Source organism: Camellia sinensis, chromosome 5 (assembly GCF_055761805.1).
Source record: "Camellia sinensis isolate YWXY chromosome 5, ASM5576180v1, whole genome shotgun sequence".
Taxonomy (NCBI): domain Eukaryota; kingdom Viridiplantae; phylum Streptophyta; class Magnoliopsida; order Ericales; family Theaceae; genus Camellia; species Camellia sinensis.
In genome coordinates this window covers 129,401,053-129,545,231 of record NC_138965.1, presented here as the reverse complement: position 1 = coordinate 129,545,231, position 144,179 = coordinate 129,401,053, and the positions used below count along the sequence as shown (strand labels likewise).

Here is a 144,179-nt window from a genome sequence, read left to right as displayed (position 1 = left end):
ACTCATCAAAATCCATGTTTTAGCCTACTCGCGAGTAGCAAATTTCAAAACAGTTTCCAAACAAACGGATATGCGATGCTTTGTTCCAAATTAGGCGATCTAGTCTATACTTGTTTTGCTGTGCGCATCACATAGTAATTCTAGCTAATTAACTGGAATAAGAACACATAACGTTTTCAAAATTTGATATCATGGTTAGTAGAGGCCGATCTTCGGATCGGGCAAGAGGGGGTGCTCATAGCTGACCATCCCCAATCGTACCCAAGTTCCCGAGCCGAGGCAACTTTGGTAATGGCGGACACATGGCCTTAGGCAAACGAGTCAAGGTTTCCTAAATTCCCCCATTAAAAAATATTTAGGTGGCGACTCTATATCTGGCAAAACAGTCCATGTTTGGCACTTCTTTTCTAAAAATTTGTTTTCTCAAAACGATTTGCCGGATTTGGACTCTTTGGTTTAGACTAAGAACTGTGACACAAAAGGGAGTCCAAACTGTGGTGGCATAAAGCCCGAGGGCGCGTCCACAGTTTCTGGCAACTCTGCTGGGGAGTTAGAGAGCTTGACTCAAACTCGTGATATCCTGTTTTGATTTCACTTATGTGTTTCTATGCATTGCATGTCCATTGGTGCGCCTAGGACACAGTGTTTGCCATCTGCCATTCCTGAACGGTTTGCCGGAGGCTTGTCTTGTCAAGGCATGACCATAAGGCTGACCGGTTATGGGCTCTGACAGTATGGGAATACAAACCCTGATTTTACCGGGGCACCCTTTTGACCATTCGACCTAGTGCATATCAAAATCCGTAGTAACTATTCCAAGCTAGGACAGGTTGCTTACCCGATGTTAGGTTGTTTGAAACCGTTGTGTGCGTAGTGAAACCCTAGCTCCTGACAAAATAGGACAGGGAAACCCTACCCCAACATAGGGGTGTTTTGGCTCTCTCTTACTTGCTATGTGCTTTTAGAGTGTATCTCTATAGGAACGTACATATCAGTTTGCAAGTCTGGGGCATCAGGCCTAAAGGTAGCAATATCAGAATTTGAGAATCGGTTATATCCGCAGATATCAGATTCAGTGTTTCGGGGCAGTGATTTTGAGGAACAGTGATCAGTAGTAGAGTAGAGTACAGTAATTCGGCTACGCTTATGTCTGTTCAGTTGGGCTGGAATACTGTTTGCTTTCCCTTTCAGTCCAGAGATTTGGGTTCAGAGATTTGGTGTTCTTCCTTGCTGACGCAGGACAGATATCGGATCCATCGATCACCGACTGCATCGTCTCCGTTTGGTTCAACGGACTTATGACGACCCAAAGCTCAAAGGAAATTATGGTTATGGCAGCCGCGTCAGACCAAGTGATCATCTCGCAGGATGAGACCAATGTTGATGTACCGCATCCACCCAGGTCGCCTGTTGCACACCCGATCTGGACCCCCCAGTTGTATCAGGCTCGTGAGCCCACCATGTTTGAGTTAATGCGAATGATCGGCAACCTCCAGAGATCTGTGGCCGATCTGGCCTATGGAATGTCGGCTTTGCCACCAGCCACATCATATGCCAGGAACTTTATACCACAGGAGCCCCCACTACTGGGGCGGATTGTGATCGAGCTCAGCCAACCAGAGGTTGCCTCTATCTACAACAATGACGTGTCAACAACAACCAGGTTTCGCTCTGATGTAGTAACCCAAACCCTCGATCAGACTGAGGATAGAGGTAAGAACAAAGTGGGAACAGATGCTGATCCCATTGGACAACTGCTATGGGCAATCGAGGCTTTGAAAGACAGGGGAATGAATAAGCAGCAAGTGTTCGCAGTCATGACTAAAGCTGTGGATGATGCTTTTCCTACTCCAACCGAAGGCAGTTCAAGCCAGGCAGAAAATCGGGATAGGCCCCGTCATGCCAAGACAGTTCCTTCCATTCCCAACCCTGCACCAGGAAAAGATTAGAAAGCCAAGGCAGTGCCTGCCGACCCTTTCGCTAGTGCGTTTAGCAAGAACCTTCAGACTTCAAAGTACCTGCCTCGAGAGCGCAGAGTCTTTTACGCCCTCTACATGCCTTTGTCTAGGGCATTTCATATTTTGGCTAAAAAGGGGCATCTTAAACCCCTCGAGCCTCGGCCTCTCCCGAAGAATCTCCCTCTCTCATATGATGCTACCTTGTACTGCGCGTACCACCAACAGTCCGGTCACAGCACCGACGGTTGTTTTCGCCTTCGTCATGAAGTGCAAGATTTGATCGACAATGAGGTTATCCTCCCACCTACCTCAGCAAAGTCTTTCACTACTGAGCTATTGGACTTCGAAGATACTGCAAGTTTGTGATCAGGGGTTGGACCACCTGCGGGCGGCGCTCGGTGCATTTCGGACATGGCGTCTGGCACGCACTTTTGAGCATCTGCGAATGCCAATTTTTGTGGTTTCTGACTTAGGTGTTGAGTCAGTTCGGTGGTCTTGTTTTGAGTCTGTCTCTTTGTTTTGAGTCAGTCTTTTGCTTAAGGGCCTGTCTTGTCGCGTCGAGTCAGTCCCATTGTATAGAATGTCGGGTGATTTCGGGGTTGTTGCCTTGAACGCCCTTTTGTTTTGTAATTACCCTTTTGCTTTCTTTTGAGCCTGTCTCTGTGGTGGAGCCAGTTGCAACCAGGAAATCTGAATGAAACAGCTGTGGCTGTCATGTTTTGTACTTATTGCTGCTTTGAGCCAGTTGTGCCAACAGATCTGAATGAAAAAACAGCAATTCCCACACTCTTGTGTTTGCTTCTGTCGTGTGCCAGTTGTGCCAGAAGTTCTAAATGAGATGGTAGTGTTTGACTAGAAGTTGTGTCTTTTATGTGCCTTGAAATCATTGCATTGACCTAAGTTTTTCAAAACCTTTTTGAACACTGCGGTGAAAACAAAGGGGAAGGAATTCCTCGAGATTTGCAAAACTTTGATCATTTGAGAGAAAGAGAGGCATGCTAAGCCCTTAATGATTGAAACCATGTTTGTTAACGTGAGTACTGAGAAGGACCCTGGCTTGATCCAGATTGGTTCCGCACTGTCTTCAGCACGAGCGATTAGTCACTTTCTTAAAAATTTTCAAAAAACGTTTTGCGCAGTCCTGCGAAGACCTGTGTGGAATCGCTCTTGAGATTGTGCAGCTTAGGATTGCTCTCAGCCTCAAGACTTGAGCCCTTGCTTTAAAACCTTGAACCACAATTCGGAGTGTTCAACGATCGACCATTAAGAGAGTCCTGTGTGGCCAGATTGGAAGCAGCCCTCGAACAAGAGGCACCAAAGTCAGATCAAGAAGTTCAGATCTCATCAGAAGAAGCTTGTGAAGCTAGAACAGAAGCACCCCTCCAAGTAGGGGCAAAAATGTCCGATGTGCTCAACGAACTGAAGATGGGTCCTTCAGCAAATCAATACAACAGTCATTTTCCTGGATTCAGATGATTTCAGGATCTCAAAACCATTTGGCATGGAGTTGTTGCACTTTTACCCTTTGAGAGGCTCGCTGGGCCGAAAACCCGGAAGGGCGACCCAGGCAAAAGTTAGAGCAAGAGAAAATACAAAAAAATACAAAAAAATGCAAAAGAAATGAAAAGAGAAAAAAAAAAAGAGAAAAGAAAAGAATTAAAAAAGGAAAGAAGAACAAAGCTCGCAAGGTCGAAAACCCGCAACGGACGCCTTGGCAAAAGTTAGAGCCTAAAAAAAGTGAAGGTTAAAATACCCGAGTGTACCTTAACCCGAACTACGTAAGGCTTGATTCCCATGTTTGGGATACGTAGGCAACTTCATCTTGAAGTCCAGCCCCCAACGCTTTCATAGCGACTGAGTCCATGTAATGGTTTTGATCATCCTTGCCTTCTCTGAATCCGATAGTTCGGTTGTGTCAACATGAACTACGTAGGCTTGATTCCCATGTTTGGGATACGTAGGCAACTTCATCCTGAAGTCCAGCCACCAACACTTTCAAAGTGACTGTGTCCATATATTGGTTTTGACCATCTTCGTCTTCTCTGTATCCGAGAGTTCGGTTGCGATCATCACTAATGAGGACTGACTATTTATGCTGCGGCGTTATCCAAACAAGGATCAACTTTCCGTTGCCATGAGTCGCCATCCAAACCAGGGGCAACTTTCCGTTGCCATGCAGCGTCCTTCGAGCAAGGGGGAATTTTCCATTGCCTCCGATCCGAGGTTATGCACCTCGAGAGTAAGTTCCGTGCTCGTTGAGCAGTGACCGTCTACGAAAATAGTTTTTGTGAATTTTTTTTACTGAGGTTGACTATTTTCTCGAAAATTATTCCATCTTTTCCAAAACTGGACCATTTTCTTGGACCCAAAAAAGGAAAATTTTCAGTGCTCATAGCCTGACTTGCATGATTTTAAATTAGAAAATCGGACAAGTATGTTAATCTAACTCTCATTTTGGTCAAAATTGTTTTAGTAGAAAACCAAAACAAAAAAAAATGGTCAAAATGATGAACTAGGGGCACAGTTGGGTCAAGTGTTCTGTCTTTACCCCGTGGTTGACATTCCTTGCCATAAGGGCACTCTATTCGCCAGAAGAAGACACAACTAAAGCCGTCGGTAAAGGGCTGAAAGCTCTCAACAACCTCCAAGGGACAAGGAATCAAACCTAGTGCGAAGCACGAATCGGAACGGATCAAGATACTCCATTCCCTCATCCGGAGCACTGACTAGATGTCATCGGAAGAAATAGCTGCGAGCTAACAGTGTTAGGCGTGAACCAACAACCTCTTGTTTATCCACCGACCGTATATGGGGAGGGATGAAAAATGAGAGAGTAAAGAATAGAGAGATGTGCGCTGAGAGAAAAGCGAGCAAAAGGGTTTTGAGAGAAAAACCGAGCCTGAGTGCCGAGTGAGGTGAGAATCACACAAATAAGAAAGGGTGGGAAACAATACCCGGAGGAACTGGCTCTTCGTGATTTGAGGTTTCTCATTTTTGTAAACACGTCGGTATGTCGTGTCTTTTGCTTTGTTTATCTCAACTTTTGTTTTGAGTCTTTTCCGAGCGTGTCTTGTTGTGATTAGGTCGTGTACTTTCTGTTTGAGTCTTTTTTACTGTGTTCAGTTGTAGGCTCAATACCCCGGTTTCAAAAACCCTTTTTCAATCTCAAAAAATTTTAATCATGTTGTGCTCAGAGTGCTGTGCCATTCTCCACATTTGTGCAAAACAGATTTGGTTCTTTCGTAAAGCCGTGGAGGTTCAACCCAGGTCGCGTGAAAACAATGAGCATATGGATTCCGGATTGCATCTGAGTGTGTTTCAGATTCAGCAAATTCAACCTTTGTATTCTGTCTTGTCAGATTGAACTGTTTGTTCAGGATTCGCTGTATGCAGATTAATCCCCAGCAGAGCATGAGCCGAGTGTTCGGACTGAGCAGTGGGTTGTTTAAGTTGTTTTGCTATTAGCTGGTTCATTACCCGGTTATTACAATACGAATGTTTGATTTTCAGACAGAAGATCAATCTCATTTACATTGAGGTGTAACATGATGCAATGCGATGCAATATATAAAATGTACAAATGTAACACTTTTTCAGATAAAAAGTTTGTTTCATTTCATCATCTTTTTCAAGTACAAAGTTTTGGAAAAAACAAAACCTGCCTTTGGCAATACAAGGTACTCTAGCTACCAGCAAAAAAGAAAAGTACAAAAGAAAAGAAGAAGAAAAGCAGCAAAAATCTGGATCAATGTCAAGCGGCCTCAGGCCTAAGGGTCTGTCCTCGTCCTCTTCCTGGACGAAGGTCCAGGAGCATCATCATCAGAGCCGTCATCTGAGCCTGAGTCAGTGCCATCTCCGGTCTCCTCCTCAGATGACTCCGCCTCTGCCTCCGCCTCCGTCTCCACCTCGGACTCATCGTCATCGGGGACTGGTGCCCGTGAGCTACTCCCAACATGAGTGCGCCCCGCCTTGGTACAGGGGTATACTTTGCCCTCTCCATCTCCCCCTCGAACAGGAATGAATGGTCCAGCTGGAGCGCCTCCTACAGTAGCAATCTGGAAGGGATGCTGAAAAGTACAAATGGCAAACGCATCAGTATGCTACAGAATACAGTATATGCATACAATGTGTGAATACTGTGAGCAGTGTATCAGTGCAGAATGCAGTGCATAAATACAGTGTATGAATACTGTGAGCAGTGTATCAATGCAGAATGCAGTGTATGAATACAGTGTGTGAATACTGTGAGCAGTGTATCAGTGCAGGATGCGGTGTATGAATACAGTGTGTGAATACCGTGAGCAGTGTATCAATGCAGAATGCAGTGTATGAGTACAGTGTATGAATGCCATGAGTGGTGCTGTGAACAATCTGTGGGCTACAGTGTGTCAGATACCATGAGGGCCGTGTATCAAGTGTTGTGTTGTGCATCAGATTATGTGAAACAGTTTATGTATGGTTTGAGACCGTGGTCAGAAGAACATACCGGAATACTGTAAATGGCCAGAAGGTCGAGGCTCTGCTGAAGCATCCCCATCACCGAGGTGGTCAACTCCAGGGACTAGCGAGTGTACTCGGAGGAAGCCTGCAAAAGTGTTAGAAGCATCAGTATTCGGTGGAATATCAAATGAATTGAAATGAACTAACTGTGCAGAATGCAAAATGCAGTAGTACATACCGGAGGCAAGCCGTAGAACCCGACTAGCTCATGATCAGCCGGAGGGGGAGCAATGGGGATCTGGTAAGTCGCCCCACCCCGCCCTCTACACGTCATCATCACGGGCAGTGCTGGCCAACTAGCCCCCCATCCTCTCCGAGCTCCGCTCCTGCCACGGGCCTGAGCCACCCTCGGTGCTCCCGCTCCTGCCCCTACTCCAGCCACTGACGCCGCAAGCCTCTCTCTCTCGGCTCGACGGCCGCTGCTCAAAGGCCGCATGATGTAGGTCCGGATGTACTCTGAGTAGTCACCTATGCCTCTGAAGCGTGTCGCATCCCAGCCGATCGTATAGTCGGCCATCTGCTCAGGGGTGAACCTCTCGGTATCCCTCATATGCTCAGGAGGGTGAACCGGGACTATCTGCTCCGGTAAACCCAGGGTCTGGCGTAGGAAACGCTCACCCAGATACCAGGCTCGACAGACCGGCCCCTCCAGCAAGATCCTGAAGCGTGCAGTCTCCTCGGCACAGGCAAATCGCTCTCGCATCGCAGCTGGCAATGGAGCCCAAGGCTGCTAGGTGATCTGTAAATGGCATACAGTTTGTTATCTACGGTTATTGAAAATACCGTGTAAAGCGAAGTTTAAATAAACTCTAAAGTTGAACATACCTCCACGGGGGTGATGGTGTCAAAGTAGCGGCGGAAGAAGATGAATGTCTCCCGCGGTCTCCGCACGCATGTCACGTCGAAGTGTCGGGAGAATGGAACGACAAGAGCGGTCTCCTCGTCAGGCACTGGCGCGAGCCTCGGAAAGTAGGCGTAGAGCCACAACTGCAGAGTAAGTATCAGTATGCTTATCAGATAAAGCGGAATACAGAATAAAGCAAAAGTTACAGAACCGTGTATTGTGCAGTGTATTGTGCAGAGTGTACAGTGTGTGCAGTGTACAGTCAGTGTAAAGCAGAGTATATGTGTGCCGTGTGTGCAATATACAGTCAGCATGAAGTAGACCACAGTGTGTGCAGTGTACAGAGTACAGAAAATGTAAAGCAGAAACGAAAAACAGAAGAAGAAGACGTACCTCCCAAGCCCGCCAGTAGCCTCCGAGCAACTGCCCGCTGCAACGGGAAACTGAGCTCATGTATCCATACAGAGTGGCCAAGGCAGTGCCACCCCAGTCGTAGCGCAGGATCCGCGTGGCGTCCACTAGCGCACTCAACAAACAGAGAGGCACGGTGTTCTCCTGATCGGCGAAAATGGTCGTCCCCAGCAGAAGCATCAGGAAGCCGCGGGCGTACTGCTCCACCTCCTCCTGGGTCATCAGTGCCTCCTCAGCCAAGGCTGGCTGAACCCTGAACTGGACCTCGAACCATGAATACCTGACGAAGCCGGGGCGTGCGAGAGGCGGCATCTCGCCAAGCATGTAAATCTGAGCGGCCTCCCACTCGTCCATGTCGGTGCCGAAGGGGATCGGATCACCCTCTACCCCGATGCCAATGAGCATCGAGAAGTCATAGGGAGTCATCGTCATGTCTCCCGCGACCGAGAAGTGGAATGAGTCGGTGGTGTCCCACCACCTCTCCACCAGAGCGGCAAGAAGAGTTCTGCTCGCAGTAAGCCGGGAGAGTCCTCTACAGAAGGCGCCGAAGCCGGCCTGGTCTACGATGTGGCGGACCGCATCGGGCAACTCCATGTACCAATCGCAGGCGGCGACATTCCCATACCCCCGGAAGGCATGGGAATCTCCCGGTGTTCAAGCAAAGTAGTTGTGAAGCAATATAAAATGTACTGTTTTGAAGAGCATTCAGAATTGGTGACAATACAGCGTGTGTGCACGTTTTTAAGTTCAAACAAATATCGGGTATTAGTGTGCTCGAAGTGAACTGCGGCATATGATGTGTCAGTGTTTCTGAGTGGTTCAGTACAGATACAGCGTGTGTACACATTTTCATGTTCAAACAAACATCGGGTGCCGGTGTGCTTACAGTGAACTACAACATGCGATGTACCAGTGTGTTTGAGTGGTTCAGTGACAATACAGCGTGTGTGCACGTGTTCAGATTCAAACAGACATCAAGTGCAAGTGTGTTCACAGTCAACTACAACATACAGTGTATCGGTGTATCTGGGCTAAGCAGTTAAAGAACATAATCAACTATGGCAGTTAAGTGTTCTACATTGCGGAAAATGAAACGGGGAAGAATATACCTCAGAAGCGCCGTATGATAGATGTGACTCCGGCTCGCGCAGGAGAAGCTCTGGAGGCACCGTCCTATCGAAACTCCTGAACTGGTGAAGTCCGTCAGGAGGAAGTATGTGAATTGCCGGCCGGTAGGTCGCTAGGTCGAACAGGCAGACGCTCAAGGGCAAGAGTTCGGCCTCGGGATCCATCCCCTGATCTGGGGGAGTCCCGCCCTGTGGTAGATCGTATGCCATGTCAAAAGTGGTGTGAAAATGATCAGAAGAGAGAAAACCGGGCTAGAATACCAAAAGTCAACGGAAAGTCAACCCCGAGAAGGCAAAAAATGGTCAGGAAAGCCGAAATGTGGAAAAGGCACGGAAATTAAGAAAAACTCCAGGGAAACAAGCCCCGAGTGGTGAAAATCAAGAAAGAGACACCGAAACGGAGTTTCGTTCGGTTCAAAATGTCCGAAACGAGAAGGTATTCGGGAATCAAATGACGAAACGGGCACGAAAACCGATGAAAACGGTGAATGGAAGGGAGAAAAATGCTCTAGAGAGAGAGGGGAAGGATTTTCGCACAAATGGGAAGTGACAAAATAGGGTTTGAGGCCCTATTTTAAAAGACCCGAGGCCAAAAGACCAAACTGCCCCGATTCAGGCATGTTTGGCCGGTCGGCCACACTGTTGGCCGGTCGGCCAAATTTTTGGCCGGTGAACCTTTTTGGTAGCCGATGGATAGCCGGTGACCTCCTACACCCTTGTTTGGGTCAGATGTGTGGTTTGGGGCCTTCATTGCTCAAGACAGTGCAAGAAAGTGCATTTTCGAAGCTTAACCGGTCTCCGTTTTGACCTCGGACCGTGTCTTCTGTGCGTGGCACTCGAATACGGGTGCGATGTATCCTTTTTGTATCCTTCTGTCTCTTACGAGATTCAAAAGTTGCCCTACATGTGTTGCTTTACAACGCTTTGATGTGAACGCGCGTTGGGACATATGTCGTTTCATTCGCATCGTTATGCACATATCTCGCATTGTCATGCACGTCATTATGCTTGCATTATCATGCACCTTCGACGGTCCAGTAAGACCTTAACTATGCACGATCTGGCGAGACCTTAAATACGCTCGGTCTAGCGAGACCTTAAACCCGCTTTGTCTAGCGAGACCTTAAATCCGCTTGGTTGCATTGTCATGCATCCCTCACTCGCATTATTGTACACGCCATACTTGCATTAGTATGCACATTCTTTGGGCCGCGTCGTCAAGCGTACATCATTTGCATTATCATGCATCTAAAGCCGCGCATTGTCGCGCATTTCAAGTTCATGCATTTTCATGCATCTCAAAAGCCGCGCGTTGTCGCGCATTTCAAGTTCATGCATTATCATGCATCCAAAGCCGCGCATTGTCGCGCATTTCAGGTTCATGCTTTTTCATGCATCCCAAAAGCCGCGTGTTATCGCGTATTTTGAAATCATGCATCATCATGTATTTCGAGTGACACGCGTTGTCGCGCATTCAAGTTCACATGCATCATCATGCATTTGCATTTCAAAAAGAAAAAAAAAAACACATGCATCATTTGCATTCCAAAAACAAAAACAAAAAATGCATCGTCATGCATTTTCCCTTTCATGCATTTGTCATGCATTTCAAAAAATTTCAAAAAAAAAAAAAAACATGCATCGTCATGCATTTCAAAAAATTTCAAAAAAAAACAAAAAAAATGCATCGTCATGCATTTTCCCTTTCATACATTTGTCATGCATTTCAAAAATTTTCAAAAAAAAAAACAAAAAAAAAACATGCATTGTCGTGCATTTTCCGTTTCATGCATTTGTCATGCATTTCAAAAAAAAAAAAAAAACAACAAAAATGTATCATCATGCATTTTCCCTTTCATGCATTTGTCATGCATTTCAAAAATTTTCAAAAAACAACAAAACAAAAACATGCATTTTATTGTATATATTGCATATGTCATGCATCATTGTATATATTGCATGTGTCATGCATTCCATTGTAAATAGTGCATATGTCATGCATCATTGTTTATAATGCATATGTCATGCATTCCATTGTATAAACTGCATATGTCATGCATCCACTGTATATATTCCATCCATTGCATATTGTAAATATTGCATTGTAGCTTGCATGCATTCACTGCATCACCCCCACCTACGGCTTGCGCCTTTCCAGGTTGAGCATGGTCTGGTATGTGCCCATACTTTTCGCGTTGAAACACAGATCTGAGACTTTTGTGTACGCGCCTATTCCACGCTGGTATGTTGGTTTGAGGGTTGCAGCACCGTTTCTGTGTTAAACGTGGGTTTGTATGTGTGCATGCCTTTCCTAGGCAAAACAAGGTTTGGTCGTGTGCCTTATCCGCTGTGAATACTACATTTGCATCCATTGCGTTTCTCCCTAGCAGATTACATTGTAAATATCCATTGCATATTGTATATATTGCATTATAGCTTGCATGCATTCACTGCATCACCCCCTCCATTTACGGCTTGCGCCTTTCCATGTTGAGCTTGGTCTGGTATGTGCCCATATCTTTCACGTCAAAGCACAGTTATGATATTATGTGTACGCACCTATTCCACGCTGGTATGTTGGTTTGAGGGTGACGGCACTGTATCTGTGTTAGACGCGGCTTGTATGTGTCCATGCCTTTCCTAGGCAAGATTTGGTTCGGCTGCATGACATATCCATTATATATATTACATTGTAGTGTAATTTTTGCATCCAGCATTAGGATCATTGGTCTTTCCTCAGTGGGTCATTTCCCCACTTATGTCATTTCCAATTACTTGTTCTTGTGTCCGTCTACATTACTCATAGTTCTGCATGTGTACGCGCCTATTCCACGCTGGTATGATAGTTTGAGGGTTGCGGCACCTTTTCTATGGTAGATGAACTTTGCGTCTCCATCATCCTTTTGACATTTGTGTGGTTTGAACCGCTCATGATTTGATCATGATTCAATTGCATTGCATTATCGTTTGCATTATTTATACATAGTTTTGTATATACTGCATATCATTTTGCATTCGTTTTGCATTGTCATGCATGTTGCGAACAATATTGTACCTGTTAAGTTGCTTTCTTTTACAGGCACGATATTGTATGTACGGTTCATTTGAAGCTGGTGCAACCAAACGAACCGCGCAGGTATTGTATTCTCCGAGTGCGACGTATCGAGAATTGCATAATTCTCTTACATCCTTTCTGCATTGTAGTGTGGTTGGATTGTTGTATGCTAGCTAAACACTGTCGCATGTTATGCTTCGTTACAGCTTTCTTTGCATGATCATAAGTTATGCTCGGCTTCTTGCATTATCAGTTGCATTTTGCCCCTGCCTTCGGGCGCATATCTTTATTGTCTTGCATGCTTTGCCTAAGTCTTCGGCCTTGTCAAAAATGGGTCGTCTCTGGGCTTTGACACTCACTCCCGTCATTCTTATGAATTTTGAGTTCTGTCAAAGAGGGGCAATTGTAGACATCCCATTTTTGACCGTCCTCAAGACTTGGACGTCACCGTTTGAACACTCGGTGATCACCCTTGTTTGTGTTCGTCTTGAGTTCCCGGAGGTCTCGGCTATGCGTCTTGCCTCAGGATCTCTCGACTCGACTGTTTTGTGTTTGGGTTTGCACCAAACACTTGTGTTTTTGCTCTGGAGGGCAGGGAATGGCTTGTTGGCCATCCCCACACTCCACCGGCCATGGCTTGAGGCCACCGGCTGTGTTTTGTTGCCATTGGCCAAATGTTTGGCCGACCGCGACTCTAGATGGTCGACCGGCCATCTATTTTGGTCAAATTGCATTTTTGACTGGCCGACCACTGTTCATCTGCTTTTGCAGATATTTTTTATGCCAGCTGTGCTAGCTGGCATACACTTTGCTCCCATCTCCCTCTTGACTAGCTTGTTTGGAAAGCTTTACGAGAGGGATTGTCTATAAGAGGGAGCCTCTTCTCCCTCCATTAGGGTTAGAAAAAAAAGCTCCAGAGGTCTGGTTTTTAGGGCTAGAAGTGTGTGTCTATTCTATCTCTATACCTCCCTCCCTTGTGAGTTAAGTGTGTGTTTGTCCTTATTATTGCACACAAACACCTACCATTACACCTTTCCTTAGTTGCTGAGGCATTAGAGGGTTGATCTTGGACTTTTTGAGCTGGTTTTGATCCAAGAAGAGGTATGGCCTTGTGATCTTGGAAGTGTTCTTCAAGGGTGAGTGTTCTTGCCCTTTATTCCCCATTTTTGCATAGCTTTTTTGACTATCTTGCAACTATTTTTAGACTTTGCATATAACATATAAAAGTTCTATTTTTACTTGCTTAACATAGTTGTTTAAGGTTGCTTTGTCGTTTGGGGGTGTTTGACCCCTCTTAGGCCTTGTTTGGCCCTATTTTTGTGCTATTTTGGTGAGCTCCGGGACCACTTTGTTTGGGCCTCCTCACCACTGAAATCTTGAGGGATTTCAGTGGTGAGGATGGTGCCTTAAGGTACCAAGAAGGAGAGGGCCACCCCCTCTCCTTGTTGTCTTCAATAATGGCCATTTAAGCCTCATTAGTGAGCACCTTGTCTAAGTGTATGTTGGCCATGCCTTAACTGTTTTTCATGCTTATTATGGCATAATATAGCATTGTTGTGAGTTGGTTTAGGTACACCATGCTTGCTTAGCATACATGTCTTGTAATGCCATGAATTGCCTTAACATGCCTTGTGCTTTGAGCCTTGTTTCTAGCATATTTTTGGCTTAGCTTTGTGAAGCTTTTATGCTTGTTTTAGCAAGCTAAAGGTCTGTTTTTGGTCATTTGGGTTGTCCATGCTTTGCTTCGTATAGCTACCATGTAACCTCTCTTGTATGCCTTAAGCATTGACCCCTCTAGCATGCCATCCTTGCATCATTTTAGTGTTTGGAACCACTTGTCATGTCATTTCATTCCTCATGGCATGCTTGTATGCTTGCATTTCATGTCCCTTTAATGCTTTATAAGGTTGTCGTCTTATGCTCCATGTTTGGCCTCTTTTGTATGCTTGCATGTTTAAACCATTTAGACGCCATCTAGGCGTGTCTTTGGTCTTGTTTAGACCAGCATTGGGGCTGTTTGGAGTCCCCTTGGCCCTTTGAGGCTTGGTTGGCCTCAAGCTTTGGGCTTGTTAGCATGCTCTGATTGCTTGGTTTAGGTCGGTTTGGCACCATCCTCATGTGATTTTCAGAGCTTATATTGCTTGCCATATGCCCATGTTTAGCCTCTTTTAAGCGTACTTAGAAGTTGCTCTTTGATGCCTAAGTGATGGACCACGTTTGCATGCATGCTTGTATGTGCATTTGGCCCCTATTTCCTTAGCATTGGCCACTGTTTTGGGCCTAGTATAGGGCTGTCCAAATTGGTATAAGTCCATTGTTTGCATGTTGTTGCATGCTCACCTTGTGTGTTGTCATATACTTAGCCTATTGCAAGTGTTGTACGCTTCAATCGCTTTGCATTTGGCACGCATTCTCTTGGCTAAGTTGTCTAACATGTTGTCCATGTTGCACCTTGCATGCTTGTATGGTTAAGCTTGCATAGTTATTCCATGTCTTGCATACTTATTTTCTTAGGTTGTGTGCCTATTGCATGCTTACTTGTTTGCATCTCATGTTGCACACTTAGCTCACATGTCTAGGTTGCATATCATTGCATGCATCTTTCACCTCTTGATCAAGCCATGATAGAGGTTGAAAGCCCCTTTGTATGTTTCTATGCATTGCATTTCATTTGAAATCAAAATGCACGACTTGGTTCCTTAGGCCATCACGCATTGAAATGCGCGATTGGTGGTCCGAGAATCAAGGAACATACCCCTTTGAGTCACAAACATGATAAGGGATGTGTTGGTGCACACATTTTCTTGAAATGCATTGCCATGCCTTGTTTTGCCCTCTGCTGCTGTCAAAACAGTTTTTGCAGGAAGCTTTGGCCGGCCGGCCATCCATACTACCGACCGACCAATTATTGATGGCCGAGAGCTCAACAAATGGTCGATGACCATCCGGATATGGTCGGTGGGGTTTCCACTTGGTCGGTGGTGATCCATAGTGTCCATAGAGCATACCTTGGGAGTCGTGCAATTTTCAGAAGAACAGAGCAGGGGAAACAGAGGCAAACTTGTGCATGACAGTGGACTTCCGAGCGGAGCCGAGCACGCATTGCATCGGGCCCTCTCCCCGAGGTTGTTTACTGTTTTATTAGATTAGTTAATTTGCTTCACTAGTTTAATTGGTCTGTAATATTTAATTAGCTTGTAGGTTAGTTAAATCTGTATTATTCTTTCGGTCCCTCCGAGCGAGGGCAAATTTGTGGGTGCCTGTGTGCATGCCATCCAACCCCCACATTTTTCTCCCTTTTACTTACCTGCTTTGATGGTTAGTACTATGGCATATTTAATTTAGCATAGTTTATGCTATGCATGCGTGCATCATTCATCAGCATTGCATGCACCGGGCTCGGTGCATCGTGCTAACTGCATAAGTATTTCAAATCTAGCTTGAATATGTGCATCAAATGGTTACATTTCACATGCCATCCTAGGATTAGCCGAACCTATCCTAATTGCATTTTGTATGCGTTGCATTAGGCACTTAACATGGACTTGGATCATACATTGATTGCTAACGAGTTCTTTGTTTTAGCTTGGAGTACACTGTAAGTATTTTGTGCTTTAGCATTTCGCACGAGTGTGAATGTTAACATGACAGCATGCTTACCATGTGGCTAGATGCTTATGTGATATGAACTGCCTGAATGCCTGTGGGTGAAGGTTGGATTGCTTGAGTTGGAACAACTCATCAAAATCCGTGTTTTAGCCTACTCGCGAGTAGCAAATTTCAAAACAGTTTCCAAACAAACGGATATGCGATGCTTTGTTCCAAATTAGGCGATCTAGTCTATACTTGTTTTGCTGTGCGCATCACATAGTAATTCTAGCTAATTAACCGGAATAAGAACACATAACGTTTTCAAAATTGGATATCATGGTTAGTAGAGGCCGATCTTCGGATCGGGCGAGAGGAGGTGCTCATAGCTGACCATCCCCAATCGTACCCAAGTTCCCGAGCCGAGGCAACTTTGGTAATGACGGACACGTGGCCTTAGGCAAACGAGTCAGGGTTTCTTAAATTTCCCCATTAAAAAATATTTAGGTGGCAACTCTGTATCTGGCAAAGTAGTCCATGTTTGGCACTTCTTTTCTAAAAATCTGTTTTCTCAAAACGATTTGCCGGATTTGGACTCTTTGGTTCAGACTAAGAACCGTGACACAAAAGGGAGTCCAAACTGTGGTGGCATAAAGCCCGAGGGCACGTCCACAAGCGGTCTGTAAATACTGCAAAAGTGCTGGTTGCTTTGTTTTTCCACTCGATGCTCGCTTGAGCGTGAGACTCAAGTCCTCGCTCGAGCACAACTCTTGTCGCTCGAACAGTCTGCAAAAATAGGAAACTTCTTGGAGCATGAATTTTATGCTAGAGCCAACTATTTGTTGCTCGAGCGGGAGTGCAAAACACAAAGTGGTCACTCAAACGCAGGATCTGTCACTCGAGTGGAGAGCAGAATTCTGGAATTTCCAGATTGCTCCTCCCAGCTCAAAACTCAAATTCAAACTAACAAAGCGCATTCTCTTGGGCCCAAACCTTGAGGAAACACATGCAAACTTGTAAAATATGATGAATCACATATCATTTAATGAATTTATGGCCCAAAAGCTTACCAATTGCCCAAAATTTAACTTGAAGCTTACGAATATGATATGGACATGGCATGCGTGAATTATTATGAACTTAAACTTTCCAAAACATGATCAATTAAGGTCAAATGGTAAGAAATGTGGTGAAAACTCAAAACAAAGTCAAGATATACACATGCATGTGAGATTTGTTTGAAATTCAAACTCCAAATGTGATGAAAGTGCATGCATGCATGGAATTCATCTTCTTAAGCTCAATTCTCATGTTAATTCACCCATCACACTTGATTTCATGTAATAACTAACTAAATTACAAACTAGGAGGTAGAAATTCTTACCTTAGAAGCTTAATTGTGTCCTAGATGTCCAAATGGTCGAGTCCCTTAGTTCAACACCTTGAATTTCTAGTAATTCTCATTTTCCCTTGTTGATCTCACTTGCTCTCTTGGTCTCTCTCTCCCTCTATGTTTGAGTCCAAAAGATGAGAAATGAAAGTGTAACTCATAGCCTTAAGTTATCAAATTGACTTATATAGGCTTAGTTTAAGAAGTTTAATTAACAATTAATTAATTGGCATTATTATATTCTGGTCATTTGGTTCTGAATCGAATTTCAATTAAACCTACCATAATGTTCTAAAAATTCCAACTAACACATAATTCAAGTCAATTTGATGATCGGATGCCAATAAGGCCTTCAATTCACAAACCGAAACAGAAACTCAAATAGATCTTTTTACGAGAGACAAATAGAAACACAAATAATGAAATGCTCATGTAATTAACTCAGGATTTCATTTTAATTACTTATTAGGCATACTTAATCATGGCTTAACAGTTAATTATGGGTCAAGGTTGTTACAGTCTTTCCCCTTAAAGAGTTTGGTCCTCCAAATTCGAATTACCTTCGTTTTGGAAAAACATCGAGTCCAATGAAAATAAATTTGGATATCTCTTCTTCATATCTTCTTCCGTCTCCCATGTTGCATATGTCCCTCTGTGGTTTTGCCAATCCACTTTAACCAATGGAATTTATTTGTTCCTCAATCGTTTGATTCGGCGGTTCACAATCTGAATTGGCCTCTCTTCATACGTATAGTTATCCCTCAATAGTATATGTGTTGGTTCGATAACATGTAATGGATCTCTCAAATAATCCCGTAACATTGAGACATGAAAGACATTATACATATGTTCCATAACCGGTGGCAAGCCTACCCGATACGTCACCGGGTTAATCTTCTCAAGAATCTCATATGGCCCCATATATCTTGGTGCTAGCTTGCCCTTTACACTAAATCATGTTTGCCCTTTCATAGGAGTTACTTTGATAAATACATAATCCCCTACTTCATATTCCCGATCTCTTCTTCGGACGTCCACATAACTCTTTTGGCGGCTTTGTGCAGTTTTCAATTGTTGCCGAATCAATTTCACATTTTCAGTTGTGTCTTGCACTAGTTCCGGTCCCAACAACGGTCTGTCACCTAACTCGGCCCAACAGATCAGGGAACGACATTTCCTCCCATAGAAAGCTTCATAGGGAGCCATACCGATACTCGAATGGTAGATGTTGTTATACACAAACTCGGCCAATGGTAAGTAGGTTTCCCAATTGCCTTGGAAATCTAGGGCACACATTCGAAGCATATCTTCTAAAGTTTGATTAGTTCGTTCAATTTGGCGTCTGTCTGTGGGTGGTAGGCACAACTTATCCGCAGTTCAGTTCCTAACGCCTGTTGTAAACTCTGCCAAAACCTTAACGTGAACATTGAATCTCTGTCAGATACAATGAATACCGGCTGTAGACAGCCCGAACTTCCTCTGCGCACCCCCCTTTCGAAGAGGGCGCGAATTGGGTTCTAGCTGCTACAGTTCGGACTCCTGTCACTGTTCTGAATCTAATCTCACAAAGTGCAATGCAAGACTGATAAATCACTAAAGAGTCCAAATCCGGCAAATCGTTTTGAAAAATCGATTTTAATCAAAAAGCGCCAAACATGGACTGCTTTGCCAGATTTCAGAGTCGCCACCTAAATATTTTGTTTTGAAAAATTTAGGAAACCCTAACTCGTACCTAAGGCCACATTTCCGTCATCACCAAAGTTGCCTTAGCTCGGGAACTTGGGTACGAGAGGGGAAGGTTCTGAAATGAGCACCCCTGCTCGCCCGATCAAAGATCGGCCTCTATTAAACATGATATGTTGTTTTTGAAAACACATGTGTTCTTGTTTGATTATTAGCTAACTTACTAGGCGATGCTCACAACACACAAGTATATACTAAATCGCTCAATTTGGAACAAAACATTTCATGTTTGTTTTTCAAAAATGGTTTGAAAATGCTACTTGCAGGTAGGGTAAAACGCGGATTTGCCACCAAACAAGGTGGGCTTGAAACAACATGATTTGCCACCTCAAATGGGCTTAAAACTCACATTTTGATGAATTGTTCCAATTCAAGTAATGATGCCTTCATCCACAGGTATTCATGCAGTTATAGCAATTAAGCACATAGCCTCATGGCAAGCATGCTATCATGGCAACATACACATCTCATGTAGTATGCTAAAGCGTAAACACTCACAGTGTACCCCGAGCCAAAAGAGAAAACCAGTTAGAAATCAATATATGATCCTAGCTATGTCAAGATGGCTAATGCAACACATGCAAAATGCAACTAAATAGTCTCGGCTATCTAAGATGGCATATGAATGTAACACTCGATAACATGCTTTGAAACACGTATTCAAGTAAGTATTGAAATTCAATGCAGTTTGAATGATGCGCCGAGCCCGGTGCATGCAATACGAATGAATGATGCACGCATGCAAAACATAAGTATGCTAATTGAAACATGCCCTAATCTAACCACTGAAAGCGGGTAAATAAAAGGGAGAAAAAAATGGGGTTAGAAGACATGCACACATGCACGCACCCTTATTACAACATTTGCCCTCTCGACGGAGGGTCCGAATAATAGGCTAAGCTATGCTAAGCTACTTATTACAAAACCACTAATTAACTAACTATTCTAGCTAATTAATTACAACACATGATTTGAAATTAACTAACTATTCTAGGTTAACTAAATATTACAAATTGAATTAATTAGCTAAACACGTTCACTAACTAATAAATCAATTAAACGGCCTCGAAGGATGAGGGATGTATGCATGCTCGGTTGTTTCTTCCCAAAAATTCGTCGCATTGCCACCAGTTGCCTCTGTTTGCATTCGCCTTGATTCCTGAACATCGAACCAATCTCCAGGTTATTTCTGCTCCAAAATCAGAACAACTTTGAACCACCTTCAAGCTGGTGGACTGTCTGCCACAAGGGGAAACTGTAGGCCACTTAAAGTGGCCGATCGACCACTTCCTATGGCCGGTCGGCTACTTGCCCTGGCCGGTCGGCCACTTGCTTCTGCACACTCCAATTTTGCTGCAAACAGAGTACAAAAGGGGCAAAGCAAGGCATTTGTAGGGTATGTGTGTACAACCACCCTCCTTATCATTCTCAAGCTCAAAGGAGTATGGTATTCAACTCTCAGGCCACCAACCGAGCATCACAATGCACGATGGCCGAGAAGCCAAGTGTGTACAAGTCAATGAATGCACAAATACACTCGATGAAACTTCCACCCTACCATGCACGATCAAGGGTGTCAGTGACTAAGAAATGAGGCACGTTTCGTCACTTCAAGTATGAAACGTCTCTCATTTCTTGTGTTTGGATTAACGTCCAATCCAAACACATGCAATGCAACACAAACATGTTATCTTGGCATGTTTTACTTTGATTCATTTTGTTTACTCGTTTCAGATTACCGATAAGTCCTTTAACCGGTTAAGTCCAAAAGTGAGAAGTCCTCTAATTGGAAAAATGAACCAAGCCACAAGTTTCTTGAGCATTAAAGAAGCATCATGCCGTTGGTTTGTAGAAACCCTCAAGAGAAGGCTAAAACCATTAGGCATGAACGCCTCAATTTCGTGCTCAAACCAACAAAGGGCTTAAGACCTCTTTCAAAGTGATACAACAAATGAAAGATGGAATGTGATGGCACGTATTCCAGCACTAAAATGGCGTGACAAATGATGCTAAAACATTCTAACAACTCATGCAATGTATGCTAAGAGCCAAGGACACCGAAACTAGCGAAGGACACAACACTAGAGGTATGCAATACAATGCAAAAATAACCAAAACCAGCCCAAAACAGAGCTATAATAGGCCAAGACAGTGGCTAAAATGAACCGAGAAGATAGCATGAAAAGCAAGAAAATGATGTTCATGCATTGGCTCATAAACGAGGCATAAGGCTCAACTCTTAAAAGCACTTAAAGACTGATATATATGAGTGTATGATGGAAGTATATGCTCTGAAATACCATGCCAAATGATGCCATGTCATACAAATAGCTCAAATAAAGCATGTCAAGAGGCTTGAAACACAAAGCTAGTCAAGGGCTTTTACACTACAACTATGAAGGCAAGGCATACATGATCAAGACCACTCAAATCAGACCTAAAGCATGCTAAAACATAGCCAAAAACATGCTGGATTAGAGCATACACATGCTAGAATGATAGGCCACAACATCAAGTACACTAGGCTAGCACGCAAGATTATACTACAAGTGTAATAGGCATGCAAGAGGTGACCAAACCAGCCAAAAATAGACTTATGGAAGGTCTAAAAAGTCACAAAAATATGCTCAAACTAAACCTCAAGAGGGTAGAAACACATGCTCATTTGGTAGGCCAATAACACATGCTAACAAGACAAGAGGAGGGGCGACCACCCCCTCCTATTTGGGACCTCAAAACAAGTTTTCTACCACTAAAATTCCTTTGGAATTTAGTGGTTTTAAGGCCAAAAAGAAGTGGTTTGAAAAGCTTGAAAGTTAGCTCAAAAGACCTTACAAGCCAAGGAGCAAAAATGAGGAAACACCCCCTAGCCAAACAAGGTTTAAACCAACTATTTCAGAACCTCAAAATTAGAGTTTTTTATGCTTCAAAACCAGAGCCAAAATAGTCCAAAACAATTGAAAAAAGGGGATAAAGCAAGTGTGTAAAAACAAGCTTGAAAGGGGCAAGTGCTTACACTTGAAGCACAGCAGCAAAATGGCCAAAATTCTGAGCTTAAACCAGCTTTGAGAGCTCAAAATAGGCTCCAAGGGACCTCAGCCCAATGATATACAACTTTGATGAAGGATGCCTAGGCAAAGGAGAGGTGTACCTCCAAGTGTATCTCTTGTATGCACACAAAGGCAAGAGAGAGAGAGCAAACTTGAGAGAAAGACTGAAATTTAGCTTTGAAATTCTAGAGAGAGAGAGGACTTTTTAGAGGGAGAGGCTCCCAAAATTGCTTAACCTTTTTTTTATGAGATATGGCTTAATATATAGCAATATATGAGCATTTGGTCGAAATGTCTAATTTGGAAATATCTGAAGCAATATACAACAGCTAGAGAAGAAATATTTGCAGATTCTGGGCTTTCTGGAAATTTCTGGCCGACTGGCCACTTCAACTGGCAGACCGGCCACCTTAAGTGGCCGACAAGAACCATTTTTGGACGACATGTGGCCGGCATGCTCCATAAGTGGCCGACACACTCCCATAGGGGCCGGCAGCAAAAATCAGTCCTGGTCCCCGACTTGAAGCATGCATAACTCCTTCATTTGGATGCCTTTTCAGGTCATTCTTGTGTGCAAATTGAAGCCCCGGAAGTAAGATTTCCAATGGTGGTAGCCTTGCATCAAAATTCCAACTTTGCAAAGAGATATCCCTCTTTTATTGAAGAGTTCTCAGTTTCGGTCCAACCGGATTGATGCCTGACTTCAACCAGCCATATCTCTCTCATCTGGCCTCGGCTTGAGAAGATTCTTGAGTGCAAAATGAAGCCCCAGAATTCTTCTTTCCAACGGTGGTGGCCTCATAGCTGAACTCCAAGTGTACAAATGGATAGGCTCAATTTAGCAAGGGATGGTCGACTCTCTCTTAATGGTTCATGCCTATTTTCTCCTCTAACTAGTTTTCTTCTCTCCTCTCCTCTTTTGTTCAACTTCAAACCCATAAATAAGGTGTTTTGAAATATTTTTCAGAGAGTTCATCTCTCTTTCATTCATTTCTACTTTGTCCTTGCTCGGTTTACCGAAAAGCGCATCATTTAACAAAATGCGAGCCTCAGAGCATCGTAGAAACTTTATTTCAAAAATATTTTGAAAGAGAGGGTTTCAAGGTCTAAAATCTTTTGATCAAGATCGTTTTAGTCCAAAAGGGGTATGAAGTTGGGATTTGGAGCTCCTCTGGCCGAAGAAATCAAACCCTTGCACTGCACAACTTTCATCACCAAGTAAACCATCAGTACTGCGCAAGTCTTAAGGGCGGTCAAAAATGGGGTGTCTATAGTTTCCCCTCTTTGACAGAGCTCGAAGTCATGAAATAACGTGAGTGAATGTCAAAACCCAAAGACGACCCATTTTTGACAAGGCCGAAGACTTGGACAAACAAACAAGATGCAGATAAATAAATGGTTGCGCCCGCAGGCTGCCTACGTATCCCTTTGCAAGGAATCAAACCAGTGTAGTTCAGGGGCAGGATGCAAAATGATACACAATATAACAAAACAATACAAACAATATGCAACGCAAAGAAACAATGCAAATGATATGCAATGTATTTGAATTATCAAACCACAAGCAGTGCAAAACCACACAAATACTATAAAGGGATGGAGATGCAACATCAAACTACGTTTAACATAGAAAAAGTGTCGAAACCCTCAAACCATAATTCTATTTAGTGGGATAGGTGTGTGCACAGGCAGAACTATGTGTTTCGCAGAGAGAATACAAGTAATTGGGTAGGATAATATAAGTGAGGAATGATTTGCTGAGGAAAGATCATGATCCTATATGCTGAAAGCAACAAAACAAACTACGATGCAATGGATGCAGTGAGTAAGGCGCGCGGCCAAACCACATTTCTACCTAGAAAAGGTATGAACACAAAACTAGACCACGTCTAACATAGAAAAGGTGCCGATACCCTCAGACCACAATTCTCTTAGTGGAATAGGCGTGTACACATAATCATAGAACCATGCTTCAACGAAAGACAATATGGACACATGCCAGACTAAACTTAACATGGAAAGGATGCATGATGATAAAATGGATAATGCAGTAGATACATGCGATAGATGTTATATGCAATGCAATAGACAGAATAGACGATGTAGTAGCTAGGAAGTGAAGGTACCTCACAGGGGCAATTGGCAATGACTCACCTCATGCTGACAGGGATCTTCGCCTTCTTCTCGATTGAACCATAGGTACTACTTTTCTCCTTGGCTATGGTCGCAGTTTTCCCTATTCTCCAACAGGGTGACTGACTAGGTTGGTTCAGTATCCAAAATTGAGGCGCATACACGCTACCTCAACCTATGGGGCTGCCATATAGATTTCAAGCCGAGCATACACCCCTTGGTATTTAAACCAGACTTTAGTCTCAGAAATCCCGAACCTTTGCGTTCTACGCATCGGCCATTCGAACTCTAGTTTTCACCGTCTCAATTGATCTCCTAGGGACTCACTGCAAACACAGGCAGGTGGCTATACCAGACCACCGAAAAGTCGTTCGGCCACGACAAACACCAAATGAATTGCACCTTCAGAGGATTTAAGGTCTTCTAGACTAGAGAATGCACAAGATAGTGCTAAACAGGATGAAATGCACTAGACATGTGCGACGCGCGAGACAGCGCAAACAATTTGAAATGCACTAGACAGTGCGATGCGCTAAACAGCACGAGTGATTTGAAATGTACTAAACAGTACGATGCAATGCACTAACAAATGCAAGTAAGGTGTGCAAAACAGCGCAATACAATGCACTAACAAGTGCAGGTAAGGTGCGTAAAATAGCGCAATGCAATGCACTGACAAGTGCAGGCGAGGTGCGCAAAACAGCGCGATGCAAGTTTAATGCAAAAGATACAAGCATTTTCTATGCAAGATGAGAGCATGTAATGAAAGGCACAAGATAGTGCGATGCGCAAGAAAGTGCGAGTGTAAACTGCACATGAAAGTGCGATACGCAAGAAAGTGCGAGTGTAAACAGCACAAAATAGTGCGATGCGCAAGAAAGCGCGAGTGTAAACAGCACAAAACAGTGCGATGCGCAAGAAAGCGCGAGTGTAAATTGTACAAAACAGTGCGATGCATAAGAAAGCACGAGTGTAAACACAGGATTTTAAGTTCTCCTAGACCAAAGAATGCACATGACAGTGCGATGCGCAAGAAAGCGCGAGTGTAAACTGCACAAAATAGTGCGATGCGCAAGAAAGCACGAGTGTAAACGGCACAAAACAGTGCGATACGCAAGAAAGCACGGATGTAAATGTAAGACATTAAGGTCTCCTAGACCAGGTGAGTGCACAAGACAGCGCGAGGGATACACAACCATAAGGTGCACAAGACAGTGCGAGAGGCACATAACCACAAAGGTGCACAAGACAGTGCGAGAAGCATCCAAACGTGCGGCACGCGAGTGGAGAAAGGTGCGCAAGAAAGCGCGATGTAGAAGATAGTGCGAGAGGCACAAAACCACAAAGGCACCCAAGACAATGCGAGAAACATCCAAACCTGCGACACGTGAGTGGAGAAAGTTGCGCAAGAAAGCGCGATGCACAAGACAGTGCAAGAGGTACACAACCACAAAGGTGCACGAGATAGTGCAAGAAGCATCCAAACGCACGACACGCGAGTGGAGAAAGGTCCGCAAGAAAGCACGATGCACAAGACAGTGCGAGAAGCATCCAAACACGCGATGCACAAGACAGTGCGAGTAATTTGCAAACGTGCGACACACAAGTGGAGAAGGTACGCTAGAAAGCGTGATGCACAAGACAGTGCAAGTAATACACGAATTGTGAAATATATGCACTGAGTGAGATCATTGTGCGATAGATGTAAGATGTTGATTGAAAGCATGTTCGATGCAAGATGACAAGAGCATATTCTGTGCAACATTGAAAGCATATTCTATACAATATTGAAAGCATAATCTATGCAAGAATCATAAACGATGCGTGGCACGCATGCAACAGAAATGTGTAAGAAAGTGCATATTCTATGCAATATTTGAAAGCATATTCTATGCAAGAGACAGGCATATTCTATACAACATTGAAAGCATATTCTATGCAAGAATCTTAAACAATGCACGACATGCATGCAACAGAAGTGTATATGAAAATGCACATTCTATTTAATAGAGGGGCATCAAATATGTACTTTGGTGCCTCCGATTTACCTCTCAGAGGATTTTGCAACACGTTCAGCTCAAAAGGGTACACCCTGTTCATATTGGCGAGAGGTAACATCTGCATGTGAAAACCACAGGTGCTACTTGGACTGTCATTCCGACTTGAAGCAGGCTTAAGCTTGGGGTCGAGGTACACTCATACTCCAGAGAAAGGCGGGGCCTGAGAAGGTGCACCTGAAATGCAATCTCAAAATTTGCCGAAGTTGAAACACACTAAGATGCTCCAAATTTTCCCTCTATTCTTTTGCTTTGCAGTCCGGAACCTATATAGCTTCAATAGGTCCTGGTTTGATTGTTCACACATGACTTGGGTTGAACCCGACAGTTCATGAAAGAAAAGGATCCTGTTTTGCACAAATGTGGAGAATGGCACAGCATTCTGAGCACAAAATGATTTATTTTTGAATTTGAAATTGAGAAACGAGTTCTCAACCGGGTACTGAGCCTACGACTGACCACCGTCAAAATGACTCAACAAAGGAAAACAAAGGTAAAACAACCTAAAGACATCTATTGACACTCGAAACGACTCAAAACAAAAATCAAAACAAACAAAAACACACACACAACACTTAGATGTGTTCCAATGGCAAGAGACCTCTCAGTTCACGAGGAGCCAGTTTCTCTGGGTATTGTTTCCCACCCTTTCTCATTTGTGATTCTCACATCACTCTGGCACTCAATCTCTTTTTCTCATAAAAGCCCTTTCCTCACTTTTCTCTCATCGCACAACTTTCTATTCTTCAATCTCTCTGATTTTTTATCCCTCCCCTGGGTGGTTGATGGATAAATAAGAAGTTGTGGGCTCTTGTCCCTAGTATTCAACTAGATTCTCCTTTTTTCGCTCACAACGGTAAGCTTCCCCACAGACGGGTTGTGATGCGACAAGATGTACAGCAGATCTGTAATTGACATCAGTTGACGACGCCCTTGGCTTAACTTGATCGAGATAAGCTACAACATGTCCCACCGGCCAGGTATATAATTGTTTGGTCTCACAGACATCGCGTTTTCTCCGTCCCCATTCTAGGTCAGACGCCAATTTTTGATTTGATAATCCATATGAGGGAACCGAATATCTCGCTCCAGTTCCAGTTCGTGCTTCGCACTTGGCTTGATACCTCGCTGCTTGGAGGATGTGAGAGCTTTCAGCCCTTTGCTATTAACTTCAGCTGCACCTTTTCTGGCGAATGCACTAATAATGGGGAAAGACAGAAAACCTGACTCAACTGTGCCCTTAGTTCATCATTTTGACCATTTTTTTGTTTTTGAGCTTCTGCTAAAACAATTTTGACCAACATGAGAGTTAGATTAACATGCTTGTTTGATTTTCTGATTTGAAATCATGCAAGTCAAGTTATGAGCACTGAAAATTTTCCTTTTTTGGGGTCCAAGAAAAGGTCCGGTTTTGGAAAATGGAATAATTTTTGAGAAAATTCGTCAACCTCATTAAAAATTCTCAAAAACTGTTTTTGCAAATGGCCATTGCTCGACCAACACAGAATTAACTCTTGAGATGCACAACCTCAGATGTGAACTTGATTTGTCTTGCAGTTGAATCTCCTAACAGAGTAGGACAACTGAGTCTGAACAAAGATGATCATGAAGATGAGTCATTTCACATGGACAAGATAGCCGAGTTGAACAAGGGTAAACCAATCAACATGGATGAGCCAAACAGGATGAAAATGATTGGAGCCAAACTTCAAGATGAAGTTGCCTACGTATCCCAAACATGGGAATCAGGCCTGACGTAGTTCCGGGTTAAGGTACACTCAGGTATTAACCTCTCCTTTTACGCTCTAACTTTTGCCAAGGCCGCCTTTCTGGGTTTTCAACCTTGCGAGCTTTGTTTTTCTTTTCATTTTCATTTCTTCTTTTCATTTTCTTCTTTTCATCTTTTCTTTTTCTTTTTTCTTGCTCTAACTTCTGCCTGGGTCACCCTTCCGACTTTTCGGCCCAGCGAGCCTCTCAAGGGTAAAAAGCTTAACTTGCCCATGTTGATTGGCCATAGGATCTCTAAGCCATCTAAATCCAGGGGAATTGCAGTTGTTCGCTGCTGATGTAGAAGTTCATCCAATGGGGGTTGAATTTGCCTAGTGTTATGGATAGGAACTCGGTTGTCCTTTAGCAAAACTTTCTTCTTCTGGCTGCTGGGATTTGGCTTTCTTGCCAGTCTTCATTGGTTTGCAGAATGACCCCTATTTGACTCTTCGAGCATATCTGACATTTTTGCCCCTAGTTCAAGGGCTGCTTTTGATCTGGCTTTGCAAGCTTCTTTCAATAACATCTGATCTTCTTGATCTGACCTTCTTGCCCCTAGTTCGAGGGCTGCTTCAAATCTGGCCTGGTGGGCCTCCTTTGATGTCATACGACCTTATTGCCCCTAGTTCATGGGCTTTTTCAAATCTGGCCATACAAGCTTCACATTGTGGTTGACCGTTGAACTTTCTGAATCCAAGTTCAAGGTTTGAAAGCAAAAGGGGTCGAGTCTTGAGGCTGAGAGCGATCCTATGCTGCACAATCTCAAAAGCGATTCTACACAGGTCTTCGCAGGACCACACAAAATATTTTTTGAAACCTTTTAAGAAAGCAACTAGTCGCTCGTGAAGACAATGTAGAACCAATCTAGATCAAGCCAGGATCATTCTCAGTGCTCACATTAACAAACATGATTTCATTCATTAAGGGCTTAGTACGCCTCTCTTTCTCTCAATTGATCAAATTTTTGCAAATCCTGAGGAATTCCTCCCTCTTTGTTTTCATCATAGCGTTCAAAAAGTTTTGAAAAACTTAGGCCAATGCAATGATTTCAAGGCACAGAAAAGTAGGTGAAAAGAACTGCCGTTTCATTCAAATCTTCTGGCACAACTAGGCTTAAAGGCAGAAGAGAAGTAGGTAAAAAGCACTATCATTCAATTCAGATCTTCAGGCACAACTGGCTTTATGGCAGAAACAAACTCAAATGAAAGAGTGCAAAACACAAACACAAAACAAGGTAGTGATGTCCGAGGTAACACCCCCGAAATCACCCGACTCTAACAAAATAGGACTGACTCAATACAACAAGACAGACTTAACTGACTCAGTATAAAAAGACTGACTCAATACAACACAACAAGACTGACCCCATACCCAAGTCAGAAAGTAAAATAAACAGCATTCTCAAAACGGTGAATGCCATCCCCATATTTGGAGTAAACTGAGCGCCATCCGCAGGTGGTTCATCCCCAGATCACATGATCACATTATCCCCCAAGTTCACTGATCCAGTGCCGACAGACTTTGCAGGACCTGGTGCGACGATGACCTCTTTGTCAATCAGATCTTGTATTTCGTGGCGAAGATGAAAACACATGTCAGTGTCATGGCCGGATCATGGGAGGGAGGAAGTTTATTCGGGATAGGCCGAGGCTCAAGGGGTTTGAGATGGCCTTATCCAACGAGGATTTGGAAAGCTTTGAGCAAAGTCATGTAGAAGGGATAGAAGACCCTCTGACCTCAGGGTTGGTACTTCGAGGTTTGTGGAGTTTTGCTGGATGCACCAACAAAGGGATTGGTAGGCGCTGACTAGGTTTGCTGATCTCTTCCGAGTGCGGGATTAGAGCTGAAAGGAACATTCCTGGTACGAAGGCCCTTCTCCCGGCTTGCCCCTTGATTCAAACTGCTCTCATTCTAAGTGGCAAAAGTGCCATCCACAATCTTTGCAACAACTGCAATCATTTGCTATTTGTTCAGCCCTTCAGCTTTCAAAGCCACAACAGCCCACTAAAGGTGTTCATGGAAACCAATGCCTACCCCTACCTTGTTCTTACCACCTGCCTCCACTTTGTTAAGAGATTGCCCTTCTTCCAATGCAGCCCGTCCCAAGATTGGGGAGCCTTTTGGCATGCAATTTCTGGCATGCGATGTGGTCGATGATGGAGCCAATATCCCAGAGGCCAAATCTGCCACTGTCCTCTGAAGATCTTCAATCATTCTTATTAGCTTAGAAGTAGTGGGTTCACGGGTTTGAGATGATTGGGGTTCAAATGCATCCATCATACACAAGTCTAGGCGCTTTGGAATGAACACCTCAGGTTTGGGTAAATGAGCTAGGGTGATATATATGCTGAGGTTGTAGGTCGATGGTGGTGTATGGATGAGGTTGAGGTAGGCAGGAAATATTTGGTCATTGGGGTCTTGAGGTGGAGCTATCGTCCGATTGTCAATCTGATTCTGGACCTCATGACAAAGGCAGTAGCAACGATCAGTGCCATGGCCGCGCTGTTGATGATACACACAGTATTTGGTGGGGTTATGTCTGGCAGGGAGTCGGTCAGGCAAAGGTTGAGGATCAAGGGTTTGAGATACCCTCTTTCCATCAAGACTTTTAGTGCGCTGGTTAGGCTCATATAGAGGGGAGTGAAAGTTCTGCCTTGAGCTCGGGTCAAGCCGACTGTTTGTAGGCTTGGTTTGGCAAAAGGGTCGGTTGTGGCGACTGTATTGATTTTGGTGGGTTTGGGAATAATGCTACTACCAACATTGGTACTCCCGGAAAACACCCTCCTTGTTGGTTCACTTGTTCTGAGAATAATCCCTGTGTTGAACGCATTCTCGATCTGAACCCCGAGTTCATGCAAACTTTTGAAAGTGGACAGTGGAACAATTATCAACTTTTGCAACATATCAGGCTCAAGGTTGCGCACCATTATCTGCACTTGATCCCTTTCAGAAGGCCGATCTGTCATTTGTGCTGACTTTGCTCTCCATCTTGCAACAAATTCCACAAAAGGTTCTGTAGGATTCTGATGGGTTGCTTCAAGTTCTTGGGTGGACATTTCAACTTAGGTATTGTAAGAATACTGATCAACAAAGGCCTTAGCCAATTCTTACCAGTTCTGCTTCACTGTATTCTCCAACTTAGCATACCAAGCGGCTGATACACCTGACAGGGTTCTTCCATACAGAGAGAGTTTCTGTGGCTTAGTCAGACCCATCGGCTTCAGGATATCTAAGAAAAGTCGGATATGTACCATAGGATCTCCAGACCCGTCAAAACGGTCAATAAATGGCATTTTGAATCTGTCTGGGAGCCGTACGACAGCCTCAGTGTACCAATCCTCAATGTCGGAAATGAAGTTAAGGCTCTGTGCCTTTTTGAATTGCTTCTCAAGCTTCGCAATTTTCACTGCGATCAGATCGAGGTCATTAGCATCAAGGGGATAAAGCCTCTCATTTGGCTGCACCAAGGGTCTAAAAACTAGAGCTTGAGCCAACCCTTCTCGGGGATCCGGACCATGCAAATCTTCAGCTGGCGGAACTGGGTCATAGTTTGGCTGGGGTCCCGAGGCTGGATGTGTGGTAGGTGCCCCAGATGGGCGTTGCACTTCGGCATTGGGCTCATCCTGCCTGGCGATTCCCTAGTTTGATGCCGCTACCATGGCCACAACTTCTTCTGAACGCTATGCCATCACGGGTCGCTGAGTTTGAACAAAGGTGATGCGACTGGTGACTGTCGGATCAGTTGAACCAATGAGCCCTGATTGGCCTTTTTGTGCCTTGCCTCTAGCAAAGGAAACACTAGTTGCCCTTGAACTGAATCTCTGACCTGACAAAGTCTATCAACACAAGTCCAATGTTCCCAGGGGATATTGGAGCATTCTGAAGCTATGGTTCCAGGACTACCTTGCAAAAGAGAAAACATACAGCATCTCAGCCTGATTTCAGTAGAACATATATGAGCATAGTTGCATGACTGTACTCTTTACTGAATTCTCCCCCCCCCCCAAAATTAGATACCAACTTGGCAACTGATATGCACATCCTTGTACAGTTTCACTGTAAAGCCACTGTAAAGCACATACCAGCTAATTGAGAGCCAAAACACCCCTATGATGGGGTAGGGTTACCCTGTCCTAGTTTCGTCAGGAGCTAGGGGTTCACTACGCAAACATGCGGTTTCAAGCAATCCTAGAATCAGGTAAGCAACATGTCCTAGTTTGGAATGGTCTCTGTGGCCTCCGATATGCATCTAGGACAAATGGTCAAATAGGGTGCCTCCGCAAAACCAAAGTTTGTGTTCCCATCGTGGCAAAGCCCGCAACCGGTCAGCCTTATGGAACGCTTTTCCAAGCAAGCCTCCGACAAACCATTCAGGAATAACAGATGGCAAACACTGTGACTTAGGCGCACCAATGCAAATGTGTAGACGTCCCCCGAACGCCCCGGGAGGGTGAGTCCCGTTCTGTTCATTTGGGGTTACTACAGCTCGGACTCTCAAATCGTCACGGTTCTTAATCTTGAACCAAAGAGTCCAAATCCGGCAAATCGTTTTGAGAAACAGATTTTTGAAAAGAAGTGCCAAACATGGACTGCTTTGCCAGATACAGAGTCGCCATCTAAATATTTTTTATGGGGGAATTTAGGAAACCCTGACTCGGTGCCGAAGGCCACATGTCCGTCATCACCAGAGTTGCCTCGGCTCGGGAGCTAGGGTACGATTGGGGAAGGTCAGCTATGAGCACCTCCTCTCTTGATCCGAAGATCGGCCTCTACTAACCGTGATATCCGTTTTTGAAAACTTTACGTATTCTTATTCCATTTATTAGCCTAGAATTACTATGTTATGCGCACAGCAAACAAGTATAGACTAGATTGCCTAATTTGGAAACAAGCATTGCATATCCGTTTGTTTTGGAAAGCGCTTTGGAATTTGCTACTCGCAAGTAGGCTAAAATACGGATTTCAACGAGTTTTTCCAACTCAAACAATCCAACCTTCACCCACAGGCATTCAAACAGTTTATAACACGTAAGCATCAAGCCACATGGTAAGCATGCTGTCATGGTAGCATTCACACGCATGCGATATGCTAAAACATTTAAAATACTTACATAGTACTCCGCGCCAAAACAAAGAACTTGTTAGCAAACATGCATGATCCAAGTCCATGTTAAGTGCCTAATGCATCGCATACAAAATGTTACTAGAATAGGCTCGGCTAACCTAGACATGGCATGTGAAATGCAATAACAAACACGTATTCAATTTGGAAATTGAAGTACTGATGCAGTTAGAATGATGCGCCGAGCCCGGTGCATGCAAAGCAAATGTATGAATGCACACATGCATTGCATATGGTATGCTAATTTAAACCTGACCTATTACTAACCATCAAACCAGGTAAGTAAAAGGGAAGAAAGAAGCGGGGATTGGAAGACATACACACCACTCACACACACTTATTACAGATTTGCCCTCGCCTGGAGGGACCAAATAAATAGTACAAATTAATTAACTACGCAAGCTAATTAAATATTACAAATTACCTAATTAGTTAACAAATTAACTAAACTAGAAAAAAAAAACAGTAAACTGCCTCGGGAGGAGAGCCAGATGCAGCGCATGCTCGGGTCCCGCTCGGAAGTGCACGGCCATGCATAGTCTGCCTCTGTTTTCCCTGCTCTGCCTCTCTGAAAACTGCCAAAATCCCAGGGATGCCTCTCTGGATACTGGGAATCACCACCGGCTAAGTAGAATTACCACCGGCAGTGGTATGTGGTCACCGGCACAAAATGAAGCTATCGGCAGAAGAATAATTACCGGTCGGCAATGTACACTGCCGGTCGGCAAAGAATGCCTGCAGAACCTGCAACTCACAGCAGCAGAGGACAGAACTTGCATGGCAGTACAATTCAAACAATGTATGCACCAATTATGCCCTCTATCATGTTTGTGACTCAAAGGGGCATGTGTCTCGATTCTCGGACCACCAATCACGCATTTTCATGCATGATGGCCCAAAGGACCAAGTGTGCAACTTTCATGTCAAATGAAATGCAAACCAAACAAACAAACCAAGGCCCAATTCCTATCACCAAGTCAAGGAATAAGGCATGTATGCAAGATGCAATGCAACCTAGGCATACAAGCTAAGGGTGCAACATGGCATGGCAAGACACTTATGCAAGCATACAAGCAAACAGGAGGTAATGCAAATTGATGGAAAAGTGGACTTACACATGATTTAGGCAACTCTAATTAGGCCTAAAACAATGGCCAAAGTGACCAAAATAAGGGACCAAACACATACACACATACACATGTTGAAAGCCTAAATGCCTAAGCATCAAAAGACTACCTCTAAGCACACTTAGAAGGGAATGATCATGGACATATGACATGCATTATAAGCCTTGAAAACATGTAGGAAATGATGTCAAATTGACCTACCAATGCAAGCTATGCATGAGTCCAAACCTAAGGACCTAAAACATGACCATATGACTCATGATGCAAATGACCAAATTGAATGAAAACAGCCCCAAATCATGCAAAAGTAAGCCTCAAGAACTACTTAGATGGCATCCAAATGACCTAATCTTAAAGGCATACACAATGGCATAAACATGAAGCATGAAACATCAATTCTTGAAACATCAAAAGGGTCATGAAATGCAAGCATATGAGCATGATAAGAGGACTGAAATAACATGGTGGATAGTCCCAAACCACTAAATCGATACAAGAATGTCATGCTATACATTCATACACTTAAGGCCAACAAGCCGGAATGCAAAGGAGCTATACTAAGCATGCCAAATCCGACCCAAACAACCTAGGACAGACCTAAAGCATGGCAAAATGAGCACAAAACCTTCACGAAACTAGACCTAAAACATGCTCGAACGAAGGCTAACAACCTAAGGCATATTAAGGCAATAACATGGCATTACATGGTAGATATGCTAAGCATGCATGGTGTACCAAAACCAACACACAACAAGGTTATATCATGGCATAATAAGCATAGAAAACAGCCAAGACATGATCAACACACACTCTAACATGATGCTCCCTCAAGAGGCCAAAAAGGGTCCATTTCAAGGACAACAAGGAGAGGGGGTGGCCCTCCTCTTTTGGAGACTTCAAGGCACCATCTCCACCACTGAAATCCCTCAAGATTTCAGTGGTGAAAAGGCCCAAACACCAAAGTCTCTAAACTCACTCAAAATAGCACAAAATGGGGGCCTTTCAAGGCCTAAGAGGGGTCAAACACCTCCAAACCAAAAAACACTCTTAATAAACAATCAAGAGGGCCTAAAAACAGAACTTTTTTGTATTATACACCAAGCCCAAAAACGATTTTAAGACAGGTACAAATACAATACAAGATTGGGGAATAAAGACGCTAGTTTCTTACCCTTGAAGACCCCTTCAACAATGGTGCTCCAACAGCCCTCCTTGGCTTGAATCCAACTCCAAAACACCAAAACCAGCCCTTTAGAACCTCAGGAGCCAAAGGAAGGTGAAACACTAGGTGTTTGTGTGCAATAGTATGGACTAAAACACGTAGAACACAAAGAGAGAAAAAGAGAGATAGGAGATATGTATGAACCCTAACCCTAAAAACAGAGCTTCTCTCTGTGTTTCTCTCCCAAAAATGTCTAAAGTCTCTAACCTCCAACAAAGGAGACAAGGACTCCTCTTATAGAGCTTCTTGTCTTGTAAAGCTTACAAGACAAGCTTCTAAAGAGGGAGATCCCTCCATACACGTGTATGGAGGGGAGCCAAATGCAAGACAGCTGTGATAAAATATCTGCAAAAGCAGATGCACAGTAGTCGGCCGGCCAAAAATGCCATTTTGGCAAAAGTGAGTGCCGACCGACAACAAATAGTGCCGACCGGCAACAAAAAGTGCCGATGGCAACAAAAACCAGCCGGTGACCTCTAGCCACTGCCGGTGGTGTGTAGGGATGCCTCACAAGGCATTTCCTGCCTCCCCAAGGCAAAACACAAGTGTTTGGTGTGAAACCAGACACTAAACGGTCGAGTTCTGAGATCCTGAGGCACGACGCGTAGCCGAGACCTCCGGGAACTCCAAACGAACACAAACATGGATGATCACCGAGTGTTCAAACGGTGACGTCCAAGTCTTGAGGACGGTCAAAAATGGGGTGTCTACAAAATGCAATGCAAAGAAACACATAAGTGTAAACAAAACAATATATCATGATGTTCGAGTCAAGTTCTCTAAATCCCCAGCAGAGTCTCCAGAAACTGTAGACCGCCCGAACTTCCTCCGCGTGCCCCCCTTTCGGAGAGGGCACGAATTGGGTTGTAGCTACTACAGTTTGGACTCCTGTCACTGTTCTGAATCTAATCTCACAAAGTGCAATGCAAGATTGATAAATCACCAAAGAGTCCAAATCCGGAAAATCATTTTGGAAAATCGATTTTAATCAAAAAGCGCCAAACATGGACTGCTTTGCCTGATTTCAGAGTCGCCACCTAAATATTTTGTTTTGGAAAATTTAAGAAACCCTAACTCGTACCTAAGGCCACATTTCCGTCATCACCAAAGTTGCCTTGGCTCGAGAACTTGGGTACGAGAGAGGAAGGTCCTAAAATGAGCACCCCTGCTCGCCCGATCAAAGATCGGCCTCTATTAAACATAATATGTTGTTTTTGAAATCACATGTGTTCTTGTTTGATTATTAGCTAACTTACTAGGTGATGCGCACAACACACAAGTATAGACTAAATCGCTCGATTTGGAACAAAATATCTCATGTTTGTTTTTCGAAAATGGTTTGAAGATGCTACTCACAAGTAGGCTAAAATGCGGATTTGCCACCAAACAAGGTGGGCTTGAAACAACATGATTTGTCACCTCAAGTGGGTTTAAAACTCACATTTTGATGAATTGTTCCAATTCAAGTAATGAAGCCTTCATCCACAGGCATTCATACAGTTATAGCAATTAAGCACATAGCCTCATGGCAAGCATGCTATCATGGCAACATACACATCTCATGCAGTATGCTAAAGCATAAACACTCACAGTGTACTCCGAGCCAAAAGAGAAAACTAGTTAGAAATTAATGTATGATCCTAGCTATGTTAAGATGCCTAATGCAACACATGAAAAATGCAACTAAATAGGCTCAGCTATCTAAGATGGCATATGAATGCAACACTCGATAACATGCTTTGAAACACGTATTCAAGTAAGTATTGAAATTCAATGCAGTTTGAATGGTACGCCGAGCCTGGTGCATGCAATACGAATGAATGATGCACGCATTCAAAGCATGAGTATGCTAGTTGAAACATGCCCTAATCTAACCACTGAAAGCGGGTAAATAAAAGGGAGAAAAAAATGGGGTTGGAAGACATGCACACATGCACGCACCCTTATTACAACATTTGCCCTCTCGACGGAGGGTTCGAATAATAGGCTAAGCTATGTGAAGCTACTTATTACAAACAACTAATTAACTAACTACTCTACCTAATTAATTACAACACATGATTTGAAATTAACTAACTATTCTAAGTTAGCTAAATATTACAAATTGAATTAATTAGCTAAACACGTTCACTAACTAATAAATCAATTAAACGACCTCGAATGATGAGGGATGTATGCATGCTCGGTTATTTCTTCCCGAAAATCCGTTACATTGCCACCAGTTGCCTCTGTTTGCATTTTCCTTGATTCCTGCACACCGAACCAATCTCCAGGTTGTTTCTACTCCAGAATCAGAACAACTTTGAACCACCTTCAAGCTGGTGGACTGTCGGCCACCAGGGCAAGCTATAGGTCACTTAAAGTGGCCGGTCGGCCACTTGCTTCTGTACACTCCAATTTTGCTGCAAACAGAGTACAAAGGGGCAAAGCAAGGCATTTGCAGGGTATGTATGTACAACCACCCTCCTTATCATTCTCAAGCTCATAGGAGTATGGTACTTAACTCTCGGGCCACCAACCGAGCATCACAATGCATGATGGCCGAGAAGCCAAGTGTGTACAAGTTAATGAATGCACAAATAGACTCAATGAAACTTCCACTCTATCATGCACGATCAACGGTGTCGGTGACTAAGAAATGAGGCACGTTTCATCACTTCAAGTATGAAATGTCCCTCATTTCTTGTGTTTGGATTAATGTCCAATCCACAAACATGCAATACAATACAAACATGTTATCTTGGCACGTTTTACTTTGATTCATTTTGTTTACTCGTTTCAGATTACCGATAAGTCCTTTAACCGATTAAGTCCAAAAATGAGAAGTCCTCTAATTGGAAAGACGGACCAAGCCACAAGTTTCTTGAGCATGAAAGAAGCATCATGCCATTAGTTAGTAGAAACCCTCAAGAGAAGGCTAAAACCATTAGGCATGAACGCCTCAATTTTGTACTCAAACCAACAAAGGGCTTAAGACCTCTTTCAAAGTGATACAACAAATGAAAGATGGAATGCAATGGCACGTATTCCAGCACTGAAATGGCATGACAAATGATGCTAAAACATTCTAACAACTCATGCAATGTTTGCTAAGAGCCAAGAACACCAAAACTAGCGAAGGACACAACACTAGAGGTATGCAATACAATACACAAACAACCAAACTAGCCCAAAATAGAGCTATAGTAGGCCACAACAGTGGCTAAAATGAACCGAGAAGATAGCATGAAAAGCAAGAAAATGATGTTCATGTATTGGCTCATAAATGAGGCATAAGGCTCAACTCTTAAAAGCACTTAAAGAGCTATATATATGAGTGTATGATGGAAGTATATGCTCTGAAATACCATGCCAAATGATGCCACGTCATACAAATAGCTCAAATAAAGCATGTCAAGAGGCTTGAAACACAAAGCTAGTCAAGGGCTTTTACACTACAACTATGCAAGGAAAGGAATATATGATAAAGACCGCTCAAATCAGACTTAAAGCATGCTAAAACATAGCCAAAAACATGCTGGAGTAGAGCATACACATGCTAGAACAATAGGCCACAACATCAAGTACACTAGGCTAGCACGCAAGATTATACTACAAGTGCAATAGGCATGTAAGAGGTGACCAAACCAGCCAAAAACAGAGTTATGGAAGGTCTAAAAATTCACAAAAATATGCTCAAACTAAACCTTAAGAGGATAGAAACACATGCTCATTTTGTAGGCCAACAACACATGCTAACAAGACAAGAAGAGGGAGGACCACCCCCCTCTTATTTGGGACCTCAAAACAAGTTTTCTACTACTAAAATTCCTCTGGAATTCAGTGGTTTTAAGGCCAAAAAGAAGTTGTTTGAAAAGCTTGAAAGTTAGCTCAAAAGGCCTTACAAGCCAAGGAGCAAAAGGGAGTAAACACCCCCCCCAGCCAAACAAGGTTTAAACCACCATTTTAGATCCTCAAAATCAAAGTTTTTTATCGTTCAATACCAGCCCCAAAATAGTCCAAAACAATGGGAAAAGGGGGATAAAGCAAGTGTGTAAAAACAAGCTTGAAAAGGGGAAGTGCTTACCCTTAAAGCACAACAGCAAAATGGCCAAAATTCTGAGCTTAAACTAGCTTTAAGAGCTCAAAATAGGCTCCAAGGGCCCTCAGCCCATAGATATACAACTTTGATGAAGGATGCCTAGAAAAGGAGAGATGTATCTCCAAGTGTATCTGTTTTATGCACACAAGGGCAAGAAAGAGAGCAAACTAGAGAGAAAGGCTGAAATTTAGCTCTGAAATTTCTAGAGAGAGAGAGGACTTTTTAGAGAGAGAGAGGCTCCCAAAATTGCTTAACCTTTTTTTTATGAGATATGGCTCAATATATAGCAATATATGAGCATTTGGTTGAAATATCTTATTTGGAAATATCTGAAGCAGTGTGCAACAGCTAGAGAAGAAATATCTGTAGATTTTGGGCTTTTTGGAAATTTCTGCCCGACCGGTGTAGCACGCGCCCGCGGAGGGGGACCTCACTGCTACAGTTCGGACTTGATTTTTGTTGTCGCGGTTCTAAATCTGAACCAAAGAGTCCAAATCTGGCAAATCGTTTTGAGAAACAGATTTTTGAAAAAGTAGTGCCAAACATGGACTACTTTGCCAGATACAGAGTTGCCACCTAAATATTTTTAAAATGGGGAAATTTAGGAAACCCTGACTCGGTGCCGAAGGCCACATGTCCGTCATCACCAGAGTTGTCTCGGCTCGGGAGCTTGGGTACGATCGGGGAAGGTCAGCTATGAGCACCGCCTTTCGCCCGGTCCGGAGACCGGCCTCTACTAACCATGATATCCGATTTTGAAAACGTTTATGTGTTCTTATTCCATTTATTAGCCTAGAATTACTATGTTATGCGCGCAGCAAACAAGTATAGACTAGATTGCCTAATTTGGAAAGAAACATTGCATATCCGTTCGTTTTGGAAATGCTTTGAAATTTGCTACTCGCAAGTAGGCTAAAACACGGATTTCAACGAGTTTTTCCAACTCAAGCAATCCAACCTTCACCCACAGGCATTCAAAACAGTTTTATCACATAAGCATTTAGCCGCATGGCAAGCATACTGTCATGGCAACACTCACACGCATGCGGGATGCTAAAGCGTAAATACTTACATCGTACTCCGTGCCAAAACAAAGAACTTGTTAGCAAACATGCATGATCCAAGTCCATGTTAAGTGCCTAATGCATCGCATACAAAATGTTGCTAGAATAGGCTCGGCTATCCTAAACATGGCATGTGAAAATGCACAACTATCACATATTCAGTTTAGAATTTGAAGTACAAATGCAGTTAGCATGATGTACCGAGCCTAATGCATGTAATACAAATGCATGGATGCACGCATGCATAGCATAAGGTACGCTAATTTAAACGTGCCCTAATCTACCATCATAAGTAGGTAAATAAAAGGGAAGAAAGACGTGAGGTTGGAAGACATACACACACTCACGCACACTTATTACATCTTTACCCTCACTCGGAGGGACCGAATGAATATTACAAATTAATTAACTACGCAAGCTAATTAAATATTACAAATTGCTTAATTAATTAACAAATTAACTAAACTAAAGAAAACAGTAAATCGCCTCGGGAAACGCGTCGCCATGCATAGGCTGCCTCTGTTTTCCTTCCTTCACTCCTCTGGAGGTTGTCAAAACCTCAGGACTGCTCCGTTGGACAGAGGGGATCACCACCGGCTAGATGAAATTTCCACCGGCAGTGGTGTGTGGCCATTGGCACCAAATGAAGCTGTCGGTAGAGAAGTTGTTGCCGGCCGGCACCTTACACTGCCGGTCGGCAGAGTGTTCCTGCAGAACCTGCAACCCACAGCAACAGAGGACAAGGCAAAGCATGGCAGCACATTTCAAGGCATATATGCACCAACCATGTCTCTTATCATTGTAATGACTCAAAGGGACATGTGCCTCGGTTCTCGGACCATCAATCACGCATTTCCATGCATGATGGCCCAAAGAACCAAGTATGCAACTTTGATTTCAAATGCATGCAAACCAAATCAAACAAATAAGGCCCAATTCCCATCACCAATTCAAGGAACAAGGCATGCATGCAAGATGCAATGCAACCTAGGCATACAAGCTAAGGATGCAACATGGCATGGCAACAAACTTATGCAATCATGCAAACAAACATGAAGCAATGCTAACTAATGCTAAGGTGGTCTTATACATGAATTAGGCAGCTCTAATAAGGCCTAAAACAGTGGCCATGATGACCAAAACAAGAAGCCAAAACACATGCACACATACACATGATTAAGGCCCAACACTTAGGCACAAATTAGACAACCCTCAAGCACACTTGAAAGGGACAATCATGAACAATTAGCATGCAACATGAGCTCTAAAATCATGCTAAAACAAACTTCAAGAATCTCTTAAATGGCATTCAAAAGACTCGAAACAAAAGCATGCATAAGCACCAAAACATGGAGCATTTCTACACAAGCTTACAAAGCATTAAAGAGACATGCAAGGCAATCAAACAAGCATGGAAATGGGACTGAAATGGCATGTAGAATGATCCCAAATCACCAAAACAATACAAAGATGGCATGCTACACATGCACATGCTCAAGGCCAACAAGCCCAAATACAAAGGAGCCACATCAAGCATGCCAAAATCAACCCAAACACTTATGGACAAACCTAAAACATGGCAAAATAAGCACATAATCTTCACAAGACTAAGCCTAAAACATGCTCCAACAAAGGCTAACGACCTAAGGCACATTGAGGCAAAACAAGGCATTACAAGGCAACTATGCTAAGCATGCATGGAGTACCAAAACCAACTTAAAATCATGTTATATTATGGATATATAAGCATGAAAAACAACCTAAACATGCTCAACACACACTCAAGCATAATGCTCTCTCAAGAGGCCAAAACATGCCCTTTTCAAGGACAACAAGGAGAGGGGGTGGCCCTCTCCTTCTTGGGACTTCAAAGCATCATCTTCACCACTGAAATCCCTCAAGATTTCAGTGGTGAAGAGACCCCAACACCAAAATCCCGGAGCTAGCACAAAATGGCCCAAAATGAGGCCTTTCAAGGCCTAAGGGGGGTCAACTACCCTCAAACAACAAAACACTCTTAATAAACAATAAAGAGGGCCTAAAAACAGAACTTTTTTATGTTATACAATAAGCACAAAAACAGCTCTAAGATAGGTGGAAAATCAATGCAAAAATGGGGAAAAATGGGACTAGATTCTCACCCTTGATGACCCCTTTACAAATGGTGCTCCAATGGCCTCCTTTAGCTTGAATCCAACACCAAAACTTCAAAACAAACCCCTTAGAACCTCAGCTCCAAGAGGAAGGTGAAACACTAGGTGTTTGTGTGCAATAGTAAGACACAAAACACCTAGAGTGCAAATGGGAGGGAAAGAGAGATAGAAAATGTATGTAACTCAAACCCTAGAACTAGAGCTCAACAATGGCTGTCTAAGCTCTCAAAATATCCTAAGTCTCTAACCTAAGTCTCTCCTCTTTGCAACAAGAGAGAGCTCCTCTCTATATTGTCTTGTAAAGCTTACAAGACAAGCTTTACAAGAGGGAGATCCCTCCATACACGTGTATGGAGGGATGCAAAAGTAAGACAGCTGTCTAAAAATATCTGCAAAAGCAGATGAACAGCAATCGGCCGGCCAAAAATGCCATCTTGGCCAAAAGGAGTGCCGGTCGGCAACAAATAGTGCTGACCGGCAACAAAGAGTGCCGGCCGGCAAACTATATTGCCGGTGGAGACAAAAACCAGCCGGTAGCCTCTAGCTACTGCCGGTGGTGGGTGGGGATGGTCTACAAGCCCTACCCTGCCTCTCAAAGGCAAGATGCAAGTGTTTGGTGCAAAATCAGACACTAAACAGTCGAGTTCGGGGATCCTGAGGCAAGGCGCGCGAGCCAAGACCTCCGGGAACTCCAAACGAACACAAACATGGATAATCACCGAGTGTTCAAACGGTGACGTCCAAGTCTTGAGGACGGTCAAAAATGGGGTGTCTACAACCGGCCACTTCAACTGGCTGACCGGCCACCTTAAGTGGCCGACAAGAACCATTTTTGGATGACATGTGGCTGGCATGCTCCATAAATGGCCGACACACTCCCATAGGAGCCGGCAACAAAAATCAGTCCAGGTCCCCGACTTGAGGCATGCATAACTCCTTCATTTGGATGCCTTTTCAAGTCATTATTGCATGAGAAATGAAGCCTCGGAAGTAAGATTTCCAATGGTGGCAGCCTTGTATCAAAATTCCAACTGTGCAAAGAGATATCCCTCTTTTAGTGAAGACTGCTCAGTTTCGGTCCAACCGGATTGATGCCTAACTTCAACCAGCCATATCTCTCTCATCTGGCGTCGGCTTGAGAAGATTCTTGAATGCAAAATGAAGCCCCAGAAGTCTTCTTTCCAACGGTGGTGGCCTCATAGCTGAAATCCAAGTGTACAAATGGATGGGCCCGATTTAGCGAGGGCTGCTCGACTCTCTCTTAATGGTTCATGCCCATCTTCTCCTCCAACTAGTTTTCTTCTCTCCTCTTCTCTTTTCTTCAACTTCAAACCCCTAAATAAGGTGTTTTGAAAAAAATTTCAGAGAGTTCATCTCTCTTTCATTTATTTATACTTTGTCCTTGCTCATTTTACCGAAAAGTGCATCATTTAACAAAATGTAAGCCTCAGAGCATCGTAGAAACTTTATTTCAAAAATATTTTGAAAGAGAGGGTTTCAAGGTCTAAAATCTTTTGATCAAGATCGTTTTAGTCCAAAAGGGGTATGAAGTTGGGATTTGGAGCTCCTCTGGCCGAAGAAATCAAACCCTTGCACTGCACAACTTTCATCACCAACTAAACCATCAGTAGCACCTAAGTCTTAAGGGTGGTCAAAAATGGGGTGTCTACACCGGCACACCATGTAACCTCACAATCTCATTCATATAAATGTTATCCAACTTGTCCACATTATAAATAGTTTTAACAGGCAGAAAATTGGTAGACATAGTTAAACGATCAATAATAACCCAAATAGAGTCCATACCTCAAGAGGAGCAAGGCAATCCAACAATGAAGTCCATCGTAACGTGCTCCCATTTCCATTTTGGTATTGGAAACAGTTGAAGTAGTCCAGCGGGTCGTTGATGTTCAGCTTTAACTTGTTGATAATGCAAACATCTAGGCACAAAATCAGCAATGCTTTTCTTCATTCCAGGCTACCAAAAATTTTGTTTCAAATCATGGTACATCTTGGTACTCCCCAGATGCATAGAAAATTTTGAATTGTGAGCCTCAGTGATAACTCGTTTTCTCAAATCCAAATAGCCTGGGACACAAAGTCTATTATGAAATTTTAACACTTTATTATCAAGCGCAAATCCTAGCTTCAGTTTTAAGTCAATTGCATCCACAATCTTTTTCAGAAACTCATCTTGTAGTTGTTTCTCTCTAATTTCTTCAATGATTGCAGGTTGGACAGTGATGGCAGCTAAAATTCTGCCCTGTTCACGTAACACAATTTCAATCTCATTCTTTTCCAAGTCACATAGCAACTCTCTCCGTCGGTAACTAAGCATGACCAATTTCCCATTGACTTTCTACTCAAAGCGTCTGCGACGGTATTGGCTTTCCACAGATGGTACAAAATCTGTAGGTCATAATCCTTAATCAATTCAAGCCATCATCTTTGTCTCATGTTTAGTTCCTTCTGAGTAAAGAAATATTTTAAACTTTTGTGATTGGTATACACTTCACAAGTTACGCCATACAAATAGTGATGCCATATTTTCAAAGCAAAAACCACAGTGACGAGTTCAAGGTCGTGGGTTGGATAATTCTTTTCATGGGGACGGAGTTGCCGAGAGGCATAAGCAATTACCTTCCCATTTTGCCTTAACACACACCCCAAACCTTTGTAGGAAGCATCACTGTACATCTGAAACCCATCGGTTCCGTTAGACAAGGTTAGAATTGGTGCAGTTACCAGTCTAGTTTTCAATTCTTCGAAGGCTAACTCTCATTGATCATTCCAATCAAATGGTACATTTTTCTGTGTCAATTGTGTCAATGGCATAGTAAGTTTTGAGAAGTCTTTCACAAATCTTCTATAGGAGCCAGGAAGCCCTAGAAAACTTGACACATTGGTTGGTCTAGGCCAGTCCATAATAGCTTCGATTTTCTATGGGTCAACAGAGATACCCTCCTTATTGATTATGTGCCCCAGAAATGTTACACTGTCAAGCTAGAATTCACATTTGGACAATTTTGCATACAATTTCCTTTCTCTCAAAATCTGCAAAGTAGTTCTCAAATGATTCTCATGCTCTTCCCTGATTTTGGAGTAAATTAGTATATCATCAATAAATACAACAATAAACTTATCAAGAAATTGTTTGAAAACTCTATTCATTAGGTCCATAAATGTTGCAAGTGCATTCGTTACCTCAAATGGCATGACTAAAAATTCATAATGCCCGTATCTAGTTCAAAAAGCGATTTTCTCAATGTCTTCTGCTTTCACTTTTACCTGGTGATATTCAAATCAAAGATCTATCTTGGAGAACACTTGTGCCCCCTGAAGTTGGTCAAATAAGTCATCTATACGAGGTAGTGGGTACTTGTTCTTGATAGTCTCTTTGTTCAATTCGCGATAGTCTATACATAGCCTTAAAGATCCGTCTTTTTTCTTAACAAATAGGACTAGAGCACCCCAAGGTGAAATGCTCGAGCGGATAAAGTTCTTGTCTAACAATTCATAAAGTTGAGCTTTCAATTCTTTCAATTTAGAAGTGGACATTCTGTATGGGGTTTTAGAAATTGGTTGTGTCCCGGGTACTACATCAATGGTAAACTCAATTTCACTATCAATTAACTCCCCAGCTAGGTCATTAGGAAATACATCAAGAAATTCATAGACCACAGGAATTGTTTCCACATTAGCACTATCCAAAGATACAGTCAACACACAACACAAGTAACCCCGACAACCTTTTCTTAACAATTTCCTGGCTTTCATAAATAAAATCAAGTATGGCGGAGGAACTACCCCATTTCCAATAAAAACAAACTCAAGCATATTAGGTGGTTTAAACACAACAAATTTACTCACACAATCAATGGTGGCATAGTACTTCGTTAACCAATCCATACCCAGAATACAATCAAAATGATCAATGCTCAAAGGCAGCAAATCAATGTACAATGTCATATCACCAACCATAATATCACATGCCGAATATACATAAGAACATACCATAGAACCTCCAGATGGTATAGACACAGACAACAAACAGTTCATAGGCTCTAATGATCTAGTTACTTTTTGAGAAAAAGCATGTGACACAAATGAATGTGTAGAACCAGAATCTATCAACACACAGGCATTCTAAGCACAGATAAAGATTATACCTGACAACACAAATTTAGTATTCTGTACGTCCCCAGGTACCAGTGTGAACACTCTTTCTTGCTTCAGCGTTTCATTCCCGATTGAACTTGCTGCTAGATGGTTAGCATTGTTGAATCTTAGCGGACAATCTCTAATCATATGGCCAGTCTTACCACACTGAAAACAAGTGCCAAATGCACGCTAGCACATGCCTTTATGCTTCCTTCCACATTCTGAACAAGCTGACATAGATCCACTGCTTTGGCTTGAACTGCTAGAAGATCTAGTATTTCACTTTTTGTTGTTAAAAGATGAACGGCCTTTCCGAAAGTTAGATCCAGGTCGTTTACCTCTCCATTCTGTCGTTGGAGCTGGAATTTGTTTCTTTGCTGCCAGAATGGCTTCTGTTATCAATGCTCTATCAAGTACTTCCACGTTTGTAGGCAACTTTAAAACACCTACTCTATCAAACACGTCTAGATCCAAATCTCTTTCAAATTTTTGTGCCTTTTTGTAGTCAGTATCCACCATGTGTGGAGCAAACCTGGCTAACTCAGTGAATTTAGTCTCATACTCAGCTACGGACATTCTGCCTTGCTTAAGTTCTTGGAATTCAAAAACCTTTTGCTCCTTGAGGCACTGAGGAAAATACTTGTCATAGAAAATTTCATTGAATCGAGCCCATGTCATGTTTCCATTGTTGTTCTGAATCAGCAACCACCATCTCCGAGCTTCATATTTTAAAGTGTAGGTGGCCAAAAGAACTTTTGTGTCTCGAATCAAGGAAACACTTCAAACAGTTTCTCCATTTCGAGCAACCAGGTTTCTGCCTTCAAGGGTTTAATACCACCTAAGAAAGTCAGCAGTTTCATCTTCATGAACTTCTGGGTTAGATTTATAATATCATTGTTATCCAGTGCAACTTGGACCGGAGGTGACAAAGGAGGTAAAGGTTGTTGTCTCTGTTATTACATCATTGCTTCAGTCAATGCTGCAAGCGTCTATTCCATTCGACTCATTCGGGCCTTAAAGGATTCAATGGCATCATTACTTCTTGTATTTTCCATTTGCTAGAGGTAAATAGAGCACTTATAAACATAGGCAAATAGTCCTTTTCATAATATTCAGATCATTCAACCTCAGTTCACTCATTTCAATTTCATGTGTTCATAGTCAGGTTCACTTTTCACATTTATAGAACACACATACACTCACACATGTAGATGAAATGTCCCTAATTCTTTTCTAGGACATCCTATGGCTCATATGGACTCGTGCGTGTGGTATAACACGTAATCTGATACCACTCTGTCATAACCCAAACTTGCTCCTAAGGTTTAGCGTCGTAACCGGCCAGTAATCCTTGGCTTACCAAAGGCCTTTAAACAGAATTTCAAAATCTAAAGGGCTGCAAAAGCAAATATATAAAACTTACATGGTCCATCGAGCTGTGCTGACATACATGGGACAAATAATTTTAAACTTTATAAACACACTTGTGACGTCATAAAAAGACATTAGTCATACATTATTCCCATAGACAAATGAAACAAAAGTGGGACTTAGCCCAATGTAAAACACCAAAAAGAAAACAAATCTTAAAAGTTGGACCACAAAAACTTGACTTCTCAAAGGAAACCTCCCCAGGAGGCATAGTGGCTGGTTGACCCAACTCTCTAGGCAACAGCTTAGGCCTGGTCACGCGCCTGCTCACCTACATACATAATATAAATAGTGAGCGGAAGCATAGTGAATAATAATAGAGTAAAGGGTTAAATAAATGATGTCCCATAACTAATTCAGTAAACAGAAACAGATACATATGCACGTTCTTGTTTGAGTCACAGACAGAAATCAGAGTTCATGCTTAACCTTACATAGTGCATTCGTTAGTGCTAACAGATCACATACAGAGCATCAAGAGTCATACTTGTTAGTTCCATATAAGAACCTCCGGCCGGGTAGGGATAACTTGTCAATTCCATAAAGGAACCTCCGGCCGGGTAGGGATAACTTGTCAGTTCCATAAAGGAACCTCCGGCCGAGTACGGATAACTTGTTAATTCTAAAAAGGAACCTCTGGACCGGGAACAGATAACTTACTTGAGCCACGGAATTGTTGCCACGAATACTTGTCAAAAATTGGACAATCATTCATTGTACAAAATATATAACATGTTATAAAAACATATCATATTTCATATACAGAAAATAAATAAAGTTGAACATTGTTTTACTAAGTTATTACTCACAGATGGCTCTGAAATCAGACAGACAGAGTAGGCAAATCAAATATCTTGTGGCGCATGACCTACACAGTTATAGAACGAATACGTACTGAATTACACACCCGGAATCATTAACTTAGTTCGTTCTTATCTTGGTGTGTTTCTACTTCTTATCCTCATTATTATGTCTTAATCTTAGCCTGGGACCGCCTAGGATGCAATGAGGATGCCAAAATACCCTTGAAAACACTTAACAAAACTTGCTGAAAATAGTGGTCTCCTTCGAGCGCAACTTCTTTCGCTCAAGTGGATATGTAAAAATGTGAGAGGTCGCTCGAGCATAACTTCGGTTGTTCGTGCGGTCTGTAAACTCTGCAAAAGTACTGGTTGCTTGGTTTTTCCGCTTGACGCTCACTCGAGCGTAAGACTCAGGTCATTGCTCGAGCGCAACTCTTGTCGCTCGAGCGGTCTGCAAAAATAGGAAACTTCTGGGAGCATGAATTTTACGCTAGAGCCAACTATTTGTCGCTTGAGCAGGAGTGCAAAACACAAAGTGATCACTCAAGCGCAGGATTTGTCGCTCGAGCGAAGAGCAGAATTCTGGAATTTCCAGTTTGCCCGTCCCAGCTCAAAACTCAAATTCAAACCAATAAAACACATTCTCTTGGGCCCAAAACTTTAGGAAACTTATGAAAACATGTAAAATATGATGAATCAAGGATCATTATATGAAATTATGGCCCAAAAGCTTGCCAATTGCCCAAAATTCAACTTGAAGCTTACGGATATGATATGGACATGGCATGCGTGAATTATTATGAACTTAAACTTTCCAAAACATGATCAATTAAGGTCAAATGGTAAGAAATGTGGTGAAAACTTAAAACAAAGTAGAAACATACATGTGAGATTTGTTTGAAATTCAAACTCCAAATATGATGAAAATGCATGCATGCATGGAATTCATCTTCTTAAGCTCAATTCTCATGTTAATTCACCCATCACACTTGATTTCATGTAATAACTAACAAAATTACAATCTAGGAGGTAGAAATTCTTACCTTAGAAGCTTAATTGTGTCCTAGATGTCCAAATGGTCGAGTCCCTTAGTTCAACACCTTGAATTTCTAGTAATTCTCCTTTTTCCTTGTTCATCTCATTTGCTTTCTTGGTCTTTTTCTCCCTCTACGTTTGAGTCCAAAAGATGAGAAACAAAAGTGTAACTCATAGCCTTAAGTCATCAAATTGCCTTTTATAGGCTTAGTTTAAGAAGTTTAATTAACAACTAATTAATTGGCATTATTATATTCTGATCATTTGGTTTTGAATCAAATTTCAACTAAACCTACCATAATGTTCTAAAAATTCCAACTAACACATAATTCAAGTCAATTTTGTGATCGGATGATGATAAGGCCTTTAATTCATAAACCGAAACATAAACACAGACAGATCTTTCTACGAGAGACAGATAGAAACACAAATAATGAAATGCACATGTAATTAACTCAGGATTTCATTTTAATTACTTATTACGCATAATTAATCATGGCTTAACAGTTAATCATGGGTTGGGGTTGTTATAGTAATATTAGCCAAAATTTTAATAAAGTGCTAGTTTGATTTTGTTAATAAATTATTGAAATTGGTACGATAGGACTGAATAGTCTTATGACAATGTTTCCAATTGAAACATGACGAGTAACTTAGACTTATCATATGGTAAAACTGAATTATACTTGCCACATGATAGAGTTGAACTAAGTTGGCGATGTTTCCGATTGAAACATGACGAGTAACTTAGACTTATCATATGGTAGAGTTGAATTATACTTGCCATATGATATAGTTGAACCAAGTTGGTGATATTTCCAATTAAAACATGACAAGTAACTTAGACTTGTCATATGGGAGAGTTGAATTATACTTGCCATATGATAGAGTTGAACGACGTTGGCCATGTTTCCGAATGAAACATGACGAATAACTTAGACTTGCCATGACGGCAGAGTTGAACTAAGTTTGATCTAGTTAGATTAACAGAGAAACCTCGGTAGAACCTCGGCTAATCTTCGTTTGAATTAAACCTCGGCAAGAATTGGAGTTGAATGCTTAATTTAAACATAAGTGGTACTTAGGTTCACATTAGGGGGTAGGTAGCAGCAATAGCCTTGATACTTGTTGGAATTTTTGGAAAAATTTACAAGTTCGAGTCAGCCGGGATATCTAGATATGGAAAACTCGAATTGTTTGTTACTCGAGATCACCAACCAAGGTGTCCAAACTGGAAGGATTGAAGGATGAAGTCTTGATAAAAGACTGCAAGTACAAGTAAGGAAGCAATACTTGTGGAATGTTTTTTCAAAATTTTTTATAAAGTGCCATCTGGCTGACATCACAGTAAAAGGTGGAAATCCAAGGTAAGTTGGTCTGAGGTGACCAATTAAATATGAACCTGATATGAAATGGGTTCGAGATGATACTTGTTAGATGTGTTCTAACCCGAAGTGATTATATAATAAAGTTGTACTGAAGAGAAGTGCAAAAATATTCTAAGTGTAGAAGCATGCAAGGCATAAAAGAAAAACAGTAAGCATACATGAAAAGGAGCATCCAATACTTAGAGAAAAAGATAACTTGTATTCAAAAATAAAGTTTTGGATTACAGTAGAGGGCACATCGGCCAAACAAAAGCAAGCATTGTACACAAAACCAAAAGATTACAAGTAATGAAAGAAAAAAAGTTCAAAGAAAAAAGGAAAATATCCTAAGTACAAGAGTCTCCAACATTTTCCTCAGACTGTCTTGCCTCAACAATTGGTGTTGTTTCAGCCTCGGCAGCCAGCTGGGCAGATTTTTCGGCCTGAATCTCGACATCAATTTCTAGCAAGGTCTCATCAAGGCTTTTTTCGGCTATCTGGACCTCGGCCTCAGATGTTGTCTTCTTGGGAGAAGGCACTCTTAGAGACCTCGTCATCTTCATCTTGAGTCAAGTCCAAGACTTGCTCATTTAGAGTGGGGGACTTGGCTTCAATAGCAGCCTCCTCCTCATCATCAGCATCATTAGCCTTGGCGTCCTCCTCCTCGGCTTTATCGTCAGAGTCCTTGGAAGAGTGAGGGAAGGGCACACTAAGGTGATTAATATCTCGAAAAGGAGAGTCCATTGGGACAAACAACTTATTAAGCGCCACCATCCAGCCAAGGTAATAACCTCAGTTACAAGCCAGATTGACTTGCACTTTGTACTGATCTCGGACAGTGGCTTGGCCCTCTTCAAAAGCCTTTTCATCTGCAGCCTTAACCTTGGCCTGCTTCGATTCAATGGCCTCTTTAAGCTTGGCCTCAAACTCTACTGCCTTGGTCTTGGCAGCCTCAACATGAGCCTTGGTAGCTTTAGCAGCGACCTTAGTAGCTTGGGCTTTGGCCTCGGCTTGGCCTTGCGCAGCCTTGCCAGTCTTAGCTTGATCCAGTAGATTTCACTGGCATCGACATGGTTCAATGAGGACAGGAGCTTGGTAGCTTCTTGAGTTTTCTTCACCAACTACTTCCTCGTCATCTCAATCTTAACCGCATACGAGTGCACATGCTGGATGGCCTGCAAAGAATGAAACAGATTAGCAAACTTTGGCTAAGTATTGGAAACCTTTAAAGAACACAATGGGAAACTTACCAAGGCTGAATGCTACATCATCAGGCCAAAGTTCTCATACTCGCGAAGATTAACCATATGATTCATGTCTACTGGTAGGAGAACGGCAGTTGACAGGGCCGCGCTGACCTCGACGTTCTCAATCGCACTGTCACCAGTTGTCAAAGGCCGGTCTTACACCACGACCTTAGGCCCTCTGATATGATCGCGGAGGAAGCTGGAACTACCCTATGGGTGGTTAGACCTCAAATTCTTTGGTGGAGGGGCGTCGAATTTTTTGGACTCAGCATCTCGGATTTGGCCAATTTCGATATTGGCACAAAGTCCTCAGGATCTTTCTCGGATTCAAAAGGAACCTGGGTAACTGTGGCCTTGGCCTTGGCCTTTTTGATTCTCTTTGGCTTTGGCTTGGTTTGAAGGTCTTCAACAACAGCGGGTTTGCGACCCATCTCGTCGGCTATTGCAGCAATAATAACCTTGGCGCCAAAACCAATTGCAGGAAGGGTAATAGGCGGGTTTGAGGGGTCGGTCTCCGAGAACTCAAGACCTCGGCGTCTTTTACTTCGAGTTCTACCGGCAAGGACGTTAGTAAGAGCTTGGCATCAGCGCTGGCGCTAGGTTGGACGAATTATCTGGGGGGAAGAAGTTTATGGCTGGTCTACAAGATTAGATGTGGAGGCTTGATTTGGCCTTGGCGACAAAGTGACTGGCAGAGTTATAGTGGATAGAGGGGACTTGCTTTTGCGAGGAACGTCAAGCAAGGGACTTCTGTATGTCGATATGTAGTTGAGAAGGAGTGGAGCCTTGCAGAGTTTAATGGGTAGGCTGAGAAGCCGAACCAAGTCCTTGTTTGGTACGTAGGACTAACAGAAGTTCTTCTCTTACTGAGGGAGAGCTACAAACCAAAAAGAGAACATTAGAATAGATTAACAGAAAGACTGCTAAGTAAGGCAGTAAAAAAGGGACTTTGGGGGAGAGAACTAAGTCCTTACCCTTGTCATTCCTAAAAACTTCACGGTGATAGAGCTCATCATCTGGCGCGAACTCCCAATTGCCCGAGACAATCAAGTAGTCGTCAACCACGCCCTTATTGGAGTCTGGTATAACGGCTATCAGCTTATACTGTGTAGATCTCGGCTTGAGGTAATACGTGTAGCCAGTGTCGGTTTTAAAGGCATATATAGTGTAGCAATACTGGATGTCAAACAAGGTAATTTTGGTATTCTACCGGCAGGCTAGCTAAGCAATGCCATTGATGATCCTAAAGGAATTTACAGCCAGTTGCATGGGGTTGAGTTTGTAATAATGGAGTACCTCCCTAAAAAGGATGTCAATGAGGAATCTCACTCCGCCCTCAACAATAGAAATTACTGGGAATGACATGTATTCCTGACCAGGCATAATTGAGTCCTCCTCCCCTGCCAATCTCAAGTGGACATCGGCTGGGATGGACAACTCTTGCCTGAAGGATTCTAATTTGGAAGGGGTGTCTACACTCCATCTAAACATATCCATTATCTGGGCTAAAGTGGGTTCGGTAAACAGAATTTTGATAAACGGCTTGGCAAAGGGTTAAAGACCTCAGCTAAACCCTAGAGAGCACTAGGGTGAGGATTGTGAAGGTCTATAGGGAAATTTGTTCCAGTTTTCCTAAGAAACAGAGTTCTAACATCAAATCCTACACCTAAACTATGGCGAAGCAAGAGTCAAATGCAACAAATCTGAAAACAATCAAGAAAAACAGAAAGGGAACGTGATTTAGAATCAAAAGAGCAACAATGTGGTGAGCACAGTGGTAAACAGTGACGACCCAAGAACATGGAAAATTACAAACACTGAGTGAGTGTGTGAAAGGAAATGTGCAAGAATCACCAGCAAACACAATCGACGCAATAGTGATGAACTTCGAGGCACAACACAGGATCAAGAACGAGAAAATGATTCATGAATAGAAAAAGAACAGAGTACAACTATGAAAACAACTTTAGTGGCAACGAATACAGTATAGATACATGGAAAATTCAAAAAAGATACATATCAAATAAAATAGAGGACAACTGGAATTGAAAGAAATTGTGAACTCACCGATTAGGGCCGAGAATGAGGTCACTGGTATGAGGTTCGCCGGAGTCAGACGTGACGACAAGAGGAATAGGGCAGAAAACACTTCGCCGACGGTGATGGACGGAGTAGTCGCAGAGCACATGAGCTTGAATATGGCGGAATATGGAGAGAGAAAATTTGAGTACAAAGAGGGAAACTGTAATTGCAAAAGTGAAGGACGGAAAGAGAAGGGACAAAGTTTTGTCAAAAATACGAAAATGCGGTAAAACATAATGAATTGGCCTTGAACGACATGCTTGTCAGGTGGCATGAGTAAAAGCGACATGACCTGATAGCGCATGTCAGGTTTGAACTAATGAGGAAAGGACGCGTGGAGGAAACGGTCGAAAAGGCCATACGTGGCAGCACATATGCAGTTAGGAACTCTTGAAATTCTTGAAGTAATGAAGCAATAACCTAGGCTAGAGGAGCGATCTCAGTTGAGATGCTTAAAGAACTGGGTTCTTGGTTCTTGATCCTTGAGGAAGTGGATAGCTGATTCCTCTGGTTATATGAAGCCAACGAGTCAAAATCTCCATCGGAGAGATGAATGGATTGTTAGCCGACATGCTATATAGACAAATGATGTAGGTTCTATTACCTCAGGTTGCCGAGATAATAGAACCTAGAGGCAGTTGTGGGGACGTATTTTGTTAGTGACAGCATGTGGCTGAGATGACATCGATGTGTCAGCCGAGGTGCCACGTGGCCTGGTCATATTTGTCGAAATGACCTCGGCTAGGTCGAGGTTATCTGAGGAGATACCGGAATCTGGGATTAGCGGATAACGGACAAGAGTCCTAGAATAGAGAAAGATCTCATTTTGGATAAAGATAAGGTTCAAGAAGAGTTTATCTCTATCTAGGTAATGGTCCAAGATGAGCATTGAGCCTGAGTCCACGGAAGTGAGGCTTCTAAAGTGATCAGGTCACTGCAAGTTATAAAAACAGGGCACCCTCATGGGTCAAAGGTAACTTTTTTTCTTGTGAGTTTAAGCACAATTTGCTATCTTTGAGAGATATTGATTACTGACTTGATCGTCGGAGTGCCCCCCGGGTAGACGAACCACCGCCAGATTCTCACCTTCTTGTGCAAGTTGTTGGGCTTAATCTATTATGCCGGTACTCTCCAGCTGAGTTCTCCATTTAGTTGTGTGGTCAAAAATTGTAACGCCCTCAAATTAAAGCATATGACAATCATGCATACGATCCATAAACATAATAAAAAAGTTACATTTCATTTATCAGAGTTTCCTTTACAAAAGATATCACATGCATTACATTTTCATTGATATTTATCCTGAAACTATAGCATGTAATTCTAACTCCAAATACCAAAACAAATGCCCTAAGGGCTTACATCTTTTCCAAGCTATCACTTGGTTACAACAAAAGAAAAGTTCTAACTCTTTTACATATAAAGCCCTCGGCTTGAGTTTACATTTAACATCAAAAATAATTCATCAAAATGGAGCCTTCAACTCCTAAACCTCCCAAGCTAAGATCTTGGAGGCGGCATCTCACCTGTACTTGAAAAATGGTGTCCCAAATAGGGTGAGCTAAAACCCAATAGAGATATGCTAAACTAAATATGAGAAATAACTAAAACATTAGCATTTGATAAATGGTTAACACTTATAAACCAACTTATACCATTTCCATAACCAATCAACACTTACATCATATTCGATTCAATCAAATCATTGATACAGCTCAATATTATCCAAACAGTTTTAAAATGAGACTACAACTCATATATCAACACTTCAATAACAAACATCATTCAACACTTCATTTCCTTGCCATTTTACGGAACTATGTCCAAAGGAACTGGCACCCAAACATATATATGATTTCGGGACTTTCACCCTGGACACTCCGGCCAACTTAATTCTCAATGGAGTCCATCCCATATCTTCTCCCAAACAATATACATATGCAATGTATTTAACACGTCGTCATATACAATGACCAATTAAATCACATATACAATGACCAATTAAATCACATATTCAATGTTAATATCCAACCGTCATATTCAATGACATATTCCAATTAATTAGTTTCAATTCACCTAATCATCATGCAGTTTCTACAACAATCATGGCTATCCTCAACCGATAGCCCAAAACAGATATTTCTAAACAGATAATTAAGTTTATCAAACAGATAAATTATCACATTTTCCATAGGTGAGTGATTCATTGATCCAACTACACCATCTAATCACAATTTCCTCAAATTTCATGATTCACAATCCAATTTCTTATGTCCACATTTATTTCACTGTTTATACAAAATAGTTATTTAATTCAACTTAGGGCATTCCCCCCATTTTTTTCAAATATTGCCCCCAAGGCCAAATTTCATCAATTATATACTAACAACCCCATTCTCAAGACCTCACATACACATGGAGCCCAAAACATAGAAAACCCCTCTTTTATAATTTCAAATCCAAAACCCTAACTTATCCTAAACTTTCTACATTCTACCATTTATACAAAATGACTAATATTTAGGTTAAAACTCATAGTAAAGAGTAGTTTATCCCTACCTCAAGAGAAGAAGCTCAAAGGAGAGGAAGAGAAAAACCCAAGATGCTCCAAATCCCCACTTTTTCGGATCAATAGATAGCCCACGCAACGCTCTAGCTTTCTTACAAAAGGACTAGGGTAGAAAACCTCTAGAACATGGAGTATTTGTAGAGAGAGAATGTGTAGAGACAGAGGCTGTCGATTTTAGGGTTTGGAATGAAAAAGAAATCAAAAAGTGTTCCTGAATCACGTTGCTGCGAACTGATATATACGGGGCTCGCTCGAGCGAAGGATTGGTCGCTCGAGCGACCAGACAAAAAAGAACCTCGCTCGAGCGTAAGAAGCGTCGCTCGAGCGAACAATACAAAGCTTCAGGTCTACCACTCACGCAGACGCATGCTCGAGTGCAAGAGTTCTCGCTCGAGCGAAGGAACCAACAACACAGGGCTCGCTCAAGCGTAAGAAAGCTCGCTCAAATGAAGAATGCCACCCTTCAGGTCTAAAAAATACGCAGATGCACGCTCAAGCGCAAAAGTGCTCGCTCGAGTGAAGAGACACAAGACACAAGGCTCACTCGAGCGCAAGAAAGCTCGCTCGAGCGGAAGCTGTGTCTAAAAAAGAAACCTGAAGACCCACAATACTCGCTCGTGCGCACAAATCCTCGCTCAAGCGAAGAAGAAAACGCCCAAGGCTCGCTCGAGCGAAGAAGCAAAAACCTAGGCAGCAACCATTTATACTAACTCACAACCAATCTGTTCCAAACTCGCCCAACATATTCGAAAACTCAATTACAAGGAATTAAAGGATGGAAACAAGATACAGACAACAACATACCATCACGGAACTTGAGCCAGAAATACAATAAATGACGGGAAAAAACTAAGATGCTATAAAAATCAGCACCCACAGTTTCCATATTAGGTTTAATTAATTTCTTTTACTTTTTGTGAAGAGGAAGGGGTTGTAGGAGAAGAGAGGGGTTGGGTGGTAGTAGTATGTGGCAATAACAACTGAAGGGATAGGGAGGGTGGCGATGAGTGGTGAAAGGGAAGGGTAGTGGTGAAAAGGGTGGATTAGTTGAGAAATAAGACTTGAATTTATTAGATTTAAGTAGTTAATGATGATTTTAGTTAGAGATTAAATTATAATTAAGAAAATTTTAAAAAAGAAATTGGTAAGTGTATTTAAATTAGTTTATGATGTAAATAGAAGAACCACCACGGTACCAATGCAATTTAAAGTAAATTACAAATACCCAAACAATGATTCTAGAAACTTACAAATTACATCTAGAATTATATTCTGCGTTTTTAATAGATGATCTAGATTCATTTTACATAGATTCACAATGCACTATTTCAATCTCTACCACACATGCATTCTAAAAAAATCTACACCTTTTTTTTTTTTTTTTTTTGAGAATTTGGACAAAACTCCCTCATAATAAAACTTTGAATAATGTTTTATGTATCAATTAGTGTACTGATTAGTATACCAACTGATAATGTGACATAATTTAAAATAGTTTTGGTATTTGTAATTTGTATAATAAGTAGGGTCGATCATAATGTCATAACTAGCGTTGATGCACTAATTAGTATACTAATTGGTACATGTAGCACCACCGTAAAACTTTAATGTATTAAGGGCAAGCACAAAAAAAAAATTCTTGAAAAGTGCAACACATACCACTATTACCAACATTTAAAATTTTAAAATAATATTACTTTTGATAGATGTCAGTTTTTAATAAAATTATTATTTTTATAATCCCCTCATCAAGATCTATCAAATAAGATCCATGTTGATTATGAAATTCTTTTTAAAAAAATTATTATTACCGTCGAAATTGATGTAAACAATAACATGTTACTCTGTTTGACAGTAACATGTTATTTTGTCTCGCAGAAACATATTACTCTGGTAATATTATCCAAGAAAAAAAGAGAGGATATTTTACTTTGTCCTTACTCAATTATGTGTCTCCTCCTTTGGGGGTTTATAAGACAAAATAAATTGAGCTGTCTTTTTCACCAAATAAGGGCCCAATAGAGGGGTTTTGGCTAAATTTTTTCCTTTTTTTTAGTTTTCAGACTAAGTGATACAGGAATAAAATTATAAGAAGAGTAAATTACAAATACACTCCTTGAGGTTTGCTTAAAATATGGAATGCCCCATGTGGTTTAGAAAATTACACATACCTTTGTTAGAATTTTTTATTTGACAGAATTAACTAAAAAAATAAAATTCTTAATCGCTCGCTTATACAATGATAAAATTATCTAAATTATTCATTGAAATAAATTTTTGATATCATTAAAAACTGTTAATTAACTTTATAATTTATATTAATAAAGTGAACCATTTGTTATGAAATTGAAAATTTCAAGGACAGAATGTAATTTTCAAAAACATAGGGACAAATCATATTTTACGTAAATCTTAGGAATTATATTTGTAACTTACCCTTATGAAAATGACGTGACTCAAGAATGAGCTCTATCAATGGCCACCACCAGGACTGCAAAATACAACTCATTCCACTACACCAATTTGCACCAATTCGCGTCATTCTATCCCCTCATCGCCGATTAAATTTTAAAATTTATAATTTGCATTTAAAACTGCTCCACTTCGCAATAGTTAATACATATATATTTTTTAACCTCTTATGAAATATCAAAATAAAAATGAGTGTGAGAGAGATTTAAGATGTGAAATTTGTTACAAATTAATAGTTATATATGAAAAATATTATGTAAAATTAGTTTGTGTTATATATATAAAAAATATTATACAAATGCTTGATAATTAGTTAAGAATATTCTTCAATTAGCCAAACCACTCAAACCACGATTTAGTTACAATTTTACTCTCAAACAGTTCGAACCACACCGTGCACACCCCTAGCCACCACAACCAAGAGTCACTAAACTCAACAAAGTTAGCAACCTAGTGATTATGAAGCTTTCAATTTCCAAAAATCTCGGTAACTTTTCTAATATCCAAGCCCTAATAAATTTCTCTAGCGACATCTCCCCCATAACGAGAGAAAGAGAGAAATAAGAAGATAAGAACGGGATGGTAGAGGCAGTGGAGAGAGTGACGAAGCAATGGATGAAGTTGGGTAGGGCGGAGAGGCTGAGAAGATGGTGGCGAGTGCATTGAACAGTGAGTATAGTGATGGTTGATGGTGATGGTGATGGTGCTAGTAGTGGCTATGGTTTTAGTTAACATTAGAGTTAGGGTTTGACATCAAAGAAGATAAGATTATTTTGGTTTCATTTGAAAATTAATGGTTTGAATTGAAAAAAAAAATTAAAAATTAGGTTGTCATGTTAATAGTGTGTACTAAGATAAAGCAAGGTACAACTATACTAGGAATGCTAATAATCTTATTAACATACTCAAAAGTTTTGATAGAATTAATCATCGCTTGGTATGGAACTCACGTCAACTTTTAAGTGTATTAGTAAGATTGTTAGTAAATATATTAATCACCCTAAAATTTTTCACAAACAAATACATTTTATTTTATATATCATATTTAATACCCACCAATAATCTTAACACTCAATTTCACTTTACCCACACTCTCAATCAATCAAATTCTCAAAACAAACATGATACCATAATAAGTTAGTAATACAATGTTCATATAAATTGCCTCAAAACTAGAAATCAGCATAGAACTTTAAACCACAAATAAAAAGATTTATTTAAGTGGTGATGGTACAAGAAGGTTTATCTTTTTTTTCTTCTCTTCTTTTTTTTTTTTTTTTAGAGCGGATGGTACAAAAAGGAATTTCACTATACCATAAATGTGGGCAATTTCCTAGTCCCAAATTGGACCATAAAATTTCAACTTCAACCATTGGTCCCGTCCAATGAGTCTATATCCTCTGCAACGGCCATAAGTAAGCAGTCGTCCGTGGTCTTACTTTTTACATTTAGAAAAATGCTTCATACCACTAATTTTAACACCACTAATGTACCACTAATGATATGACATCATGTGGATCCCACTATTAATGTGATAATTTAACCTTTATTTATTTATTTATTTATTTTTGCACTTATCAATTTATTAGTGGTACTTTTAAAACTGCTAATTTAGTGCTCTAAATCGGAACTATTTCATTTAACACCCAAATCTGACTTCTCAGTTTTAAGATACTCAACAAAACCAGCAACATATTCATCATGAAGCTTTCGATCTCCAAAAATCTCAACAGCTTTTTCACCTAAGCTCTCATTTCATCTCCTTCCTCAGAAATCATAGCTTTTCTCAAACACTGAGCTATGTCGTTCCCATTAAACGACCCATTGTAGACTGCCCAAACTCGCTCCGCGCGCCCCCCTTTCAGGGAGGGCGCAAATTATAGTTCTAGCTACTACAGTTCGGACTCCTGTCACGGTTCTGTATCTAATCTCACAAAGTGCAATGTAAGACTGATAAATCACCAAAGAATCCAAATCTGACAAATCATTTTGGAAAATCAATTTTAATCAAGAAGTGCCAAACATGGACTGCTTTGCCAGATTACAGAGTCACCACCTAAATATTTTATTTTAGGAAATTTAGGAAACCCTGACTCGTGCCAAAGGCCACGTGTCCGTCATCACCAGAGTTGCCTCGGCTCGGGAACTTGGGTACGAGAGGGGAAGGACATGAAATGAGCACCCCCGTTCGCCCGATCAAAGATCGGCCTCTACTAACATGATATGTTGTTTGTGAAAAGACATGTGTTCTTATTCCGATTATTTAGCAAACTTACTATGTGATGCGCACAGCATACAAGTATAGATTAAATCACTCGAGTTGGAACAAAACATCTCATGTTTGTTTTTTGAAAATGGTTTGAAGATGCTACTCGCAAGTAGGCTAAAACGCGGATTTGCCACCCTCAAGTAGGCTTAAAACATGATGATTTGCCACTCCAAGTGGGCTTAAAACTCACATTCTGATGAATTGTTCCACTTCAAGCAATGAAGCCTTCATCCACAGGCATTCATGTAGTTAAACACATAAGCACATAGCCTCATGGTAAGCATGCCAACATGGCAACACTTACACACATGCAAGGATGCTAAAGCATAAACACTCACAGTGTACTCCGAGCCAAAACAGAAGCTAGTTAAAAATCATGCATGATCCTAGCTATGTCAAAATGCCTAATGCAACACATGCAAAAATGCAACTAAAATAGGCTCGGCTATCTAGAATGGCATATGAATGCAACACTTGATAACATGCTTTGAAACACGTATTCAAGTACGTATTCAAATTCAATGCAGTTTGAAGGATGCGCCGAGCCCGGTGCATGCAATACGAATGAATGATGCACGCATGCAAAGCATAAGGTATGCTAATTGAAATATGCCTTAATCTAACCACTGAAAGCGGGTAAATAAAAGGGAGAAAGACGTGGGGTTGGAAGACATTCACACACACACGCACACTTATTACAGCATTTGCCCTCTCGACGGAGGGTCCGAATGAAAGCTAAGCTAGCTATGCTAAGCTACTTATCTACAAACCAATTAATCAACTAACTTAGCTAATTAAATATTACAACACAAATGAATTTGAACATCTAGCTAATCTAAGCTAATTAAATACAAACCAAATTAATTAATTAAACACTTAACTAATTAATTACAAAATAATTAAGCTAAAGAACTAGTTTAGCTAAGAAATTTAAACAAATGGCCTCGGGAAGCGAGGGGGAATGCATGCTCGGTCGGCTTCGCTCAGAAATCCACTACCGTGCCTCGAGATGCCTCTGTTTGCACACTTCTGTACTTCTGAAAATTATGCCAACTTCCAGAATGCTTCTGACCCACCTTAGAAACATGCTGAGGGATGGCCATCGGCCAAAGTTTATGGCCATCGGCCATTTCTGATAACCGATCGGCAACCTTGGTGGCCGGTCGGCAGATTTGATGGCCGGTCAGCCATGCTTCCTGCAATTTCTCCTCTTGCTACAACAAAGCACAAACAGAGGCATGGCAATGTATTTGCAAAGAAATGTGTGTGCAACTACACTCCTTATCATGTCTCAAGCTCAAAGGAGTGTAGTGCTCGACTCTCGAGCCACCAATCACGCATCTCAATGCATGATGGCCAAAGAGCCAAGCTTGCACAACGTTGATGAATGCAAGTAACACACAAGACTTGAGAGGCCTCCACCCTATCATGCACAATCAAGGGTGTCGATGACCTAAGGAATGAGGCGCGTTTCATCACTTTGAGTATGAAACGTCCCTCATTCCTCGTGTTTGGATCGACATCTAATCCAAACACAATCCAATGCAACACACATGCAAACAACATGTTATGCAAACCACATGCTAATCTTGGCATGTTAAGGTGGTATGCATAAGACTCTTAACATGCAAACAATGCATGCATGGCATGTTTAGGAGTTAAGGCATCAAGGCAAGTGAAGTGTATCACACATGAAGCATGTACTACAATGTTCAAATGGTCAAACAAGCCCCGGACAGAGGTCATGCATGCCAAAACAGTGGCCAAAACTCAACAAAATGTAGGCACGAAAAGCAAGGAATGCATACTCAACTTATGGCTCGCAAGCAAGGCATAAAGGCACAACTCTTAAATGCAATTCAAGAGTGATATGCATGAGAATATGGCAATGCTATATGCTCTGAAATCAAGTGTTTAATAATGCCAAATCACACAAATAACACAAACAAGGCATGTTAGAGGGTCTAGAGCATAAGGCTAGTTAAGAGCATCATACAAGAGGCATGCAATACATAGCACAACTAACCAAACCAGCTCTGGACAGAACTCAAACATGCCAAGTTAAGGGCCAAGAACATGCTGAAATGGAACCCAAGAGCTTAGACAAGCATGCATGCAATTTGGCTCATGATTAAGGCATAAAGCATAACCCTCCAAAGCATTGAAAGAGTGATATACACGAGGGTATGACATTGAAACATGCTCTGAAATCATATATCAAATGATGTTATATCATATAAATAGCCCAAGCAATGCATGCTAGTGGACCCAAAACACATAGCTAGTGGAGGGGCTTTACACTATGGCTATACAAAGCAAAGCATACATGATCAAGACCACCCAAATGAGACCTACAGCATGTGAAATCATGGCAAAAAAGCATGCTGGAGTGTAGTCAAAATAGGCTAGAATGATGGTCCAAAGCATAGAGCATGTTAGGCTAGCAAGTAGAATTACACTAGAAGTGTATGAAGCCTTCAAGAGACAACCAAACCAGCCAAAAACAGAGTTATATCAAGTCCAAAAACTCACAAAAACATGCTCAAACTAAGCCTTAAGAGGATAGAAATACATGCTCACTTGGTAGGCCCTCTATGCATACAAACAAGACATAAAGAGAGGGGACCACCCCCTCTCATTTTGAGCCTCAAAACCAACTTTCTACCACTGAAATTTCTCTAAGTTTCAGTGGTAGAAAGGCCAAACAAAGGTCACAACAAAGGCTAAGAATGGTGGCTCAAGAGGCTTTACAAGCCATAGAGCAAAATAAGGGAAACATCCCCTAACCAAACAAGACTCACACCCACATTTCAAAGCCTTAAAAACAGAGTTTAAAAAAGGCTAAAACCAGCCTTAAAGTAGCATGCAAAGGTGGTTAAGTTACTAATCAAAAGAAAGCTTAAAAGGGGTATATGCTTACCCTTGAAGACCCTTGAAGAACAACAGCAAGCTAGCAACCTCTAAGGCAAAACCAAGCCAAAATCACTCAAATGCAACCTCCAAGAACCTCAGCTCAAGAGTGAAGGTGTTTGAGTAGGTGTTTTTGTGCAAAAGTGCAATGAAAAGACACTTTTGGTTCAAATATAGTGCAAATATAAAGAGAGAAGGAAAAAAATATATATATATATATATAGAGAGAGAGAAAGAGGGATATGTTAACCCTAATCCAAATTTTCTGAACCTCTGAAAGGGGAGAGGAGCCTCCCCTATTATAGAAATCCAAGTCTCAAGCTTGTTGGACAAGCTAGAGGCTTGGTGCAATCCCTCTATGTATGGAAGATGCATTCTGTGCTTGCCAGCCGGCACAACTGGCAACAAAATATTTGCAAAAGCAAGAAAAAGGGTCTCGGCCAAAAAACATGGCCGACCGGCCATCAGTGATGCTGACCGGCCACCACTGATGGCCGATGGAAAGAGGGCACAGCCGATGGGCATGGGACCTGGCCGGTGGGTTGTAGGGATGGCCAACAGACCACCCTCTTTCCTCAAAAACAAAGCCACAACCTCTTGGCCCACAACCAAGCACAAAACAGACAAGTTGAGAGGCTCCATGGCAAGGCACACAATCGAGACCTTCAGGAACTCAAAACGAACACGAGTACGGATGATCATCGAGTGTTCAAACGATGACATCCAAGTCTTGAGGACGGTCAAAAATAGGGTGTCTATAGTTGCCCCTCTTTGACAGAACTCGAAAGTCATGAAATGACGGGAGTGAATGTCAAAGTCCAAAGACGACCCATTTTTTACAAGGCCGAAGACTTAGACAAACAGGCAAGATTTCAAAGAGATGCGCCCGCAGGCAGGGGCAAGATGCAAATGACATGCACAATGCAGAACATAACTTACAATTATGCAAAGAGGACTGTAATGAAACACTTATGCAAAATAAATACAACACTTTAAGCGAATGTTATGCAAAGAAATGCTGCAGCAAATTCGTACATAAGCAAGTAAACATGAACCAAACCGCATCTCATATAGAAAGGATGTAAAAATATTATACAATTCTCACTGCGTCTCACGCGAAGAAGGCTAAAAGCGACTATCGGGAACGCCCAAAGTCTCAAACAAAACACCTCCCAGCGTATCAAACACAAAAGGAAAAGGATTGTGCAAGAAAGCGTAGTCATCCAAACGCGCGTCAAACGCGAAAGGAGAAAGGTACATCCAAACGCATGTCAAATGCGAGTGGAGAAGGGTACGTCTAAAACGCACGTCAAACGCAAGTGAAGAAGGGTACGCCCAAACGCTTGTCAAACGCGAGTGGAGAAGGGTACGCCCAAACGCATGTCAAACGCGAGAGAAGAAAGGTAACCAAGATAGTTCGAGGGAACAGGAATGATCTCACCCGAAGTTCCTCTGACTGAAACAAATACAACATCATATGGTTGTGCCAGCTTCAAATGAACTGTACATACAATATCGTGCCTGCACAAAAGGAAACTTTGACAGGTACAATATAGTAGAAACACATGGTTGACGTTACATCCAAATATAACTTCAATACAAGATAAACGCGTGTATATATGATGCAAACGAAAAGGTGCATAACAACGCAAGGGAGACGTGTATAACAATGCAAGTGAAAAGTGCATAACAATGCAAATAAAACGGTGCATAACAATGCAAGTGAAAAAGTGCATAACAATGCAAGTGAAACGGTGCATAACAATACAAGTAGAATGTACATAACAATGCGATGGAGTATGCATAACAATGCAACTGAAAGGATACATAGCAATGCAGGTGGAGTGTGCATAACAATGCAAGTAGAAGGGTGCATAACAATGCAAGTAGAAGGGTGCATAACAATGCAAAGAGAACAGTGCATAACAATGCAAGTGAAGTGTGCAAAACAATGCACGTAGAGAGGGTGCATAACAATGCAACTGAAACGGTGTATAACAATGCAACTGAAGTGTGCAAAACAACGCACGTAGAGAGGGTGCATAACAATGCAACTGAAACGTGCATAACAATGCAACTAGAGTGTGCATAATAATGCAACTGAAACGTGCATAACAATGCAACTAGAGTGTGCATAACAATGCAATTGAAATGTGCATGACAATGCAACTAGAGTGTGCATAACAATGCAACTGAAACGTGCATAACAATGCAACTAGAGTGTGCATAACAATGTAATTGAAATGTGCATGACAATGCAACTAGAGTGTGCATAACAATGCAACTGAAATGTGCATAACAATGCAAGTGCGAGAAATGTATGCTCCATGCAACATTAAGACGCTCATTTCATGCCAAGGTGAAAAGTGCACATTCTATACAAGCAAGGTTAAAACGTGTTCCATGCAATGTACATACTCGATGCAATGTAAACACAATACTATTCGACACAACACGCATATGTTATGCAAACGCGATGATGCATGTCCGATGCAAAAGTGAAAAAGGCATATAGCAAATGCAAACCTCGTGAACGTGATAAGAATACTGTAAAGCCACGCATTCAAAGAGAATTTTTGAATCTAGCAATATGCAAAAGGATACGAAAAAGGATACATTTTGTGGATATCGAGTGCCGCACACGGAAAACATGGTTCGAGGTCACCACGGAGGCTACTCAAGCTTCAAAATGTACACTTTCTTGCACTTTCTTAAGAGATGAGGGTACAAATCAACAAAATAACCCCAGACAAGGGCATTGGAGATCCATCGGCCACAAGAGGGAGCCATCGGCTATCCATCGGCCAAAAGAAAAGCTAATCGGCCAACAATGTGGCCGGTCGGCCAACAATTTGGCCGATCGGCCAAACATGGCTGATTCGGGGCAGTTTGGTCCATTTGCCTTGGGCCTTTAAGTATAGGGTTCCAAACCCTATTCTTTCACTTTCTCAAGCTCAAAACTTCTTCTTCTTGTTCTCTAGGCCAATTTCCTCCTTCGATCCGCGCTTTATACACACTTTCAAGCGTCCCACAAACATTCGATTCGCGAAACCCTTGAGATTTCAAACATTTTGAACCGATTGAAAAGTGTTTTTGGTGCCTCATTCTTGATTTCCATCACTTGGGGTTTGTTTCCCCCGAGTTACCCTTGATCTTCGTGCCCTCTTTTGAGCTTTGACCTTTTCTTCCATTTTTCACCCCTCGGAGTTGACTTTTGGTTGACTTTTGGCATTATCGCCCATTTTCCACATCTTCGACCATTTTCTCATTCTTCTTGAGATAGCAGATGACATTCCACATGATAGGCCTCCTTTGGGGATGGAGATGGATCCCGAGTTCGAGCTTTTGCCGCTCGGCATTCGACCATTCGATCCAGCGTCTTATGTCCCTGACGTACACGTGTTGCCCCCCGACGACATTCGCCAGTTCAGGAGCTTTTTGCGAGGTGCTCCGGAGGACCTTCTGCTATGCGAGTCGGAGTCACACTTATCCTGAGGTATACTCTTCCTCTTTACTTTCTGCAATGTAGGTCATATGTCTTGGATAGCCAATATTACTCTTCATCTGATTAATCCAAACACACTTGTACATCACATGCCTAGTTCATTCTGAGCACATTCATAAATGATACTTCTGTCAACTCGAACATATGTACACACTGCATTTTTATCAATTCTGAACACATGCATACACTGTATTCCTGACACTACTTTGCATCTATTTATCTTGGACACAGGGAGATTCTCATGCCTTCCGGGGTTATGGGAACACCATTCCATGAGGCTGGTACATGGAGCTGCCCGATGTTGTTCGCCACATCGTTGATGAGGCCGATTTTGGTGTATTCTGCATGGAACTCTCGCGCCTCACTGCAAGTCGGCCTCTTCTAGGCGCCTTAGTGGAGAGGTGGTGGGACATCACCGATTCCCTCCACCTTTCTACAGCAGGGGAGATGACGATAACTCCCTTCGACTTCTCCATGCTCACCGGCATCGGAGTAGGGGGTGATCTGATCCCTTTCGACACTGATATGGGCGAGTGGGATGCTGCTCAGATCTTTTTGCTAGGAACTCGCCCACCTCTCTCCCGACCAGGGATGGTGCGATATTCGTGGTTCATCGACCAGTTCAGGGGGGAGACACCGACGACCCGTGAGGAGGTTGAGCACTATGCCCGAGGGTTCTTCATGTTCTTACTTGGCACTACTCTATTCGCCTACTGGGCGAACACCGTTGCCCTCTACCTCTTGAGTGCACTGGTAGACGTGTCTCGCATCCAACGCTATGACTGGGGCAGCGCAGGCTTGGCCACATTGTATGGATACATGAGTTCCTCATCTCGCCAGAGCGAGCATCTGCTAGGAGGCTATTGGAGAGCTTGGGAGGTACATCTTTCCCTTCTGCTTTATAATCCTGCTTTACATTATCTGTACACCACACACACTGCACAACAAGCAATCTGCTTTACACTAGTTGTACACTGCACACACTGCACATTATTCTCTGATTTCCGTTTTATCTGTATACTGCTTTACTGATAAACATACTCATTATTACCCTTTTACATTCTGTAGTTATGGGTATATGCCTACTTCCTGAGGCTTGCCCCAGAGCCGAAGGTAGAGACGCCCCCCATGGTTTCATATTCACATAGGTACGATGTGAGATGCGAGCGAAGGCCACGAGAGTCTTTCTCATTCTTCCGCCAATATTTTGACACTATAGTCGCAGCGGAGGTATTTCAAACCTTACAGTTCATCTGAGCATTGTTTTATATTGCACTTTCAATAGCAGATAACAACCTGTATATCCATCATTTACAGATCACCTGGCAGCCTTGGGCAGTGCTGCCTGACACAGTTAGAGACTGGTTTATGGGCGCTCGGGAGACTTCCCGATTCCGGGTTTTGCTTGAGGGTCCGGTCTGTCGAGCGTGGTACTTGGGTGAACGCTTCTTGCGACAGAGCCTTGGTTTACCCGAGCTAGTGGTTCCGATGCCCCCTCATTCGCACATGAGGCATACAGAGAGGTACACCCCGCAGGAGATGGCTGATTTTATGATAGGTTGGGATGCTGACTTCTTCAGGCTCGACGGCGACTATACTGTCTTCATCCAGACATATCTTATGCTGCCCCTGGCCAGTGGTTGCTGAGGTGAGAGAGACAGACCTATAGCCGCAGCAGGGGAAGTGGGAGGAGCCAGGGCAACTCGGGCCCATGGTAGGAGAGGTTCCCCGATGAGACAGATGACGGGGTGGCCAAACCTGCCCACTACCATGACATGCCGAGGACGTACTGGAGAGACTTATCAGATTCCCATCACTCCTCCCCCAGCTGATCATGAGCTCGTCGAAGTTCGACGCTCGACCCCGGTATATGTTATACTTTACATTCTGTACATTTATTTCATTTCAGTTGATATCCCACAGATTACTAATTGCCTCAACACTTTTGCAGGCTTCCATAGAGTACATTGGGCAAGCTCTGGAGCTGTTGGCTTCGGTGATAGGGATGCTACAGAGTAGCATGGACCTGCTGAGTATTTACGGTATTCTGGTAAGTTCTTTCAACTTCCGTCCCAAAACCCTCTATAATCTGCTCCATACTGATCTGATGCCTCACATTATCAATACTACATTTGATACACCACACTCATATACCACTCATGGCACCGATACACTGCATCTCATATACTAGCCACGACCCTCATACACTGCAATCATTCACCGCTCATGGCACCGATACACTGCATCTAATATACTGGCCACGACCCTCATACACTACAATCATTCACCGCTCACGGCATTCATATACTGCTCACAGCATTCATACACTGTAATCACATACTACATTTGATACCATACTCAGTTTCGCATAGCATAACTGATCCATTTGCCACATTGTTCTTTTCAGGCCCCATTCCAGATACCAGCCACAGCGGGACCTTTAGTGCCTCCCCAAACAGCAGGGGGAGTGAGACGAGGGACTCCAGTGCACAGCCGGAGCAAAGCTGGGCGTGCTCACACCAGGAGTAGTTCACGAGAGCCTACCCCAGATGATGATGAGTCTGACGAGAAGGCAGTGAGTCCTCAGTCAGAGTCATCTCAGAATGGAAATGAGGCTGGAGATGGTTCGGGTTCTGACTCAGGTAGCGGAGCTGACGGCGGTAGTTCTGGACCGTCGTTGAGGAAGTGGACGAGGAGGGCTTCCCGCTCTTGAGGTGACTGGCGTTGATTCAGATGTTTTGTTTTTTGCTTTATTTCTCTTTTTTCCTGTAGTTTTTGCACATTATACAGCCTCAGGCGGTTTTATTTTCTTTAAAACTTTGTACTTTGGCAAAAAGAAACCATGATGGAATGAAAACAACTTTTTGATTGAAAAAGTGTTACATTTCACATTCTAAGCATCGCATCGCATCGCATCACACAGCATGTAAATGAGATTGAACTTTGTTTGAAAACTACACACTCGAATTGCATTGTGTTAATCAGGTAGTGAACCAACCGACAACGAAAAGAACAAACAACTCCATAAGCAAAACCAGGACTTGACATGCTAACCAAATGTGAATACAACTCGATAAGCAAGACAAGAACTTAACAATCAACGCAAAATACAACTCAATAAACAAAAATACAACAACTCGATAAACAAATCGAAATAACACAGGTACGACTTCGTAATATCGTCACAAAAAGTCATTTGAAATGGAACAAGACACAAGTTCTCAACACTTTCAACATATAGGCAGCTCAGAGAACAAAGGAGGGGCCATCGGCCAAGATGGGAGGTCACCGACCATCATAAAGCTCTATCGGCCACAAGAACTAGCCGATCGGCTAAAAAGATGGTCGGTCGGCCATCAGACTTGGCCGATCGGCCATCAATGCAAAAAGTGCCCAAATTGTTGACACCTGTCTTCCACTCAACACCTTATCTTCTACAAAAGCCCCCAGCCTCGTAGTTTCTCCATTTCAACTCAGTTTTTTGCACCAAATGGAGGCATTTCTTGTCCAAAATCTCATAAATTGGATTGCTAACTTGGATGGCTTAGAAAAGCTGAATTTCCAGGGCTTCGGAATAAATGCACTATTCACGCTGAGCCGCACCCCGCTGCGTTTTCTATTCCTCCATGCCGCGTCAAGGTGTTGGAATCTGGTAACTCATGTTTTTAGCTTTGGCGGATAAAAGATGTGTCCCACTTTCGAAGACTTTCAAGCTTTGATGGAGTCCGAGCGTGAGGAAGAGATCTTGCCCCAATTCCGTTTTGGCCACATCCAAGCCTTAGGACGGATGTGCGAGCTCACTTTGCATGATGCTTGGTCTTTGATTCGCGACAGAGAACTGGACATTCCGAGCCTGATTCATCGGTTTTCTGATGCCAGTGACCGCGACGATCATCACTGGCAGGGTTTTCGGCAGCATGCGCTTTGGTTATGCATATTGTCTCATTTCTTGCTTGCCCCAGACTCCGGAGGGTCTGGCGTCCATTTGATTGAGGTTGCCCAAGGCTTAAAAGAGGGCAAGAGCTGTATTGCCATGACACTAGCTGAGACATTGATGGGTTTGGATGCCTTCCATCGCCGGGAGACGACTAGATTCGCAAGGAGTCCACTACTGCTGCAGGTAATGTTTCCCACCCTATCTCACATATATTTCTCACATCACTCGGCCCTCAGGCTTGGTTTTTCTCTCAAAACCCTTTTCTCGTTTTTATCTCCATGTACACCTCTTTATTCTTTAGTCTCTCATTTTTCATCCCTCCCTAGACATGGTTGATGGATAAGTTGAAAGTGGTGGACTCATGCCCAGCATATTCAGCACGCAGCTATTTCTTCCGGCGACGTCTAGTTGATGCCCCAGATGAGGGATGGTAGTGCGAATGGATGTGCAGTCTGTCCACTGTCCACATTGCTTGGCGCTGCCCCTGGCTCAATCTGCCGGCGATGAGTTACAACATGTCTCGCCAGCCGGGCATTCAGCTGATCGGCCTGACACACTGTGTCTTTTACTTCCTGTTCCGATTCCGGCGGCAATTTGGGCATGATCAAACTTGTCCGGAAGAAGAGATAGAGTACCCTGCCGCATTTCCAGTCTGAGACGCATAGCTTGCTCGGTATGCCAGAGCATAGAGGACGAGAGAGCTTCTGGCCGCCGCTCCCACTTTCAGTTGCATCCTCTCTGATGAGTGCATAGCTTGGCTCGATGAAGAGGCGCAGGTTGGGCCTACTTTGGCATCAGAGGCTTCCACAAGCTCTGGGAGGGGGCGCAGGAACACCTGACTATGCCCCGAGTTTATTTGCTTTAATCAGTACTTTCAAGTTTTCTTTATGAATGTAATAAAAAGCAACTTCAATTTGTATTCAAGAGTAGGAGAACTCTATACTAAAATCAATGTAATTGAAGGTTTTGGGTGCTGAAAATTTTTCGTTTGGTCCAAAAAAATGGTCTAAGTTGTAAAAAGATTAATTTGAGCAAAATCAACTTTTATTAAAACTTTTCAAAACCATTTTCGATATGGATCACCACTGGACACGCCCGAGATCTATCACTGAGATGTACAACCCTGGATCCAGCAACTGGAAAGATTCCCCTAGTCTGAATAGCACTGCACTGGAGATCACAACCGAGCTCTTGAATGCAGAATAGACGAAGATGACCAGCATGATCACATGGACAAAGTTGATTTGGAAATGTTTATGGCTGGACTTCGGAATGAAGTTGCCTACGTATCCCAAAGATGGGAATCAAGCCTTACGTAGTTCGGTTCAAGTTCACTCGTGTATTAACACTCTCCCTTTGTGCTCTAACTTTTGCCAAGGCCGCCCTTTCTGGGTTTTCAACCTTGCGAGCTCAGTTTTTATTATTTCAAATTTTCTGTGCTGTAACTTTTGCCTAGGTCATCCTTTCAGGTTTTCGGCCTAGCGAGCCACTTAGGGATAGTATTTCTTCAATTTGTCCATGTTGATCGACTGGGAGAACTCAAGGCCATCTAAATCCATCAAAACGACAGCTCCACCCGACCAGATAGACTTGATGATGTAGGGACCAGTCCAATTAGGTTTGAACTTGCCCCTAGGGTCGTAGATAGGAGTTCGGTTGTCTTTGAGCACTAGATCCACTTCTTTCAAATTCCTGGACTTAACCTTCTTGTTGAAAGCCCTGGCAATTCTTCGTTGATAACCCTGGACGTGATACAGTGCTTTCAGCCTTCTTTCATCAAAGAGCATGAGTTCTTCGAACCTGCTTTGCCGCCAATCTACCTCAGCTATCTAACACTCAGCCAATACTTGTAACGACGGAACCTCAACTTCAATAGGAAGAACAGCCTCCATCCCATAAGCCAAGGAATACGGAGTTGCCCCAGTAGAAGTTCAAATTGAAGTTCGGTAGCCCCAAAGAGCAAAATGGCAGCTTATCTGGCCAGTCCCTGTAGGTTTCCACCATCTTCTGCAAAATGTGCTTGATGTTCTTGTTGGCGGCCTCAACTGCTCCATTGGTTTGCAGCCGATATGTAGATGACTTATGAAAAGCCACGTTGTACTTCTCCAACAAGTCGATCACCTCCTTCTTGATGTGGGAACCATTATCCAAAATAATCTCATTCGGGACCTCGTAGTGACAAATAATGTTGTTCCTGATGAATTTAGCAACATGCGATGCCTTCAACACCGCGTAAGATTGGGCCTCAACCCACTTCGTGAAGTAGTCTATCGCTACCAGAATGTACTCATGCCCGTTGGACCCCTTCAAAGTGATAGCCCCAATCACATCATTCCCCCAGACTGAAAACGGCCATGGTGAAGTCATGTTGTACAGCTTCGATGGTGCAATGTTCATGCGGTTTGCATGGATTTGACATTTGTGGCATCGCCGGACAAAGCCAATACAATCCTCCTCCATGGTTTACCAATAATAACCTTGTCTGAGAATTTTCCGCGCTAGTATCACCCCGTTCATGTGCGCTCCGCACTCTCCTCCATGGATGGCCTCCATCAGGCGCTTGGATTCTTCAGCATCAACGTATAGCTTATGCATCCCGAGATGACCCCTCTTGTACAGTTTACCCCCGCAGACGATGAACTGAGCAGCCATTCTTCGAATTGCCCTCTTATCTTTGGCATTTGCCCCTGGTGGATACACCTCATTTTCCAAGAAGTTCCAGATGTCGTAATACCAAGGGTTCTGATCTTGTACCTCATCTATGGCAACAATCAGCTCGTAAGCCGGCACAAATTTCTGTTCAATGATGATCGGATGCATCCGGACTCCAAAAGGGATGTCTATCATAGAAGATAGAGTTACTAATGAATCAGCGAACCTATAGTTCTCTCTTAACAGATGAACGAAGTTTAGTTTCTCAAACCGAGGAATCAGAACTTCTAAGGTCTGGTGATAGATTCTCATCTTTTCTTCTTTAACTTTCCAATCTCCTTTAGCTTGAGATACAACATGGTTTGAGTCCCCGATGACAACCAACCGTTTTGCCCCTAGTTCTAGGGCGGCTTCTAGTCCAGCAATACTTGCCTCATATTCTGCCTCATTGTTCGACACTTTGAACCAGAGTTTGAATGCTAGAGGTATACAGGAATTGTCGGGTGCTATCAGCAGCACCGTTATCCCATACCCGTATTGGTTTGACGCTCCGTCAAAGTACATTGTCCAAGTCTCTTCTTCGACATGCAGAATGTCCTCGTCTGGGAACAGATGTTCAACTGCTTCATCCCCCTCAACTGGGTGGTCGACTAGGAACTCTGCTACTGCTCTCCCTTTCATTGACTTGCACGTCATGTACTTCAGATCAAATTCGGAAAGAAGAAGTAACCAACGGGCTAGCCTACCCGTAAGTGCCGGTTTCTCGAAGAGATATTTGATGGAATCTAATCTCGAAACTAGTATTACAGAGTGAGCCAACAGGTGTAGACCGCCCCGAACTCGCTCTACGCGCCCTTTTTTCGGAGAGGGCGCAAATTGTAGTTCTAGTTACTACAGTTCGAACTCCTGTCACAGTTCTGAATCTAATCTCACAAAGTGTAACGTAAGACTAATAAATCACCAAAGAGTCCAAATTTGGAAAATCATTTTGGAAAATTGATTTTTATTAAAAAGCGCCAAACATGGACAGTTTTGCCAGATTTCAAAGTCGCCACCTAAATATTTTGTTTTGGGGAAATTTAGGAAACCCTGACTCGTGCCTAAGGCCACGTGTCCATCATCATCAAAGTTGCATCGACTCGGGAACTTGGGTACGAGAGGGGAAGGTCCTGAAATGAGCACCCCCGCTCGCCCGATTAAAGGATCGGCCTCTACTAACATGATATGTTGTTTTTGAAAACACATGTGTTCTTATTCCGGTTTATTAGTTAACCTTACTATGTAATGCGCACTGCATACAAGTATAGAATATATCACTCAATTTGGAACAAAATATCTTAATTTGTTTGGGAAAATGGTTTGAAGTTGCTACCCTCAAGTAGGCTAAGACACGGTTTTGCCACCCTCAAGTGGGCTTAGAAAACAACATGATTTTGCCACTCCGCAAAGTGGGCTTAAAACTCACATTTTGATGAATTGTTCCAATTCAAGCAATGAACCCTTCATCCACAGGCATTCATGCAGTTAAACACTTAAGCACATAGCCTCATGGCAAGCATGCTATCATGGCAGTCACTTACACACATGCAAGGATGCTAAAGCGTAAACACTCACTGTACTCTGAGCCAAAACAGAAGCTAGTTAGTAATCATATGCATGATCCTAGCTATGTCAACAATGCCTAATGCAACACATGCAAAATGCAATTAAGATAGGCTCGGCTATTCTAAGATGTCATGAGAATGCAACTAGATAACATGTATTCAAATTGGTATTGAAATACAATGCAGTTTGTATGATGCGCCGAGCCCGGTGCATGCAAGACAAATGAATGATACATGCATGCAAGCATAAGGATGCTAATTGAAAATGACCCTAAACTAACCATTGAAAGCGGTTAAGTAAAAGGGAGAAAGAAATGGGGGTTGGAAGACATGCATCACACACACACACACACACTTATTACAAAATTCGGCCTCTCGACGGAGGGTCCGAATAATAATCTAACTTGCTAATCTAAGCTAATTAAACTAATCATTACAAGTCACAACTAATTAACTATTCCTAGTTAACTAATTATTACAAAATGAAGCTAATTAACTAACAAGTTAACTAATTACAAACACAAATGAATAGCTAAGTGCATTAACTACTTAAGTACAGAACTAAATAGCTAACTAGCTAAGCAAAGCAGTTAAAAGGAGCCTCCAGGCGAGAAGTGCATGCATGCTTGGTCGCCTCATTTGGAAATCCATTACTATGTCCCAACTTGCCTCTGCTTACATTTTATCTCAGAACACTGCACAAGCTTCCAGATAGCTTCTACTCCAACATGGAGCCCTCCAGGAGGGCTACCGACCACTTAATGGTGTTGTAGACCACCTGTAGACCACCTAAACATGCTGCAGACCAGAAAAAGTGGTCGACCAGCTACTTTTTCTGGTCTGTCGACCAGAAAATTCTGCCAAGTTCCAGTTTGCTGCAACAGAGAACAAGAAGGGGCACGTCAGTGTATTTGCAAGATATGTGTGCACAACAACCCTCCCTATCATTTCTTGAGCTCAAGGGAGTGCGGTACTCGACTCTCGGGCCACCAACCAAGCATCGCAATGCATGATGGCCGAGAAGACAAGTTTGCACAATTCAATGTCAATGAATGCACAAATAACACATAAGGGCCTTAAACTCTATCATGCATGATCAAAAGCGTCGGCGATCGAGAAATGAGCACGTTTCATCACTTCAAGTATGAAACGTCCCTCGTTTCTCGTGTTTGAATTAACGTTCAATCCAAACACAATGCAATGCAACAACATTCCAAACAACATGCAAACAACATGAGCATGTCAAGTTAGAGTCCTTAAGCATGAAAGCTAGTGAAGGATGCAACACAAGGGCTATGTGATGCAATGCTCAATGGATCAAACCAGCCCCAAACAAACCTCATACATGCCAAAACAGTGGCCAAAATACTCTGAAATGATGGCATAAAAAGCAAGATAATGCATGCTCATGCATTGGCCCATCAACTAAGCATAAGGACACAACTCTCAAACATGATCAAGAAGTGACAAACATGAAAGTGTGACAACACTATATGCTCTAAAATCATGTGTGAAACGATGCCAAATCATCCAAACAACACAAAGATAGCATGTCAAAAGGCCTAAAACACAAGGCTGTTAAAGGGGACTACACAAGAGGCATGCAATACAAGGCACAAATGATTGAACCAACCATAGACAGAGCTCAAATAGGTCAAAACAAAGACCAAAACATGCTGAGATGGGAGCTCAAAAGTCTAGGCATGCATGCACACGCATTGGCCCATAAACGAGGCACAAAGGCACAACTCATAAAAGCACTCAAAGAGTGAAAGAAGTGAGAACATGGCAATGCAATATGCTCTAAAATAACATGTTAAATGATGTCATGGCAAGCAAACATCTCAAACAAAGCATGCTAGAGGCATCAAAACACAAGGCTAGTCAAGCCCCTTACATTACAGCTATGCAATACATGAACCATATGGCCAAGGCAACCCAAAACTGTCCTAGATCATGTCAAATCAAGACCAAAAACATGTTGTAGCAGAGCCAACACACGCTAGGATAATGAGCTAAACAACAAGCACGCAAGGCTAGTAAGTGAGATTAGCTCTACAAGTACAAGATGGAAACCACAAGTGGCCAAACTGGCCAAAAATAGAGTTGTATTATGGAAAAATAACACCCAAAATACACTGAAATGGTAGCCTAAAAAGCTTAGGCAAGATGGCATACATATTGGCCCATGTTTAAAGCATAAAGCACAACCTTCCAAAGCATTGAAAGAGTGACACATGTGAGTGTATGACAATGAAACATGCTCTGAAATCATGTATCAAATGATGCTAAATCATGCGAATAGCCCAAGCAATGCATGTTAGTGGACTCAAAACACAAAGCTAGTGAGCAAGAATGAACTATGGCTATACAAAGCAAAGTCCAAATGATCAAGACCACGTAAAACAGAGCTTAAGCATGGCAAAACAATAGCAAATACATGCTGAGATAGGGCTAACACAAGCTAGGATTAGAGGCATGAAGCATGGAGCATACTAGCCCAACAAAGGGGATTACACTACAAGTGTAAAAACCAAGCAAGAGATGACTCTACCAACCAAAATCAGAGTTATGGCATATCAAAATAACACCAAAAATGGGCTGATACTAAGTCAACACATGCTAGAATAACAAGCTAACTCATTAGGCATGCAAGGCTAGGAAAGAGGATTTACACTACAAGTGTATAAAGCATGCGAGGGTGGCCTAAACCAAGCCAAAACAGAGGTATGCCATACTGAAATAAGGCCAAAAATAGGCTGAGATGGAGCCAAAACAAGCTTAACGAACATGCTACTTTGATGAGCCATCAACACAAGCACACAAGAGAAGAGGAGGGGGGACAACCCCCTCCTATTGAGGCCTCAAAACACACTTTCTACAACTGAAAATCCACTGGATTTCAGTGGTTAAAAGGCCAAGAGAAAGTGACCTCAAAGGTCTAAAAGGATGGCACAAAAGGGGGTAGACCACCCCCAACACCAAAGGAGCCTCAAACAAATATTTCAAACACTTGAAAATGAAGCTTTTTGCAGTTTAAAGTTAGGCCTAAAACATCATGAAAATAGGGCCAAAGACTTAATCAAAACAAAGCTTTAAAGGGGCTAGAGACTCACCCTTGAAGAACAACTTCAAAGCAGCAACTCCAGCAGCTTTTCTAAGCTAAAAGCCAACTCTTGAGTCCAAACAAAACCCTCAGGTACCTCGGCAACAGGAGTGTGGTGTTTCACTAGGTGCTTTAGTGCAAGAGTGTGAAGAAACTACACTTTTAAGGACAAATATGGAGCAAATAGAGCAATATAGAGATAGAGATATATGTATAACCCTAATGCAAAATTCTCAACCTAAAGCAAGAGGGAGGAGGCTCCCTTTTATAGAAATCCATGCTCCAAGCTTGTTTGACAAGCTACAGGCTCCAAGCAATCCCTCCATAGTGTATGGAGGATGCTTTCTGTGCCCAACAGCTGGCACAACTAGCAAGAAAATATCTGTAAAAAAATGCAGAAAAGGTGCCGACCAGTTGAGGTGGTCGGCCAACCACTCCCACTAGTCGACTGACCAGAAAAAAAGGTCAGCAAGGAGAACAACTGGTCGGCAAGGAGGGAGAGGTGGCCTGTACAAAGAAAAGAAGGTGGTGGCATGGCTGCCGACCACTTTAGGTGGTCCACAGACCACCAAGACCAGCTGGCCGACCAGAAAACTGGCTGGCATGAAAGAAAATTGGTCTACAGGGGAAGAAACTGGTCTACACCCCTTGTTCCACCTCTAGGAAAAGAAAACAAGGTTTGATTCAAAACCAAACCAAAAAGGAAGTAAGACAAAAGTCCGCAGGACAAGGCGCGCAGCCGGAAGCCCCGAAAACTAGTCTACGGGTACAAAAAGTGGTCTACGAGAGGGAAAGGTGGTCTACGGCCACAAAAAGTGGTCTACAGACCTCTGTTCCAAAAACCAGGCCAAGAGGAGAACGTTAAGAGGTCCCGAGACAAGGCGCTCGGCTGAAGGCTCCGGAAACCGGAAACTAGCCTACAAGTGGGAAAAGTAGTCTACGACTACAAATAGTGGCCTACAGGCCTCTCTCTCCCTTCCAGGAAAGGTCAACCAGGCATGCTCCACAAACCAAGCCAAAACACAAAGAGTTCAGAGGCCCGGAGGCAAGGCACTCAGCCGAAAACTCTGGAAACTCGAAACGAGCACAAACATGCGCGATCATCGAGCGCTCAAACAATGACGTCTGAGTCTTAAGGTTGGTCAAAAATAGGGTGTCTACAACAGGTAGTGCCTCAACTTCTTGGTAGCCCATACCAAGGCCAGATAAGCTTTCTCGAGCGGAGTGTAGCGGGTCTCGTAATCCAACATTTTCTTGCTCAGGTAGTAGATAGCTTTCTCCACTTTGTCCTCAGACTCCTGTGCAAGCATGCAGCTCATTGTCGTTTCAGTCACTGACAGGTACAAAATCAACGGTTTCCCCGGCTCAGGCGGTGACAACACAGGTGGGTTCTGTAGATATTGCTTGATCTGCTCGAAAGCAACTTGGCATCGGTCGTCTCATTGGAACTTTTTTCCTTTCTTCAGGAGAGCAAACAGTGATTCATAAGTCAAAGTTAATTTTGCAATAAACCATCTTATGAATTGCACTTTACCCAGAAAGCCTCGCACCTCCTTTTCAGTCGTCGGTGGTAGCATTTCTAAGATGGCCTTGATTTTAGAAGGATCGACCTCAATACCCCTTTGTGTGATCAAGAACCCCAGCATTTTCCCTGCTGTAACACCAAATGTACATTTCTGAGGATTCAGCCGCAACCGATACTCTCTGATCCTTTGGAAGAATTTCTGCAAGGCGGTGTAGTGGCCCTCTCTTTCCTTGGACTTGACAATCATGTCATCCACGTACACCTCAACCTCTTTATGGATCATATCATGCAAGATTGTGGTCGCAGCCCGTTGATACATAGCTCCAGCATTCTTCAGCCCAAACAGCATCACTCTATAACAATAGGTTCCTCACGCGGTAGTGAAAGCAGTCTTCTCTCTATCTTCGGGTGCCATCAAAATATGATTGTAGCCTGAAAACCCATCCATGAATGAGAGCAGCTCATGCCCAGCAGTGAAGTCCACTAACTTGTCGATATGCGGCAGAGGAAAGTCATCCTTCGGATTGGCTTTGTTCAAATCCCTGAAGTCCACACATACCCGAATTCTGCCGTCCTTCTTCGGCACCAGAACTATATTGGCCAACCAAGTAGGGTATTCAGATACCAACAGGAACCCTGCGTCAATCTGCTTGGTGACCTCTTCTTTGATCTTCAAAGCCCAGTCTGGGCGGATCCTTCGGAGCTTCTGCTTAACAGGTCGAGCCTCTGGATCAAGAGGGATCCGGTGCTGTACAATCTCAGGATCGATTCCAAGCATGTCTTCGTAAGAGCACGCAAAAACATCTTTGAAATCTTTTAATAAAGCGGCTAAGCGCTCGCGCTCCTCCGAAGACAACGTGGACCCGATCTGGACCAGCCGTGGGTCCTTCTCAGTACCAACATTAATTGTGGTGATTTCATCAACCAAAGGTTTTACAAACCTCTCCTACTCTTGATACAGCAAATATTTCAAAACCAGAGGAATTTGTTCCTCGTCGTTTTCATCAAAATTTTGAAAGTCTTGATTAATGCAATAAATTAAAGGTACATAAAAGTACTCAGAAGCCACAGCCGTACCATTCTCATTAATAACATCCAGTCCACCTGATTCCTCTGTTATAACAGACTTAAAGGAAAAAGAAAAAGACGACCAGGACAGGACAGTGGCATCCGGGTTATCACCCCCAAGAATACCGGACTCAGACTCAGAAGAGCTAGAATCTGATTCCGACTCTATAAACTCAGTGGAATCAGATTTCGGCTCACTACCTGACCCGGAACAGCTCAATAAAAAGCCCTCCTTGTATTGCCAAACGAGGGACGGTGCGATGGATGCATCGAGAATGCTTGAAGATGGGCCCACAGCTGCTTCATCCCCGATCATGGAAACTTAGAAGTTATCTCCCAAGCACTCCGGTATGATCTGAGGATCTGAAAGGAGACAAGCGAGTGTTACCCTCATCTCAATTTCTGTGCTCTCGGAATCCTCCTCCTTGCACTGCTCAGCCTCAGCTGGTGGGTCTGTCTGCTCTTCGGCAACTTCATCCCCGGATAATTGCAAGTCAAAGAAAATCTCAAATCCCAGCAAGTGCCGCCTCTCTGCATTTAGCCATGGCTCCGGAAAGCCGTAGAACGGGAGGTCTTCTCCCTCCCGGACAAAGCGTCCGTTCAGGGTCCCCTAGATAGGTCTGTGCATCAACTCGTAATGCTTCCCGACTTGTTTTGCCCTGGCTCTTCCAGCCATCTCTCTTCCTTTCCTCGCCCAATCCTCTTTGATAGGCAGATAACCTAGTCCAAAGGTATATAGGTTGTGCAGCACTTCGGCTGATGCTGCAACGCCCTTCCAATCACTTCGCCCTAATCCCATTCCGGGCATGTGCTGAAGCTTGTTCGTAAGGTAGATAGACTGTGCACTGATGTATAGCCCCTCATCAACAGCTAGCATATCATGTACAACCCGGGCCTCAGCTAGGGTGAATCCTGACAAAAATACATCTTTCGCGCCATGCTCAATCTCCAGAACTGGTGTAGAAACCTCTGGCGGCGGATGTATTGAAGAATTCCTAAAAACAATTGCCACCCCCTTCCCGTGGGGGTACTTCAGCATTTGGTGTAAGGTGGAAGAGACGGCTTTCACTTAGTGCAGCCACGGCCGCCCAAGAAGTAGACTGAAGGTTGCGGGAACATCCAAGACATGAAACTCAATGTCCTATTGCCCCGGACCAACTTGAGTCTTAATCCGTACGGTCCCCATCACCTCTCAGCTGGTATTATCATAGGTTCGTATTACCTGGGCAGTAGGCACGAAATCCGTGGGCTTCAACCCGATAGCATACGCCGTTCTCGACGGACATACATTGATTGCGGACCCCGTGTCGACCAAAACCACCAGTATCCACTTCTCTCTACACTCCACAGAGATGTAGAGTGGTTTGTTATGATCTGAGCCATCGGGCGGTAGTTCTCTGTCGATAAAGGTCAAGGTCGGGGAAGCTCCTCCCAGGAAAACCAGCCCTACCAACTGTTCAGGTGTGGTATCAGTTAAAAGTTTCGCCTTGTCTATGGCAGAAAGGACAGCTTGTCTGTGAACCCTCAAGGCCATAAGCAGTCCCCAGATGGAGATGTCTGCTTGGATTTTCTTAAGCTGCTTCAGTACAGCCTCCTCCAGCAATTTTTCCTTCTGCCGCTCCGTTTCTTTGTCCTTCTCGAATGCCTCCGGCTGGTCCAAGTGTGGGAGCTTGAAATACCGCCCACTCCTAGTCATATGGTCAACGTCCTCAATGTACCAGGTGTCATCCGGTTGGTTCTTCCCCCAATCTTCGTCAGTGTGGTCAAGATGTAAGTCGTCGTCTTCCCACCACATCCCGTCGGCAACCGACAAACAACTGTCCAGTTCCGTTGCAACTATTTCTGTGCTCACAACATATTCCGTCCCCACAGGGGCCTTGGCCTTCTTAGCCCTCTCAAGATCCTCGATCTTTTCCTGCTCAAGTTGCTTCAGTGCAACCTCCCATTCAGTGTCTACTGTACTCAAACTGCTCTAAACTCTCCAGCGATGCTCCCTATTCCTCGGTCATTCCGGCCACTGCTGATGTTCTCATTCCTGACGATCCCTGTTCTGGCTGAGATTCTTTAACAACATCTAGCTGGTCACTGAGCCACCCTGTATTCCATGCCGATCCATCCAAGTCGAACCAGTTGATGTTCACATCCCCTGAGTCCTGTTCTTCAAAGAACTGCAGATTTGCAATGTCCTCCTCCAGCTCTGCTAAGTCATCTAGCCCCTGACTCGGTCCATCTTCCCGAACCACACTGATCTCTGCCCCAACCGGTAACTCTACCCTCAGCTTAGCCTAGTCTATTGATGTGATGTAACCACTCAAGTTGTACGTAAAGCTCTTAGACCCCTCAGGCTCTGAATCAACATTCACATCTACCTCTAAAGTCATCCCGGTTCTGTCTTCAACAGTCACCACCACCGGTTCTGGTTGGGTTTGGAAGATGTTCAACATGCACAAGTCCGTGCTGTCTGGGATGAACACCTCAGGCTTGGGTAGGTGGGAGGGTATGATATATATGCTTGGGTCATATGGAATGGCCATGGTTTGGATTAGGTTGATGTGTTTGGGTGGTGGAGCTTGGTTATGTGGTGGGAGTGGGTTGGTGGTGACATTCGGCTTCTCTAGAGGCGCAATCACCTTGTTGTCAATAAGATCCTGGATCTCATGACGCAGTCTGCAGCACTGGTCGGTGTTGTGACCATGCTGTTGGTGAAAGGCATAGTATTTGGTCAGGTTATGGGAAGCAGGAAGTTTGTCTGGTAATGGCCGCGGCTTTGGGGGCTTCAAATGCCCTTTTCTAATGAGAACCCCCAAGGCTTTGGAAAGGGGCATGTATAATGAAGTAAAGGTCCTTTGGCCTCGGGGTGGATATCTGGCTGTTTGTGAGCTGGTACCGTACGCACCGGTGAATGGGGTGGCTATTTTTGGTGTGATGGTGGTGACCATGCCCACATCGGAAGTTCTGGCAGCTGCAGCATTACTCGTGCCTGCATTCAAACTACGGATAAATGCCCTCTTGGGCTGCTCTCTCTTGTGATCATTTTTTTCATCAGTTTGGGTTGGAGGTTGTGCACAACCATCCGTATCTGATCCTTCACGACCGGCCTGGTGGTCATCATAGAAGCTTTGGCCCTTCAACGGGTTACAAAGTCAGAGAAGCCCTTTTTCGGCTCCTGTCTAGTTGTCTCAAGATCAAGAGTTGTGATCTTGATCTGCATGTTGTAGGAGTATTGAGCTATAAAGGCCTCAGCCATCTCCTCCCAGCTTCTCTTGATAGAATCTTCCAACTTCGCATATCAGATGGCCGCGACACCCGACAAGGTCCGGCCGAAGAGGGAAAGTTTTTGCAATCTGGAGAGGCCCATTGGCCTTAGGATATCTGAGAACAACCGCATGTGTACCATGAGATCCCCAGAACCATCAAAACAGTCTATATGCGGTATCTTGAACCGGTCCGGCAAAGTCACCGCCGAATCGGTGTATCCATCCTCTATGTCCGGAATGGAATTAACGCTTTGAGCTTTCTTGAGCAACTTTTCTAACTTGCTCACTTTCAGCGCTGTTGGATCCACCTCAAATTCAAACGGTGTATCTACTGGATTAGCCGGTGCTTTGGATAGCTGCGGTAGGATTGGAGGTGGAACTGGCCCCGTTGGGACGTCCGTATTCTCCTGGACGTTTGCAGTTTCCCCGAGTGTTGGAACTCTAGGTGGAGGTGGGTGCGAAGCAGATGCTCCGGCTTGTTGTGGTTGTTGCTGTTGCTGAAGCCTGGCAATCAGCTCTGTCTGTTGAGCCACAACCTCTGCCTGACACGCGACCAACTCTACCTGGCGGACAGCATCCCGCTGCATGGCTTTCATAGTCTCTTGGAGCTGACGCATCATGTCTTCCATACTGGCCATAAGGTGCTGATCTGACTGAACAACAGGTATATCTCTCTCGGCGGTAGAAACGGAAACCTCAGCCTGACCACACACTGGTGGGGTGGATAAAGACCGTTGATCTTGTAACCGCTGTACTGATGAACTACGCCTAACTGACCTCCGTCTAGTAACCGGGGGTAATGAAAAGAACACTGCTTGCCCGTCAACCAGATCCTCGGATCGATGAAGCCTTTGACCTCTACTCCCGAGTGCTTGGGGAATATCTGCCTAGTCGGAAGCAATGATGCTAAACTACCTTACAAAAAGATAAATAAAGCATAATAAGGAAATAATAAGCAAAAAAACAGACAGCACTTGGCTTAAATTAAGACAACACACAGTCGACATTGTAAGCTGAACACACTGTTCTCAATATTGATCACTGTTCCCAAATCACTGCCCCAAATCTGATAACCCCAAATACTGACGTCCACAGACTAATACCCGAACTTACAACTGATACATACAACCTGTAGAGACACACTCTGACAGCACATAGCAAGCAAGTAAGAGCCAAAACACCCCTATGGAGGGGTAGGGTTTCCCTGTCCTAGTTTCGTCAGGAACTAGGGTTTCACTATGCACGCAGTAATTTCAAACAACCTATAATCGAGTAAGCAACCTGTCCTAGTTTGGAATGGTCACTATAGTTTCCGATATGCACTAGGTCAAATGGTCAAAAAGGGTGCCTTGGTAAAAACTGAGGTTTGTGTTCCCATCGTGGTAGAGCCCGTAATCGGTCAGCTTTATGGCACGCTTTTCCAAGCAAGCCTTTGGCAAATCGTTCAGGAATAGCAGATGGCAAACACTGTGACTTAGGCGCACCAATGCAAATCCAATGCAAAGAAACACATAAGTGTAAATAAAACAACATATCATGATGTTCGAGTCAAGTTCTCTAAATCCCCAGCAAAGTCGCCAGAAACTGTAGACCGCTCGAACTCACTCCGCGCGCCCCCCTTTCGGAGAGGGCGCGAATTGTAGTTCTAGCTACAACAGTTCAGACTCTTGTCACGATTCTGTATCTAGTCTCACAAAGTGCAATGTAAGACTGATAAATCACCAAAGAGTCCAAATCCAGAAAATCGTTTTAGAAAATCGATTTTAATCAAGAAGTGCCAAGCATGGACTGCTTTGCGAGATTACAGAGTCGCCATCTAAATATTTTATTTTGGGAAATTTAGGACATCCTGACTCGTGCCTAAGGTCACGTGTCCATCGTCACCAAAGTTTCCTCAGCTTGGGAACTTGGGTACGAGAGGGGAAGGTAATGAAATGAGCACCCCCAATCGCCCGATCAAAGATCGGCCTCTACTAACATGATATGTTGTTTTTGAAAACACATGTGTTCTTATTCCGGTTATTTAGCTAACTTGCTATGTGATGTGCACAGCATACAAGTATAGACTAAATCACTCGAGTTGGAACAAAACATCTCATGTTTGTTTTTTGAAAATGGTTTGAAGATGCTACTCGCAAGTAGGCTAAAACGCGGATTTGTCATCCTCAAGTGGGCTTAAAACATGATGATTTGCCACTCCAAGTGGGCTTAAAACTCACATTCTGATGAATTGTTCCAATTCAAGCAATGAAGCCTTCATCCACAGACATTCATGCAGTTAAACACATCAGCACATAGCCTCATGGTAAGCATGCTATCATGGGAACACTTACACACATGCAAGGATGCTAAAACATAAACACTCATAGTGTACTCCGAGCCAAAACAGAAGCTAGTTAGAAATCATGCATGATCCTAGTTATGTTAAGATGCCTAATGCAACACATGCAAAAATACAACTAAAATAGGCTCGGCTATCTAGAATGGCATATGAATGCAACACTTGATAACATGCTTTGAAACACGTATTCAAGTAAGTATTGAAATTCAAAGCAGTTTGAATGATGCGCTGAGCCCGGTGCATGCAATACGAATGAATGATGCACGCATGCAAAGCATAAGGTATGCTAATTGAAATATGCCCTAATCTAACCACTGAAAGCGGGTAAATAAAAGGGAGAAAGATGTGGGGTTAGAAGACATTCACACACACACGCACACTTGTTACAGCATTTGCCCTCTCGACAGAGGGTCCGAATGAAAGCTAAGCTAGCTATGCTAAGCTACTTATCTACAAACCAATTAATTAACTAACTTAGCTAATTAAATATTACAACACAAATGAATTTGACCATCTAGCTAATCTAAGCTAATTAAATACAAACCAAATTAATTAATTAAACACTTAACTAATTAATTACAAAATAATTAAGCTAATGACCTAGTTTAGCTAAGCAATTTAAACAAATGGCCTTAGGAAGCGAGGGGGAATGCATGCTCGGTCGGCTTCGCTCGGAAATCCACTTCCGTGTCTCAAGATGCCTCTGTTTGCACACTTCTGTACTTTTGAAAATCATGCCAACTTCCATAATGCTTCTAACCCACCTTAGGAACATGCTGAGGGATGGTCGGCCAAGAGGGATGACCATCGGCCAAAATTGATGGCCATCGGCCATTTCTGATAGCCGATCGGCAACCTTGGTGGCCGGTCGGCAGATTTGATGGCCGATCGGCCACTGCTTCCTGCAATTTCTCCTCTTGCTGCAACAGAGCACAAACCGAAGCATGGCAGTGTATTTGCAAAGAAATGTGTGTGCAACTACACTCCTTATCATGTCTCAAGCTCAAAGAAGTGTAATGCTCGGCTCTCGAGCCACCAATCACACATCTCAATGCATGATGACCAAAGAGTCAAGCTTACACAATGTTGATGAATGCACAAATAACACACAAGACTTGAGAGGCCTCCATCCTATCATGCACAATCAAGGGTGTCGGTGACCTAAGGAATGAGGCGCGTTTCATCACTTTGAGTATGAAACGTCCCTCGTTCCTCATGTTTGGATCGACATCTGATCCAAACACAATGCAATGCAACACACATGCAAACAACATGTTATGCAAACCACATGTTAAGGTGGTATGCATAAGACTCTTAACATGCAAACAATGCATGCATGGCATGTTTAGGAGTTAAGGCATCAAGGCAAGTGAAGTGTATCACACATGAAGCATGTACTACAATGTTCAAATGGTCAAACAAGCCCCGGACAGAGGTCATGCATGCCAAAACAGTGGCCAAAACTCAACAAAATGTAGGCACGAAAAGCAAGGAATGCATACTCAACTTATGGCTCGCAAGCAAGGCATAAAGGCACAACTCTTAAATGCAATTCAAGAGTGATATGCATGAGAATATGGCAATGCTATATGCTCTGAAATCAAGTGTTTAATAATGCCAAATCACACAAATAACACAAACAAGGCATGTTAGAGGGTCTAGAGCATAAGGCTAGTTAAGAGCATCATACAAGAGGCATGCAATACATAGCACAACTAACCAAACCAGCTCTAGACAGAACTCAAACATGCCAAGTTAAGGGCCAAGAACATGCTGAAATGGAACCCAAGAGCTTAGACAAGCATGCATGCAATTTGGCTCATGATTAAGGCATAAAGCATAACCCTCCAAAGCATTGAAAGAGTGATATACACGAGGGTATGACATTGAAACATGCTCTGAAATCATATATCAAATGATGTTATATCATATAAATAGCCCAAGCAATGCATGCTAGTGGACCCAAAACACATAGCTAGTGGAGGGGCTTTACACTATGGCTATACAAAGCAAAGCATACATGATCAAGACCACCCAAATCAGACCTACAGCATGTGAAATCATGGCGAAAAAACATGCTGGAGTGTAGTCAAAATAGGCTAGAATGATGGTCCAAAGCTTAGAGCATGTTAGGCTAGCAAGTAGAATTACACTAGAAGTGTATGAAGCCTTCAAGAGACAACCAAACCAGCCAAAAACAGAGTTATATCAAGTCCAAAAACTCACAAAAACATGCTCAAACTAAGCCTTAAGAGGATAGAAATACATGCTCACTTGGTAGGCCCTCTATGCATACAAACAAGACATAAAGAGAGGGGACCACCCCCTCTCATTTTGAGCCTCAAAACCAACTTTCTACCACTGAAATTTCTCTAAGTTTCAGTGGTAGAAAGGCCCAACAAAGGTCACAACAAAGGCTAAGAATGGTGGCTCAAGAGGCTTTACAAGCCATAGAGCAAAAGAAGGGGAACATCCCCTAACCAAACAAGACTCACACCCACATTTCAAAGCCTTAAAAACAGATTTTAAAAAAGGCTAAAACCAGCCTTAAAGTAGCATGCAAAAGTGGTTAAGTTACTAATCAAAAGAAAGCTTAAAAGGGGTATATGCTTACCCTTGAAGAACCTTGAAGAACAACAGCAAGCTAGCAACCTCTAAGGCAAAACCAAGCCAAAATCACTCAAATGCAACCTCCAAGAACCTCAGCTCAAGAGTGAAGGTGTTTGAGTAGGTGTTTTTGTGCAAAAGTGCAATGAAAAGACACTTTTGGTTCAAATATAGTGCAAATATAAAGAGAGAGGGAAAAAAAAAATATATATATATATATATAGAGAGAGAGAGAGAGAGGGATATGTTAACCCTAATCCAAATTTTCTGAACCTCTGAAAGGGGAGAGGAGCCTCCCCTCTTATAGAAATCCAAGTCTCAAGCTTGTTGGACAAGCTAGAGGCTTGGTGCAATCCCTCTATGTATGGAAGATGCATTCTGTGCTCGCCAGCCGGCACAGCTGGCAACAAAATATCTGCAAAAGAAAGAAAAAGGGTCTCGGCCAAAAAACATGGCCGACCGGCCATCAGTGATGCTGACTGGCCACCACTGATGGCCGATGGAAAGAGGGCACAACCGATGGGCATGGGGCCTGGCCGGTGGGTTGTAGGGATGGCCGACAGACCACCCTCTTCCCTCAAAAACAAAGCCACAACCTCTTGGCCGACAACCAAGCACAAAACAGACAAGTTGAGAGGCTCCATGGCAAGGCACACAGTCGAGACCTTCAGGAACTCAAAACAAACACGAGTACGGATGATCATCGAGTGTTCAAACGATGACATCCAAGTCTTGAGGACGGTCAAAAATAGGGTGTCTATAGTTGCCCCTCTTTGACAGAACTCGAAAGTCATGAAATGACGGGAGTGAATGTCAAAGTCCAGAGACGACCCATTTTTCACAAGGCCGAAGACTTAGACAAACAGGCAAGATTTCAAAGAGATGCGCCCGCAGGCAGGGGCAAGATGCAAATGACATGCACAATGCAGAACATAACTTACAATTATGCAAAGAGGACTGTAATGAAACACTTATGCAAAATAAATACAACACTTTAAGCGAATGTTATGCAAAGAAATGCTGCAGAAAATTCGTACATAAGCAAGTAAACATGAACCAAACCGCATCTCATATAGAAAGGATGTAAAAATATTATACAATTCTCACTGCGTCTCACGCAAAGAAGGCTAAAAGGGACTATCGGGAACGCCCAAAGTCTCAAACAAAACACCTCCCAGCGTATCAAACACAAAAGGAAAAGGATTGTGCAAGAAAGCGTAGTCATCCAAACGCGCGTCAAACGCGAAAGGAGAAAGGTACATCCAAACGCATGTCAAATGCGAGTGGAGAAGGGTACGTCCAAAACGCACGTCAAACGCAAGTGAAGAAGGGTACGCCCAAACGCTTGTCAAACGCGAGTGGAGAAGGGTACGCCCAAACGCATGTCAAACGCGAGAGAAGAAAGGTAACCAAGATAGTTCGAGGGAACAGGAATGATCTCACCCGAAGTTCCTCTGACTGAAACAAATACAACATCGTATGGTTGTGCCAGCTTCAAATGAACTGTACATACAATATCGTGCCTGCACAAAAGGAAACTTTGACAGGTACAATATAGTAGAAACACATGGTTGACGTTACATCCAAATATAACTTCAATACAAGATAAACGCGTGTATATATGATGCAAACGAAAAGGTGCATAACAACGCAAGGGAGACGTGTATAACAATGCAAGTGAAAAGTGCATAACAATGCAAATAAAACGATGCATAACAATGCAAGTGAAAAAGTGCATAACAATGCAAGTGAAACGGTGCATAACAATACAAGTAGAATGTACATAACAATGCGATGGAGTATGCATAACAATGCAACTGAAAGGATACATAGCAATGCAGGTGGAGTGTGCATAACAATGCAAGTAGAAGGGTGCATAACAATGCAAGTAGAAGGGTGCATAACAATGCAAAGAGAACAGTGCATAACAATGCAAGTGAAGTGTGCAAAACAATGCACGTAGAGAGGGTGCATAACAATGCAACTGAAACGGTGTATAACAATGCAAATGAAGTGTGCAAAACAACGCATGTAGAGAGGGTGCATAACAATGCAACTGAAACGTGCATAACAATGCAACTAGAGTGTGCATAATAATGCAACTGAAACGTGCATAACAATGCAACTAGAGTGTGCATAACAATGCAATTGAAATGTGCATGACAATGCAACTAGAGTGTGCATAACAATGCAACTGAAACGTGCATAACAATGCAACTAGAGTGTGCATAACAATGCAATTGAAATGTGCATGACAATGCAACTAGAGTGTGCATAACAATGCAACTGAAATGTGCATAACAATGCAAGTGCGAGAAATGTATGCTCCATGCAACATTAAGACGCTCATTTCATGCCAAGGTGAAAAGCGCACATTCTATACAAGCAGGGTTAAAACGTGTTCCATGCAATGTACATACTCGATGCAATGTAAACACAAAACTATTCGACACAACACGCATATGTTATGCAAACGCGATGATGCATGTCCGATGCAAAAGTGAAAAAGGCATATAGCAAATGCAAACCTCGTGAACGTGATAAGAATACTGTAAAGCCACGCATTCAAAGAGAATTTTTGAATCTAGCAATATGCAAAAGGATACGAAAAAGGATACATTTTGTGGATATCGAGTGCCGCACACGGAAAACATGGTTCGAGGTCACCACGGAGGCTACTCAAGCTTCAAAATGTACACTTTCTTGCACTTTCTTAAGAGATGAGGGTACAAATCAACAAAATAACCCCAGACAAGGGCATTGGAGATCCATCGGCCACAAGAGGGAGCCATCGGCTATCCATCGGCCAAAAGAAAAGCTAATCGGCCAACAATGTGGCCGGTCGGCCAACAATATGGCCGGTCGGCCAAACATGGCTGATTCGGGGCAGTTTGGTCCATTTGCCGTGGGCCTTTAAGTATAGGGTTCCAAACCCTATTCTTTCACTTTCTCAAGCTCAAAACTTCTTCTTCTTGTTCTCTAGGCCAATTTCCTCCTTCGATCCGCGCTTTATACACACTTTCAAGCATCCCACAAACATTCGATTCGCGAAACCCTTGAGATTTCAAACATTTTGAACCGATTGAAAAGTGTTTTTGGTGCCTCATTCTTGATTTCCATCACTTGGGGTTTGTTTCCCCCGAGTTACCCTTGATCTTCGTGCCCTCTTTTGAGCTTTGACCTTTTCTTCCATTTTTCACCCCTCGGAGTTGACTTTTGGTTGACTTTTGGCATTATCGCCCATTTTCCACATCTTCGACCATTTTCTCATTCTTCTTGAGATAGCAGATGACATTCCACATGATAGGCCTCCTTTGGGGATGGAGATGGATCCCGAGTTCGAGCTTTTGCCGCTCGGCATTCGACCATTCGATCCAGCGTCTTATGTCCCTGACGTACACGTGTTGCCCCCCGACAACATTCGCCAGTTCAGGAGCTTTTTGCGAGGTGCTCCGGAGGACCTTCTGCTACGCGAGTCGGAGTCACACTTATCCTGAGGTATACTCTTCCTCTTTACTTTCTGCAATGTAGGTCATATGTCTTGGATAGCCAATATTACTCTTCATCTGATTAATCCAAACACACTTGTACATCACATGCCTAGTTCATTCTGAGCACATTCATAAATGATACTTCTGTCAACTCGAACATATGTACACACTGCATTTTTATCAATTCTGAACACATGCATACACTGTATTCCTGACACTACTTTGCATCTATTTATCTTGGACACAGGGAGATTCTCATGCCTTCCGGGGTTATGGGAACACCATTCCACGAGGCTGGTACATGGAGCTGCCCGATGTTGTTCGCCACATCGTTGATGAGGCCGATTTTGGTGTATTCTGCATGGAACTCTCGCGCCTCACTGCAAGTCGGCCTCTTCTAGGCGCCTTAGTGGAGAGGTGGTGGGACATCACCGATTCCCTCCACCTTTCTACAGCAGGGGAGATGGCGATAACTCCCTTCGACTTCTCCATGCTCACCGGCATCGGAGTAGGAGGTGATCTGATCCCTTTCGACACTGATATGGGCGAGTGGGATGCTGCTCAGATCTTTTTGCTAGGAACTCGCCCACCTCTCTCCCGACCAGGGATGGTGCGATATTCGTGGTTCATCGACCAGTTCAGGGGGGAGACACCGACGACCCGTGAGGAGGTTGAGCACTATGCCCGAGGGTTCTTCATGTTCTTACTTGGCACTACTCTATTCGCCTACTGGGCGAACACCGTTGCCCTCTACCTCTTGAGTGCACTGGTAGACGTGTCTCGCATCCAACGCTATGACTGGGGCAGCGCAGGCTTGGCCACATTGTATGGATACATGAGTTCCTCATCTCGCCAGAGCGAGCATCTGCTAGGAGGCTATTGGAGAGCTTGGGAGGTACATCTTTCCCTTCTGCTTTATAATCCTGCTTTACATTATCTGTACACCACACACACTGCACAACAAGCAATCTGCTTTACACTAGTTGTACACTGCACACACTGCACATTATTCTCTGATTTCCGTTTTATCTGTATACTGCTTTACTGATAAACATACTCATTATTACCCTTTTACATTCTGTAGTTATGGGTATATGCCTACTTCCTGAGGCTTGCCCCAGTGCCGAAGGTAGAGACGCCCCCCATGGTTTCATATTCACATAGGTACGATGTGAGATGCGAGCGAAGGCCACGAGAGTCTTTCTCATTCTTCCGCCAATATTTTGACACTATAGTCGCAGCGGAGGTATTTCAAACCTTACAGTTCATCTGAGCATTGTTTTATATTGCACTTTCAATAGCAGATAACAACCTGTATATCCGTCATTTACAGATCACCTGGCAGCCTTGGGCAGTGCTGCCTGACACAGTTAGAGACTGGTTTATGGGCGTTCGGGAGACTTCCCGATTCTGGGTTTTGCTTGAGGGTCCGGTCTGTCGAGCGTGGTACTTGGGTGAACGCTTCTTGCGACAGAGCCTTGGTTTACCCGAGCCAGTGGTTCCGATGCCCCCTCATTCGCACATGAGGCATACAGAGAGGTACACCCCGCAGGAGATGGCTGATTTTATGATAGGTTGGGATGCTGACTTCTTCAGGCTCGACGGCGACTATACTGTCTTCATCCAGACATATCTTATGCTGCCCCTGGCCAGTGGTTGCTGAGGTGAGAGAGACAGACCTATAGCCGCAGCAGGGGAAGTGGGAGGAGCCAGGGCAACTCGGGCCCATGGTAGGAGAGGTTCCCCGATGAGACAGATGACGGGGTGGCCAAACCTGCCCACTACCATGACATGCCGAGGACGTTCTGGAGAGACTTATCAGATTCCCATCACTCATCCCCCAGCTGATCATGAGCTCGTCGAAGTTCAAGGCTCGACCCCGGTATATGTTATACTTTACATTCTGTACATTTATTTCATTTCAGTTGATATCCCACAGATTACTAATTGCCTCAACACTTTTGTAGGCTTCCATAGAGTACATTGGGCAAGCTCTGGAGCTGTTGGCTTCGGTGATAGGGATGCTACAGAGTAGCATGGACCTGCTGAGTATTTACGGTATTCTGGTAAGTTCTTTCAACTTCCGTCCCAAAACCCTCTATAATCTGCTCCATACTGATCTGATGCCTCACATTATCAATACTACATTTGATACACCACACTCATATACCACTCATGGCACCGATACACTGCATCTCATATACTAGCCACGACCCTCATACACTGCAATCATTCACCGCTCATGGCACCGATACACTGCATCTAATATACTGGCCACGACCCTCATACACGGCAATCATTCACCGCTCACGGCGTTCATATACTGCTCACAGCATTCATACACTGTAATCACATACTACATTTGATACCATACTCAGCTTCGCATAGCATAACTGATGCATTTGCCACATTGTTCTTTTCAGGCCCCATTCCAGATACCAGCCACAGCGGGACCTTTAGTGCCTCCCCAAACAGCAGGGGGAGTGAGACGAGGGACTCCAGTGCACAGCTGGAGCAAAGCTGGGCGTACTCACACCAGGAGTAGTTCACGAGAGCCTACCCCAGATGATGATGAGTTTGACAAGAAGGCAGTGAGTCCTCAGTCTGAGTCATCTCAGAATGGAAATGAGGCTGGAGATGGTTCGGGTTCTGACTCAGGTAGCGGAGCTGAGGGCGGTAGTTCTGGACCTTCGTTGAGGAAGTGGACGAGGAGGGCTTCCCGCTCTTGAGGCGACTGGCGCTGATTCAGATGTTTTGTTTTTTGCTTTATTTCTCTGTTTTCCTGTAGTTTTTGCACATTATACAGCCTCAGGCGGTTTTGTTTTCTTTAAAACTTTGTACTTTTGCAAAAAGAAACCATGATGGAATGAAAACAACTTTTTGATTGAAAAAGTGTTACATTTCACATTCTAAGCATCGCATCGCATCGCATCACACAGCATGTAAATGAGATTGAACTTTGTTTGAAAACTACACACTCGAATTGCATTGTCGTAATCAGGTAGTGAACCAACCGACAACGGAAAGAACAAACAACTCGATAAGCAAAACCAGGACTTGACATGCTAACCAAATGTGAATACAACTCGATAAGCAAGACAAGAACTTAACAATCAACGCAAAATACAACTCAATAAACAAAAATACAACAACTCGATAAACAAATCGAAATAACACAGGTACGACTTCGTAATATCGTCACAAAAAGTCATTTGAAATGGAACAAGACACAAGTTCTCAACACTTTCAACACATAGGCAGCTCAGAGAACAAAGGACGGGCCATCGGCCAAGATGGGAGGTCACCGACCATCATAAAGCTCTATCGGCCACAAGAACTAGCCGATCGGCTAAAAAGATGGTCGGTCGGCCATCAGACTTGGCCGATCGGCCATCAATGCAAAAAGTGCCCAAATTGTTGACACCTGTCTTCCACTCAACACCTTATCTTCTACAAAAGCCCCCAGCCTCGTAGTTTCTCCATTTCAACTCAGTTTTTTGCACCAAATGGAGGCATTTCTTGTCCAAAATCTCATAAATTGGATTGCTAACTTGGATGGCTTGGAAAAGCTAAATTTCCAGGGCTTCGGAATAAATGCACTATTCACGCTGAGCCGCACCCCGCTGCGTTTTCTATTCCTCCATGCCGCGTCAAGGTGTTGGAATCTGGTAACTCATGTTTTTAGCTTTGGCGGATAAGAGATGTGTCCCACTTTCGAAGACTTTCAAGCTTTGATGGAGTCCGAGCGTGAGGAAGAGATCTTGCCCCAATTCCGTTTTGGCCACATCCAAGCCTTAGGACGGATGTGCGAGCTCACTTTGCATGATGCTTGGTCTTTGATTCGCGACAGAGAACTGGACATTCCGAGCCTGATTCGTCGGTTTTCTGATGCCAGTGACCGCGACGATCATCACTGGCAGGGTTTTCGGCAGCATGCGCTTTGGTTATGCATATTGTCTCATTTCTTGCTTGCCCCAGACTCCGGAGGGTCTAGCGTCCATTTGATTGAGGTTGCCCAAGGCTTAAAAGAGGGCAAGAGTTGTATTGCCATGACACTAGCTGAGACATTGATGGGTTTGGATGCCTTCCATCGCCGGGAGACGACTAGATTCGCAGGGAGTCCACTACTGCTGCAGGTAATGTTTCCCACCCTATCTCACATATATTTCTCACATCACTCGGCCCTCAGGCTTGGTTTTTCTCTCAAAACCCTTTTCTCGTTTTTATCTCCATGTACACCTCTTTATTCTTTAGTCTCTCATTTTTCATCCCTCCCTAGACATGGTTGATGGATAAGTTGAAAGTGGTGGACTCATGCCCAGCATATTCAGCACGCAGCTATTTCTTCCGGCAACGTCTAGTTGATGCCCCAGATGAGGGATGGTAGTGCGAATGGATGTGCAGTCTGTCCACTGTCCACATTGCTTGGCGCTGCCCCTGGCTCAATCTGCCGGCGATGAGTTACAACATGTCTCGCCAGCCGGGCATTCAGCTGATCGGCCTGACACACTGTGTCTTTTACTTCCTATTCCGATTCCGGCGGCAATTTGGGCATGATCAAACTTGTCCGGAAGAAGAGATAGAGTACCCTGCCGCATTTCCAGTCTGAGACGCACAGCTTGCTCGGTATGCCACAGCATAGAGGACGAGAGAGCTTCTGGCCGCCGCTCCCACTTTCAGTTGCATCCTCTCTGATGAGTGCATAGCTTGGCTCGATGAAGAGGCACAGGTTGGGCCTACTTTGGCATCAGAGGCTTCCACAAGCTCTGGGAGGGGGCGCAGGAACACCTGACTATGCCCCGAGTTTATTTGCTTTAATCAGTACTTTCAAGTTTTCTTTATGAATGTAATAAAAAGCAACTTCAATTTGTATTCAAGAGTAGGAGAACTCTATACTAAAATCAATGTAATTGAAGGTTGTGGGTGCTGAAAATTTTTCGTTTGGTCCAAAAAAATGGTCTAAGTTGTAAAAAGATTAATTTGAGCAAAATCAACTTTTATTAAAACTTTTCAAAACCATTTTCGATATGGATCACCACTGGACACGCCCGAGATCTATCACTGAGATGTACAACCCTGGATCCAGCAACTGGAAAGTTGCCCCTAGTCTGAATAGCACTGCACTGGAGATCACAACCGAGCTCTTGAATGCAGAATAGACGAAGATGACCAGCATGATCACATGGACAAAGTTGATTTGGAAATGTTTATGGCTGGACTTCGGAATGAAGTTGCCTACGTATCCCAAAGATGGGAATCAAGCCTTACGTAGTTCGGTTCAAGTTCACTCGTGTATTAACACTCTCCCTTTGTGCTCTAACTTTTGCCAAGGCCGCCCTTTCTGGGTTTTCAACCTTGCGAGCTCAGTTTTTATTATTTCAAATTTTCTGTGCTGTAACTTTTGCCTAGGTCATCCTTTCGGGTTTTCGGCCTAGCGAGCCACTTAGGGATAGTATTTCTTCAATTTGTCCATGTTGATCGACTGGGAGAACTCAAGGCCATCTAAATCCATCAAAACGACAGCTCCACCCGACCAGATAGACTTGATGATGTAGGGACCAGTCCAATTAGGTCTGAACTTGCCCCTAGGGTCGTAGATAGGAGTTCGGTTGTCTTTGAGCACTAGATCCACTTCTTTCAAATTCCTGGACTTAACCTTCTTGTTGAAAGCCCTGGCAATTCTTCGTTGATAACCCTGGACGTGATACAGTGCTTTCAGCCTTCTTTCATCAAAGAGCATGAGTTCTTCGAACCTGCTTTGCTGCCAATCTACCTCAGCTATCTGACACTCAGCCAATACCTGTAACGACGGAACCTCAACTTCAATAGGAAGAACAGCCTCCATCCCATAAGCCAAGGAATACGGAGTTGCCCCAGTAGAAGTTCAAATTGAAGTTCGGTAGCCCCAAAGAGCAAAATGGCAGCTTATCTGGCCAGTCCCTGTAGGTTTCCACCATCTTCTGCAAAATGTGCTTGATGTTCTTGTTGGCGGCCTCAACTGCTCCATTGGTTTGCAGCCGATATGTAGATGACTTATGAAAAGCCACGTTGTACTTCTCCAACAAGTCGATCACCTCCTTCTTGATGTGGGAACCATTATCCGAAATAATCTCATTCGGGACCTCGTAGTGACAAATAATGTTGTTCCTGATGAATTTAGCAACATGCGATGCCTTCAACACCGCGTAAGATTGGGCCTCAACCCACTTCGTGAAGTAGTCTATCGCTACCAGAATGTACTCATGCCCGTTGGACCCCTTCAAAGTGATAGCCCCAATCACATCATTCCCCCAGACTGAAAACGGCCATGGTGAAGTCATGTTGTACAGCTTCGATGGTGCAATGTTCATGCGGTTTGCATGGATTTGACATTTGCGGCATCGCCGGACAAAGCCAATACAATCCTCCTCCATGGTTGACCAATAATAACCTTGTCTGAGAATTTTCCGCGCTAGTATCACCCCGTTCATGTGCGCTCCGCACTCTCCTCCATGGATGGCCTCCATCAGGCGGTTGGATTCTTCAGCATCAACGTATAACTTATGCATCCCGAGATGACCCCTCTTGTACAGTTTACCCCCGCAGACGATGAACTGAGCAGCCATTCTTCGAATTGCCCTCTTATCTTTGGCATTTGCCCCTGGTGGATACACCTCATTTTCCAAGAAGTTCCAGATGTCGTAATACCAAGGGTTCTGATCTTGTACCTCATCTATGGCAGCAATCAGCTCGTAAGCCGGCACAAATTTCTGTTCAATGATGATCGGATGCATCCGGACTCCAAAAGGGATGTCTATCATAGAAGATAGAGTTACTAATGAATCAGCGAACCTGTTGTTCTCTCTTAACAGATGAGCGAAGTTTAGTTTCTCAAACCGAGGAATCAGAACTTCTAAGGTCTGGTGATAGATTCTCATCTTTTCTTCTTTAACTTTCCAATCTCCTTTAGCTTGACATACAACATGGTTTGAGTCCCCGATGACAACCAACCGTTTTGCCCCTAGTTCTAGGGCGGCTTCTAGTCCAGCAATACTTGCCTCATATTCTGCCTCATTGTTCGACACTTTGAACCAGAGTTTGAATGCTATAGGTATACAGGAATTGTCGGGTGCTATCAGCAGCACCGTTATCCCATACCCGTATTGGTTTGACGCTCCGTCAAAGTACATTGTCCAAGTCTCTTCTTCGACATGCAGAATGTCCTCGTCTGGGAACAGATGTTCAACTGCTTCATCCCCCTCAACTGGGTGGTCGACTAGGAACTCTGCTACTGCTCTCCCTTTCACTGACTTGCACGTCATGTACTTCAGATCAAATTCGGAAAGAAGAAGTAACCAACGAGCTAGCCTACCCGTAAGTGCCGGTTTCTCGAAGAGATATTTGATGGAATCTAATCTCGAAACTAGTATTACAGAGTGAGCCAACAGGTGTAGACCGCCCCGAACTCGCTCTGCGCGCCCTTTTTTCGGAGAGGGCGCAAATTGTAGTTCTAGTTACTACAGTTCGAACTCCTGTCACGGTTCTGAATCTAATCTCACAAAGTGTAACGTAAGACTAATAAATCACCAAAGAGTCCAAATTTGGAAAATCATTTTGGAAAATTGATTTTTATTAAAAAGCGCCAAACATGGACAGTTTTGCCAGATTTCAAAGTCGCCACCTAAATATTTTGTTTTGGGGAAATTTAGGAAACCCTGACTCGTGCCTAAGGCCACGTGTCCATCATCATCAAAGTTGCATCGACTCGGGAACTTGGGTACGAGAGGGGAAGGTCCTGAAATGAGCACCCCCGCTCGCCCGATTAAAGGATCGGCCTCTACTAACATGATATGTTGTTTTTGAAAACACATGTGTTCTTATTCCGGTTTATTAGTTAACCTTACTATGTAATGCGCACTGCATACAAGTATAGAATATATCACTCAATTTGGAACAAAATATCTTAATTTGTTTAGGAAAATGGTTTGAAGTTGCTACCCTCAAGTAGGCTAAGACACGGTTTTGCCACCCTCAAGTGGGCTTAGAAAACAACATGATTTTGCCACTCCGCAAAGTGGGCTTAAAACTCACATTTTGATGAATTGTTCCAATTCAAGCAATGAACCCTTCATCCACAGGCATTCATGCAGTTAAACACTTAAGCACATAGCCTCATGGCAAGCATGCTATCATGGCAGTCACTTACACACATGCAAGGATGCTAAAGCGTAAACACTCACTGTACTCTGAGCCAAAACAGAAGCTAGTTAGTAATCATATGCATGATCCTAGCTATGTCAACAATGCCTAATGCAACACATGCAAAATGCAATTAAGATAGGCTCGGCTATTCTAAGATGTCATGAGAATGCAACTAGATAACATGTATTCAAATTGGTATTGAAATACAATGCAGTTTGTATGATGCGCCGAGCCCGGTGCATGCAAGACAAATGAATGATACATGCATGCAAGCATAAGGATGCTAATTGAAAATGACCCTAAACTAACCATTGAAAGCGGTTAAGTAAAAGGGAGAAAGAAATGGGGGTTGGAAGACATGCATCACACACACACACACACACTTATTACAAAATTCGGCCTCTCGACGGAGGGTCCGAATAATAATCTAACTTACTAATCCAAGCTAATTAAACTAATCATTACAAGTCACAACTAATTAACTATTCCTAGTTAACTAATTATTACAAAACGAAGCTAATTAACTAACAAGTTAACTAATTACAAACACAAATGAATAGCTAAGTGCATTAACTACTTAAGTACAGAACTAAATAGCTAACTAGCTAAGCAAAGCAGTTAAAAGGAGCCTCCAGGCGAGAAGTGCATGCATGCTTGGTCGCCTCATTTGGAAATCCATTACTATGTCCCAACTTGCCTCTGTTTACATTTTATCTCAGAACCCTGCACAAGCTTCCAGATAGCTTCTACTCCAACATGGAGCCCTCCAGGAGGGCTACTGACCACTTAATGGTGTTGTAGACCACCTGTAGACCACCTAAACATGCTGCAGACCAGAAAAAGTGGTCGACCAGCTACTTTTTCTGGTCTGTCGACCAGAAAATTCTGCCAAGTTCCAGTTTGCTGCAACAGAGAACAAGAAGGGGCACGTCAGTGTATTTGCAAGATATGTGTGCACAAAAACCCTCCCTATCATTTCTTGAGCTCAAGGGAGTGCGGTACTCGACTCTCGGGCCACCAACCGAGCATCGCAATGCATGATGGCCGAGAAGACAAGTTTGCACAATTCAATGTCAATGAATGCACAAATAACACATAAGGGCCTTAAACTCTATCATGCATGATCAAAAGCGTCGGCGATCGAGAAATGAGCACGTTTCATCACTTCAAGTATGAAACGTCCCTCGTTTCTCGTGTTTGAATTAACGTTCAATCCAAACACAATGCAATGCAACAACATTCGAAACAACATGCAAACAACATGAGCATGTCAAGTTAGAGTCCTTAAGCATGAAAGCTAGTGAAGGATGCAACACAAGGGCTATGTGATGCAATGCTCAATGGATCAAACCAGCCCCAAACAAACCTCATACATGCCAAAACAGTGGCCAAAATACTCTGAAATGATGGCATAAAAAGCAAGATAATGCATGCTCATGCATTGGCCCATCAACTAAGCATAAGGACACAACTCTCAAACATGATCAAGAAGTGACAAACATGAAAGTGTGACAACACTATATGCTCTAAAATCATGTGTGAAACGATGCCAAATCATCCAAACAACACAAAGATAGCATGTCAGAAGGCCTAAAACACAAGGCTGTTAAAGGGGACTACACAAGAGGCATGCAATACAAGGCACAAATGATTGAACCAACCATAGACAGAGCTCAAATAGGTCAAAACAAAGACCAAAACATGCTGAGATGGGAGCTCAAAAGTCTAGGCATGCATGCACACGCATTGGCCCATAAACAAGGCACAAAGGCACAACTCATAAAAGCACTCAAAGAGTGAAAGAAGTGAGAACATGGCAATGCAATATGCTCTAAAATAACATGTTAAATGATGTCATGGCAAGCAAACATCTCAAACAAAGCATGCTAGAGGCATCAAACCACAAGGCTAGTCAAGCCCCTTACATTACAGCTATGCAATACATGAACCATATGGCCAAGGCAACCCAAAACTGTCCTAGATCATGTCAAATCAAGACCAAAAACATGTTGTAGCAGAGCCAACACACGCTAGGATAATGAGCTAAACAACAAGCACGCAAGGCTAGTAAGTGAGATTAGCTCTACAAGTACAAGATGCAAACCACAAGTGGCCAAACTGGCCAAAAATAGAGTTGTATTATGGAAAAATAACACCCAAAATACACTGAAATGGTAGCCTAAAAAGCTTAGGCAAGATGGCATACATATTGGCCCATGTTTAAAGCATAAAGCACAACCTTCCAAAGCATTGAAAGAGTGACACATGTGAGTGTATGACAATGAAACATGCTCTGAAATCATGTATCAAATGATGCTAAATCATGCGAATAGCCCAAGCAATGCATGTTAGTGGACTCAAAACACAAAGCTAGTGAGCAAGAATGAACTATGGCTATACAAAGCAAAGTCCAAATGATCAAGACCACGTAAAACAGAGCTTAAGCATGGCAAAACAATAGCAAATACATGCTGAGATAGGGCTAACACAAGCTAGGATTAGAGGCATGAAGCATGGAGCATACTAGCCCAACAAAGGGGATTACACTACAAGTGTAAAAACCAAGCAAGAGATGACTCTACCAACCAAAATCAGAGTTATGGCATATCAAAATAACACCAAAAATGGGCTGATACTAAGTCAACACATGCTAGAATAACAAGCTAACTCATTAGGCATGCAAGGCTAGGAAAGAGGATTTACACTACAAGTGTATAAAGCATGCGAGGGTGGCCTAAACCAAGCCAAAACAGAGGTATGCCATACTGAAATAAGGCCAAAAATAGGCTGAGATGGAACCAAAACAAGCTTAACGAACATGCTACTTTGATGAGCCATCAACACAAGCACACAAGAGAAGAGGAGGGGGGACAACCCCCTCCTATTTGAGGCCTCAAAACACACTTTCTACAACTGAAAATCCACTGGATTTCAGTGGTTAAAAGGCCAAGAGAAAGTGACCTCAAAGGTCTAAAAGGATGGCACAAAAGGGGGTAGACCACCCCCAACACCAAAGGAGCCTCAAACAAATATTTCAAACACTTGAAAATGAAGCTTTTTGCAGTTTAAAGTTAGGCCTAAAACATCATGAAAATAGGGCCAAAGACTTAATCAAAACAAAGCTTTAAAGGGGCTAGAGACTCACCCTTGAAGAACAACTTCAAAGCAGCAACTCCAGCAGCTTTTCTAAGCTAAAAGCCAACTCTTGAGTCCAAACAAAACCCTCAGGTACCTCAGCAACAGGAGTGTGGTGTTTCACTAGGTGCTTTAGTGCAAGAGTGTGAAGAAACTACACTTTTAAGGACAAATATGGAGCAAATAGAGCAATATAGAGATAGAGATATATGTATAACCCTAATGCAAAATTCTCAACCTAAAGCAAGAGGGAGGAGGCTCCCTTTTATAGAAATCCATGCTCCAAGCTTGTTTGACAAGCTACAGGCTCCAAGCAATCCCTCCATAGTGTATGGAGGATGCTTTCTGTGCCCAACAGCTGGCACAACTAGCAAGAAAATATCTGTAAAAAAATGCAGAAAAGGTGCCGACCAGTTGAGGTGGTCGGCCAACCACTCCCACTAGTCGACTGACCAGAAAAAAAGGTCAGCAAGGAGAACAACTGGTCGGCAAGGAGGGAGAGGTGGCCTGTACAAAGAAAAGAAGGTGGTGGCATGGCTGCCGACCACTTTAGGTGGTCCACAGACCACCAAGACCAGCTGGCCGACCAGAAAACTGGCTAGCATGAAAGAAAATTGGTCTACAGGGGAAGAAACTGGTCTACACCCCTTGTTCCACCTCTAGGCAAAGAAAACAAGGTTTGATTCAAAACCAAACCAAAAAGGAAGTAAGACAAAAGTCCGCAGGACAAGGCGCGCAGCCGGAAGCCCCGAAAACTAGTCTACGGGTACAAAAAGTGGTCTACGAGAGGGAAAGGTGGTCTACGGCCACAAAAAGTGGTCTACAGACCTCTGTTCCAAAAACCAGGCGAAGAGGAGAACGTTAAGAGGTCCCGAGACAAGGCGCTCGGCTGAAGGCTCCGGAAACCGGAAACTAGCCTACAAGTGGGAAAAGTAGTCTACGACTACAAATAGTGGCCTACAGGCCTCTCTCTCCCTTCCAGGAAAGGTCAACCAGGCATGGTCCACAAACCAAGCCAAAACACAAAGAGTTCAGAGGCCCGGAGGCAAGGCACTCAGCCGAAAACTCTGGAAACTCAAAACGAGCACAAACATGCGCGATCATCGAGCGCTCAAACAATGACGTCTGAGTCTTAAGGTTGGTCAAAAATAGGGTGTCTACAACAGGTAGTGCCTCAACTTCTTGGTAGCCCATACCAAGGCCAGATAAGCCTTCTCGAGCGGAGTGTAGCGGGTCTCGTAATCCAACATTTTCTTGCTCAGGTAGTAGATAGCTTTCTCCACTTTGTCCTCAGACTCCTGTGCAAGCATGCAGCTTATTGTCGTTTCAGTCACTGACAGGTACAGAATCAACGGTTTCCCCGGCTCAGGCGGTGACAACACAGGTGGGTTCTGTAGATATTGCTTGATCTGCTCGAAAGCAACTTGGCATCGGTCGTCTCATTGGAACTTCTTTCCTTTCTTCAGGAGAGCAAACAGTGATTCATAAGTCAAAGTTAATTTTGCAATAAACCATCTTATGAATTGCACTTTACCCAGAAAGCCTCGCACCTCCTTTTCAGTCATCGGTGGTAGCATTTCTAAGATGGCCTTGATTTTAGAAGGATCGACCTCAATACCCCTTTGTGTGATCAAGAACCCCAGCATTTTCCCTGCTGTAACACCAAATGTACATTTCTGAGGATTCAACCGCAACCGATACTCTCTGATCCTTTGGAAGAATTTCTGCAAGGCGGTGTAGTGGCCCTCTCTTTCCTTGGACTTGACAATCATGTCATCCACGTACACCTCAACCTCTTTATGGATCATATCATGCAAGATTGTGGTCGCAGCCCGTTGATACATAGCTCCAGCATTCTTCAGCCCAAACAGCATCACTCTATAACAATAGGTTCCTCACGAGGTAGTGAAAGCAGTCTTCTCTCTGTCTTCGGGTGCCATCAAAATATGATTGTAGCCTGAAAACCCATCCATGAATGAGAGCAGCTCATGCCCAGCAGTGAAGTCCACTAACTTGTCGATATGCGGCAGAGGAAAGTCATCCTTCGGATTGGCTTTGTTCAAATCCCTGAAGTCCACACATACCCGAAATCTTTTAATAAAGCGGCTAAGCGCTCGCGCTCCTCCGAAGACAACGTGGACCCGATCTGGACCAGCCGTGGGTCCTTCTCAGTACCAACATTAATTGTGGTGATTTCATCAACCAAAGGTTTTACAAACCTCTCCTACTCTTGATACAGCAAATATTTCAAAACCGGAGGAATTTCTTCCTCGTCGTTTTCATCAAAATTTTGAAAGTCTTGATTAATGCAATAAATTAAAGGTACATAAAGTACTCAGAAGCCACAGCCGTACCATTCTCATTAATAACATCCAGTCCGCCTGATTCCTCTATTATAACAGACTTAAAGGAAAAAGAAAAAGACGACCAGGACAGGACAGTGGCATCCGGGTTATCACCCCCAAGAATACCGGACTCAGACTCAGAAGAGCTAGAATCTGATTCCGACTCTACAAACTCAGTGGAATCAGATTTCGGCTCACTACCTGACCCGGAACAGCTCAATAAAAAGCCCTCCTCGTATTGCCAAACGAGGGAGGGTGCGATGGATGCATCGAGAATGCTTGAAGATGGGCCCACAGCCGCTTCATCCCCGGTCATGGAAACTGAGAAGTTATCTCCCAAGCACTCCGGTATGATCTGAGGATCTGAAAGGAGACAAGTGAGTGTTACCCCTATCTCAATTTCTGTGCTCACGGAATCCTCCTCCTTGCACTGCTCAGCCTCAGCTGGTGGGTCTGTCTGCTCTTCGGCAACTTCATCCCCGGATAATTGCAAGTCAAAGAAAATCTCAAATCCCAGCAAGTGCCGCCTCTCTGCATTTAGCCATGGCTCCGGAAAGCCGCAGAACGGGAGGTCTTCCGCCTCCCGGACAAAGCGTCCGTTCAGGGTCCCCTAGATAGGTCTGTGCATCAACTCGTAATGCTTCCCGACTTGTTTTTCCCTGGCTCTTCCAGCCATCTCTCTTCCTTTCCTCGCCCAATCCTCTTTGATAGGCAGATAACCTAGTCCAAAGGTATATAGGTTGTGCAGCACTTCGGCTAATGCTGCAACGCCCTTCCAATCACTTCGCCCTAATCCCATTCCGGGCATGTGCTGAAGCTTGTTCGTAAGGTAGATAGACTATGCACTGATGTATAGCCCCTCATCAACAGCTAGCATATCATGTACAACCCGGGCCTCAGCTAGGGTGAATCCTGACAAAAATACATCTTTCGCGCCATGCTCAATCTCCAGAACTGGTGTAGAAACCTCTGGCGGCGGATGTATTGAAGAATTCCTAAAAACAATTGCCACCCCCTTCCTGTGGGGGTACTTCAGCATTTGGTGTAAGGTGGAAGAGACGGCTTTCACTTAGTGCAGCCACGGCCGCCCAAGAAGTAGACTGAAGGTTACGGGAACATCCAAGACATGAAACTCAACGTCCTATTGCCCCGGACCAACTTGAGTCTTAATCCGTACAGTCCCCATCACCTCTCAGCTGGTATTATCATAGGTTCGTATTACCTGGGCAGTAGGCACGAAATCCGTGGGCTTCAACCCGATAGCATACGCCGTTCTCGACGGACATACATTGATTGCGGACCCCGTGTCGACCAAAACCACCAGTATCCACTTCTCTCTACACTCCACAGAGATGTAGAGTGGTTTGTTATGATCTGAGCCATCGGGCGGTAGTTCTCTGTCGATAAAGGTCAAGGTCGGGGAAGCTCCTCCCAGGAAAACTAGCCCTACCAACTGTTCAGGTGTGGTATCAGTTAAAAGTTTCGCCTTGTCTATGGCAGAAAGGACAGCTTGTCTGTGAACCCTCAAGGCCATAAGCAGTCCCCAGATGGAGATGTCTGCTTGGATTTTCTTAAGCTGCTTCAGTACAGCCTCCTCCAGCAATTTTTCCTTCTGCCGCTCCGTTTCTTTGTCCTTCTCGAATGCCTCCGGCTAGTCCAAGTGTGGGAGCTTGAAATACCGCCCACTCCTAGTCATATGGTCAACGTCCTCAATGTACCAGGTGTCATCCGGTTGGTTCTTCCCCCAATCTTCGTCAGTGTGGTCAAGATGTAAGTCGTCGTCTTCCCACCACATCCCGTCGGCAACCGACAAACAACTGTCCTGTTCCGTTGCAACTATTTCTGTGCTCACAACATATTCCGTCCCCGCAGGGGCCTTGGCCTTCTTAGCCCTCTCAAGATCCTCGATCTTTTCCTGCTCAAGTTGCTTCAGTGCAACCTCCCATTCAGTGTCTACTTTACTCAAACTGCTCTAAACTCTCCAGCGATGCTCCCTGTTGCTCGGTCATTCAGGCCACTGCTGATGTTCTCATTCCTGACGATCCCTGTTCTGGCTGAGATTCTTTAACAACATCTAGCTGGTCACTTAGCCACCCTGTATTCCATGCCGATTCATCCAAGTCGAACCAGTTGATGTTCACATCCCCTGAGTCCTGTTCTTCAAAGAACTGCAGATTTGCAATGTCCTCCTCCAGCTCTGCTAAGTCATCTAGCCCCTGACTCGGTCCATCTTCCCGAACCACACTGATCTCTGCCCCAACCGGTAACTCTACCCTCAGCTTAGCCTAGTCTATTGATGTGATGTAACCACTCAAGTTGTACGTAAAGCTCTTAGACCCCTCAGGCTCTGAATCAACATTCACATCTACCTCTAAAGTCATCCCGGTTCTGTCTTCAACAGTCACCACCACCGGTTCTGGTTGGGTTTGGAAGATGTTCAACATGCACAAGTCCGTGCTGTCTGGGATGAACACCTCAGGCTTGGGTAGGTGGGAGGGTATGATATATATGCTTGGGTCATATGGAATGGCCATGGTTTGGATTAGGTTGATGTGTTTGGGTGGTGGAGCTTGGTTATGTGGTGGGAGTGGGTTGGTGGTGACATTCGGCTTCTCTAGAGGCGCAATCACCTTGTTGTCAATAAGATCCTGGATCTCATGACGCAGTCTGCAGCACTGGTCGGTGTTGTGACCATGCTGTTGGTGAAAGGCATAGTATTTGGTCAGGTTATGGGAAGCAGGAAGTTTGTCTGGTAATGGCCGCGGCTTTAGGGGCTTCAAATGCCCTTTTCTAATGAGAACCCCCAAGGCTTTGGAAAGGGGCATGTATAATGAAGTAAAGGTCCTTTGGCCTCGGGGTGGATATCTGGCTGTTTGTGAGCTGGTACCGTACGCACCGGTGAATGGGGTGGCTATTTTTGGTGTGATGGTGGTGACCATGCCCACATCGGAAGTTCTGGCAGCTGCAGCATTACTCGTGCCTGCATTCGAACTACGGATAAATGCCCTCTTGGGCTGCTCTCTCTTGTGATCATTTTTTTCATCAGTTTGGGTTGGAGGTTGTGCACAACCATCCGTATCTGATCCTTCACGACCGGCCTGGTGGTCATCATAGAAGCTTTGGCCCTTCAACGGGTTACAAAGTCAGAGAAGCCCTTTTTCGGCTCCTGTCTAGTTGTCTCAAGATCACGAGTTGTGATCTTGATCTGCATGTTGTAGGAGTATTGAGCTATAAAGGCCTCAGCCATCTCCTCCTAGCTTCTCTTGATAGAATCTTCCAACTTCGCATATCAGATGGCCGCGACACCCGACAAGGTCCGGCCGAAGAGGGAAAGTTTTTGCAATCTGGAGAGGCCCATTGGCCTTAGGATATCTGAGAACAACCGCATGTGTACCATGAGATCCCTAGAACCATCAAAACAGTTTATATGCGGTATCTTGAACCGGTCCGGCAAAGTCACCGCCGAATCGGTGTATCCATCCTCTATGTCCGTAATGGAATTAACGCTTTGAGCTTTCTTGAGCAACTTTTCTAACTTGCTCACTTTCAGCGCTGTTGGATCCACCTCAAATTCAAACGGTGTATCTACTGGATTAGCCGGTGCTTTGGATAGCTGCGGTAGGATTGGAGGTGGAACTGGCCCCGTTGGGACGTCCGTATTCTCCTGGACGTTTGCAGTTTCCCCGAGTGTTGGAACTCTAGGTGGAGGTGGGTGCGAAGCAGATGCTCCGGCTTATTGTGGTTGTTGCTGTTGCTGAAGCCTGGCAATCAGCTCTGTCTGTTGAGCCACAACCTCTGCCTGACACGCGACCAACTCTACCTGGCGGACAGCATCCCGCTGCATGGCTTTCATAGTCTCTTGGAGCTGACGCATCATGTCTTCCATACTGGCCATAAGGTGCTGATCTGACTGAACAACAGGTATATCTCTCTCGGCGGTAGAAACGGAAACCTCAGCCTGACCACACACTGGTGGGGTGGATAAAGACCGTTGATCTTGTAACCGCTGCACTGATGAACTGCGCCTAACTGACCTCCGTCTAGTAACCGGGGGTAATGAAAAGAACACTGCTTGCCCGTCAACCAGATCCTCGGATCGATGAAGCCTTTGACCTCTACTCCCGAGTGCTTGGGGAATATCTGCCTAGTCGGAAGCAATGATGCTAAACTACCTTACAAAAAGATAAATAAAGCATAATAAGGAAATAATAAGCAAAAAAACAGACAGCACTTGGCTTAAATTAAGACAACACACAGTCGACATTGTAAGCTGAACACATTGTTCTCAATATTGATCACTGTTCCCAAATCACTGCCCCAAATCTGATAACCCCAAATACTGACGTCCACAGACTAATACCCGAACTTACAACTGATACATACAACCTGTAGAGACACACTCTGACAGCACATAGCAAGCAAGTAAGAGCCAAAACACCCCTATGGAGGGGTAGGGTTTCCCTGTCCTAGTTTCGTCAGGAACTAGGGTTTCACTACGCACGCAGTAATTTCAAACAACCTATAATCGAGTAAGCAACCTGTCCTAGTTTGGAATGGTCACTATAGTTTCCGATATGCACTAGGTCAAATGGTCAAAAAGGGTGCCTTGGTAAAAACTGAGGTTTGTGTTCCCATCGTGGTAGAGCCCGTAATCGGTCAGCTTTATGGCACGCTTTTCCAAGCAAGCCTTTGGCAAATCGTTCAGGAATAGCAGATGGCAAACACTGTGACTTAGGCGCACCAATGCAAATCCAATGCAAAGAAACACATAAGTGTAAATAAAACAACATATCATGATGTTCGAGTCAAGTTCTCTAAATCCCCAGCAGAGTCGCCAGAAACTGTAGACCGCTCGAACTCACTCCGCGCGCCCCCCTTTCGGAGAGGGCGCGAATTGTAGTTCTAGCTACAACAGTTCAGACTCTTGTCACGATTCTGTATCTAGTCTCACAAAGTGCAATGTAAGACTGATAAATCACCAAAGAGTCCAAATCCAGAAAATCGTTTTAGAAAATCGATTTTAATCAAGAAGTGCCAAACATGGACTGCTTTGCGAGATTACAGAGTCGCCACCTAAATATTTTATTTTGGGAAATTTAGGACATCCTGACTCGTGCCTAAGGTCACGTGTCCATCGTCACCAAAGTTTCCTCAGCTTGGGAACTTGGGTACGAGAGGGGAAGGTAATGAAATGAGCACCCCCAATCGCCCGATCGAAGATCGGCCTCTACTAACATGATATGTTGTTTTTGAAAACACATGTGTTCTTATTCCGGTTATTTAGCTAACTTGCTATGTGATGTGCACAGCATACAAGTATAGACTAAATCACTCGAGTTGGAACAAAACATCTCATGTTTGTTTTTTGAAAATGGTTTGAAGATGCTACTCGCAAGTAGGCTAAAACGCGGATTTGTCATCCTCAAGTGGGCTTAAAACATGATGATTTGCCACTCCAAGTGGGCTTAAAACTCACATTCTGATGAATTGTTCCAATTCAAGCAATGAAGCCTTCATCCACAGACATTCATGCAGTTAAACACATCAGCACATAGCCTCATGGTAAGCATGCTATCATGGGAACACTTACACACATGCAAGGATGCTAAAACATAAACACTCATAGTGTACTCCGAGCCAAAACAGAAGCTAGTTAGAAATCATGCATGATCCTAGTTATGTTAAGATGCCTAATGCAACACATGCAAAAATACAACTAAAATAGGCTCGGCTATCTAGAATGGCATATGAATGCAACACTTGATAACATGCTTTGAAACACGTATTCAAGTAAGTATTGAAATTCAAAGCAGTTTGAATGATGCGCTAAGCCCGGTGCATGCAATACGAATGAATGATGCACGCATGCAAAGCATAAGGTATGCTAATTGAAATATGCCCTAATCTAACCACTGAAAGCGGGTAAATAAAAGGGAGAAAGATGTGGGGTTAGAAGACATTCACACACACACGCACACTTGTTACAGCATTTGCCCTCTCGACAGAGGGTCCGAATGAAAGCTAAGCTAGCTATGCTAAGCTACTTATCTACAAACCAATTAATTAACTAACTTAGCTAATTAAATATTACAACACAAATGAATTTGACCATCTAGCTAATCTAAGCTAATTAAATACAAACCAAATTAATTAATTAAACACTTAACTAATTAATTACAAAATAATTAAGCTAATGACCTAGTTTAGCTAAGCAATTTAAACAAATGGCCTTAGGAAGCGAGGGGGAATGCATGCTCGGTCGGCTTCGCTCGGAAATCCACTTCCGTGTCTCAAGATGCCTCTGTTTGCACACTTCTGTACTTTTGAAAATCATGCCAACTTCCAGAATGCTTCTAACCCACCTTAGGAACATGCTGAGGGATGGTCGGCCAAGAGGGATGACCATCGGCCAAAGTTGATGGCCATCGGCCATTTCTGATAGCCGATCGGCAACCTTGGTGGCCGGTCGGCAGATTTGATGGCCGATCGGCCACTACTTCCTGTAATTTCTCCTCTTGCTGCAACAGAGCACAAACCGAAGCATGGCAGTGTATTTGCAAAGAAATGTGTGTGCAACTACACTCCTTATCATGTCTCAAGCTCAAAGAAGTGTAATGCTCGGCTCTCGAGCCACCAATCACACATCTCAATGCATGATGACCAAAGAGTCAAGCTTACACAATGTTGATGAATGCACAAATAACACACAAGACTTGAGAGGCCTCCATCCTATCATGCACAATCAAGGGTGTCGGTGACCTAAGGAATGAGGCGCGTTTCATCACTTTGAGTATGAAATGTCCATCGTTCCTCATGTTTGGATCGACATCTGATCCAAACACAATGCAATGCAACACACATGCAAACAACATGTTATGCAAACCCCATGTTAAGGTGGTATGCATAAGACTCTTAACATGCAAACAATGCATGCATGGCATGTTTAGGAGTTAAGGCATCAAGGCAAGTGAAGTGTATCACACATGAAGCATGTACTACAATGCTCAAATGGTCAAACAAGCCCCGGACAGAGGTCATGCATGCCAAAACAGTGGCCAAAACTCAACAAAATGTAGGCACGAAAAGCAAGGAATGCATACTCAACTTATGGCTCGCAAGCAAGGCATAAAGGCACAACTCTTAAATGCAATTCAAGAGTGATATGCATGAGAATATGGCAATGCTATATGCTCTGAAATCAAGTGTTTAATAATGCCAAATCACACAAATAACACAAACAAGGCATGTTAGAGGGTCTAGAGCATAAGGCTAGTTAAGAGCATCATACAAGAGGCATGCAATACATAGCACAACTAACCAAACCAGCTCTGGACAGAACTCAAACATGCCAAGTTAAGGGCCAAGAACATGCTGAAATGGAACCCAAGAGCTTAGACAAGCATGCATGCAATTTGGCTCATGATTAAGGCATAAAGCATAACCCTCCAAAGCATTGAAAGAGTGATATACACGAGGGTATGACATTGAAACATGCTCTGAAATCATATATCAAATGATGTTATATCATGTAAATAGCCCAAGCAATGCATGCTAGTGGAGGGGCTTTACACTATGGCTATACAAAGCAAAGCATACATGATCAAGACCACCCAAATCAGACCTAAAGCATGTGAAATCATGGCAAAAAGCATGCTGGAGTGTAGTCAAAATAGGCTAGAATGATGGTCCAAAGCATAGAGCATGTTAGGCTAGCAAGTAGAATTACACTAGAAGTGTATGAAGCATTCAAGAGACAACCAAACCAGCCAACAACAGAGTTATATCAGGTCCAAAAACTCACAAAAACATGCTCAAACTAAGCCTTAAGAGGATAGAAATACATGCTCACTTGGTAGGCCCTCTATGCATACAAACAAGATATAAAGAGAGGGGACCACCCCCTCTCATTTTGAGCCTCAAAACCAACTTTCTACCACTGAAATTCCTCTGAGTTTCAGTGGTAGAAAGGTCAAACAAAGGTCACACCAAGAATGGTTGCTCAAGAGGCTTTACAAGCCATAGAGCAAAAGAGGGGAAACATCCCCTAACCAAACAAGACTCACACCCACATTTCAAAACCTTAAAAATAGAGTTTAAAAGAGGCTAAAACCAGCCTTAAAGTAGCATGCAAAGGTAGTTAAGCTATTAATCAAAAGAAAGCTTAAAAGGGGTATATGCTTACCCTTGAAGACCCTTGAAGAACAACAGCAAGCTAGCAACCTCTGAGGCAAAACCAAGCCAAAATCACTCAAATGCAACCTCCAAGAACCTCAGCTCAAGAGTGAAGGTGTTTGAGTAGGTGTTTGTGTGTAAAAGTGTGAAGAAAAGACACTTTTGGTTCAAATATAGTGCAAATATAGAGAGAGAGGGAAAAATATAGAGAGAGAGAGAGAGAGGGATTTGCTAACCGTAATCCAAATTTTTTGAACCTCTGAAAGGGGAGAGGAACCTCCCCTCCTATAGAAATCCAAGTCTCAAGCTTGTTGGACAAGCTAGAGGCTTGGTGCAATCCCTCCATGTATGGAAGATGCATTCTGTGCTCACTAGCTGGCACAGCTTGCAACAAAATATCTACAAAAGCAAGAAAAAGGGTCTCGGCCAAAAAACATGGCCGACCGGCAATTAAAGGTGCCGACCGGCCATCAGTGATGCCGATCGGCCACCACTAATGGCTGATGGAAAGTGGGCACAGCCGATGGGCATGGAGCCTGGTCGGTAGGTTGTAAGGATGGCCAACAGACCACCCTCTTCCCTCAGAAACAAAGCCACAAGCTCTTGGTCCACAACCAAGCACAAAACAGACAAGTTGAGAGGCTCCAAGGTAAGGTGCATAGCCGAGACCTTCAGGAACTCAAAACGAACACGAGCATGGATGATCATCGAATGTTCAAACGATGACGTCCAAGTCTTGAAGACGGTCAAAAATGGGGTGTCTACACCCATCATCACCTCTCTCCACTTCAATTGCCAAGCCTTTCTCCACCCACAACCTCGCATTCAACGGCTGATCGATGATCAATGGCAAAACAATCATACAATGGCCGAATTGCAATGTTTCGATCACTGAACCCATCCGGCGTGAAACAACGAGCCTTCAATCGATGGGTGACCCAAAATCTCGATTTGCGGTGCCCATCCGATGCAGACTTTGCCTCTGCCAGAGATCCTGCAATTGAATTCCTGCGGGAGAGCGTCGAGATCGTCAGAAGCCCAACTGGGTTTTCTTAGAGCCCACAAAAATGGCAATTCCAATGACTCTAGCCCGGAAGCTATCTCGTAAGTCTGATCTCTGGTGAGTTTACACTCGCTTCCAAACCCAGCGAACACCACTGACTTGGGTTTCTGTTCATCAAGACATTCAAAGATCTTACTCAACACGCCGTCGTCAACGGTGACGATTCGTGTTTTATTGGGTTTTTCGAGCAGAAGTAACCCCGTCAGAATCACAGGTTTACCAATAATTTTCACATACAAATTGATGAACTCACCTTCGAGCTCTCTGCAACTACGAATCACCACGGCTCGACACGCTTGAAGTGATTTAGCGAGTCGTACAACATCTATAATGCCGGAGCCATTTCCTTTGTAGATCCCAGTAAAAGTACCAATTGCTTCGTAGTGACGATATGATACCGATGACCGGAAACTAACCCAACACGGTGGTAACGTCATGTCCTCCGACGATGACCTCACTCTTTTCTGGTCATCACCGACTAAATATTCCGGTGAGCCGAAGAACACCTTAGAGGCGGCGGTGAAGAGGGAGAAGATCATGGCGGGGACACGGCATTCCTGAGCTGCATCAACCATCCAGTGATAGACAAAGTCGGTGAGGATCCAGTCCGGTGACTGTTCCGCTACGAATTGCTTGAAGGGTTGTTTAAGGCGATCTAACGCAGCCTTCAAGTGCTGGATTTTGTCGGTAGTAACATCAACCGTGGCCTCTGCACCTTCCAGTAAGAGGTTCGAGCCTAGCGCCGACAAAAGAATCGAAACAAAGGTGACTAGTTGTTATGAAAATAGAGAAAGAAAAGAAAAGAGAAACTCTATATTGAATTGAATGAATACTACAATAGGAGAAGCCTATATATATAGGCAGAAAAAAAACCTAGATAGGTATAGAAAAGATAGAGATAAGTATAGAATGAGATAGCGATAGAGAGAGATACAATACAAATAAATAAGATACATCTATAATAATATACAGCTAACACCCCCCCTCAAGCTCAAGGTGGTAAGTCAGATATCAATTTGAGCTTGGAGAGGAGATCAGAGAAGCGGCCTGGAAGATGAGCTTTGGTGAAGAGGTCGGCGGTCTGATCAGCAGAGGTAACAAAGAGAAGACCAACATGGCCACTAGTAACATGTTGTCGTATGAAGTGGCAATCGATCTCAATATGCTTGGTGCGATCATGGAAGACATCGTTATGGGCAATCTGAATAGCACTTTGATTGTCACAATAAAGATTAGTGGCAGCTGAATGAGAAACACCCATGTCAGAAAGAAGCCAACGAAACCACACAAGCTCCTGAGTAGTGTCTGCAAGAGCACGATACTCAGCCTCGATACTAGAACGAGCAACAAGGGTTTGCTTCTTGCTACGCCAGGAAATGAGAGAATTGTCCAAGAAGAAGCAGAACCCAGTAGTGGAACGACGATCGATAGGATCCCCTGCCCAATCGGCATCGGAAAAGGCTTGCAGCTGTAGAGAAGAGAGACGGGAATAGTGAAGACCATGAAACAAAGTTCCTTTAAGATAGCGCAAAATGCAAACCAGAGCAGCATAGTGTGGAGAGCGAGGAGCAGTCATAAATTGACTGACAATATGAACAGCATAAGCAATATCTGCGCGAGTAACTGTGAGATAGACAAGACTACCAACTAACTGACGATATAAAGTTGCATCTGACAATAGGGGGTCGTCAAGAGGTGTAAGACGATTTTGAGGATCAACTGGAGTAGTGACAGTCTTGCAATCGCTAAGGCGAGCACGAGCCAAAAGATCAGAAGTATACTTGGCTTGGGTAAGAAAATAACCAGAGGAATCCTGAGAAATTTCCAAGCCAAGGAAGTAGCTAAGTGCACCCAAATCTTTCATCTTAAACTAGCGATGGAGAAACTGTTTGAGACTAGAAATACCCACTGTGTCATCTCCAGTGATAATCATATCATCCACATAGAGGAAAAAAAGAATAGTACCGCGCTCCGTCTTACGGATAAACAAGATAGAATCATAGGCACTGGAAGAAAAACCAAAGTCACGAATGGTAGAGCTGAACTTGGCAAACCAGGCACGTGGAGCTTGTTTCAAACCATATAAAGCACGGCGGAGTTTGCAAACCTTGTTTGAGGGAACAGAAGAAACAGGAGGGGGTTGCATATAAACTTCCTCAGTGAGATCACCATTGAGAAATGCATTCTTGACATCCATCTGAGAAAGGTGCCAGTGGCGAGCAGCAGCAACGGCAAGTAAGCTGCGAACTGAAGTAAGACGGGCAACAGGAGCAAATGTTTCCTCATAGTCAATCCCATATTCTTGACTAAATCCCCGGATGACAGGGCGAGCTTTATAATGCTCAATGGAACCATCAAAATGAGTTTTGATCCTGTAAACCCATTTGCAACTAACAATACGCTTGCCAAGAGGAAGATCAACCACATCCCAGGTATGAGTTTGATCGAAAGGTTGCAGTTCATCAGTCATAGCTTGTTGCCAAAGAGGGTTAGAAGAAGTTTCTTGATAAGAAGTAGGTTCATGAGAGCAAAAGGCAGTGGAACCAACAATATAATCACGGAGAAGAACAAAAGGTTGCCTTACCCGTGTAGAATGACGCTCAGGTGGAGGAGGAACCTCAATGGAAATAGGTTCCGGAAGAACCTCCACCGGAGCTGGAGAAGGTGTAAGGCCATCAGCTGACACAGGATCCTCAGGATGGACGATAGGCGTAGGCGGCTGTGGAAGCATGGGGCCAAAATCTACATCAAAGTCATTAGAAAACAGATCTATAGAAATATCAGTGAAGACTGGTGAGTGGGTGGACTGTGGTAGGTGAAACTTGGAAAGAGTGGAGAACATTTTGTGTTCCCAGAAGACCACATGACAACAAATACAAAGACGCTTGGAGATAGGATCCCAACAACGATACCCTTTATGTTCTATACCATACCCCAAAAAACAACAAAGACGAGAACGAGGTTCTAGTTTAGTGTGTTCATGAGGCAGAAGTAGAACAAAACAAGTAGAACCAAAAACTTTAAGAGTGATATAATCAGGAGGAGAACCATACAAGCGCTCGTAAGGAGTTGTGTTAGCTATTACAGGGGTAGGGATTCGATTGATGGTGTGGATGGCAGTGAGGGAAGCTTCCCTTCAAAAATTTTCAGGACAAGAAGAAGAAAGGAGAAGAACCCGAGTAGTGTCTAGAATATGACGGTGCTTTCTTTCGGCTCGTCCATTTTGTTGGGAGCCTGCACAAGATCGATGAGAAAGAGCACCATAAGCCCGAAGAAAAGAAAGAAAATCATAATCCAAGTACTCCTGAGCATTATCAGAACGAAACAGTTTAATAGTACGAGAAAACTGAGTGCGGACCATAGCAGAGAAATCATAGTAAATTTGTTTAAGTTCAGAACGATTTTTTAGAAGAAAAAGCCATGTATAGCGAGAAAAATCATCAACAAAAATCACAAAATATCTAGACCCCCCCATGGTAGGTGTGTGGGGGAAGGTCCCCAAATATCTGAATGCACAAGATCAAAAGGAGCAGTAGAAATAGAATTACTTTTATTAAAAGGTAATGCAGGTTGTTTAGTAATTTGACAAGATAAACAATCGACATCATCAAGACGGACACGACCTAACTGACCACTAGAAACTAAATTTTTCAAACGACTAAAAGAGACATGTCCTAAGCGACAATGCCAAAGATGAAAAGAAGACATAGTAGATGCAGCAGCAACAGTAGATGATTTGTGCGGACTGCGAAGATGGATAAGCTCGAACAGACGTCCATGCTTACGACCTATCCCAAGGATCTATCTCGTCTGAGGGTCCTGCACCAAACAACCATTAGCAAAAAAGGTAATAGTTAGACCAAGTTCACATAACTGACATACAGAGATAAGGTTCATTTTAAGAGAATGAATATGGTAAGCATCAAAAAGAGACACAGTGGAAGTAGAGATTTGGCCAATATGACTAACAGGCATATGAGAACCATCAGCAGTGTGTATAGTGGGAGCAGAAGAGGATGATGACAAAAAAGAAAATAGAGTGGAGTCAGAAGTCATGTGATTACAGCATGCGGAATCAAAATACCATGAAGAGTTACCTGAGGTTACTGAAAGAGCAGTAGAATGAGGAGTACCCAATTTATTGAGCACCTGGTGGATAATGGACTCAACATCATCCATAGAGAAGGAAGGAGCAGAAGAACCCTCAGAGGCAACAGCGGCAGAGCGAGAACCGTGGTTAGATTTGGATTGTGACCCAGAACGAGAAGCCCCTTTCTTAGATGAAGTAGTGAAGGGAGCTCGAGGACAATTGCTTTGGAGGTGGCCCGAAGCAGTCTTGTGACAAGACAAGCATTCGCGAACCTGGCAGTGAACAAGAGAATGATTGGCTGGCAGGCCTCGGTTGCGACAATAACTGCATATGAGTGGCTGTGAAGATGAGGAACTCTGAGAAGATGGCGTAGCAAGAACAGAATCCATGTCGTGAGATCTGAGACTCCCAAAATGAGTCTCCTTTGATAGGAGCTCAGTAATGGCTTGCTCTAAAGTGGGCAAGGGCAAACAATGAAGCAAAGAAGCACGCATGGGCTCAAAAGTGCTATGAAGAGTCATAAGAAACTGTAATAGTCGCTGATGATTTCGATAAGTAATAAATAGTTGTGCATCATCAGAATGAGCCTATGGAGATTCAGAAAGAGCGAGCTAGTCCCAAACGGACGACATTTGGGATAAAAAGTCGTTGAGAGACTGACCGGGTGCCTGGCGCATGTGATGAAGAGTCTGCAACAGTTTATATTGATGAGCATGGTTAGTGGTCTGGTAATGTTCCTTCAAAAAATCCCAAATTGCTTTGGCAGGAGAGGCAAGAGAGTCATCGTCTTGAAAGCGTCCAAATTGAAGGTTGATGGAAGGAACTAAGGTAGTCCGGAACCATGTGATAATTTGATAATTCTTACTTTCCCATTCATCAAGACGGTCATCGAATGCAAAGTCCGTCTCATCCTCCTTCTGGTTGGGTTTGGAAAGAGTACCAGTAATAATCCGCCAAAGGCGTTTCCCTTTAATGAAGCTAGAGAGAGCTTGGGCCCAACTAACATAATTAGATCCATCAAGTATAACAAAAACAGATGGGATGTTGTCAGTACGATCCATAATTGCCAAAACGGAGGTCACCAACAGATTCAGAAACCCAAAAAACCTTAGGAACAAGTAGGGCTGACATCAACTCTGTGTTGTGATGATGTCAGCAGCCAACCAGGGGTTGAGAGAGGCTAACGTCAGCGGCTGAATAGGGTTGACGTCAGCAGCTAAACCAAACAAGGCACACGGCTGAGAGAAGCTGGGGGGAAATCGGCTGAGGCGGAAGCCAAGGATAGAGCGGCTAAGGCGGAAGTCGATGGGCGAGTCGAGGCTGATGCGGAAGCCGAAGGGCAAAAACTGAGGGAAGCCGGCTGAGATGACGCGTGTGGGAGCATGTCGAGAGTGGAACCGAAGGAAGCCGACGTGCAAGTCTTTGGGTGGCGCATGATGGCTCGTGTGAAGTCCGATGGTGGTGATTCTGGTGGCGTTTGCTTCATCTTGAAGAGACGAAGAGTTTGGTATAGTCCAAATGTTGAAACAGAGATGAACTAGATACGCAGAAGCCAGCAGAAACCAATCGGGGACAGAACCAGAAAAAAAAAAAAAAAAAAAAAAAAAAAAAAAAAAAAATGAGGCTAGGAGAGAACCTAAGCTCTGATACCATGTTATGAAAATAGAGAAAGAAGAGAAAAGAGAAACTCTATATTGAATTGAATGAATAATACAATAGGAGAAGCATGTATATATAGGCAGAAAGGAAACCTAGATAGGTACAGAAAAGATAGTGATAAGTATAGAAGGAAATAGAGATAGAGAGAGATACAATACAAATAGATAAGATACATCTATAATAATATACAGCTAACACTAGTTATGATAATTCATGAGGGAGTTGAGGGAGTCTCCAGATGTTTCTTGGCGTTGAAACGTAGGAGACAGGAATACCAGCTTTGGCTAAGACTAAGGAGAGCTCGTAAAATGGCATCATGTGGCCGAATGCGAGAAACGGAACAAGGACGACGTGGAATCAAGATCCTCTCTTTGAGGTTCTTACTTGACTTCCTATTTGTTGGGTCATTGGGTCTATTTTTAGCCCCAATTTCAATAATCCGAACCGTTCATATTTTAAGATTTATTGAGTATATCATACATGTAAAAAATCAAATTGATCGGATATCAGAAAGCATATGTTTGGAAAACTGTTTATTAAATTTTTTTTTTTTAAATAATTTTTAGTTCGATGATCCGAACACATGCTTTTTGATATCCGATCAACTTGATTTTTTACAAGTATGATATGCTCAACAAATTTTAAAATATAAACAATTCGAATTATTAAAATTAGGTCACAAAGTAAGTCCAATAACCTAACAAATAAGAAATCAAGAAGGAACCTCAAAAGGAGGATCCTGATTCGGACGACGTGAGTCTCTGTGTCTAATTTTTTCTGGCGAAGAGGGTTTTATTTATTGAAATAGTGAAAGTTGACTGGTGAAAGAAAAACGGCATACTAGTTACTAGTAAACTTTTGTGAGTCGAACAGTTCTGGAGCATGACCACCATTTAGATATAGACAAAGCATCTGGGAATGATTCCTCGCCATTCCACTCAAGCATGGATCCAGGCAATGCGGTTGCAAAATAATAATAATAATAAATAAAATAAAATTTGTACAGTAATGTTGGCGATATTAAATTTTTTATTAAATAAATGATGAAATATTTCATATGAATATAGAGTTCATATTTTTTATGGACTCTAGATATTTTGTCATTTATTTAGTAAAAAATTTAAGACCTATAATATTTTCCAAAAATATACTCCCTATTCCAAACTAATAGTCTTTTTTTAGGAAATTTAATCTTTTTTGGTAATACAATTATTACACTTTAAAATTATTGATTTTTCAAAATTATTTTTTGATGGTACATTTTTTAGAAAATATCAATTGCCATAATTATATTTTGTGTGTTATTAATGAATTTAAAATAATGGTAAAATAATAAATTCATATTATTTTAGTTATTGATTTTTAAAAATAGACTAATATTTTGTGATAATGAAAAATAAAATTTGGACGTAACATTTTAGGACGGAGGGAGTAAATATAAAAAATAAAAATAAAAATAAAAAATCTCCCTTGATTAATAATTTTAAAATGTCCTTTATCTTTGGTACTATTGGGATCGTGGGGGCCTACTACAGGTTCGGTTTTGATAATCCGAACTGTTCAATATGTAGAACTCATTGAGTACTATATGTTGTAAGAAATCACGTTGATCGAATATCGATAGCTATCTTATCGGATTAGATTTCTGTCAATCATTTATTTTTTTATCGTCTATTTTTTTTTATACAAAACTGATTTGATCATGTAGTTATCGATATCCGATCGATGTGATATTTTTCAAATATATATTACTCGACGAGTTCTACACATTAAATGGTTCAAATTATTGAAATGAGAACCGTAGTGGACTCCCACGAACCCAACAGTACACTCCAGTTTGATCACAAACTGAAAGGAAGCCAGACCCTTATCTTAAAATAATTTTTATTTTGGTACTTTGCACATATAAATTATCAATGGGAGAATTATTAGAAAATCTTTTTTTAATTGTTTGTATCTTAATTAGTACATAAGATATTCTTGTATTCCAATAAGTCCTATTATTTGAACATTTGATCTATCAAATCTTAATTCTCATATTTAAAGTATTTTATAGACATTTTTACCCTTACAAATATTTTTTGCACAGTTAGCAATTTGGTAATGTAAACATTTATATTTTACAATGTGAATACTCACATTGATAGTGTGAACATTCACATTGACATGTTAACATTCACGCTGATGGTGTGAACATTCACATCGACGATGTGAATGTTCAAATTATGGAACATTTATATTGTAAATATGAATATTATTAGCGATACTTTGGTAACTATATCACCCATAAGACTTATTAAAATATAAGAAAATAACGTGAACTAAATAGAACATAAGTAGTTGAAAATAGATTTATAAAAAAGTGCCCCATTATCAATTAGTGCTTTTAAATTTAATTATATTTTTAATGTGATTATTAAACTTTTAATTCTTCAAAGTTTTAAGTGTAAATCTCATATTTTTTATTTATGCCTTTCAACTTTTATAATTGAGTCAATGTAGTTTAGTTTATAACTAAATATAAAAAAAATTAATTATTCTTTTACATTAGGCGCTTCCTAATTCACTAAATTTTAAAATTAGAAATATGAAAATAAAAAATCACAAACAACTTCATTTGAAATTTTTATCCATTTAGGATAAATTATTATTATTATTATTATTATTATTATTATTATTATTATTATTATTATTATTATTATTATTATTATTATTATTATTATTATTATTATGTGAGACCATGAAATATCCTCTCACATGGATTGTAGAGATCCAACGAAGAGATGAACTTGGTACTTGTATACCTGCAAAGATGAGCATGATCGGCGCCACCAAACCGGGGTTACCAGTCGAAGGCATTCCGATGGTGAAGTCAGTCACCTGTTAAGCAGAATGAAAGTGTAGAAAGTGTAGAGTGTTTGGTGTGTAGTGTAGGGAAAAAGAACATACCATTCTTCTGGGATGCCCCCCCTTTATATAGATGGGGGGGTGTGGTATTTGTTTGGGCTGGACCCATTGTAGGCCTTATTTAGGTTAACCCCCATAAACTTATATTTTTTTTTTCCTGGCTCCCACAATTGCCCCAAAACTTTCATTGTCTGCGGTAGAAGGAATGAGAGTTTTTTGCTTGCCAAGTTACGCTGTTCAAATAACTGTTAGGTGTTTTGATAAAGATCACTTTGGATAAATGAATAAAATGTATGAATGAATGACTACATGTGTGCTTGAATGTATGCATGAATGTATGTATAAATGTACGTATGTCTTGAATGTATGTATAAATGTACATATGTCTTGAATGTATGCATAAATGTATATAAGTCGATCATAGGATGAGGCGGGTGAGCTAAAACCCAAAAAGGAATACAAACAAATCATAACGATAGACCGTGGTATTCTAACCCCCGGGTATGGGTGTAGGCCGCGGTATTCTGACCCCCGGGTATGGGTGTAGGCCGCGGTATTCTGACCCCCGTGCATGGGTGTAGGCCGCGGTATTCTAACCCGGGCATGGGTGTAGGCCTTTGCTAATGGCGCTCTGTGCCGAGTGCGAAGATTGCGCTGTAGTCGGAGACTTTTACTTATTTTAAGTGACAACCAAGTGCCAATATGGCAAGGACTTTGAATAATGCATCCTGTACCGAATAAGGTGGACATGTTAACCACCAATAATATTGCTCCGCTTGTATGGAATTGCCAAGTAGATATTGGGCCAACTATTTAATTGCCGAGTTGCAAAGTTTGCGTTTAGTCTAAGGTAGACTTGCCCCATTGCCCTATGTTGCAGGGAAAATTCAGCTTTGGTAAAACTGATGGCGCGCAAAAATATGCGAACTGCCGACTGCCAAGTGTGTAATGTATTGCCCCAAAATTGGCGCTTGCTTTGAGCTATGTGAAGAGGAGCGGGAGTTTGTAACTCAAGTAAATGTCGTCATAATGATTGGACCAAGTTGGCCAAGTATGCATATATAGCAGAGGTGCCGAGATGATGATCGGCTGATATGCCCCAATGGAAAAGCGAAAAAATGACTAAGATGTCCCAATGGCCAATAAATGGCCAAGGTAATGCAACGAATGATTGGGGAAGACGGATGATTATTTCCCCACCCCAAGGTCTTGCTGTTGCGTGCCGATCGGATAGGATTTGACCATTGATTTTGCATGTAATTGTTTTGCCGAATTATGTTGTTAGGTGAATAAAGTTGCCGAATACAGTGGCCAATGTTGTTGCATAAAGTTGACAATGCATAAAGTTGACAAATAATGTTGTTTAGCTGAAAGGAGTTGATGCACGGCCGAATAATGTTCATACATAATGTTGAATTAATAATGGTGCCAAATAATCTTGCCGAGTAAAGGTGATGCACTGCCGAGTAACTAGTGTTAAAACATCAGTGTCTTTCATATATAATGTGATTGTGCCGAAAAGTTGGTCAGCTACACTTGGGTCGGTGACTGTGCTGATCTCTTAGTCGACGATTTTTCTTAGCTTTGCAGTGTGTCGGCATCACTTCGGAGTTGGATTTGCTAAGAACTTGGTTGGCAATGGTTGCCAATTTATTGAAGTTGAGATTCTTGTCCAACGTATATTTGCCCCATTGCTTTTGAATAAGATTGCTTATTCGAAAGGAATAAAATTGACTTCGGCCAAAATTGCCGAATAGGCCGATAACAATTTGAAACGGATTCCATGCCCCTGTTTGGTGCCGTGGCAAAATTGGAATAAAGTCGAGACAAAGTAGGGTGCTTAGCGATATGCGAAGTGAGCCATTGCGCTCAATTTTTGAATAAAATCTGCAAATTTATTTATTTATTTATTTTTATTTTTTTTATTATATATATATTTTTTTTTATTATTATTATTATTATTATTGTAGCTGAATTTGCAAATTCTGACTGTATGGATGGACCCGGAATGCGTCAGATAGCTGGAAAGGACTATTGGATCGTTGTGATCAGACTCCTGATGGCGTAATTATAGCCAAAATGGATCTAACGGCTCAAATCAACAGGGTGTAATGAAACCGCGAAGCACATGATTATTTCTTCATATCTTGCTAGATCATCTTCTCCAGCGAAAGAATTCATTTTTTGGGCAAACTTTGAGTGGCCCATACGGCTTCGTTTGAGCTCCGATTTTGACGCGGTTTGTTGCGTTGGACTCATCTCAATGAGTACTTCATGTTGGTATGGGCAAAACTTGAGTTTGTCTGCTTCGAAAATTTCAGTTGTCGGAAAATGTGAGCGGTATCGCAATTTTCGGCATACTTTGGTTGCTTCTTGACTTCTCGGGTTGGTGGGTTTGGACTCTTTGAGCCGATGCAAATCCTGTGGTATGTTTAGATGTGGATTTCGGCAAGCCGAGATGCTAGTTCTATGCCAAGTTATTAGTGCCGAATAAGTCACAAAGTTGCCGAATATTGTTGCGGAATAATATTGTAAACTTGTCAAAGAATGTACCGAATAAGAAATGTTGCGGTGTAATTTTTTCTAAGTAATAAGCCGAGTTGATCATATGCATGCAGCGTTCATAATGCCGATGAATTCTATTGCCGAATAAGTTGACATACAATGTTTTGAGCCGAATAACGTAGATAACTGTGGGAGCCGAATAAGTAGAACAGTCGGAAGATGCGTACCCCAGAAATTAGATACTGTTCAGCTTCATGTTGCATGACTAGGACGCCGAATACATTAGGAAAGCCGAATAGACGGAGGACAGTGGCTCCGAATGAATAAAAGGGGAATGGGATAAAAGTAGGCTCAGGCCCGAGGCCCAAAAAACAAGTATAAATACAAGAACCACAGATTTAGAAAGGTATGTAAGAATCACTTCACAAAACTTAGTAGACAAGCTATTCTGAGTGTCTGAACTAACTTGTCCATCGGAGTGCTAATTCCGGCACTCCCGATCGGAGTGTTTGTGTCTTTTCAGGTGACTAGCTGAGGATCACTAGTGTCTTCCAGGATCTGAAGAGTATTTCCAAAACCACTTCTCCACAATAACGGGGCGGGATTGTCCGATGCTGACGTATGGGCGGCCGGGTAGTCTTGCGGCCGAGTAGTGTTGCGGAGTAAGAAATGAGCCGAATAAGTCAATAAGTTGCCGAATCGTTCGTTGGGCCTGTGGATGTAAGTTGGTTCGTTGGTGGTTTTCGAATATGCATAGTTGTGATAGCTGAATGTAAAAGAAATTCAAGTTGGGGTGAGTGATCGGTGAAGATGGATGATTATGGCCTAGCTCTAGGAGCCTGCTGTCAAAATTGCACGGTGATCAGACACGATTTGACCGATGAATTATCATTCAATGTTCCCAATTGGCTGGCCTATTGATCCCAATATGAGACTTAGAATTTGCAAAATTGGACCGTACGGATGTATTCAGAAAACGTGAAATAGTTGGAAACGACTATTGGATCATTGTAATCGGACTCAGGATGGCGTCGTTTTAGCCAAAATGGATCTAACGGTGCAGATCGATTGAGAGTTTTGCTCCGCGAAGCACTAAACAACTTCTCTTGCATGGTTTTGCTGGATCGTCTTCTTCAGCAAAACCGTCGACTTTGTGGGCGAATCTTTCACCGGCTCGTATGACTACGTTTTAGCTCCGATTTCAACGTGATTTTTTGCGTTGGATTTGTCTTGCGGCCTAGTATTCATTTCGTCACTCATTCGCTGCAATCTGCCATGTCTTGGATGCCGTTGGACTGCCTAAAGTGGACTAAAAACAAGATGTACGGTTGTTGCATATGCACAGCGCATAATATTCGGGCCGTATTCATGACCAGATCCACTGAGCCGAGCTGGAGTGATGTTGAGAGGGTTGAAGAATTGCCGAGTAGCCTTTGTACGAGGTATGGCACCACGGAGCAACTTTGTCGCTTTGTTGGGAAATTTGCTATGAATCTCGACACTGGCAAAGTGCACATGCAATGGCTTAAATGCCAAATAATTATTGCCGAAATGATTTGGTCGCCTTGTCTTCTTTGTCTTTGTTGAGAGCTTGGTTAGCAATGATCACTTATTGGCTCTTTGCTTATGCTAAAAATATTTCTTTATACCTTGGTCTCTTTATTTTTGCAACGTGGTCGATTGGCTATTTGATGTTGCCGAATAATTTAATTGGAGTGCTAGCGCCGAACTTCGAAGGCAGAGATGAACTGGCAAGTTGATGGGCCCATGGTGACGCCGAGTAAATAATACCATCATTTTTAGAAATCTCGATGTCGAGGTGACAAAAATTTGGGTTTGGTTTGAAGTATGGATCAACCTATATAATTCCGTCAACGCCGAACTTGTTGCATTCAACGAAGTGGAGGGGCTCGATCCTGGTGGGTAATTTCTTGGTGCTTTATTTTTCCGAAAACCTTGCTAATAGATGAAATAAAGACCCACTATAATCATGAGGTGCACGTTGCCTTTAAGCCGTGGTATGGAGATGGCAGCGTTGCCGAGCAGATAGGATGCGTAAGTGCCAGTTTTACGTGCGTTTGGCAGTGCGTGTTCGATGTTGTCTTCTCGGCATTGTTGTTCAAAAGGGCGTCGTACAAAGGGGCAGGTAATTGGAACGGTCGGTGAACGCAGAATGGTTTAGTACAAAGATCCATGTGTGGTCATGCCGAGTAGCCTTCGGAATGGTTTAGTGCAAAGATCCATGCGTGATCATGCCAAGTAGCCTTCTGCAAGGTTCGCCGCGGCTAGACTGGGTTGAAGAGATGCCGAGTTGTGTTGCAACGATGGGCAACTTGGGGAGTGTAGTGATACCGAGGAAGGTGGAAGAGTTGCCGAACATGGTTTGCTAAACAACCTTTGTTGGAATACTTGTGATTCTAGTGTCAACCCGGCTGTCGGCAAGACTTCTTTACGCATGCAACTTGTTCAGTTTTGCCGAGATTTTGGTCGGCATCAAAATGAGTCGTTCATGACAAATGAATTCTTATGTATATATATATATATATATATATAGAGAGAGAGAGAGAGAGATTGCCTCAGACTAGCACAAATTATGAAGTAAAACCCTTAAAAATTGTTTTGCAATAACTCACAGCCCTGTTTATGTTAGTTTCGTCTAGAGAAAGAAAAAGTAAAAAAGTGAAGACCAATTTTGTTTTTAACATAGGTACACAGCTACGTTAACAATCAACTGCAAGGTAAGTGTTGAGAAACAAAGAATAAATAGATAAATGGTAGACTACATATGAATTTGGCTGAGCAGTCCCATTTGTAATGCCGAAAAGATGTTGTCACCAAGAAAAATATGAAATCCATTTTTTGAGAGAATGAAAATGTAAAAGCAGATCCACATAATATGTGCTGACTACTCTTCTCAAAATGTCGAGATGGATATTAAACAAATGTTTGGACCAAATCTATGAGCATCAATATATAGTGGACCAAATCTATAAGCATAAATTCAGAAATGAGATTTAGAATAACAAGAGAGTTGACAAACAACCCAATAAAGAGTTACCGTTGCTGAGTTGGTTGATAGACAAGCCAAATAAAGTGCCAAGTTAAATGAGCCTTTCAGTTTTAACAGCTTACTCTGATCTCATTTCAATCTCGCTGAGAAGATAGTGGTGTCGAATATCCTGATTAATAAACTTGTAGAGAGAGAAAGTAAAGACCCAACTGTGGATTCCATAAAAATTGCTAGTATAGACATATGTATATCTCAAGAATTAATTATAAAATAAACTCCTTTGAGGCAAAAACTAAATAAACAATCCTGGGGTGGGTTTGGCTGAGCAACCTTTTTGATAATGCCGAAAAGAAACTCCCACAAACATAATCTGAAACCCATTTTTAGAGAGAGAAAATGAAGATGCAAAAGTAAATCCATGAGCACTATTTTATTATAACATTTTTCATCAAGATTTACCATGAAAACTGAAAGAGATTCCATGGAGTTTGTCAGTACACACAGATATATGTATACAATTCAAAAATCGATTTTACAGTAATTTTATAATAAGTTTCATCATAAAGAAAATTCAAAGCTTAGTTGTGGCTCGTGATAACCATCAAAGTGTTGTAGAGTGTTTACTTACAGTAACATGTTTGTTGTGTTCTTTGTTGATCTCATTCAGTCGTTCCCACAGACGGCGCCAATTGTGTGACCATGAAATATCCTCTCACATGGATTGTAGAGATCCAACGAAGAGATGAACTTGGTTCTTGTATACCTGCAAAGATGAGCATGATCGGCGCCACCCAACTGGGGTTGCCGGCCGGAGGCACTCCGATGGTGAAGTCAGTCACCTGTTAGGCAGAATGAAAGCGTAGAAAGTGTAGAGTGCTTGGTGTGTAGTGTAGGGAAAAAGAACATACCATTCTTCTGGGATGCCCCCCTCCCCCTTTATATAGATGGGGGGTGTGGTATTTGTTTAGGCTGGACCCATTGTAGGCCTTGTTTAGGTTAACCCCCATAAACTGATATATTTTTTTTTCTGGCTCCCACATATTTTTATTTCAAACTATTTTTATTAAGATTTCTTTTATTTTGACGTAAAATATTGTTTTTTTAAAAAAAATATATTCTATTCATTTTTTATTATATGATTGAACAAAATATAAGTAAAATATCTTGCATTATAGTTCCAAAAACAACTTGACATTAAAAATTATGTGATCAGATTCTTTTAGTGCATTTGACATTTTTAAATAGGTGTGCTAAGTCTTCCATACAATATAAAACTTTCATTTCAAGGGTGAACTAAATGCCGAAAAATAAACATATATTTTTTTTGTGTAAAATTAATTAACATGAAAAATATTATATATCAAAACAAATGAAACCTAAATCAACTTATTCTTGGTGTAAAAGTAGAAAAATCATCTGATAGGATCTACACAATTTTTAGATAATTTTAATTAATTTTTTCTTGGTTTGAGATTCTTTTAATAATTTAAAAGTTATTTCTTTCTTTTAATTGATTTGTCATTTCCCTCTTATTTTCTTTCTTCTTAATTTTGTTTGTTTGTTTTTGTTTTTGTTTTTGTTTCATTTTTTTAAATTTATAAACTGAAGCATTGTATAGGTTTTTGGTGGCTAGGGAGAATGGGGCGAAGATTAATGGTCCGGGGAAAATCGTACCCTATTAAGGGGTCGTAGTGATAATATAAAAATGGTCCCTGTTGAGAAATGGGGATAGGGAGAGGGATGGAGAAGAAAAATTAAAAATAGGGATCGGAAACGAAGAGTGTAAAACTCGTCCCGTTGTCATTTTTATTCTTTTTTATCGTTTTTCTAGAGAGTTTCACACCACCACCATCTACCGCCACTGTCGCCACACCACTACTATCACCATGCCGTCCACTCACTATCATCACCGTCATTGTTTGTCTATTATCACCGCTATCATCATTTGGCTGCTACCAGTATTCACCAATCACCATTATTGTCGATATATACCCTACCGTCACCAATCAACACACCACCGCCTTCTTCTATCGCCATCAACATCGCACACTTCTTACCATCTTCTTCCTTTGTTTTCATCACTGGTGACTTTCAAATCTAGCCATTTTCAACTTTGATCTTCATCAATGACTTCAAATCTAGCTATTTTTACATGCCAATTTGATCATGACATGGTTGTCGAAACTCCTATCAATGAGATCGAGCCCCTCTCTCTCTCTATATATATATATATGTGTGTGTGTGTGTGTGAGTGTATTGATGGATCTCCATCAGTCTGTTTATAAATATCTAGTTAAACAAGATCAGTTATTTGTAAAATCTGTATATTAATGAATAAGTTTACATTGATAAATTTATCAGTATTACTTTTTTTCTTTTTTTTTCTTTTTTTGTATGTTTAAGTGTATTAGTATGTTCCTATCAATAAATAAGTGAGTATGTATTATGTGAGTGTGAGTGTGAGTGTAAGAGTGAGATGCTGTAATTGATTAAATAGTTTGAAAAAAATTGATGAGTGCTATCAGTAATAAATTTATCACTGATATTTATTATATTCCTCATGCTTCTCTCTTTCTCTTGTCACCGGCCACCAAATTTGAGGAAGGGGTGGGAGTAACGAGTAGTGAAGAATGATGTTGTTTTTGCTGAAAAAATGGTTGGATAATTGTCAAAAATCATTAACATAAAAATTTTGCTAGATGTCGAAGATGGCAGTAGGAGATTCGCTGACAATCAAAGATGGTGGGCAGAAATGGTTATCGGTGATCAAAATTGGTAACCGGACATGGTTGTTGATAAATTGGAGATGAAGAAAGAGATGATATTTTGGGTATATTGATAGCTAAAAAAAAATAACAGGATTTATAGGTAAATAAATCTAGTCAATATGACAAATCCGTAAGTGCCCCTTATACTACTATATTGTGGGGTGTATGGCTTGAATAAATTTAGACCACAAGTTAACATTCTTCTAGGGAAAAAAAATCTAGGACTATAGAATTTGTATACAAAAAATTTAACAAAATGATGTGTCTCATTTTTAATCATTAATTGAAAATCAAAATGTCCATCACTTTTATTTATAATCACAAAAATATTATTACCACATCATTTCTGCCACGATCCAAACCCGCCCCTATAAGTTTAGCGTCATAACGGGCCAGTAATCCGTAGATTACCTATGGCCTCAAAGACAAAATTTCAAAATTATTTAATTTTATCAGCGCCTGAAGCGGAAGCAAAACAAAAATGATGATGTCCATCGAGCTGTGCATACATGATCAACTGTAGCAATTAAAACATTCTTAACATACTTTCATATATACATGTACGAAGACATATTTTATATCATATCTCATACACTACGTGAAGGACTCCTAACCAAGTACAAAGATTATCCCAAGCTTGACAAAACAAAACAGAACAAAGCCTCTACATAAAGGCACTCTTGGGTGGCTTGACAAAGAGGTGGACTCCTGGGCAAACTCTAATGTTGATCCTCCAATTGCTCACCTACACCTACATATATATAAATAAATAGTGAGCTAATGCCCAGTGAATAATACCAAGGTAAAGAGGTTATATGAATTAGATTCTTAATTAAGTAATTCATATTTATGCATAACACATGTAAATCTAAATCAGAACGACTTCAAGTTCAATCCATTATTTCAAGGTGTATCAAAGGGGCAAAACAACTTCAGGTCCAAGTTCTTATTCATACAGAACGACCTCAGGTCCAAAATAGACATTCATACATAACGACCTGGGGTCCAAAATACTTGTCCAATGATATTACAGAACGGCCTCTGGCCCAATCATAATACAAAACGACCTCAGGTCTATCATTTTCGTATTCATATCTATGCACATATTTATACTGAAAGATCTCAAGTCCATCATTTCTGTATTCATATCTATGCGCATACTTATACTGAATGACCTCAGGTCTATCATTTCCGTATTCATATCTATGTGCATATTTATACTGAACGACCTCAGGTCCATCATCTCCATATTCATATCTATGCGCATATTTATACTGAACGATCTTAGGTCCATCATTTCCATATTCATATTTATGAGCATATTTATACCGAATGACCTCAGGTCCATCATTTCCATATTCATATCTATGTGCATATTTATACTCGTGATCATGATCGTATTCGTATTAAGACGGCCTTAGGCCCATTTCGTGTCCTTGACACACATATTAGACAGCCTTGGGCCCATTTCTAATCAACCATAGCCTTTGTCAAATATATAGAATAGCCTTTAGGCCCATTTCATATTCATTCAGAACAACATTTGGTCCATGTAATCAAATATACAGAACAACCTTTAGACCCATGTCATATTCATTCAGAACGACCTTTGGTCCATGTAATCAAATGATTTCGTACTATTCAATTTCATTACAGAGTCTAGCACAATCAGACGAATATGATGCTCATTCATAATTCGAATTCACAAATCCAAAAAAATTGCACATGAGTAGAATTTAAACATAGCATATATGAACATATATTTACTAAAGTATTACTCACAGTGTTCAGATGCCTGGTTCACCCTTGTAGTTGACCCTACACAATTCATAACACACATAGAAATCGGGTCACAATACAATTTATTCCGTTCTTAATTTGTTTAATTCTCTTAGGCTTCTTTTCTATTCTTTTAATTTATTTATAATGTTCAATGTATGCCTAAGAGTGCTTAGAAATAAAAGAAAACGAAAATCGGGACATGAAACAGCTTTTCAAATTTTTTTGAAACAGGGTTCCTCACTCAAGCGCAACATTGGCCACTCGAGCGGACCCCTTGGCTGGATTTCAGAGTGCTCTATGGCTGGATTTCTTCCTAAAGTAGGTCATTCCTTTACTTGATGGGATATTCAATTAAAAAGAAGGAGCAGCGATGAAAAGATGGCCAAGGATCTTTTATTATCTGTCCCCCTTATCCCCGAATCTGGCTAGCTTGAAGCTGACCAAACGCTTTCTTCATTTTTAATGAGCTTTAGCTTTCCTTGAGTTGGTCGCTAGGTCCTTAGGATCGAAGTAAACCTCTCCTTGCATTCTACGCTCGAGCGGCAACTTCTCCGCTCGAGCGATGAAGTCGATTTATGATTTTTCTAGAATGTTGTTTGTGCTTCAAAACATAACTTTAAATGACACAACTTACATGTTCTGTCCTATATATCAACCATACAACTTCTAATATGGTAAAATGCCAATTCTATAGGATTTGAAGCTCAAATCTCCAAGGATTCATTATACAAGCCCAAATTATTTCAAATTCATTTCCATAACTTCTAACTTATGCACATCAATTCTACATTTCATAGATTGTGCATGCATGACTCTAATTTCATCTCAAATAGTGGAAATGACACTCAAATTCATGAGATTCAATAAAATTATGTATGCATGTGCGATTTGGTGCCAAATTCTCCAAGTTTCAAAAATCATCTTTCTTTATTTTATGAAACATAAATTGAAGCTATAAAGCCCTTTCAAAAATATTTGTATGTATGAAATTTAATTCAAAATCAAACTAATTTTTGATTCTCAATATAAATTATAATCCATTTCCAAATTTGTCTGAATTTAATTTAATTCATTTTCTTCACATCAAGCCCAATTCCAAACCCACAAATTCTAAAACATGAATTGAAATTTCAAAATATAATTTCAAGACTTGAGCTCATACATGGCTTGTTTAAAACCACACAAACTCTTACATAATTAAGAAAATATGATCAATTTTAAATCATTTACTTTACATCAAAACTCCTTTAGTTTAGAAATTAAACTCATTTGTTCATAATCTCATAATTTTCCAAGACTTGGTTCTTATTTCATTAATACATGAAATCAATTCCAAGAAATCTATGATGCATGTACAATTAGAGTATTAAAACTTACAAAATTTCTTCATGCATGTAGAAATGAAACCCAAATTCATACAAGACTACAAAAATCAAACTCAACGTTACATAATTGATTCCCAATTTAACTTCCATAAATTTGAACCTAATTCCATTTATTCATCACCTTCCTAATTTCTTTCTAACTATATGAAATTGAACCCAATAGTCTCTCAATTTCAGCTTTTAGTCAAATTATTTATAAAATCTAAGTTTCAATTTCTTAGCGAAAGTCTTTCAATGGTTGAATTTCTTGAGTCTTTTCTCTTTTCTTCATATTCCCTTGCTTTCCCTTAGCTCTACTTCTACATTTCCAGCAAAAACTTGTTGAATTCTCACACACACACACACACACACACACACACACTCTCTCTCTCTCTCTCTCTCTCCCCACGGGTTTGCTCCCAGCAGAACAGCCAAATGGCCTTCATTCAAATCTTTCAACACATACACACATGCACATTTCTCATGTTGACACATATTGCACACATGCACCTTGATTCAATCTTCCAGCACAATACCTGTATACACTCACAAATTTGGTTTCTCAGTACACCCACCAGATTTCTCAGCACACTACACATACACTCCCAAATTTTAGACCACTCAATTTATGATTAAAATTAACTTAATTAGGCAACACTTGATCTTAACACATCTTGAACAACACATAACTTAATTAATCATAACTAGTCACAAATCCCAAATAATTTAATCATTCTAATTTGACTTCCAATATAGCCCAATTAATTATATTTAACTTTATTATTCTGAATCAGATTTTTAATCAGACTCCCAAAAGGTTTCAAATATTAAATAAAATTTATTTCCAATCTCAATTTTGGTTTCTTAAATCATTAAGGCCTTCAATTTCAGATTAAGCTTCAAAATTTTCATCAATAAATTGCATATTTAAATTGAGCACTTCATAAGTAAATTTAATTCCGAATAATTACAATTCCAAATCCTCACAATTTAATTCACTTAATTAACTCTAATTCAGACCGAATTAATCAAATCTCAATTTTACTAAACTAAATCGAATATTTTATTAAACTTCCATATGGTCCGATACTTGAAATTAAACTAAATCAACTGATCAATTTTACCTCCTTAAGCCATTTGGACATTCAATTTCTAATTCCAAATTAAATCCTTCTTAAAATCAAATACGAATTAGACTCCAAAAATTCCCATAAATCTCAAATTACTTTAGAGTAACAACCAATTAGGATCCAAATCTCCTTAATCAATGAAATAGAAAATCACATACATAATAAAGTTGACTTAATCTAAGGTTTATGCTAATTAAACTTAATTAATTCCTTACGAATCATAAGTTTACTATATTTCACCGTAGGCTCCCAAAATCATGTTAAACATAGAATGGCATCATGTTGCCGAATGCAACAAACGGAACAAGGACAACGTGAGTCTCTGTCTTCAATTTTTTCCGGAGAAGAGAGTTATATTTATTGAACTTGTGAAAGTTTTGACTAGTAAAAGAAAAACAGAGCAATACTAGTAAAAAAAACATTAGATATAGGCACACCATCTGGGAATGCAAACATGTGTTGCATGACCTCCATTTAAATATTGGCACAGCATCTGGGAATGATTCCTATTCGTTTCACTATATTGCATATTCATCATTTTATTGCTTATTTTAAAAAATAAAATATGATTTATTTGTGCGTGTGATAATATATTTTTATATAATTTAGTTTTATTATTAAAATTTAGAAGATCAACGATTGAGAAAGAATTTGTTTGAAATAGTAGACTATGAATATGAAAGATAATAATTTGGATGAATATCATTCCCACACATCTTCTCCTTCCTCGAGATCCACCTTCATTATATGAGATCCACCATCGTGATATTCAATGTTGATTTTATATGGTGTTTTAGCCATGTTTGTTTATCAATGTGGGAAGGGGATTGGGTTTCTATGGCTGTGGGTTTCACGCACAGTTTGTTTGGTGGTGTTTTGAGAGGGGATAGTAATAGTCCGACGGGTTTTGTAATCCCCTCAGTAAGGGGATTAGTTTGGTTGAATTCTGAATGAGATTAGAAAAATAATGAACGAGTTGAGTCTATTTTATATATAAAAAATATATATATTTTTTATTTTTTTTACCAAGTGCACCTATTTGTTTTAATATTTGTTTTAGTTTTTTTTTTAATATAGAAATATTTTTTTTACTTATTTTATATTAAAATAATTTAACAATCCCATCACTAATCATCTTCCATACTATTATCATAACAAACACACTTTTACTTAATTTTCTCACTAACAATCCCCACACTTTTACTTAATTTTCTCACTAACAATCCCCACATTAACAACTTCTTTACTAACCATCCTCTCTAGGGGTGGGCGCGGGTCGGTTGCGGCCACGGAACCTCCAATCCGCCATCCGTCCGCCAAATTGGCGGATTGAAGAAAATCAATCCGCATCCGTCCGCCAATCCGGCGGATGTGGATTGAGCGGATTGGCGGTTTGGCGGATGGATGCGAATCGGTTTGGCGGTTTAAAATTTTATAAATTTTCAACATAATTCAACTTGTGCACTTCCTCAAAAAAAGAAAAGTATTACAGTCAATGACTTAAAAAAGTATTACAATCACTGTATGCCTTATTCAAAGAAAGAAAGTTTGAAACTTTATAACATCACGATCACTTCATGCCTCATTCACATATTACAATCACAGCATGATTCATCCACATAAAGTATTACAATCTGTGATTCTTAAAATATAATAACAATTCAAACCACTAAAACCATGAACAAAGCAGTATTTACATATGTTTTTGAAAATAAAAACCAACTAGCATATATCATATTTTCTATTTATTATTTTTAGAGTTATATTTAAAAACTAAAAAATATAGATGAATAATACGTTTATTTTTTTCAATTCAAAAAATATATTTAAGTTGAAAACTTTTTTTCAACAGAATATTTAAACTATTTTTCAATTGAAAACACAAACATAATATTTAAATAAATTGAAAATACAAAATCTTATAAATTACTAGGGGTGCTCGCGATTTGGCGGTTTGGCGGTTCAGTTGCGGCCACAAAATCTCAAATCCGCCATCCGTCCGCCAAATTGGCGGATTGGAAAAAATCAATCCGCAACCGTCCGCTCATCATCACGCATCCGTCCAAAATGCGGCGGATCGGTTCGGTTCGGTCGGTTTTGGCGGATCGGTATATCCGCTGCTCACCCCTAATCCTCTCACTAACAATCATATCTAATCTAATCTGCCAAACAAATATGACCTTTAAGTAGATTTGTCGGTGTCACATGATTATATCTTGGGAAATCATACAATACATATCTTTATTGAGGTGTCTATCTACCGTATGTCTTTTATTAAGGTGTCTACTATATGTCGCATTTACGATGATTGGCTATTATCTATGATTTATTATAGTATTAGTTATGACATAATTATATATATATATATATATATATATATATATATTGCGGCGTTATTGTTTGTAATTATTTTAGTTATGGCTCGAAAAATATTTTGACTATATCTTATATAGTATTTGGTTATGATTTATTTTTTTATTTTTTTATTTTTGAAAAATTATCCAAAAATCTCATATCAGCATCAGTAAACCCATTTAGTCGTAACGATGTACACATACACGAGTAAATCCCATCGGTGATAACGTTATCACCAGTAGGTCCTATTTTGATTTGTATTTTGATATTATGGACGTTTGTGCCCTTTCTTTTACTGGGTCACACAAGTTTAGGGATCACGTCCATATCCATCATGTGTGATATGTGATTGTGTTTGAGAGGGGAATATCGTGAAAGATTTGATGACCATAGTCGCCGCACAGAGGTTTTCACATATATGTAAGTTCACAGTGTGGCATAACAAGATCGCATACCCATTTTTCTATAGGGTTACACCAAGTTCATCAGTGCAGCGTCGTCATCAGGTACGTCGTCAACATTGAAAATGATGTTGTATACTCTCTGTTTTTTCCGTGTATATGTGTGTTTCATATGCTTTCCAAATTGTTTGCGGCACCGCCACCCCCGATGCAGTTTTTACCATGTCCATTTCGCAAACTATGTGTGGGGGTGATTTTGGAGTGGTTGTGGACGACACACATACGGTCGTGGTTGTGTATTGGTAACTTCTTTCTAACATTCTAAACTGTGTGCTACGATTTTGTATATAGAAATGGATTACATTATTATGTTGCTGCGGTGTTTTCGGTCCACCAAAGTTGCATATATTTTGAAATTTCGTACACATTTGTCAAGCTGGTTAATTTTGTGTGTGACAAATTTGTTGGGCTTTCGTCAAGTAATGTTTGCTTGTTCTTTAAGAGTCCGGGTTATAACAATTTATCCTTACAAAATGATGTAGATATGCAAAATATGATTCACCTTACATACTCTTTCCGCTTGCAACTAATCAACGTTATGGTTGAGTTACGCGGTTGTGTAAGTGTAGCATCCAACGATGATTTTGTTGACAACAGTCCAAGCCTCCCTACGGATGGTGTCAAACGGGGTGTTCACATGGTGGATATGGATTACGATGTCGATTTGTTGTCAAGTTACTGTCCGCATGATAAAAAGACTTTCCTATTGGCCACATGGGCTAACGAAATTACTGATGTGGGACAAAGTTTCAAAGGAGGAGCGCATGAGTTTCAGACGATTCTTTGCAAATATGTGCTAGAGTGTGGTTTCAAATTCAAGTAGTTGAAGAACGACTAGGTACAAATTACTACTGTGTGTTCGCTGCTGGACTCGAAGGGTTGCACATGGTTCGTGCATGCGCAAGTGTTGGATGCTAATGGATTTTTTTACCTTCGTAAATGAAACAGTGAACACATTTGTGGCATCGCTATTAGCACAATAAAGAACCGACTACTCGGATCAGACTTGGTGTCCGACATTTTTGCACAACGTATATGCAACAAGCCTTTAACTAGGCCGATTAATGTTGCATTTGATTTGAAAAAAAAAATTATGGGCTTGAGATAAGTTACCGTGTTGCTTGGTTAGGTGTTGAAAAAGCTAGAGGCGAGTTATTTGACCCTCATAGCACATCTTTCGACTAACTACGTTAGTACAGTGGGGCCGTGATGGAACAGAACCCAAGTACTTACATCAATATTGATTGCGATGAGCATGACAACCGTTTTGAACGATTTTTTAATCATTCATAACATGCATTGGCAGATTCAAACATTGTTGCCCATTACTTTTCCTAGATAGCACTTTCTTAAAGGGGAGATTCAAAAGGAATTTACTTGTTGCCACAACTAAGGATGGAAACCAAGGTACGTCTCACACTTGTAAAAATCGAGTACACAAGTCACACGACCACGATTGCCCAATTTTTCTATCACATTAATATGGTAATTGTCACACATACAACCTTCCCCGACACACAAAGCTTACCAATATGATTCCATACAGGATTGTTTCAAGTCGCATTTACGATTGTTGGCTCAGAAAATGCAACAAACTAGTCATGGTTTTTGCAACATCTTCGTAATGTGCTCAGTGAGGACAGGACATTGACATTCATATCGGATTGTCATGTTGGGCTCATGGAGGCAATGCCCATTATCTTCCCGAATGCTCACCATGCATTTTGCATGCAACACCTTCAGAGGAACTTAAGGGACAAGCTGAAATATATAAACAATTTGCATCGGATTGGGTTGATAGCCAAGTTCGACAACTGTGCTTATGCACCAACCATGAATGCATTTCAAGAGATAGCTAGAAAGTTCACCAATTTCGGTAAGAAAATTGCAATCGATTTTCTCGAAAATCTACCCCCACAGCATTGGATGAACGCTTATTTTAGGTGCGTATCTTTACATGTTAAACTTGTACCTTTTGTCTTTGACATACCCCATATTGTTCTATAAGGCATTACATCCACTAACGCCGCCTTTGGCCAACACCCTGTAATCCAGGGGCAACCAGTATGGCAAGATGTCCTCCAATTCTACTAAATCATTCAACAACTGGATTGCTGAGGCACATCACCTTCCAATAACCAGATTATTGGACAGTATCAGAACACAAATAATGCGACAGATGTCCACCAGAGGGGAAGCTTCAAGTAAATGGCCTGGTGTGATCTACTCACAGTCCGTTCGAACGCAAGAGTGACGCTCGAGCGTCCAAACACAAAATGATTACCGCTCGAACGCAAGAAGTGACACTCGAGCGTAGAATATACACTACCAGTAGTTTTACTGACAGATGACCATCGCTCGAGTATAAGAATGGCTGCTATGCATCGCTCGAGTGGAGAATACACTCTCCCAGTAGTTTTGCAGGCCTGCAAAAATACTGAGAGTTCACAAAGCCCGTTCGAGCGTAAAAAGTGACGCTCAAGTGAAGTAAAATTCTGGGTAACAAATGTTTGGAAACTAAACTACCAACCTATTCCAAACGCAAACCAATACAACCCAATAGCCAAACTCAAGAGGAAAAAGAGGAATAAGACAAGAACAACAATACAGAACCATGAAACCTGAGTCCAGAATATCAAATGGGTCGGGTCTAAAACCATAATCGCTATACATTTAGGGAGTGTTTGATAACCAGATTTAGCACTTAAAACTGAATATATTAAGTGATAATCAATTAAACTTATTTGATAACTATAATTAATATCATTTAAAAATTTAAGTGCCTCTTAAAATGTAGGCTAAAATTTAATAAAATTATAAGTCATATGAAACTTACTTAATTCGGATTGAATTTATAAATACTAAATATAAGGGTTGTTTTGGGAAGTTAGTAAAAAGCTGACTTTTGACTTTTTACCAAGCTTTTTGACTTTTTTGAAAGTGATTTGGGAAGTTGGTAAAAAGCTGACTTTTTGCATTTTAGTTTAATATTTATTTATGGTGTTAAATCAAATTAAAATGACCAAAATACCCTTACCCAACATAAGAGATTTATCTTTTTATTTTTTTTTTCATAGGCCCTAATTTGTAATTTTAGGACTGCATTTTTGGCACTTCCTAAAGGGATTTTGTTGCGTTTTTGGCAGCCACATTTTTGGACATTTTGTCAAAAAACGTGACTTTTTACTATGTTCCCAAAATGGCAGTAAGTATTAATATATACTATTACAAACTCACCACCACATCACTACTACCATTGCTACTACTACCACCACCACTATCATGTCACCCCTACTGTTACCACCATCGCTACTACCACTATCGCCACCACCATGTCACCGTCACCGTCACCGTTACTGCCACCACTACCACTGCCACTGCCACCACCACCACCTTCATCATCATTGTTATTGTTGTCATA

General features: G+C 42.2%; 1 protein-coding gene and 1 pseudogene across 1 annotated transcript; both read right to left on the bottom strand.

Annotated features, from left to right (window-relative positions):
- Positions 1 to 44,370: 44,370 nt before the first annotated feature.
- On the bottom strand, positions 44,371 to 47,231 carry LOC145791679 (uncharacterized). Its single transcript, XM_082872089.1, has 3 exons — positions 46,892 to 47,231; positions 45,993 to 46,519; positions 44,371 to 44,655 (listed from the first exon to the last, which is right to left on the bottom strand). The coding sequence occupies exons 1-3, from the start codon at positions 47,229 to 47,231 to the stop codon at positions 44,371 to 44,373; spliced, it is 1,152 nt and encodes a 383-aa protein (XP_082728215.1).
- A 13,963-nt stretch (positions 47,232 to 61,194) lies between these two features.
- On the bottom strand, positions 61,195 to 122,830 carry LOC114302389 (putative UDP-rhamnose:rhamnosyltransferase 1 pseudogene; annotated as a pseudogene).
- Between the last annotated feature and the right edge of the window lie 21,349 nt (positions 122,831 to 144,179).

Excerpts from the sequence above, each read along its gene's own strand:
- LOC145791679 (XM_082872089.1), bottom strand. The coding sequence starts at position 47,231 with ATGACATGGGCTCGATTCAATGAAATTTTCTATGACAAGTATTTTCCT. Across the intron at positions 46,520-46,891 it reads TCCAACGACAGAATGGAGAG|ATTCTGGTTCTACACATTCA; the intron begins GTAAACGACCTG and ends GTGTGTTGATAG. Across the intron at positions 44,656-45,992 it reads AAATTGAGTTTACCATTGAT|GGCAGAATTTTAGCTGCCAT; the intron begins GTAGTACCCGGG and ends TTACGTGAACAG.